This window comes from Pecten maximus, chromosome 19, assembly GCF_902652985.1.
Source record: "Pecten maximus chromosome 19, xPecMax1.1, whole genome shotgun sequence".
Lineage (NCBI taxonomy): Eukaryota > Metazoa > Mollusca > Bivalvia > Pectinida > Pectinidae > Pecten > Pecten maximus.
In genome coordinates this window covers 17,746,060-17,890,238 of record NC_047033.1, presented here as the reverse complement: position 1 = coordinate 17,890,238, position 144,179 = coordinate 17,746,060, and the positions used below count along the sequence as shown (strand labels likewise).

The window sequence follows — 144,179 nt, the reverse complement described above, 5'->3', positions numbered from 1 at the left end:
ATAATATTGGATATTTCAATGTATTTTAAATGTTCATCGACGCTATGTAAAGCCTTCTTTTTATAATTCAAGATATAAATTCGGAGAAGTAAGTGTCAAAGCCATAAAATGACGAATATTTACACCTCCAGACTTAAATCGAGTAAGATATCAGACTTAAAGAGACTGCCTGGTTAGTAGAAAACTGGAAGACAATTTAAAAACAAACGGAACACTATTTTCTTCGTACTATATATTTGTTCCGTTTGATACACATATTTCGTATTGCAACAATCAATACCACTATGTTTGATGCAGGAGATTGTTTCGAAGCTTATAAGTACATATTTGATGCGGGTAAGTGACTGAAGCCTTGAATGGGTACAAACTGTTAGCACGTTTGGCCTTCATGAGGTAAAACTTTTTTCGATGCGCTCGATATTTAACATTATGCAGAGCCGTTTGATTACGAATGTTTTGATATTAGCTGTCATTCAATTGATTTATCAATAAGTGGTAGGTGATGTTACATGGAGAGGCAGGTACTTTTTAGGGTCTGGTTTCATTTGTTTAACGTCCTATCAACAGTTAATGTCATGTAAGGACGGTCTCCCGTGCGTGCGACATGCATGCGTGTGGTGAGTGCGTATATGTGTTTTAGGGAAGCTGCAGTATGTTTTAGTAAAGTCCGGAACTTTAGCCGATTTATAGTGCTACCTAACTGAAGCATACTGCCGAAGACACCCAGCAGGACATCCAACCCGGTCACAATAACAAGGTTAAATATATGACCGATTATGATACTGTTTGTGTTTGATTGTAACGAGAAGTCTATCACATTGTCTTCGCCATGAAAATCTCTGAATTTAACTTGTTATTACGAGCGCTAAATTGATAGTGATGTGCAAATAAATTTCAGTGTGAAAAAAACTCAACACAAAAATTCATATACCATTAACAACCTCCTTAGCTATACGATGTTATTTTATATTGTATACATAAAACCAATCAACGCATCCACATTTCATCCTTTCCTGAATTATTATACTGCCGACCATTAAAGTATGACCATATCTATGCGCTGTCAACAAATCTAAACTTACATTCTAAAATACAAACATAACATCTGACAATGTACTTGGCTGTTATCAGTTCCTATCAATCGATACAATCGAAGGATTTTCCATATATATAATGCGTTCGTAATAAATAAAATATTGCAAAAACGTTATATTTTACTGCTCTCTGTACTGACACAAATCAATCATTACATATTCAACAGGCGTGCTTGGTAGAATGCATCCGTGATACTCCAAGGCATTTTGCTCATTTCAGCCCCGGAATATGTCTGCCTCATATTGGGGATGGTAAAAGCAAACCAAATGATTTTAGATCATTTAATGTACATTAAACGAATTTCGAATTCAACTATAATTGAGGTCCCTTTACTGTTAAATTGACTGGATACGAAATTGTTTTTCTGTGTTCTTCAAAATAAATATATTGGCAGGAAAATGCCAGGAATGTAAAAACGATTTCTTTGATATGCTGCATGCCGTCTATGAAAGAATTTTTTTAATATTTTGAGTTGATCTATTATTGTCACCAATCACAATACCGTCTTAAAATGGCACACTTATATTGTTGTTCGTGTTAAGTCTCCTTGTGATAGGCCGGAAATTTCGCCGATTTATAATGCTACCTCACTGAAGAATACTGCCGAAGACACCCAGCAGCACACCCCATCCGGTCACATTATACTGACAACGGGCAAACCAGTCGTCCCACTCCAAATATGCTGAGCGCTACGCAGGAGTAGCAACTATCATTTTTAAAGACTCTGGTACAGTGTTTGTCTCGACCAGGGGACAGAACCCAAATCCTTCCTGACAGCGGCGAACGCTCAACTAAAGGCCAAAAAGTGAGACGTTGTCAGGGGAGACATTAGGAAGAAGAAAGTTGTTCAGAAAGAAGAGAAAAGATAAGATCCCAAATTAAGTCGCCTCTTACGATCATGCAATGGGGGCAGCAGGTACAATTCACAGGGCAACATATCATTTATTGACGATGTTACCACCCTTGTTCTCCTTTTGAGAACGTGACCCGGATTCTACCACGTCGGATGCTTTCGATGAAAACATAGATGCTTACCCTTCAGGGACATCTGGTTCATATCATTGCACTTTTATTAAGTGCTTCCTTGCACTTTCCATTGTTTTATCATTAGCTAAATAGCATGCAACTACATCAAATAACGAAAAAGAAGAAAAATATCAACCAAATTAGATGAAATTACACGTTTAATGTTTCCTTACAGGAGCTGATATCGCCCTGTAGTAGAAAGTTGTGTTCCGGATCCACTAGATGCGCTATTCGTTCTAATGGAACCACTTACTGTGCTCCGTCAGGTATGTATTTTTAATTAACTGATACCCAATCTTCGATCAAACGGAATCACACATGCCACATTTAGTTGATTGACTGTTTGTGCAATTATGCATCTTTGATGATGGCTGAGTATCGATGCATCATGGGAAAGACATACCCCCTATATACCACATCCCCTCTCACTGAATATAATGTTAGTAACATTGAGAAAAATACACAATGAGAAAATAAAAATAACGATATTGCCTGTTGTCGTGCTGGTAGAAATGTATTGTTACCGGATTTTTCATAGCGTTTTGTCATGCCAGTATTTATTGATTTTTCTACTATAGTATCGCTTTGGAAACTCTTTATATGTATGTTGATCTTATCACTCATAACCTGTGGCAAGGGAAGTCACAAGTTTCTTGGCAGTTGTATTGCCAGTGTTCAAATTATTTTTTCTTTACTTATTTGTATCAGAATTTACATCCCAAAACACCAATCATACCAGTACTCCACAAATATGCTAACAAGTCCATTATTATTTCACATTTTTTCTCGGTCTCTCAAATTATCCCTCCATTTGACACCATAGTTGGACCGGTTGTGAATTTTTGGTCATCTCCTATGGTCACTATAGGTCCCAGACATCATAAATCCTATGAGTTCAAATCAACTACATGATGCAGTGTAATTCATTTTGGTTTCGTTTTCGTTTTTCTTCAAATTACAAACTTCCCTGTGGAAGGTAGAAAGCTGAAGTTTAAGTACAAACAAGTATTTAGAAATATTCAGAACATTGAATATATAAAAGCTATCAAATATATTTTGTGAATGATTTTTAAACATGCACTACCAACCCAAAATGTCGTATTTATATGATGCGACTACCATTCGCTTATTTTGCTTATTTGGAAAAACACTTTATTATATACATTATTTCGGTAAGCTTAAAACGGTGTATGTCAAAGCGTTAACAACGAAATAATCCCTGATATAACGATCGTTATTCCGGTAATATGCCATGGCAAAAGGATGCACTCATATATACATATACTATTAATTGATATTATCATGGAGAGGGGAATCAACTGATTCTGAGGGCCTTAAATTGCCCTATAAAGGTATTGAATTATGTCCATGTTTGAAGTACAGCCACCATATTATTTTTTTTAACGCTATATCCTGTGGATTCCGAAAGTTAAAGTAAACCTACTAGAAATATTCAACAAGGGAGGAAACTCGTACACTAATCGTAAAATTTCTAGATAATCCATGTGTTTTTAAAACGCTTAAACACGACAACTGTATCTTACTCTAATTGTTTTCAAATATGTCGATACCTTGTGTGTATTTTGTACAAATGTCATCTTAAGAAACATTTCCACGGAATAACTGATGGAACTGAACGTTACAGATATTTTCCAATTAATTGATTGTAATAAAAATCTCGTAGGAACTCATCATCATCTCAATGACAATATGTTTCCTTATGTTATCTGAACATTAATGCATTGGATATATAGCCTACGATATCTTTGATCGTGTTCCCTATTGGAGAACATGGCATTAATTGGTATTGATCTAGATAGCTAAAGCAACAGTCGCCGAGAAAGACGTTTACCCTGTGGGAACCTTTGGTAATAAAGCCTTGACATTGCTGGAGAGCATGTTGTTAATTTCTAATTTGACTTGCTAAAATGAATTAATGCATATTGCAATCATTTTACCGCTTGTTTCTTATTCAAAATTAAAGTCATTTTTTTATTATTTCAAATTTCGGTGTGAATGAAGTAAAATATATTGCAGTCTTTTGCGGATAATGTAGATTTATCAGGTAATGCATTTAGAAAAAAACTTATTTAACAATAAAGCATAGGGTGACTCTTATTTATTTGTTTCGTTAAAAACAGGATACTGTCATAAAAAATGAAACCGAAATTCTAACAAAAATCAACAAAGGATGGCAAAATATATTCATAACAGAATAAGGTCAGGTCTTCCGGAATATATGATACCATTAGTACATTTATGTATATTCTGTTTTATCGAATTTGTCTTAGAATTACGGTTTCAATGTCATGCCATTATTCTCTGCTTCTAACCTTGCGGTAACAACATTTTCATGATAAACGCTGATAATCAGGTTTATACATGTACTACTATCACTAATTTATTGTATATCTGTTGTTTACAGAGAAATTGGTCAATCAATGGAGTCTGATTTATGAGACTAATGACACCGGGGGAGTAGTCTCTGGACGGGAAGATATCCTGATATCTGCTTTCCAATCAGCTTCCGTCCTACGGGTGTACGTTCCATCCTGGAATCAGACCTTCAACCTCGATATGACAATTGTTAAAGCTGATGAAGACGTTGCTTGTTCACAGTCACTGTTCCAAATGGCAAAGAAAGGCTGGAACACATTTTCAGAGAAAGCAACACGCGTGTTGTATATGTTCTGTACTTCTGGGTTCTATCACATGACTCAGAATCATCTTGGAGGCTCTTCCCAACCTAGTAATCCAGAGGAATTTGGAGTTATTGGAATGAGATGGTTCACCAGGTAGGACCTTCCTTACGATGATACCAATTTTCTTTAACCACCACCCCACCCAACCCTTAACCCACAACAATGAGGGACGTTTTTATTGTCCTTCATTTTGTGGATCAACTTTTAATTCGAAGTGAATATCATTGGGTTGAAACATATGCAATGTCCAGTGTCAATCAGATCCGATACGTAGCCATAAAGCTAAAGTCGAAACTAAAAAAATAACGGCACGATTGCTTTGAAGCTTTGCAGTTCTCGCTATCTCAAACGTGCACAATCATACTGTCTGTTTTGTCGCTACGGTCATGCACATAAAATTCGGATTATCATGTAAATACTTTTTAATTTTCTCAACATTTCAGATACTGTCAACATCTGGAAAACTATCCTATTTACCGCAACAACAAGAACGGTCGCCATATCTCCGGTTCGTTTCATAAACTTCAGTCGGCTATTCTTCAAGGGTTTGAAGTCCGCATATTTTCTGGCAAATTAATAGCTTCGCATGTTTTAGCACAAATCGTGATCAAAAATGGTGTAATCGGGGCACAATTTCTGCGACAGGTAGGCAGTATCCAAAAGATAGCATCCGACAACACAGTGTATCGCATGTTTGCGAATTCTATTCCAAGCTGGACGTACAGCATATATAGCTCTGATGGTACATTAAATAAAATAAGATTGAATATAGGGACAGGCAAGAAAATGCACGACAATAAATATAAAGACATTGACTGGTTTACAGACATAAATTGGTCAGCTGTCTACATGCATAACCAAAATGGCGGTCCTCTCGACGGATCTGAAAACAAATTACGTGCTAGTGTTCTGAGTGGCAAAAGAGTACGTCTGATATTTGGCGGAAACGTGGCTGGAGAACCAGATAGTGTGTTTATAGGTACTGAGGAGCACGTGACTGTCCAACTTCTTAATCAGGTATCTGTTTCTAACCAGAGCTATTTTCAAACAAATGCTTACTGGTTTTGGCAGATGATTTCCTCAACGGGGTTTCAAAATATTCTAAGAATATATCTAGGATCGTACGATGTGATGAATACCGAAGATAGGAAGACCAGTGTCCGGTGGTATGTAGATACGCGTCCATGGAGGAAGCTGTTAGTGATATCAACATCAGGAGTCGTTATCACTGGATCGAAGTATGAACTGAGAAAGTCATTGGAATCAGGTGGCATGTTACGGTTAGTAGTAACATTTCCGAACAGGACAGTGATGGCGTTCTCTCCCGACAATATCGAGTATTATGAAGAAGAGGTTTCTGCACAATTTATTCGGTATATCGGGCACGTACAGAAATCGGGATCAACAGAGAGGGTATTTCCTACAGCGCCTTACTGGAATTTCATCATGGTCACTACAAAGGGAACGCTAATATCGTCTCTGTGCGATGCTAGAACAAATGAACAAGTCTATAACAATCCCATAAGTGTAACAACTGCATGGTTTGTAAACTAACACCTTGTTTACATTTACACGTGACACATTTTGGAGTGATATCATTTGCTTAAATTATCGACTGGTCCAGTAGATTTGATCGCTAATGCGCTGAGAGTAGACTGCATTAGTGACGAGTGCTGTCAACTTCTTTCCCTTGGAAAATATTGGTACCACGCGAACTGGTGACAGGTGATGCTGTGTGTCGGATTGTTGATTCCGCACCGATTGCCCGTTGGTTATGCCCCTATGGTTTTTCACCAACATTTAAACAGCTTCCCTTAGCGGTGTTATCATAAAAAAATGGCAATTTGTTTTTCGTCAGTAAATTTCACTTCGCACTATCACCTATTTGCAGGAACGGCTTTCGTGGTATGCTTAGTATCAATATAATTAATGTAATGTCAAGATATATCTTCGACTTATTCATAAGTCGATAAAAGTCATTACCGATAATGATATGCTCAAAATGTCCGTTCATTGCTTTACTTACTGGGACTTAATGCTGTGTATCGTATCAAAACTGAAGTTTGTGAACCAACTATAAAAAAGAGACATTTTAGACTCCCATAAATAATACATATAAGAGGGCTTATTGCTATGTTTCGAGCCTCATAATGAAAGATTTGAATTTCGCTGGACTTTTGTATTGTATTTTTTTTACACCATAACCCTCTTCAGTATATATACACTTTTTTCAGCGGTGTTTAAGGGCCTCAATGTCACTTTTATAGAACTCCATTTCTTAGCTGTTCAGAAAGCCATTCACTCCATGTATAACGTCATCATCGGATTGAAAGTGGGTGCCTGGAACAGCTGTTGTCAGTTTTGGAAATAGATGAAAGCCTGATGGAGCGAGAGCAGGTGAATAAGGCGGATGCTCAATCAATTTAAAGCCACAATCGTGAATGGCAGCCATGGCAATGACAGACTTGTGAACAGGAGCTCTGTCCTGATGATATAACACACCTTTAATGAGTTTTCACCGTAACTGCCTCAGAAGTGAAGCACTTAAGATTTGACGGAATTAAAGGTGTATTTTATACTTTTGTTACAATATAAATATTGTAGAAAGGTTCATTTTAAGTAAACGTTCTACTAAAACTATTTTATAGTACTATACATTGCTATTTTTCATAACTCACTGTTGTACATTATATATATAATGGTTATGCACTCGCTTGATGTGTTGTTATACTGAGTAAATAATTAACCTGCAGATCAATGTTGTAATATTTATACCACTTAAGATAGCCTCCAATTGGTCTTCTCTTACAATTCATATTGGCTCACTGGCTTTGGACCATTGCATTTACCAGCCATTTTTGGTATCGTCTGTGTATCAAACCATCAACGGGACTAGAGAATCCTTGACTTTTCCGGTCCTTGTGTATCATCACAGGAACTTGCCAGCCAAATAACTGGATTACAGGCCTTTATCTTCACTTTAAGTCCTAATGGTTATAATATGTTTGTCTGCATCCTCGCTGTACTTCAAAAACAGATGAGAAATATCCATTATTAATTATTCTACTTTTACTATGATATAGAATATGTATCCATTTAATCAAAGATTCACCAAAATTGAAAGATTGTAAAGACCTCTGAATAAAACTCCATTCTATTGAAGGTAAGGTAAGATGAGAGGTCTCCAGTTCTTAATAAATCTTCTGTCTTTTGATTCTTTTGGTATACAAGTTATGATTCCCTGGTTTTGAAAGGCTGATAAGGTTCCGTTATTATATGCATAGTTAATATATCTGCAAAGTTTTTTTTAAATCTTTCCAAAAGAATTTATAGAATTCACTCTACTAAATCCATCTGACCCAGGACTTCTCCCATCTTACATATTTTTCAAAGCATTAGTACACTCATCAACATTAATTAGACCTTCACAACTTTCTTTATCTGTATCTGGTATTTGTTTCTCATGATCGAAAAGAGGAGATGAATTATTGCCAATATTTCTACTGGAGTAGAGTTGTTCATAAAAAATTGTTCTCTTCTTCTAGTATTTCAGTTATCTCTGTTATAAGTTCACTATCAGAGTTAATCAACTCCTTTATAGTTTATTAGTGTAATTTTGTTTTTCAAGATTGCAAAAAAAAAAAAAAAAAAAATCAGAACCTTTCCCCCCCTTTTCATGCCATGTAACCTTTGATCTCATAATAATCCCTTCAATTTTTTTCTTTTCTCAAATCATATAATGCTTTATTTTCTTTTTCCAAATCTTCATATAGTTTGGCAGTGGGTTGACTGTTTATGGAATTTTCTAAATTCTGGATCTTTTCTGCAATCACTTTTTCTTTTCTTTTGAAGCTTGAACTGAATGATCTACTGTTAAGGTTCTAATTTTCATTTTAATTATTTCAAACATCATCTGATCATTTACACCCAACTCTATATGCTCTAATGTTTCCCAGTTACCAGCAATCTTGTATTCATCAACAGTATCTTTAATGCATTGGTTTCCCAAGTCGACCCATTTTTTGTCCTTAAATAGACTACAATTAAACTTCCAATATCCCTTACCTCTTATGTTATTGTCTTTTCTACAAGTCAGATGTATACAAGAATGGTCATTTCTGTAACCCGGTGAGATACTGGAATCTGTAGTTATATCAAAAATATCTTGAGAAATCAAAAAGTAATCTAATCGGCTTTGTTTAAGTGGACTTTTTCTACGCCATGTATAAAGGTTTTTTTCAGGATGGTGTAATCTCCAAACATTGATACACTGATACATTCCCTACTCTGTCTATGACTATCTTGTATGACGTTGTACGTGTCCATTTCTTTATCATTTACTACATTCCAATCTCCTCCCATTATAATCTTTGTATTAGAAGTTTGTCTTATTAGTCTGTATATATGATCAAAGAAAATAGGTATATCATTATTGGGTCCATATAAGTTTGTTAATGTTAATCCTGTTCCATTAAGTGAAACATCTCAAATCTAACTGTGAGTCAGATAAACCATTATATTGTTCAATTGTTCCTTGTTTTGATAGATATCGATTTCCACAATAACAACGGGTGTATACACAAACTGAGAAAAGACATTCTTAGGACAAACAGAAATAAAAAGAAATATGAAAAAACACTTAGGACAAAAAAAGACAAAAAATATATTCATAACAGATTTAAAGCCTCTAGAAGATACACTATATAACAGTATATCTATGTCAGCGTTTCAACATGTTGGTCTTGTTATTTGATAAACTAATTGTGACCCATGAACAAAAACAATATTAAGGTTAGACAACTACATTTGTAAATCGTTATTGCTACACAATTTTAGCACAATTGCAACTATAGCATAATAATAATGATAAAATACCAAAAAAATCTACCATATAATTGAAATGATAGATCATACATACATATACTTATGCCATTTCAACTTTAATTGTAATTAGACTTTACTCTAATCCATGGGAACTCGGGCAAATCAGTAAGTATTATTCGGTCTTACCTTCGTACGGATACTTTGATTTGCATGGCAATAGTATGTTAACGATATAAGTAGATATATGTAAGCTTACGGATAGTGAATAGGAATATAGAATCATCAAAGAGTGTCTATGTCATTATCAATATTCAATGAAATGTATGATTTATAAGAACAATATTCCTGAATGTCCACAGGCTTCACACCGGAAAGGCAAATAAGTAAACTAATCTCCGAAAAGGATATCAAATTAGAAATACATCCTTCCGGCTATGGAAAAAACTATGTTTCGCCAAATAATGGTTCGGATTATCAATTTGCGTAAAGATAAACATTATATGTTATCGAATTGTCTTAAAATATACATTTTATACAATGTATATCTTTAATAACAAATTTCGTGATCGTGAGCACTGAAACACGTGGACATCTGAACTAGTTCCTAAACGCAGTAGAGCATAGTAAACGAGAAAAAATATCAAGGTTGAAAGCTGCAGTTCACATACTTCAACTTGAATTATTACACTTAATCTTATCTACTATTATCTGTATGAAATATACCATATTCTGAGCAGTACTGAAGTATACATCACGCGGTTTGGAAATGAATCGCAACCAGCAGTCAGACATCACAGTCACTGTAGCGTGTACTTTGCAAGTCCATGAGAGTTGCAAGTTCCGCTTCCGGTTCTGTAAGTTACACGGAGGGGACACCGGTCGCCGTGAGAGTTGCAAGAACCGCTTCCGGTTCTTGTAAGTTACACGGAGGGGACACCGGTCGCCGTGAGAGTTGCAAGAACCGTGAGAGTTGCAAGTCAGAACAGTTTGTCATTGAAACAGGTCATGAGTTGTGTGTTTTACGTTATTAAACATGTTTACCGATATTGCACAGTTAAAATGATCGCGTTACAATGTCGGCGGCGACTGTCATTGCTTTTTTAGAATGCCGGTACCGGTACAAAAAAAACCGTAACCAGTGTAAGAAGCTACATGCATGCATGATACACTAAAATACGCCACAGGGGAATCTTACATGCCGTGGAATATTAGTCATATAATTATATATTATACCTGTTGTTTTGCATGAGGAGACAGAGGGAGGAAACACCCGAACAGCATGATCACGTACTAGGCCTACCACTGACCACAGGAATCGGACTGCCGTTGACTAATGATGGTTGGTGTCACCACAGGCAGGGACTCTTAGGTACATGTGGGCGTCACTGTATACCAGAGACATATATATATATGTCCCTGTGTATACTTTACATGAGCCAAAATATGTTGTTTGTCTTGATTTGGTGGAAGTGTTTATGAAAATATTCAAAATAAATGTTTATAAACAACACAGTTTACTGAAGTGTAAATTATGTTTAAAGCGACTATTCGGGGGCAAAATATGTCATATTTGAAAAAAACGACAAATGAAAAATGGAAAGGTTAGAAAAAGAATCGTTACTTGGGTTAAAATACATAGACTTTAGTTTGTTCAGATGTTTATATTCATGGGATCTTCAACTTCATCTTCAACTTTATGTGTGGTCTGTACTCAAAGCATTTAACATAATCGCATAACTCGGGTTGAATAGGACATGATATAGCTATTTTGGTGATATCTCTCATAAAATAATTAGCTATATTTATAATTACTGATATTATATTCCCCACAAGCTGACTCAACAAAATTATATAGCTTATTTGAAATTCTACCATGTTTGCTATGCAACGCCAGTTTTGATTGGTTTAAAACCATGTATTATTTTCCAATAACCCAATTTTAATTTTCAAAATCATTGCCATATAATAGAGTATCTTGATCGTAGTACTGTATTGCCTGTATATTTCATCAACAAATTATGCAATACTCAAGAAATAAATTACAAGGTTTTCTCGGGGTTTCTTTGCTGTTTTTCTATTAGAAAGAGGTCGATCTCAGAACTAAACAGTACATGGTAGAATAGAAATAATCAACTTTGATTCGTGTATTGTTGCAGGATATACAACTCAGACTCGGATATTTTACAATTTTAATTAATAACTCAGGCCTGCGGCCTTCCTTATTAATTCAATTGCAAAATATCCTCGTCCTCGTTGTATATCCTGCAATAATACACGAATCATCGTTAATTATTTCTTAAATAACTCACATTAAACCCTGATACCTGTGGTACAAACTATGGCAAGCTACACAAAAAAGTATTTGGGTTTTTACCTATTTGATTCGGATATCGGTATTCAAATAGAGATGTCTCTATTTGAAATATTGTTAATATGTTTTTGTTTGCAACTGATAAGCAAAGAAAGACAAAAAATATACTCAAATTAAACTTTATTTCAAAATTATCAAATTAAACAGGCCGCTTAACTACTCCAACTGACTACTCACAAAAATGTATAATAACAATAGTATTATTTTATTAAGAGTGTCATATATTAATTTACAATGATACAAATACAATGTAAAATAACTGAATGGAATTTTTAGTCAGCCAAAATAATGAACTACATGTATGAGACACTATACCTGCCTTGTGTATTGGAAGATATTGCCCTTCTGGACTAAGGGAATAGAGGCGTTAATGCACCAATCTCAAAGTTGTGCTTGCATTTCTCATGGCTGGATCAGGTCAGCTCACCCCAAAATGACTATAATCAACATTACAAACCGGAAGCGAGTTATACCTGTGAACACCTAATTATCGCCCGAGACAAATCACGTCCAATATAATATGAAAAGGAACTTTAAGAAACTAATAAGTGTAAAAAAAAGTACGTGATTGATTTTAATTTTCTCATCTACCACTTTAAATCTATTCTTAACCATATTCCTGGTTTCAGTCAATATCTCTGATTTCAGCTTTTTCATGGCACTATCGACGATTTCCTGAATTTCATCTACTCTCGCCTGTTTATGTATCAACTGCATCTCCTCTCTCATCTGTCTAAATTCCTTTTGTAGCAATTTCAAAGAGATATCATCTCCAGCATCCGAGAATCGAGATTGGGACGTTTTGCTACTACTACTTGTCATTCTTGTATTTCTTCTCATTGTCGCCTTACACAGAAATCACCCGTAGTAAATGATTTCCATCGGTTGTATTTATGTACGTACATGTACATGTATATGAATTGCTAAGTATGTTCACTATCAATCTAGTTAAAATCTAGATGGTCATTCTCACAACGTTATATGAACATCTAACAACATCCCAGTATGGGTCACGTCAGGGTGACCTTTTAGATTAGCCAATCAAATGACTACTTCCAGAATCTTGGAAGCGAATTTTATAAGTGCCAATGAGCATGACTTAAAGAGTATATGTTGCATTATCTGTTAATGTGTTCCGAGTCTTTTCGTCCCATCAAGCATATATCTAAATACATCCTGTGCCGAAATAATTTGCTTCAGATGCATGCTATGACGAAATGGTTTGCTTCAAAAGTTCAATGATTCACCTCTAAGCACGCACTCGCGCATACACAATTTACACAGGTAACGCAGGTAAAGTCATCGTGAATTGTACTCATCCAAACCTGGTGAGATCCATACAGATTGAATAACCGCAGTATTGATTAATTTCTTAAGTCTATTAGAACAGATGAATTGGAACACCCGATCACTGTATCCTTATACACAATCTGGTACCAAAAAGTCCACATTTGTCCATGTTTAACCTAGTATTTTGACCAAAAATGTCCGGAGCTGACTCAGTGTCGACTGACCTGCTTTTATATGCATGTAGTATTGAAATAGATTACAGACCTATTCTTACATTTGTCCATTTTAATTTCATTTAGGCTGATTTTGTGTAGAGTATGTTTAAATAAATAAATAAATAAATAGATAGATAAATAAAAAAAATTACACCATACAGCTATTTCCTTCTTCATGGACTAGTTAGTGATGGATGTTTGTATAGAAATTCAGAAGGAAATCGAAAAAAAAACCCAGTTAAAATATATTACATATATTAGTAACTAAATTTGATATATTGCCGGAATTGGGAATATTGCATCAATGAAGAACCTTAAATATATGTTAAGTTCATGACATTAATATCAGACAGTAGACCTGGTAGGATAACGACTTGAGGAAAAAACACCAATGGCGCCTATTTTAAAGTAGATTTGTTTGATTATATGTTCTCTCGACATCTAATTTTTGTCATTATTGAAGAATGTATCTTTCGTAAAAAAAATGACTACATTCTTTAATCGCAAAGATCAACCTATATGGAATTAACTACATATTCATTAAAAAATGTAAGCACATAATACCATATTATACGTGTATCGGCCAGCTAAAATTAGTGTAGAATAATTATGGTCCTTTGTAAATTGAGTGAGTAGTGGACAAGTTATGAAAAAGCGGTTTCATTTTCTGGTTACAGTGTCATGTTATTCATATCATTTAAACCCTTTGTAAATATCAGTTTCTAGTATGATGTGCTGTGATATGTATCTACATATGTACTACAGCATAGATGTTTGATCACAATTTCTTGTTCTTATCTTGTCATCAATACAGGCGTTTACCAGGTTAGGAATACGACAGCTCACATGCGCTATCACACCACTCACAATTGCGTATAGTCATCAGTTTATGGAGCTTAAATACGTTGCAAATCGATAAAGTCATTAATTTTAACATACATATCAATCATAAAACTTTACAATATGTTACTTGTTCTAAAGTATGTGAGAAAATAGTCAAACATAAGCCTGTGATGTGGACAGGGATATCAACTTTCGCGTATGAGTTTGGCTGTCAAGCACTCGGCAAGCCTCGTTTTAACTAGCCAAATACTAACAATCAGGTGGAGGGTCAAAATGATTTCCCATAGACGGTAATGTTAACGTTTACCACAGTCCTGCTTAAATGGAGTTTGCAACACTGGTCCACTAGCTATAAGTTTGAAGAATGTCATCTCGGGAACCTGTAAATAGAATGATAAAAACTTCTACCAATTTGTTTTTTTATATGGGGGCCACCATCTTGTATTGAATTCACCACCGAAAATTCACCTATATTTACAACAAAATACACACTTAATTAACTTCCCCTAACAAAAACAAACTAGAAAAAAATACTTTTTTCTATATATTTTACATCTACATGTATTGCCCAGCCCACACATAAAACTTTGGAAACTTCTCTCACCTAAATATCCAATCAGTAGGCCCTGATGCATTCACCTTCCTATTAAATCTTGGGCCCTAACGGGGAAACCCACAATCTAGTGTTGATTTGGTTTTGTGTTCCCTAAAACGGGTAAACTAATACTTTTGTTTGGCCGATAGTCATGACCTCTTGGTTCTGAGTGAGAGAAAAAAAAGAAAAAAAAGAAATATCTTTAAAAAAGGTTAACGGCATAGGTTTAATGCTGATGGTTATAATGTAAAACTGACGGTGAAATGAATTAACGAACTAAAGCGTTTTAGCACGGATAACAAAATTATATCAGTTTGAATCATTTTTGGTAATACTAAAACTGCATTTGAATCAGGAATATGATTTATTAATGTGCCATTTAAAAAGATACATCCACTTATTCAGCTTGCATTCAATCTTTTCTTTGTTTAGTTTTTAACTGCATATCCGCATTTTGCATTTACCGTTACATTGACCAATCACATACTTCATCTTGACCAGTAACGCCACCTGTCGCGTCATATCCGGGACCAAAAGAAAATTATACGGCTATGCCGAAAAACTAATCAAACAAACAAAACTAATACTCGTTTAGTATGAATATAAGGGAAGTAACCCAAATAGATTTATGCTTCCTACACTAGGTAACATTGTACACGCCACATAAAAAACGTCGTCTATAATTTAAACGTACTTACTTATATAATAAATCTCATAAGTAATATCTTATACAAGTTATTTATTTCCTTGTTCACTACGAATGTTAATTTTGTAGCGGTGATACACATTTCCCTCGCTTATCGTTTTAACAAATAAATATAAACAATAAACATCTAGTTTATACCAAATAGCAAAAGGGGAAAATGCTTTCAGAAGTAAAATGATCATTTCGAATTAGACTCGCATCTTATCTGGTTTTCTTTAAATTACAAAGCAATCTGTCTATACATAATTTTACTACGGACAACAAGGAGATTGCAGCATAACAAAAATCCCTTTCGTTAAGAAGCACAAGAAACACATTTTTTAGTTAGTGTGCATTTAGTGAAAAATATTGTTCAGGATAACTATACGCTTGAAGGAAGTTTTATTTAGAATGATCACAATCTCAATTAATGCAATGCTTCAGAAAGTTTTTTCTCTACAGTTAATATAATTTTGTTTATAACCAGGAATCAATAGATTAAAAATGGGGACTAGTTTTATGGCAGCTTACGATTAAATCTTAATATCCTTCTTTCCAGCATTCAAAACAACTGAGGCAAAAATGTGTTACCTTATACATATTGAAAAGCATATATAGAGATTATAGATAGTAAGCCTGTGGTTTAATAGGTTGAACAACACAGGGAGGCTCCCAAGCATGTCGTATACATTTAATATTTGAGAGAAGTGGGGTTGTATTTGTTCAAAATGTAAAAAGAAGATTGTATCAAACAAACCTTTATTGCTGACAGCGAAAGATTTATAAGTACGTATAATTCAATGTACAGGTTTAATATTCATAATGTCATCTGTTTGCCCGCTATCTTGTACAATGTATTCTCATTTCCTACAAGTATTTTTTCTCCTCTCTTTCCCCACTCCTTCTCGTTTCCTTTCTGCTGTGTTAAGGATACTATGATAAAAATATTATATGACAACCCGGGTAATATCGCTAAATCATTAATATTCATGCAATGAAGCCGACAGATAATACACAGTTGTAGCATGCCTTATTGATCAAAAGTTAAACATGTATCCACCAACCATCTGGACCAGGTGCCTAGGGAAACGGCTCATCGGCTATTTCCCAGCAACTAACGGAAATATGTATGATAGTTGACTGATAATAAGGCATGACCCAACCGTTATGATACCTGAATATTTAAACATGACCTTTAAACAAGACAGCCTTACTCTCTGTTATCAGAAGGACACGTCACCAATATTATTTGAAAGCTTTTGCCTGGACTTTTATATAGGATTATTTTCCGAATAAATATAGGGTAATACTTAATTTTCAAGTAGAGGCAGGTAACAAAGTAAAATATATTACCGATTCTGTTACGGTATAATTATATTGCCTATCAAATTATCGTCGCTAATTCCGTCAAATCACTTACCGTAACTCATTTTTCAGATCTTTGTATTGAAGGTGACTTTGCATTTGTACAATTAAATGGTTCAGTGTATTCAGTGTAAAGTATCATATTTAACACATCAATTCCCTTACTTATACAATATAATATCATATTATATACACATATTCAATCCGTTAAACAAACAAAACAATCAGTAATAATTTCTTGACGTGAATATGATATCAACATGTTTGCGGTAAGCTGTCGTTAAACCGAAAGACAATCGAAAACTAAAAATATGATTAATTATCAGTTCGTATTATACAATACAATTTAATGATTTTCCATTTGTTTAATGCGTTTCCAATAAATGAAATATGAAGTGTGAAAATAATTAACATTTGACACACGACATTCAACATTTGGAATTGGAATACGACATTCAACATTCAGAACTTGAACCATCTCGACTTGTGACATTGAACTTCGATCAAGCTAAACTGGTAACAGAGACGTTGCAAAATACTTAAATTTTAGTTTAGCCTAGGCGGACGGTGATGGATAAAGAGAAGGCGCTTAACGTCAGGTGATCCTGATCATATTTGAAAATAACCTTGTGCGATCTGAGGTTGGACGTGTTGGATACTAAATATGCCTAGTGGTTACGTTGCCCTGAACCTAGTACATCATTTCAGAACGAGGCATAACCAAGATCTAATCTAGATTTGTATGTGAGGTGTTGCCGACCAAGAAGGCCTTGCGATTCTGAAACATCGCATTGTCGTTGGACATTTTGAAGAGTCTCTTTCCATTTACAATCTTTCTTTTTTTGTTTGTTTTATAATTCGTTTAAAAATGGATATTTTCTGAGGTTATTAATCTTACGTTACTTTTCAACTATGTACACTATTTGTGGAAATACTACAAATGAAGTGAAAATTATCTCCATACATTTCAAAAGTCATTAGAAAATAAAACAATGGATTTTTAAGGCTAAGCACTACATCAAAATAAAATGAGTATAAATATCAACCAAATAACACGCAAGAAAAGCAAAGCAAAGAACTATAGGACGGTCTGACTAGGATTGTAGTACTGTAGGACTGTCTGACTGTAGTATTGTAGTACTGTAGGACTGTCTGACTGTAGGATTGTAGTACTGTAGGACTGTCTGACTGTAGGATTGTAGTACTGTAAGATTGTCCTACTGTAGGATTGTAGTACTGTAGGACTGTCTGACTGTAGGATTGTAGTACTGTAGGACTGTCTGACTGTAGTATTGTAGGACTGTAGGACTGTCTGACTCTAGGATTGTAGTACTGTAGGACTGTACGACTGTAGGATTGTAGTACTGTAGGACTGTCTGACTGTAGGATTGTAGTACTGTAGGACTGTCTGACTGTAGGATTGTAGTACTGTAGGACTGTCTGACTGTAGGATTGTAGTAATGTAGGACTGTCTGACTGTAGGATTGTAGTACTGTAGGACGGTCTGACTGTAGGATTGTAGTAATGTAGGACTGTCTGACTGTAGGATTGTAGTACTGTAGGACTGTCTGACTGTAGGGTTGTAGTTCTGTAGGACGGTCTGACTGTAGGATTGTAGTACTGTAGGACTGTCCGACTGTAGGATTGTAGTACTGTAGGACTGTCCGACTGTAGGATTGTAGTACTGTAGGACTGTCCGACTGTAGGATTGTAGTACTGTAGGACTGTCTGACTGTAGGATTGTAGTACTGTAGGACTGTCTGACTGTAGGATTGTAGTACTGTAGGACTGTCCGACTGTAGGATTGTAGTACTGTAGGACTGTCCGACTGTAGGATTGTAGTACTGTAGGACTGTCCGACTGTAGGATTGTAGTACTGTAGGACTGTCCGACTGTAGGATTGTAGTACTGTAGGACTGTCTGACTGTAGGATTGTAGTACTGTAGGGACTGTCTGACTGTAGGATTGTAGTACTGTAGGACTGTCCGACTGTAGGATTGTAGTACTGTAAGTCTGTCTGACTGTAGGATTGTAGTACTGTAGGACTGTCTGACTGTAGGATTGTAGTACTGTAGGACTGTCTGACTGTAGGATTGTAGTACTGTAGGACTGTCTGACTGTAGGATTGTAGTACTGTAGGACTGTCTGACTGTAGGATTGTAGTACTGTAGGAGTGTCTGACTGTAGGATTGTAGTACTGTAGGACCGTCTGACTGTAGGATTGTAGTACTGTAGGACTGTCTGACTGTAGGATTGTAGTACTGTAGGACGGTCTGACTGTAGGATTGTAGTACTGTAGGAGTGTCTGACTGTAGGATTGTAGTACTGTAGGAGTGTCCGACTGTAGGCTTGTAGTACTGTAGGACTGTCTGACTGTAGGATTGTAGTACTGTAGGACTGTCTGACTGTAGGATTGTAGTACTGTAGGACGGTCTGACTGTAGTATTGTAGTACTGTAGGACTGTCCGACTGTAGGATTGTAGTACTGTAGGACTGTCTGACTGTAGGATTGTAGTACTGTAGGACTGTCTGACTGTAGGATTGTAGTACTGTAGGACTGTCTGACTGTAGGATTGTAGTAATGTAGGACGGTCTGACTTTAGGATTGTAGTACTGTAGGAGTGTCTGACTGTAGGATTGTAGTACCGTAGGACTGTCCGACTGTAGGATTGTAGTACTGTAGGACTGTCTGACTGTAGGATTGTAGTACTGTAGGACTGTCCGACTGTAGGATTGTAGTACTGTAGGACTGTCTGACTGTAGGATTGTAGTACTGTAGGACTGTCTGACTGTAGGATTGTAGTACTGTAGGACTGTCTGACTGTAGGATTGTAGTAATGTAGGACGGTCTGACTTTAGGATTGTAGTACTGTAGGAGTGTCTGACTGTAGGATTGTAGTACCGTAGGACTGTCCGACTGTAGGATTGTAGTACTGTAGGACTGTCTGACTGTAGGATTGTAGTACTGTAGGACTGTCTGACTGTAGGATTGTAGTACTGTAGGATTGTAGTACTGTAGGATTGTAGTACTGTAGGATTGTAGTACTGTAGGATTGTAGTACTGTAGGACTGTAGGATTGCAGTACTGTAGGACTGTCTGACTGTAGGATTGTAGTACTGTAGGACTGTCTGACTGTAGAATTGTAGTACTGTAGGACTGTCTGACTGTAGGATTGTAGTACTGTAGGACTGTCCGACTGTAGGATTGTAGTACTGTAGGACTGTCTGACTGTAGGATTGTAATACTGTAGGACTGTCTGACTGTAGGATTGTAGTACTGTAAGACTGTCTGACTGTAGGATTGTAGTACTGTAGGACTCCGACTGTAGGATTGTAGTACTGTAGGACTGTCTGACTGTAGGATTGTAGTACTGTAGGACTATCTGACTGTAGGATTGTAATACTGTAGGACTGTCTGACTGTAGGATTGTATGACTGTCGGATTCTATGACTGTAGGATTGTAGTAATGTAGGACTGTCTGACTGTAGGATTGTAGTACTGTAGGACTGTCTGACTGTAGGACTGTAGTACTGTAAGACTGTCTGACTGTAGGATTGTAGTACTGTAGGACTGTCCGACTGTAGGATTGTATGACTGTCGGATTCTATGACTGTAGGATTGTAATACTGTAGGAGTGTCTGACTGTAGGATTGTAGTACTGTAGGACTGTCTGACTGTAGGATTGTATGACGGTCGGATTCTATGACTGTAGGATTGTATTACTGTAAGACTGTCTGACTGTAGGATTGTAGTACTGTAGGACTGTCCGACTGTAGGATTGTAGTATTGTAGGACTGTCTGACTGTAGGATTGTAGTACTGTAGGACTGTCTGACTGTAGGATTGTAGTACTGTAGGACTGTCTGACTGTAGGATTGTAGTACTGTAGGACTGTCTGACTGTAGGATTGTAGTACTGTAGGACTGTCTGACTGTAGGATTGTAGTACTGTAAGTCTGTCTGACTGTAGGATAGTAGTACTGTAGGACTGTCCGACTGTAGGATTGTAGTACTGTAGGACTGTCTGACTGTAGGATTGTAGTACTGTAGGACTGTCTGACTGTAGGATTGTAGTACTGTAGGACTGTCTGACTGTAGGATTGTAATACTGTAGGACTGTCTGAATGTAGGATTATAGTACTGTAGGACTGTCCGACTGTAGGATTGTAGTACTGTAGGACTGTCTGACTGTAGGATTGTAGTACTGTAGGACTGTCTGACTGTAGGATTGTAGTACTGTAAGACTGTCTGACTGTAGGATTGTAGTACTGTAGGACTGTCTGAATGTAGGATTTTAGTACTGTAGGACTGTCTGACTGTAGGATTGTAGTACTGTAGGACTGTCCGACTGTAGGATTGTAGTACTGTAGGACTGTCCGACTGTAGGATTGTAGTACTGTAGGACTCCGACTGTAGGATTGTACTACTGTAGGACTGTCTGACTGTAGGATTGTAGTACTGTAGGACTGTCTGACTGTAGGATTGTAGTACTGTAAGTCTGTCTGACTGTAGGATTGTAGTACTGTAGGACTGTCCGACTGTAGGATTGTAGTACTGTAGGACTGTCAGACTGTAGGATTGTAGTACTGTAGGACTGTCCGACTGTAGGATTGTAGTACTGTAGGACTGTCCGACTGTAGGATTGTAGTACTGTAGGACTGTCTGATTGTACGATTGTAGTACTGTAGGACTGTCTGACTGTAGGATTGTAGTACTGTAGGACTGTCTGACTGTAGGATTGTAGTACTGTAGGACTGTCTGACTGTAGGATTGTAGTACTGTAGGACTGTCTGACTGTAGGATTGTAGTACTGTAGGACTGTCTGACTGTAGGATTGTAGTACTGTAGGACTGTCTGACTGTAGGACTGTAATACTGTAGGACGGTCTGACTGTAGGATTGTAATACTGTAGGACTGTCTGACTGTAGGATTGTAATACTGTAGGACGGTCTGACTGTAGGATTGTAGTACTGTAGGACTATCTGACTGTAGGATTGTAGTACTGTAGGACTGTCCGACTGTAGGATTGTAGTACTGTAGGACTGTCTGACTGTAGGATTGTAGTACTGTAGGACGGTCTGACTGTAGGATTGTAGTACTGTAGGACTGTCTGACTGTAGGATTGTAGTACTGTAGGACTGTCTGACTGTAGGATTGTAGTACTGTAGGACTGTCTGACTGTAGGATTGTAGTACTGTAGGACTGTCTGACTGTAGGATTGTAGTACTGTAGGACGGTCTGACTGTAGGATTGTAGTACTGTAGGACTGTCTGACTGTAGGATTGTAGTACTGTAGGACGGTCTGACTGTAGGATTGTAGTACTGTAGGACTGTCTGACTGTAGGATTGTAGTACTGTAGGACGGTCTGACTGTAGGATTGTAGTACTGTAGGACTGTCTGACTGTAGGATTGTAGTACTGTAGGACGGTCTGACTGTAGTATTGTAGTACTGTAGGACTGTCCGACTGTAGGATTGTAGTACTGTAGGACTGTCTGACTGTAGGATTGTAGTACTGTAGGACTGTCTGACTGTAGGATTGTAGTACTGTAGGACTGTCTGACTGTAGGATTGTAGTAATGTAGGACTGTCTGACTTTAGGATTGTAGTACTGTAGGACTGTCTGACTGTAGGATTGTAGTACTGTAGGACTGTCCGACTGTAGGATTGTAGTACTGTAGGACTGTCTGACTGTAGGATTGTAGTACTGTAGGACTGTCTTACTGTAGGATTGTAGTACTGTAGGAGTGTCCGACTGTAGGATTGTAGTACTGTAGGACTGTCTGACTGTAGGATTGTAGTACTGTAGGACTGTCCGACTGTAGGATTGTAGTACTGTAGGACTGTCTGACTGTAGGATTGTAGTACTGTAGGACTGTCCGACTGTAGGATTGTAGTACTGTAGGACTGTCTGATTGTACGATTGTAGTACTGTAGGACTGCCTGACTTTAGGACTGTAATACTGTAGGACGGTCTGACTGTAGGATTGTAATACTGTAGGACTGTCTGACTGTAGGATTGTAATACTGTAGGACGGTCTGACTGTAGGATTGTAGTACTGTAGGACTGTCTGACTGTAGGATTGTAGTACTGTAGGACTGTCTGACTGTAGGACTGTAGTACTGTAGGACTATCTGACTGTAGGATTGTAGTACTGTAGGACTGTCCGACTGTAGGATTGTAGTACTGTAGGACTGTCTGACTGTAGGATTGTAGTACTGTAGGACGGTCTGACTGTAGGATTGTAGTACTGTAGGACTGTCTGACTGTAGGATTGTAGTACTGTAGGACTGTCTGACTGTAGGATTGTAGTACTGTAGGACTGTCTGACTGTAGGATTGTAGTACTGTAGGCCGGTCTGACTGTAGGATTGTAGTACTGTAGGACTGTCTGACTGTAGGATTGTAGTAATGTAGGACTGTCTGACTTTAGGATTGTAGTACTGTAGGAGTGTCTGACTGTAGGATAGTAGTACTGTAGGACTGTCCGACTGTAGGATTGTAGTACTGTAGGACTGTCTGACTGTAGGATTGTAGTACTGTAGGACTGTCTGACTGTAGGATTGTAGTACTGTAGGAGTGTCCGACTGTAGGATTGTAGTACTGTAGGATTGTAGTACTGTAGGACTGTAGGATTGCAGTACTGTAGGACTGTCTGACTGTAGGATTGTAGTACTGTAGGACTGTCTGACTGTAGGATTGTAGTACTGTAGGACTGTCTGACTGTAGGATTGTAGTACTGTAGGACTGTCCGACTGTAGGATTGTAGTACTGTAGGACTGTCTGACTGTAGGATTGTAGTACTGTAGGACTGTCTGACTGTAGGATTGTAGTACTGTAAGACTGTCTGACTGTAGGATTGTAGTACTGTAGGACTCCGACTGTAGGATTGTAGTACTGTAGGACTGTCTGACTGTAGGATTGTAGTACTGTAGGAATATCTGACTGTAGGATTGTAATACTGTAGGACTGTCTGACTGTAGGATTGTATGACTGTCGGATTCTATGACTGTAGGATTGTAGTAATGTAGGACTGTCTGACTGTAGGATTGTAGTACTGTAAGTCTGTCTGACTGTAGGATTGTAGTACTGTAGGACTGTCCGACTGTAGGATTGTAGTACTGTAGGACTGTCCGACTGTAGGATTGTAGTACTGTAGGACTGTCTGACTGTAGGATTGTAGTACTGTAGGACTGTCCGACTGTAGGATTGTAGTACTGTAGGACTGTCTGACTGTACGATTGTAGTACTGTAGGACTGTCTGACTGTAGGACTGTAATACTGTAGGACGGTCTGACTGTAGGATTGTAATACTGTAGGACTGTCTGACTGTAGGATTGTAATACTGTAGGACGGTCTGACTGTAGGATTGTAGTACTGTAGGACTGTCTGACTGTAGGATTGTAGTACTGTAGGACTGTCTGACTGTAGGACTGTAGTACTGTAGGACTATCTGACTGTAGGATTGTAGTACTGTAGGACTGTCCGACTGTAGGATTGTAGTACTGTAGGACTGTCTGACTGTAGGATTGTAGTACTGTAGGACGGTCTGACTGTAGGATTGTAGTACTGTAGGACTGTCTGACTGTAGGATTGTAGTACTGTAGGACTGTCTGACTGTAGGATTGTAGTACTGTAGGACTGTCTGACTGTAGGATTGTAGTACTGTAGGACTGTCTGACTGTAGGATTGTAGTACTGTAGGACTATCCGACTGTAGGATTGTAGTACTGTAGGACTGTCCGACTGTAGGATTGTAGTACTGTAGGACTGTCTGACTGTAGGGATTGTAGTACTGTAGGGCTGTCTGAATGTAGGGTTGTAGTACTGTAGGACTGTCTGACTGTAGGATTGTAGTACTGTAGGACTGTCTGACTGTAGGATTGTAGTACTGTAAGATTGTCCGACTGTAGGACTGTAGTACTGTAATTCTATCCGACTGTAGGACTATAGTACTGTAAGTCTATCCGACTGTAGGACTGTAGTACTGTAAGATTTTGAGAATATCTGATCGCAGTTACAAAAAAGTTACATTTCTGAAATACTAACGCTAATAGAATGTGTACTGTAGGTGTAAAACTGTGATTATTCATCGACCAATACCAAAACCTTAAACATTTATCTCGGAGTTTTTTCCAGATACCTGGTGAAAATAATGTCTATGTTATACAGTTTTCCTGTTCTATTTTGAAAAACATTATGACCCAACTTCTATCAAATATTTAGTGTGTACGACATACCTTGTGTTTATAAAACCTATTAAACCGAATGATCTCTATCGCATTGTCTATGTATGCTATGTTTACAGGTTTACGCATCAGTTATTTTTTATAAGGATATAATAAAGATTGCAGATATAATCTCACATCTTGGTATTCATTTTTAATTTATGGATCCCTCGTTTAAATCAATGTTTAATTTACTGTACATAGATGGTGTTTCTAAATATCTGACACATTCTGAATTGTCTTTTCCCAATCACTACTCATCATATTGACAAGCTCTATACACCATATGAGAGGTAATTGTTCAAGAATAATTTTGGGAAATATGACGTCACACATGACGTCATCTTTGGTTCATAAAACAAGCAAAAGATCTCAAAGATGGAGATGTCTGACAAATATCTGGCAGAAGCAGATAAACTAAGGAAAATATTTTAAGTCTGAGAACAGTAATAGAGGAAATAGCACCAGTATCTCTTGTGTCTACAGGACATTTAAATTTAATCTGCACTTGACTCCATATCGCATTCAATTATGCAGCACATGGAAGCCACTCATATTCATTCCTGGTTGGCATTTACGAGGTTGATTGTAGAGCAGCCTCAGACATTTCCGGATGCCATTTGATTTTCAAATGAGGCTAATCTCCACCTAAATAGTGAGGTGAACAAGTAAGATTTTAGATTCTTGGGGTCTGAAAAACCACAGTTTAGGCGGCTACAACTGGAATTATTGGCCCGTTTTCCTTTGAGGATACAAATGAAAACGCAACATTCACCATGTAGACCTCAAGCATGCTATCCGAGGAGCAATCCGTGGAATTTTAGATGTAGAATTGATCTTGCTGTTGATCAAAATAGACGCCATTTAGCGCATTTTGAATAAAAAGGTACTTTTTATCAGCCAATAGTTAAATGTTTGATAGTATTAATACTATTCAGTATGGTCAGTTAGACATGAGAATAAAATTAAGAAAACGTGATTTCGTTTGAAATATATGTTATGTTCCTGTGATTAATATTGAAATGAGTGATTGTGATTTAGAAAGTATCTGATATTTTTGAAACACCCTGTATTTAGATGATTTGATGAATGCTCATATGATATCTTAGAAACAAATCAAATGAGAGTAAATAGCTTCAGTTTTGAAATCTCCTTACCCCTTTCCTAATAAGACTTGTTGTTGCTCGTAATACCGACACTGGGGCCCACCATCGATTTTATCGGTTAATAAGTATAAAGGTAATGAAGTTAAAAAAAATTAAAAGGTATTCGGTAAATAAAATGTACAAAGTAACCAAAAAGCGAACCACTGTTCCCGGAATTATTTATATCAGTTGGTTTGGTGATAGTTTTGAATCTATTTTAGTATGTATCATTTTCGTTTTATAGGTACAACTAACTCATAAAGTGATAACCAGTTATGTTGGGTATGGGTAGCTGCGGACGGAAGGAAAAACATCCAGTAGTATTAAACCCTTCTACAACAACTTAGCATTAATATATATAGTGTACTGTAGCCTTTTAGTTAAATGTTATTCTTAAAAAAAGACAGTAACACATTTGCACAAACTATTTGTGGAGGCAATGGGTGGAGCCTTCCTCAGTTCTCATTGGTTGGATTCTATTCCTAGGTAATCGATTTCCTAAGCAAGTTCATGTAAGTGGTTTCGTGAAATGTGTAATAACATCCGATTATACATGCTTTTTAGTTTAATACAGGCTGAACAATTGTTGATCGCAGACGGGCCGCTTTAAAATGGACCTACAAAGATTTCTTTATCTCACGATACACTTACTCTTGGTAGTATCAGTCACTGTTTCTAGTGGTACATTATTAACTGATTCCTCTATATTACCGGACTTTCGTCAGATAGTTTTCGGTAAGACGATATGTTGTGTCACCCCTGTGGAAGTGTTATTTGGAATTTCTCTTCTGGAATGTGCCAGACAATGTTTATCATTACAAGCCTGTTCTGTCATGAGTTACCAGCGGCGGTCCTTACAGTGTAGACTGTTTGACATTGATTCGGCAGAATCCAGTTTCGAGGAAGATGGCCCGAGCTACGCCATGGCCTACACTAACCAATGGTCTCAGGTATTTATTCTCTCGGAGTTTCTTTTTTTTTTTTTGTAGTTAAACAGTTCCCTATTACACGGCCATTTAAACATATATATTTACATTTTCACTTCGCTCCGCCTCAATGAACATAGTAAACTCAGATCACTTCATTTCCCGTTGAAGATTTTGAGTCGCGTGCTTCTGTTCTGAGAGACGAATCACTTTCTTGCCGGCGTGTGAATACATTCACTGAGTTTACAATGGCGATCGAGTTCTGTACCGCCTCAGACTTGAATGCACTTTCACTTTGTGAATTGTGTAACATTATTATAAACGTATATGAACACAAGTGGAATAGCTGCTTTATGTGCTAATAAAAATGCCAGTATAATGCAGACAGTTTAGAAAACAGGATCCGACAGAACACTGACACTCTCGATATCACCGAGCTCATGACCTACGTAGCGCAGTAGGTCTAACGTTAGCTGTATCTCGAATGCCATGCTTAATACCATTTCAGTGGTCACAGAAAATAAAGCCCAATTTAAACACTATTTAACAACACAAAACGTAGCAGAAGTAGGCTATATCGAGAACAGGGACACATTATTGTCGTAATTTGACTCAATCTAAACATGGAGGACACAAGTTTCCGGCCGTCGAATACCGCCAATTTTCAAATCAATGTTTCTTTACTTACTATTATCAGAATTTACATTCGAAGAGCAGTTCACTTCATTTGCACGAGGTTCACTTCCCTTCATCAGTCCATGCAAGCAACAAAATTGACAATCAATCCTTAAGTGATAAGCAGACGAAAACTTCTTAACATGTAAGTGTATGTATAGTAAACACAATATAAGTAATCTCATTCGAATGTATGTTCGCGCAATATATAATGATTGCGAATATAGCGTATTAAATAACTTCGCGAATTTGTAATTTGTAATTATTCATGTTAACTGTAAAGACCCACTCCCCCTCGAAAAACGAATTAGAGAAGCATTGAAAAAATACCCCAGAAAAACATCAGGGGAGTACAATATTTCAGCCGGTAAAGACTTGACAGATTAATCCAACAATGGAGTACGCTAATCCAGTCGACAGAGACTCTAAATATTAATAGAACAATGGACGACAATATTCCAGTCGGTAGAGACTCCTCAAATTAATAAAGTCGACCACAAATTCTAGTAGGTAGAGTCCAAATATTAATCCAACAAGCGACAGCAATATTCCAGTTTGTATAGAATCCTCAGATATATCCAAAACGAGACCACACTATTCCAGTCGGAAGATACTTCTTAGCTAAATTCAACACGTGACACCACTATTCTGGTCGTTTAGACCCCACAGATTAACACAATGGACCACTAACATTCCAGTCGGTAGATACTTCTTAGATAAATACAACACGTGACCACACTATTCCAGACGTTTAGACTCCACAGATTAACAAAATGGACCACTAACATTTAAATCGGTAGAGTCTTCAAAGATTAATAGAACAAAGGATCACAATATTCCACTCGGTAGAGACTGTACGGACTGATACAAAAATGGACCACAATATTCCAGTCGGTAGAGACTTCAACTATTGATACGAGGGACTATAGAATTTCTGTCTGCAGCGGCTCCAAAGATAAATATTTCAATTTATACTCAAGTTAGACTCGATGAAACTACCAAACTTAATCTGTTTCATTTGCCCATGAATTTGGCCAGATTAACACTGATAAGTGCGTATGAATACCTAGACAAAATCCTTCCGCGGAACGATTTCACTTTTTCTACATTGTTATTATAAACATGGAATAGTTATTAAAATTATCAAATTCATAATGTATTCTTGTATTTTATGAAAGACCAGATGTGCTAAATACTTCCATTTTGACAAAATAATGCTGTTTTTTAATCCTAAAATGGCGGACTATTTTACTAGACCGACTCGACATGCATAATCCGGAACTCCTCGGGCTTTTCCACATTTGGACTTGCACAAGCTTCGAGACATTAATATCTAGACCGACTTTTTTTATTCGAAAAAAAAAAACAATTGAAATATAAGGATTGAATCTTGATTTGGTCGATTTCATGGGGTCATGAATTGAGTTGCTCTTGAGACAAATTTAATGAACTGCGAAGCAATTCATGACCCCATGAAATCGACCAAATCAAGATTCAATCCTTAAATAAACAAGTGACTACAATATTCCAATCGATAAATACTCTACTGATTAATCCAACAATTGATCACACATTCCAGTCGGTAGAGATGCCTTCGATAAATACAACAAGGGACCAGAATGACAAGAATATTTTAGTTGATAGATACTTTACAGAATGATACAACAATGGTTCACAATATTCCAGTCAGTAGATACCCTACAGATTAATCCAACAAAGGATCAAACTATTCCATTCCATAGATACTCGACAGATTAATTCAAAAAAGGATCCCACTATTCCATTCTTTAGATACTCTACTGATTAATTCAACAAAGGATCACAATATTTTAGTCTATATATACTCCACAGATTATTATAACAAGGGATAACAATATTTCAGTCCATAGATACTCAACAGTTATTTGAACAAAGGCTCGCAATATGCCAGTCGATAGATACTCTTCAGATTAATTCAACAAAGGCTCGCAATATTCCAGTCGGTGGAGACTCTACACATTAATTCAACAGGGGATGTTAATATTCCAGTCGGTAGAGACTCCACAAATTTTACAACAAAGTAACACAAAATTCTTTTCGGTAGAGACTTCACAGAATAATCCAACGATGCAGATGATATTCCAGTCGGTAGAGACTGCTCAGACTAGTACGTACAACAAGCGAAAACATCTTTCTAGTGGGTAGAGACTCTCTAGATATATACAAGACACCACAATATTGCAGCCTGTAGAGACTCAACAGATTTATACAACAGTCGCCACAATATTCCAGTCGATAGAGACTCCTTAGATTAATACAACAGAGGACCACAATATTCTAGTCGATAGAGACTCCTTAGATTAATACACTAGAGGACCACAATATTCCAGTCGATAGAGACTCCTTAGATTAATACAACAGAGGACCACAATATTCCAGTCGGTAGATACTCCTTAGATTAATACAACAGAGGACCACAATATTCTAGTCGATAGAGACTCCTTAGATTAATACAACAGAGGACCACAATATTCCAGTCGGTAGATACTCCTGAACCTGGGTTCCTTGGAAACTGAGATAACAAACTCTTCCCTGATGTCCTGGTTGTTTCCGTTTACTCTGCACCCAAATAGTCTTGGTATTTTGACAGAGGTACATACCAGTATCTACTGGAAAATAGTCTTTAAAAGGACGCCACATATTCATAGAATTACCAAACAGACTAAAAACCCGTGTAACATTGACAATGCAATAATTTTCAGGCAAACTAGTCATCAGATAAAAAGCAGTTGTTACATGACTTATTCATCACCAATCAAAATTTTATCGAGAAAAACACCTCTAGTCACAACATTGAAGGACATTTTTATAACATTCGTCTGATGTAAAAAAAAAAAAAAAAAAAAAAGTATGAAACAACTGTTTTGTTGTCCATCAAAATAGGTCTTTAAGAAATGACTTCATATTTTCAAATACATAACCATACTGATAACGTCACAAACGTGATCATGAGTATGATTCATCATTATCATATGAAAGCTTTGAAATTGATTACAGCGCATCTACTACCCATTATTTCCTGAAGTTCATTTAATCTCGATAAATATAGTACGAACATTTAGATTACTGTAAATAAACCGTGACTAACATCTTAAAATACAAACCTAATAACTTAAAATACAAACCTAATAACTTAAAATACAAACCTAATAACTAACAATACACAAACTATTATCGGTTCCTAGAAAACAACACAATGCTTTTCCAATTAGAAAATGCCTTTGCAATTGAAAAACATATATCGAAGATCATTTGATTTTTAATGTTCTCCGTTATTTTTGAATCATCATTACATGTTCACATATGGGATTGGCCAGTGGGTTTACTAGAATGTATCCATGATACTTCCAGGGTTACATCCGCTTTTGCTCACTGCTTTATTAAAAAGCTTATCAGAAAAGGAAACAGAAACCTTAAAAATACTTAATCTAAAATATATTGAAGATGTGTTTTTGCAAATACCTATTTTTGGCTATGCCGATCGGGTATAACCTGTTTGGGCACTCAACATATTTAAAAACAGTTGATTACCACGTAGGTTTCCATCAGCGAATACATATATAAATAAATAGCATTTGTCATTTGCGAATAAAATATATGAATGATTATGCTTACCATTACATCAAACTGAAATATATACGAAGGAAAATGTTTCAATATAGGAGCTGATATCACCCTGTAGTAGACATTCGTGTTCCGGCTCCACCAGATGCGCTCTTCGTTCTGACGGAACAACATACTGTGCTCAGTCAGGTATGTATATATTTACGTTACCGTTAAATATCAAGGGTCGAATAAAACGGCTGGTATAGTTTGTAACCACAAGTTTTATTTCAGCGAATCTAATGTTATATTTTCTTGACGTAAAACAAAATACAGATGGGAATCCTTTGCCGTGCGCGGTTTATTAATGCTAATATGTTACATGGTATCAATCTATTCACAATAATAACAAAACATGTGTAACACATACAAAATATCATAGAACCTATATTGGTATACAAACCTGGACTGCATGCTTATCATATGAACCCCTGTTTCAGTTACATTTCTCGGCTGATTCCTTAATTTGATCGTATTCCCGCTTTAACAGGAACTGTAATATCAGCTTAATCACGGATTGGTCGGACAAAGGCCAAAATTTGCATCCTTCCTTTGATGTAATCCAAATCCCATTTACTGAAAATTTTGAGGTGGGTTAACATCATACGATCTTTGTTTAATCGAATATTCGAATTATGAAAAACCCGTATTTAAAGTAATTTTTGTTGGTCCAAATAATGTCATATGAAATTGCAGTCTCGGATGGGGTTTATAGTTGAATTCTTGTCATTGTTACGGTATATTGTTACTGTTATTGCAAATTGATGTAAATCTAGATTGTCATAATCACTACATTACATGAACATCTAACAACATCCCATTATGGGTCCCGTCTGGATGACCTTTTAGAGTAGCCAATCAAATGACTACTTCCAGAATCTCGGAAGTGAATTGTATATGTGCGAATTAGCATGACTAGAGAGCATTTCTTGAATTATCTGTCAATTTGTATCGAGTCATTTCGTTCTATCAAGCATATAGCTATATACATGCTGTGCCGAAATAGTTTGCTTCAATTCCATCTACAAATAGACAATTCGCCCTGAAAGTGATATACACATATATCAAAGGTCATCAGAACGTGACTCCATATGGGATGTTATTAAAGGTTCATGTAACGTAGTGGGAATGACCATCTAGATTTTAATAAGATTGCTGTTATTGACTTCTGGATCGTGTAAAACAAAGATTACTGACATGAAAAACAAAACCATTATTCTAATAATCTTGTATACAAACGATGGCAGAATCTTATAAGAATAGGCTGTAAAACAAAGATAAGTCCGGAATATGGGATACCAACACTACAAATTTGGAATAAAATAAAACCAACAGAAGATTATCATAACATAGTGGTACAATGATTCGTGTTCCATGTTAACGATTATGACTGTTTACGGTGTTGATTATATTCACTGTTTTCTAACGTGTTTTCTTGAAAAACATGAAGAATTAAGTAACTACTAGATAAATCTTATCTATCTTATATCTACTATTCACAGACAATTGGGTCAATCAATGGCGTCTTATTTATGAGACTAACGACACCGGGGGAGTAGTCTCTGGACGGGAAGATATCCTGATATCTGCTTTCCAATCAGCTTCCGTCGTACGGGTGTACGTTCCATCCTGGAATCAGACTTTCAACCTCGATGTCTCATTTGTCAAACCTGACAAAAGCGTTGCTTGTTCGCAGTCACTGTTCCAGGTGGCCAAGAAAAGCTGGAACATATTTTCCGAGAAAGCAACACGTGTGTTTTATATGTTCTGTACATTCGGGCTTTATCACATGAGTCAGAGTTATCTTGGAGGCTTTTCCCGATCTAGCAATCCAGATGCGTTTGGAGTTATTGGAATGCAATGGTTCACAAGGTAGGACCTTTGTAACTATGCTAACAAATCCACTTAATCCCAATTAGACCCCGTCCCACTACAGTGGAGGACTCTATTTCGTGCCTTTCATTTTGTGCATAACCTTGTCATCCGACATTACCATTTGGTCGAAATATAAGCAATGTCTCATGCCAATCAAATTCTATATGTAGGCCCGTAGTTGGGGTACGTTTCGCAAATTCCTGATTAGAATCGAATCACTGTATTAAGGATGTGCATTGGAATTCCACAAAAAACAAATTATGTTACATTAAACGCTTTTTTGTTTTAACATTTCAGGTATCGTTTTGAGCATCTCGAAAACTATCCAATCTACTGCAACAACAAGGAAGGTCACCAAACCTGTGGTTCGTTCCCTGAACTCGAGTCAGCTATCCTTCATGGCGCTGAAGTCCGCATAATTGCTAGTAATTCGATATTGTCGAATGCTTTGGAACAAATCGTTATCAGTAACGGCGTGGTCGGTGCACAACTTCTGCGACAGGTAGGCAGTGTTGAAAAGTTGGATAATAGAATGTATCGCATGTTTGTTAAGCGTAATCCGCACTGGACGTACAGCATATATAGCTCTGACGGCAAGTTCAGTAGAATGAAATGGTATATTGGGAAAGGCATGAAATCATATGACAAAAAGGATAGATATGTAGACTGGTTTGTAGACATGTATTGGTCAGCTGTCTATTCGCATAACCAAAATGGCATTTCTCTCCACGGATCTAGAAACAAACTTCGTGCTAGTATTTTGGCTGGCAAACGAGTTCGTGTGGTTTTAAACGGAAACATTGCTGGAGGAGCGGACAGTGTGTCTTTAGAAACTAATGGACACGTGAATGCCCAACTTCTTGATGAGATATCAATTTCAAACCAGAGTTATTTTCAAGAAAATGCTTACTGGTTTTGGCAGATGATTTCGTCAACGGGGTTTCAAAATATTCTAAGAATATATCTAGGATCATACGGTGTGATGAATACCGAAGATAGGAAGACCAGTGTCCGGTGGTATGTAGATACGCGTCCATGGAGGAAGCTGTTAGTGATATCAACATCAGGAGTCGTTATCACTGGATCGAAGTATCAACTGAGAAAGTCATTGGAATCAGGTGGCATGTTACGGTTAGTAGTAACATTTCCGAACAGGACAGTGGTGGCTTTCTCTTCCGACAATATCGAGTATTATGAAGAAGAGGTCTCTGCACAATTTGTTCGATATATCGGGCATATACAGAAATTGGGGTCAACAGAGAGGGTTTTTCCTACAGCGCCTTACTGGAATTTAATCATAGTCACTACAGACGGACCACTCAAATCTTCTTTGTGGGATGTTAGAAAAAATGAACAAGTCTATAAAAACATCGAAAGTGTAACAACTGCATGGTTTGTAAGCTAATACTTTGCTTAAATTTGAATGGCACACGTTTTAGTGTTATATCATTTTTGTTAATTATCAGCTGTCTCGGTAGACTCGATCGCTAATGACTGACCGTAGAAAGCTGTCGTGACGGGTGAAGCTAATCCATTAGCGATGTCATATTAAGATTTCTTCAGAGCTTAAGTGAATCGCTGAAACGTTGTTAATTAATTGATTGTAAAAAAAATTCGATACGAACATTTCAATTAGCATTACCACATACATGCAGGAACGGTAAATCCTATATTTTTATTCACATCATTATTGTGTACTAAGATTGATTACTTTGTATTGTGTCTAAACAGCAATATCCATGTAAACCAACTACTAAAAAGAGACCTTTTTACTTTTCAATATATCATCAATATAAAACCTCATTATGCAATATTTAACCAAATAACAACTCTTGAATTTATTACATTTAACATGTTACATTTATCCTGTATTGGTATCGCATAACGCTTTATATAGATACCATGTAACTATATTTATATTCCTAATGTGGTTTGCTGATATGAACATACCAAGTGAAAACAACAAACATATGACCAAGAATACACTATGAAAACCGTATGAAAACATTGTCTCTCGTGCTGATTTTCCACACATAACATCAGAAAATATCAATACGCTTGAAAAAATAGTCCTCGTTTCATTTCCGTAAATTATGTTTTCTTTGTAATCTATTTACATAAATTAAATCTAATTTAACACAAATTATTGTATTCGATGTTATTTCATGTCTCTTTGTTTTAGATAACAAGCAAAAAATAAATAAATAAACTACTGCAAACTGCGGAGCGAAAGGACATAGTAAACGATGGTGCATTGGCGGGATCTCCCGGCTGTTCTAATAATTTGGCGTTTCGTCGTATACATGACAAATTTTTCTTTTTATTAAAATTTCTCGTTTTCTCGATATAAATTTTTTAAATCAAGGTTATGTAAATATATGAATTGAATAGATCTTTTAAATTTTCATTGCGGCTATGAATACCAGTAGCTAGCTACATATCCTCCGAGGCGCGCTACCGCGCGCCACGGGATATGTAGCTAGCTACTGGTATTCATAGCCGCAATGAAAATTAAAAACATCTATTCAATCCATATATATAAACTTAATATCGGTACCATGTCACTCTATACAGCTTGATATCGGTAACATGTAACTATACAGCTTATATTTGTTACCATGTAGCTTTATTCAACTTCAGTTTGTTACGTAACACCATACATTTTATGATGGGACCTGGTAACTCTATGCAGCTTTATATTAGTACCATGTAACTATACAGCTTGATATCGGTACCATGTAACTATACAGCTTTATATCGGTACCATGTTACTATACAGCTTTATATCGGTACCTTGCAACTATATACAGCTTGATATCGGTACCATGTAACACTATACAGCTTAATATTGGTACATTGTAACTATATAGCTTGATATTGGTACAATGTAACTATACAGCTTGATATCGGTACCATGTAACTCTATACAGTTTTATATCGGTACCATGTAACTCTATACAGTTTTATATCGGTACCATGTAACTATATACAGTTTTATATCGGTACCATGTAACTATATACAGTTTTATATCGGTACCATATAACTATATACAGTTTTATATCGGTACCATGTAACTATATAAAGCTTTATATTAGTACCATGAAAGTGTACAGCTTTATATTGGTATCACATAACTATAAATATACATCTTTAGATTGGTACCATATAACTCTTCACATATTTATATTGGTTATGTGTTTCTCCGTAAAACTTTGTATTGGTACCGATTAACACAATATAAGACTATATTGGTACCGTTTAACCCTATTTAACCTTTGAACTGTTACCAAATGGTAGTAAACAATCGATATGATTATGAATAGAAATATAAATAGAATGTCGCCCGTTCATTTTTACCATTTGGTAACAGTTCAGTACTTATATTTGCATTCCTAATGATTCTATTTTACTGTAGGTTATGGCGCGTTTAAATTTGCCGCTTACCCTGTCACTGACGTCATCAAGTTCAAATACCGGAACAGCCGAAATTTCCAGAAGGAATAATATAGTTCCTCATGTCGTTATTAATAGTAAACACATACACTATAATTGCTCAAATTTGGCTTTATTTTATTCCTCAAATAAGCTTGAAGGTATCATCCATTTGTTCATCAATTGCATAATTTCAGATCGTTTAAAATCGAAGCCGTTTTTTCTGCGCAATGATATACGGTAAACATTTAGAAGTGTAGACACATACACTATAATTGCTCAAATTTGGCTTTATTTTATTCCTCAAATAAGCTTGAAGGTATCATCCATTTGTTCATCAATTGCATAATTTCAGATCGTTTAAAATCGAAGCCGTTTTTTCTGCGCAATGATATACGGTAAACATTTAGAAGCGAGGACCACATACTAGTCTTTTAATGTTGTTGTGCCTTGCATTTCTGAAAATTCGGAAACGACCCCCTGTGAGTGTGTCGGCATTGACAATTTGATAATTTCGTATAGATCAAGAATTGCGCTTATAGCAATTTTGTATTGACTACATTTTACAGGTCCGTTGAACCTTATGGACATCATCAATACTAAGATGCTCGGTCATATATCACATCGACTTATAACACTTAATCGCGATCATCTAACACTGTGAATTTTGTGTTGACTACATTTTTTTAAATTATGAAATATTACTCTCATAACGTGTGAAGTTGCTTTATTGTTGTGGTGGCTTATGTAAATAAATGCTAGCATTCGAAAGTAGCTGGCGGCCGTGGTTTAAACCTGCAACACCTGGAGCTGTATTCCTACACTGACTAAATCACTGTAAATTGTAGTATACGGTCTCATTAATACAAAAATATGTTAAACATTTGAAAACCAATCACTTGTCCATTCGGGCCTCCGAATTGTCTGCGTATTTATGTAATGAAATAAACTTGACTATATTTAGCTTGGCTATATGTACAGATCAAGCGTGAAACGTATCATCCAGCCAGGTTAATATTTCAGTAATCATACATGTGAAACGACGATCGACATTATGTACAAAAAGAAACATCGAAGATATCTAGTCGACTGATCTAAACTCAACAATCTATTATTTATCACTCCAAAAACGGAGTGAATTTATCTATCATATCGTATCGATTTGGTTTTTTTTGTACAATGGACACAATAAATCATATCCTTTGAAAGAGTAACCACAATTATTGACGAATAAATGTCATTGGATGCTAAAAAATGATCAACATACATGTAAGTCCGTTCTCAATATATTTTAAAATAAATTAGTGCACAACAGTATAATGTGTTTTATTAATGTAATACTCGACATCTCTCGCTTGAGAATTCATCTCATGTATTAGTCTAATTTCTAATGTAACAACTTTCAATGTCTTTCTGTCACCTATAGAAAAAAGGAAAATTATTGATGTCGAGTTTTTTAATAGATAAAACAACTTTCCTCTATAATACATTTTGTTTCCCGTGAAGAAAATTCATAGAACCAGTAATGTATTGGGCATTCATAGTACCTGTACATGTGTACGCATATACGGTTCAGCTTTTAAGTTGCTTCCATAGACTTTGAGTTTTGTCACGTTGGGTTGTAGTCCATCAAGTTTTATAGAGGCACGGTGGTCTACTGTTAAAAAGCTAGCCTACCTAACCAGTTAATTCGAGTCCCGACAGGCGTCCCGATGCCTTTCTTTGTTGTGTTACAGTCGACTCCGCAGCACATAAGTTATATCATATCGACTCAGCTGTAAATGAATTGTAATCCAGTCGACTCAGCTGTATATGAGTTAATTATCCACCGACTCGGCTGTAAACGAGTAATATCCCAGTCGACTCAGCTGCAAATGAGTACGATCCCCGTCGACTAGGCTGTAAACGAGTACGATCCCCGTCGACTCGGCTGTAAACGAGTAATATCTCAGTCGACTCAGCTGTAAACGAGTACAATCCCAGTCGACTCAGCTGTACATACGTAATATCCAAATCGCCTCAGCTGTACATGAGTTAAATATCCACCGACTCGGCTGTAAAATAGTACAATCCCAGTCGACTCAGCTGTTAATGAGTAATATCCCAGTCGACTCAGCTGTAAACGAGTAATATCCCAGTCGACTCAGCTGTAAACGAGTAATATCCCAGTCGACTCAGCTGTAAACGAGTAATATTCCAGTCGACTCAGCTGTAAACGAGTAATATCCCCGTCGACTCGGCTGTAAACTAGTACAATCCCAGTCGAATCGGCTGTAAACGAGTAATATCCCCGTCGACTCGGCTGTAAACGAGTAATAGCCCAGTCGACTCAGCTGTAAACGAGTACAATCCCAGTCGACTCAGCTGTACATACGTAGTATCCAAATGGCCTCAGCTGTACATGAGTTAAATATCCACCGACTCAGCTGTAAACGAGTAATATCCCAGTCGACTCAGCTGTAAACGAGTACAATCCCAGTCGTCTCAGCTGTAAACGAGTACAATCCCAGTCGACTCAGCTGTTAATGAATTGTATCCCAGTCGACTCAGCTGTAAACGAGTACAATCCCAGTCGACTCAGCTGTTAATGAGTAATATCCCAGTCGACTCAGCTGTTAATGAGTACTATCCCAGTCGACTCAGCTGTTAATGAGTACTATCCCAGTCGACTCGGCTGTAAACGAGTAATATCCCAGTCGACTCAGCTGTTAATGAGTACTATTCCAGTCGACTCAGCTGTTAATGAGTACTATCCCAGTCGACTCAGCTGTTAATGAGTACTATTCCAGTCGACTCAGCTGTTAATGAGTACTATTCCAGTCGACTCGGCTGTTAATGAGTACTATTCCAGTCGACTCAGCTGTTAATGAGTACTATCCCAGTCGACTCAGCTGTTAATGAGTACTATTCCAGTCGACTCAGCTGTTAATGAGTACTATTCCAGTCGACTCGGCTGTTAATGAGTACTATTCCAGTCGACTCGGCTGTTAATGAGTACTATTCCAGGCGACTCAGCTGTTAATGAGTAATATCCCAGTCGACTCAGCTGTTAATGAGTACTATTCCAGTCGACTCAGCTGTTAATGAGTACTATTCAGTTGTAAACGAGTACAATCCCAGTCGACTCAGCTGTAAACGAGTACTATCCCATGCGACTCAGCTGTTAATGAGTTGTATTCCAGTGTCACAGTCCCAACCATATTTTGCTATATACATATCCATTATATTCCAGGAAGTGGATATTTTCTATGTTGCTTGTACAATTATAATACGGTAGAATTTCTATTTATTTTATGGTGTAATTTATATTTAGTTTTGGTAATTATTTGTTATTTGCTATAAATACGGATTCTCCGGACCCGGGTTCATAGCGAGTAAATTAGTGTGAGAGAGATATTCGCACGGGTAAACGGGCGAACCGGTTGTGTGACCTTGGAAGGTATACATGGGTTAAACAAGCGCAAAATACAGTTTGCGGTAAGTTATATTATATTTCTTATACACCAATGTGTTGGTTTTTAAACCCCGAAATCTGTTGCGTTTATATCCGAAGTATAACATGTTATTTTCTAATCGTAATGCGTACCGATGAGTACAGTTCATAGGTCTGTGAATGTAATGTTTATGAGGCTAATATTTAAAGTAACTGAGCTATGATTTTTGATGTAAAGTATAATATGTGTTTAGAATTGTTGCATTTGCGGTAATTCATAACTTATTTGGTAGAATTAGCAAGTCTTACGAGTATTAAACGTGTATGTGTTTAGTTATCGTATTGGCTCTTATATAATATGTATAACTATATATATAGCGGGTGTATCGCTAGTTTACTTTCTTTATATCAGTGTTTTATAAGAGTACAATGGAATTAGTGTCAAATAATGTGTCGTTTACATAAATAAGTGCATGTTGATAGAACTATGATGTAGATAAATACTATATCATTATGGTATTTGCATAGTGTAGTAAAACCTTTAGTTAGACATGCATATATATGTCGTTACAGTTTTAACCTATGATGGTGTGAGGGCAGATGTCAATTCAGAATGACATGGTATCCAGTAACCATAGTTTCCAGTCCTATGTGGGCAATACAAACACCATTATCACTAACTGATGCAGTCCTGTGTGGGTAGCTGTTGGTGAGATGTTAAGTTGACAACTATTGGTGAGCTATCCTGTGTGGGCAGCTATATGCATCGTAAGAAGTCCTGTGTGGGCAGATTTTAATGGTATGTCCTTTGTGGGCAACCATATCTCCATATTTCCATATGTCCTGTGTGGGCGGAAGTAACTTTATACAGACCTTTGTGGTCAACCATATTTCCATATGTCCTGTGTGGACGGATATAACTTTATACAGACCTTTGTGGTCAACCATATTTCCATATGTCCTGTGTGGACGGATATAACTGTATACCGACCTTTGTGGTCAACCATATTTCCATATGTCCTGTGTGGGCGGATATAACTGTATACAGACCTTTGTGGACAACTCTATTCCCATGTGTCTGTGTGGGCATATTATATCTACATTTATGTGGCAACGTTGAGCAGTCCTTTGTGAGCAGATACATAAACTTGTCTTGACAATCTTTGTCTGGAGTGTAACAACTTTCTATGTGGACTGTACATCAGACACTATACGTCAGCCGTCATTGGAAGTATTTGTGGATTGCAGACCACCTGCTTCAGAGTGTATGTATGTGTATGTTAGTTGTGAGAAAGTTGTATATATTGCTATTATTGCATATGTGACTGTTAAATATGTACATTATTGTAATAAACCCATGTATATAGTGTATATTGGGTATTTGTGCCATTCTTTACATCAACGCTGCTAGTCGTGCTCGTCCAGGTTACATCCAGTCGACTCAGCTGTAAACGAGTTGTATTCCAGTAGACTCAAGTAAAAATATATTTCATCCATCAACTCAGCTGCTATTAAATCATTGTATCTAGTCGACAAAGCTGTAAACAGTTTGTGTTCCAGTCCACTCAGTTGTAAATAGTCTCAGTTTTAGTCAACCCAGCTGTAAATGAGTACGTAATAAGGCAGTTCAAGGAACGTTACGTATGGGTTGTATGCCGTCCTCCGTTGGTCTATTACAGAGGTATATCAAAAAAAAACTTCAACTTATTAAAAATTCAGTATTTTTCAGGTTTGTTGAACCTTACGGACATCACCAATACTAAGATGCTCGATCGTTTATCATACACTTAATCGCGGTCATCTAACACTGTAAATTCCCTATGAGACGTTTGTCTAATTGGTGCATGTCGTGATGTGTTTTCATGTACAATTCCGGTTGAAACAGCCAAGCTTTTCTCATGTGGTCTCTACTGCAAAATCAAAACAAGGGTACATTATCATAGGGTTGTAACAAATAATATGTTATATATCATGTTCCATATTTTCATGGATATCGAGACAAATATTGACAGTTTCCTTTTAAAATTATTTCATTTCGTTTAAGTCATGAAATTATATAATACAGGATTTTTCATCATGCACATTACTCATAAGTATGTTATATTTAGAATATTAATAGTAAATGTACATGCATCGTTCTGTTAATACTGCGGTTGAACCCAATCTATGGAAGACAAAAGTACCTATTTACCTTGACTCTACGATCTTTATCGTGTCGTCGTTTTTAACCCTGTGGCCAAGACTTTGATGTGCTTACATATAATTTCAATTAATACCTACATCCATATGGACTTCCTATGATCACGTCTAGCATTGTAGGGGCCCCGCTAGGCCTGGATATTGTTTACAAAAATATTGTCATGCATGCGTACCCGAAATATTCAAACTGAGGCGATATCAAAGTCATGATTATACCTTATTATACCAATATCTTTTTCTAATTTGTTTCGAATTTCGAATGTGTTTTCCCCTTTCTAGTCTAGACGAAGCTTTCTAGCAACTAATCAACCATCAGTATAAGCAATCGTTTTATTTTGAATTTATTCTTACATATATCGTTATTTTTGCAAATACTGCATATTATAAATCTCCCTACGCTTGGAACCCTTGTAAACAGCCGGACAAGCTTGCGCAACAAGTTGAAGTCCTTGAAAGGCATTGAAGCTCCGTCTTATTTAAACGAACAGTTCAGTGAGGAAACAGTTTTCTCCCTTAAGCTGCGGTTTACATATACATATATAAACATATTACAAATATATCATGGGTGTATATGCAATAGTTTATTTGATCCTCGGTACTGGTAATCGACCAATGTTCTAGTGCACTCGGCCTTCAGCCTCTTGTAATTGAAAATCGGTACCGAGGGTTAAATATTCTGGACTACTACACAAACAGCCATGATATACTTGTTTTATTACAAAATCACTTAATCACACTTAGAATCACGGATATTTCTACTTTCTTATATACATTGAAGTCGACATGACTGTCGGCTGGCAGTGTTGACATCTGAGTGACGTTTTAAAGGGTAGGACTAAATTCCGAAACCTCACGGGTGTTGTTCAATAATTTGCACGTGACCAAATTCCAAAGCGTCACATGTGTTCAATAGTTTGCATGTGACCGTGCAATAATCATATAGGCCTTGCAATAGATAAAAATATAACTTAATATATATAGTTATGGAAAAACAGACGCATTATGTAATAAAATGTACTTTTGATACTGTTCGCAAGTGTTATACTTTCATTGTCCAAAGATAGGCAAGTAGAGTTATAATTCCATGCAATGAAACGCATGCTCATGTTAAGCCTCCGGAATAAGCATATGAAATGATTTTTATTCATACCAGCAAAATTACTATGACATTTCGTAGTTTCTGATAGGTATGCAGTTTTGCACTCCGCTAACATCAAATGCGTAGAGAATTTCAAAATACGTGATGAGGCTATACCACCTTTATATGCATGACGTTCCGGGTTCATTTTGGGTCTGGATTCAGAGTTCAGTCGAGGTTATTGACATACTGTTAATATTTGCCAATATAGGACCATATACATAAGTCCTAGCAGTTACATGTATATACTACCTAACATATGTATATTGTAATGTCTAATGTTGTAAGTAAGTAGATCCACTTTCTGTTGAGAGTGAAAAACCTCGTTCGTTGGTATTTGGTCTCATCATTTGGTCAGAGGTGAGCTCATATTACCGGTGTTGAATATAGAAGACTTTTAACATTATATATCAAATAAATAAGAATTAATGTTTGCATTTACTTACAATTTCCAAATCCCACATGAACCGCAATGGACCTGATGTAATAAGACAAAGTCATAATTTCCAACAATTCATGGAAAATGACATTACACCTAATCCGATAAAGGAAGATAGGGTGATGCTTTATATGAAAACGTTTTCTGATTATATTATATGGATCATGGAATGGTTAAATAAAAGACATACATTGACGTTAATTTAATACATAATGTTAAAATAGTCCCGGTCGATTAAAATATGATCACAAATATGCTTAAAGAGGCTGGAGAAAACTTTACTGAGTTGTATTCCAGTCGACTCAGCTGTAAACGAGTACTATCCCAGGCGACTCAGCTGTTAATGAGTTGTATTCCAGTAGTCTCAAGTAAAAATATATATTTCATCCATCAACTCAGCTGCTATTAAATCATTGTATCTAGTCGACAAAGCTGTAAACAGTTTGTGTTCCAGTCCACTCAGTTGTAAATAGTCTCAGTTTTAGTCGACACAGCTGTAAATGAGTACGTAATAAGGCAGTTCAAGGAACGTTACGTATGGGTTGTATGCCGTCCTCCGTTGGTCTATTACAGAGGTATATATAAAAAAAAAACTTCAACTTATTAAAAATTCTGTATTTTTCAGGTTTGTTGAACCTTACGGACATCACCAATACTAAGATGCTCGATCGTTTATCATACACTTAATCGCGGTCATCTAACACTGTAAATTCCCTATGAGAAGTTTGTCTAATTGGTGCATGTCGTGATGTGTTTTCATGTACAATTCCGGTTGAAACAGCCAAGCTTTTCTCATGTGGTCTCTACTACAAAATCAAAACAAGGGTACATTATCATAGGGTTGTAACAAATAATATGTTATATATCATGTTCCATATTTTCATGGATATCGAGACAAATATTGACAGTTTCCTTTTAAAATTATTTCATTTCGTTTAAGTCATGAAATTATATAATACAGGATTTTTCATCATGCACATTACTCATAAGTATGTTATATTTAGAATATTAATAGTAAATGTACATGCATCGTTCTGTTAATACTGCGGTTGAACCCAATCTATGGAAGACAAAAGTACCTCTTTACCTTGACTCTACGATCTTTATCGTGTCGTCGTTTTTAACCCTGTGGCCAAGACTTTGATGTGCTTACATATAATTTCAATTAATACCTACATCCATATGGACTTCCTATGATCACGTCTAGCATTGTAGGGGCCCCGCTAGGCCTGGATATTGTTTACAAAAATATTGTCATGTATGCGTACCCGAAATATTCAAACTGAGGCGATATCAAAGTCATGATTATACCTTATTATACCAATATCTTTTTCTAATTTGTTTCGAATTTCGAATGTGTTTTCCCCTTTCTAGTCTAGACGAAGCTTTCTAGCAACTAATCAACCATCAGTATAAGCAATCGTTTTATTTTGAATTTATTCTTACATATATCGTTATTTTTGCAAATACTGCATATTATAAATCTCCCTACGCTTGGAACCCTTGTAAACAGCCGGACAAGCTTGCGCAACAAGTTGAAGTCCTTGAAAGGCATTGAAGCTCCGTCTTATTTAAACGAACAGTTCAGTGAGGAAACAGTTTTCTCCCTTAAGCTGCGGTTTACATATACATATATAAACATATTACAAATATATCATGGGTGTATATGCAATAGTTTATTTGATCCTCGGTACTGGTAATCGACCAATGTTCTAGTGCACTCGGCCTTCAGCCTCTTGTAATTGAAAATCGGTACCGAGGGTTAGATATTCTGGACTACTACACAAACAGCCATGATATACTTGTTTTATTACAAAATCACTTAATCACACTTAGAATCACGGATATTTCTACTTTCTTATATACATTGAAGTCGACATGACTGTCGGCTGGCAGTGTTGACATCTGAGTGACGTTTTAAAGGGTAGGACTAAATTCCGAAACCTCACGGGTGTTGTTCAATAATTTGCACGTGACCAAATTCCAAAGCGTCACATGTGTTCAATAGTTTGCATGTGACCGTGCAATAATCATATAGGCCTTGCAATAGATAAAAATATAACTTAATATATATAGTTATGGAAAAACAGACGCATTATGTAATAAAATGTACTTTTGATACTGTTCGCAAGTGTTATACTTTCATTGTCCAAAGATAGGCAAGTAGAGTTATAATTCCATGCAATGAAACGCATGCTCATGTTAAGCCTCCGGAATAAGCATATGAAATGATTTTTATTCATACCAGCAAAATTACTATGACATTTCGTAGTTTCTGATAGGTATGCAGTTTTGCACTCCGCTAACATCAAATGCGTAGAGAATTTCAAAATACGTGATGAGGCTATACCACCTTTATATGCATGACGTTCCGGGTTCATTTTGGGTCTGGATTCAGAGTTCAGTCGAGGTTATTGACATACTGTTAATATTTGCCAATATAGGACCATATACATAAGTCCTAGCAGTTACATGTATATACTACCTAACATATGTATATTGTAGTGTCTAATGTTGTAAGTAAGTAGATCCACTTTCTGTTGAGAGTGAAAAACCTCGTTCGTTGGTATTTGGTCTCATCATTTGGTCAGAGGTGAGCTCATATTACCGGTGTTGAATATAGAAGACTTTTAACATTATATATCAAATAAATAAGAATTAATGTTTGCATTTACTTACAATTTCCAAATCCCACATGAACCGCAATGGACCTGATGTAATAAGACAAAGTCATAATTTCCAACAATTCATGGAAAATGACATTACACCTAATCCGATAAAGGAAGATAGGGTGATGCTTTATATGAAAACGTTTTCTGATTATATTATATGGATCATGGAATGGTTAAATAAAAGACATACATTGACGTTAATTTAATACATAATGTTAAAATAGTCCCGGTCGATTAAAATATGATCACAAATATGCTTAAAGAGGCTGGAGAAAACTTTTAAGTACACGGTTTCGAGATGTTTATTACTGTCGTAATCAGGGGAGATATCTTTTTCAATGAGGAATTTGTCAACTTGTCTTTTTTAATATCTCTTCTGGATTCAAAACGTCGAACCCATTTAAGTTAAGTGGAATTATATTTTCATCATGTGAACAAGAGTTACCCAATTAGTTACTGTAACTGTCCGATGGTACCAATGAACATGTTGTTTGTGGTGATACAAAGCTACTCCTAAATGACGCCGGTAAAAGCATCTGATATTTTAGTTGCTGTTGTTAGTAAAGTGGAAATGATCACTTCACACAACGAATGTGACAAAAACAATCGATTGTTTCGCATAAATTAATTGTTGTGAATGCATAGGAAAATAGACTACAAGAAATGTTCAAGCTATGGAATTATAATAAGGTGAGCGCAAACACACTTCTATATTTCGACTTTGACGATTGAATTTCCTGACGTTCATCGAGATTCCCCTATTTATAGCACCACTGATACGTACTAGTAACTTATAATGTAAGATCAACGCAAACAAAAATGTTCAAAACATTTGTGCATCAATAAATTCATATTTTAATTTATTAGTAATTATAGTAGTTGCATTCCATTGTTCTTTCATCAACGACTCATTTCTAATATTCATAAATAAATAGGATCTGAAATAAGATTTCATTTCAAATTTTATGAAATAAGTTTTGACAAGCAAAAATAAAATAAGTACAAAGAAATAAAGAAAGTGACGAGTTTCATAAACTCTCATATAGAAATGAAAACAAATTTAAGATATTTGTATCACGTGGAGGACTTCAGCAATCAGAGACAACCACTTTGTGACGTCATTAACAATTCATGATGCCATATCATTGATCACATTACAGCGTCATAACTGATTTCTGACTAGCTCAGCCAATGAAAAAGCTATATGGTACATGCATTTGATACTATATTGTCATATTCAAAAATACTGCACGGGTGAAATCACTGGGCAACATTCGAATGGTGTGATAAATCATTATGTGACTTAAGCAATAATACATTTGCTATGATTGCCAACGAACTGTTTAAACGTACTATATTGTAATACGATATGCATTTGGCAAAACAATATTCAGTGATGGTGAAATGTTCCAACGTTTCACATCAAATAGTGGATTTTTTTTCAAAAGCTGTGGCCTACAACCTCACAACACTGTAGCGTCTTAAGAGTTAGTTGACAGGTACTACATTACACGTACATTGTTAATTCATGCGTCACGGGTTAGGGGACCGACAGGAATGGGAACGTCACGCGGCCATTCCGTGTTGTTACGGGATATAGTAGTGTAAGTCGTTTTCATACTTGTCCTGTTCATGTCACTTCCAACTCGTTTATGTTCAATTAGAGTTTTGTAGTTGAAGGCGAGGAACACCAGCGGATTGGCCACGCTGTTTAACGGCGCCAGCGGGAACAAGGCAAACGTATAACAAGTGAATGGCACCACATCATACACCGTCAACAGGAAGTTGATGGTGTGGGGACTCCAGGAGATCAGAAAGACTGAAAATACAAAATGTTTCAAGTTGTATGTTTGCTCATTATGACCCCCAATCTGCATCTAACGCCCTAATTAACTATGAGGAATTCCTCCCAGAAAAGCTGATTTTATTTATAATGCGCATGTTGATAGTTTAGTAATATGTACATCAGGTCAGAGTTAGGGAGGCAGTGAATATAAGAGAAGACTTATTTTCTTTTCTTTGCAAAATCACAGCAAAGAGTATGAAACCAGGGCCTGCTTGAATGATAAAAACATACTAACTGTAGAACGTCAGATTTACATTCGAATTATTTGTTTAAAAGATTTAACGAGAGTTTGTGAAGGATTGGGAAATATAATTATCAAATATTGCTTTGTTAAGCCCATCTTATCGTACATTTGTTCCCATTGTTTCCCTGAGGTTAATCAATTAGGTTTATATATACATGAATATAGAAAGAGACTTATATGAAGTCAGTTTTTAAAATGAATATTAGTGAAATTATGCTATATTAGGAATTGGATATTCATTTCATGAAAAAACAAAGTGATTTCTGTAAACAATTAAAGCGAATACGCATTAACTAATTTGCAATCCTGCATTTACCTGATACTACGGCAAACATCACTTTTGTACTTCGTATCTTAGCCCTGGTTATTACATCAACGCGCTTAGCTGGTATCTGACCATTATCTGTAAGAAAACAAAGATTTAATTATAATTATAATATTATTCTTTTACAGTATTGGGACTTTATATATTGTATTATTATAGTCTATAGAATTAGCGTGTAATGCAGGTTGGAAAATGAATATCTATATTATATATATCATATCAAAAACCTTTATTATAATGTATAATTTTCAAGTATGAATTGGTCCTATATTTGACGAAATTAAAGTAGCATTGAAACCAGTAATAAGTGTCATGTATTTCGTCCATTTTGCAATAATTCAAATGTTATTCCAAGTAGTTGCCGCATCTGTGCGTTAAGAAATGAAATTGGTACTAAGATATACTAATCATGCTGACGACAAACGTTAAGGTACCGAATGTACATGAATTACGAAATAAGCTCAATATATTCAAACCTTACAAATATCTATGAGCACAACACGACATTACATAATTCTTTGTCCTCGAAAAGTAAATTTTAAACGTTATTCGTTATTGTGATAAATTAATCGCTATCTATATGCATATATACTTTGTATTGTGATCTTGTGTTTAAGTACTTGACATTTAACAAAATATTGTTTAAATTAAACTAATAAATCACCATCTTTTTGTGTTAATATCATTCTTACATAATAATTACCAAAAAAAACGTATTAAGTTTGTTCTCAAATTTTAGTGCAAAATCAATTTGGAACATATCAGCGCAAGAATAAGGAAGATGTAAGCTGTAACGTAAAGTATGCCGAAGTTATAATACATGTAGCAGGTCAGACGGAATATATACACACGACTGACGAAGATAAAGTAAGATACCTATAGTTCATACAAAACGTATACAGTATCTAACATGCCTGTTAAAGCAAAGTTAAAGCAAATGATGATAGACCTGTTAGAATGGCAAATGGCGGGAAATAAAAAATAACCTCTGTAATGTTATCGAACATGCACAAGCAAGTTATTATTGATAAAAATGCACTTATACAAGTGTATATAGGTAGATTTTCATATTACGAAGAAATAATGAATGAATTAAACAAGGGACATACATGGTATAAGCACATTTCAAAACAAACAAAACAAAATCATTAATCTGCATCGTCGAGCTGTATCTTCCTTCTAGGACTCGTTAGTGATGCTGAAAGAGTTGATATGTAGAAGGCGGCAGAGGGAAACCGAAAAAGGAACATCAGGACCCGAATGGGGACGAAACATAAGAAAATGTATTAATGTTATCGGAATCGCATACTTTGAGGTAAACTCTATCAGATAAGAAGAAATGATGACCGGAGCCTGCAAATGCCGGTTTTATTGTTAAGTGTGGTTTATATGGGAGTTATCTCCCGTTCTATGTTCAAAACTTTATATTACATAACCAACTGTTATCAAATTGCGATGTTGATAATTCTAATTTTGAGAACAGCGGAAGGAGTAAAGATTTGAGAAAGGTCTAAATACCTATATATTGCAACTGTGTAAAATTAAACTCTATTGACATTTTTACTGAGATGATCAATGACGAAAACGATTTCAACGTCACCAAAATAGTCCTGTAATACCATCTTTAACCGCTGCTTACCTTAAACGTGTTCTTTATAAGAAAGGAAATATTTAAAGGGAATACCTTTGAAATTAATATACGTAGGCTTTTTTGTGTCGCTTTTATTCTCTGGTTAGGAGTTTAAAAAGGAAAGTTTGATAACATCCATCTTACTTTGTTAGCTCGACCTGAATAACTTCAGGAAATAATCATGATAACCATTGGCTTATCGAATTTATATTTTGACGAAAAATTGCCAATTCTGGCAAAATTAAATACATGTGTATGTAGAAAAATCTGGAAGAAAAGAAGAGGAAAAAAATCATTTCCCGAACTGGGATATTTAAGTTCCAGAAGTGTTGCATTTCGGCTCCAGAAGTGTGAAATCTAAATTGAAGCGTTACATTTCAGATCCATAAGTGTACCATTTCGGTTTCGGATGTGTGATATTTCAGTTCCTTACGAGGAATATCAGTTCCAGTTTTTGTCCCGAAATTGTGACATTACAGTTTTAGAAGTGTGACATCTCAGCTTCAGAAATGCGACATCTCAGCTTCAGACGCGTGACATTGCAGATATAGAAGTGTGACATTTCAGTTGTAGTAGTGTGACATTTCAGTTGTAGTAGTGTGACATTTCAGTTGTAGTAGTGTGACATTTCAGTTCTAGTAGTGTGACATTTTAGTTCTAGTAGTGTGACATTTCAGTTCTAGTAGTGTGACATTTCAGTTCTAGTAGTGTGACATTTCAGCTCCACACCTGACATTACAGTTCTTGTAGTGTAACATTTCAGCTCCAAGACGCGGATCCAGGAATTTGAAAGGGGGTTGGGTTGGCATAGGCGTTTTTTAAAAGTTTTCCTCATCCGAAAAGGGGGGGCTCAAGAACTTAGACATTACAGCTCCAGACGTGTTCTTTAAAACTGTGACTTTTCAGTTTCGGAAGTGTGACTTTACAGATCTAGAAGTGTGGCATTTCCTTTTCGATAATATGACATTCAAGGTTGGGAATACGATATCTCAGTTCCAGAAATGTGACATTTCAGTTGAAGGTTACATTTTAACTCCGAGAGTGTGCCATTTTCATTGTGACATTTTAGTTTCATAAGTGCGTGTCTGTCCAATGAATGTGGTAATACAATTCTTAAAGTTGGACATTTCAGCTTCGAAAGTGTGACATTTGAATTCAAGAAATATTACATTTCAACTCCAGAAATGTGTCATTTTAGGTATAGAAGTGTGACATCTCACATCCGGAAATGTGACATTTTTGTTCCAGAAGTATTATATTTCAATTCCAGAAATGCGACATATCATTTCTTGAAGTGCGGCATCTCAGCTCCAGGAATGTGACATTTCCGTCTCAGAAGTGGGACTTTTTTTACTCCAGAAGTGTTACATTTCAGTTCTAGAGACGTGACACTCAGTTCTAGAGATGTGACATTATAGTTCTAGAGATATGACATTTCAGTTCTGGAAGTGTGACATCTCAGCTAAAGAAGTGTGACATAACAGTTTCGGAAGAGTGATATTTCAGTTTTAGAAGTGTGATATGTGATCCAGAGTTTGTTGTATAATAACCTTAAAAGTTTTGCCTGTTTTTTACATAGCGTTTTTGTCGTTAATATTGAAAATGTAATAAAGATTATATGTAGTATCTTTACATTCGGGTTGTTGAAGCTTAAGAATCTTATCCCGAGGGTTGACATCCTCCTGTCTCACTCCCAAGGGGTGAATGCTAATTTTTCTCTGACGCTGTTTGGTCTCTTATGTATTTAATTAGGAGATAGTATGTTGTTTTGAGGGGCTACACTGGCGATTAGAACATGAAATTTGGTTTGAACTCGGGACCGATAGGTCGAGAGTTTAAACCAAATTTCATGTTCTAATCACCAGTATAGCCACGAAAAACAACGTACTATCCCCATTCTAACACGTTTACTATCGCATATATTTAGATACATTGTTTTACATCGCTACAAGTACGCTGTTAAGTACTATGTGACCTCCGCTAGTTACTTGTCATACTGTGGCGGATTGACCAATTAGAAAGAAGCTTTCAAAGTCGGTCAATTGGCCACGCCCATACTGGCGAGAGTTCGATCTGTATGTTGACGAAGCGGTGTATTTGGATTGTTGTGAAAGTCATGTTACAGAAGATTTAACGACATATTTGGATTTACGCAGTATGAATAACGACATGGGCGTTTTGACAAAGTCAGAGTTGATGTGTTTCTATAGGCTCAACCGTTATGTGAAAGTTGTATGCACTTGTTTCATTTCATTTCGGATTTTACTTGGATACTGAAGGCCTAAGCATAGATGCCAACACACGGACGAAATGAACGTTTCATTAATAAATGACGGTAAGAATTATGATGTTAACGATTTTTGTTAAATTTATTCAGTTATCTCATCTTTTCGATTTCTGCATTTTCGATTCCAATCTCATGGATCATCAATCATAAATGGTGCAGAGTGTTGAATTTCGGTACGAGTCGAACTCGACGCCATATTGTTTTGATTAGAAACGGGCCGTGGCTTAACAGATCATGGTTCTATCGCAGATTAGAACCTGGTCAGTAACCAATAAAAACACGCGTTGCAAACGAATCGTGTTAGAATATTGATTTGCATGGATGCAAGACAATGTCGACGTCATTGTACTGTTTCCGTGACGGCATTGTAATGTTACTATGCCAAACTATGGGACTTAGTTTTGATATTTCCTCAACCCTCTGGTAGGTTAAATAGAATCATTCGTCCCCTTAGGGGTGAGACAGGGGAATCTAAACCCGAGGGGCAGATTCTTAAGTTGCTTGCCGAGTGTTTGGCAGCTTAATTATCTTACCCCGAGGGTTGAGATTCCACTGTCTCCCTTTCATGGGAGTGAATGATTATTTGTCTCTTACGCTGTTTACTCTCTTACATTATGTATGCATCTCATATTTACGTTACATCAATGCAAGGAAATGTTGACGTGACGTGATTGAATTGTCGACGCTACGTCATCGTATTGTTGGCGTGACGGCATGGTATTGTTGACGTGACGAAATGCAATTGTTGAGAACGTGAAAAGATCACGTGTAGCTTGTCTTTTCCCTAGGGTGAGATAAGAAAATCTCACCCCAGTAAAACTGCCGATATCACTGTCCAGGGTGAGAGAAAAGGAAATCTCATACCGGTAAACTTTGGAATAACCCTGCCAAGGGTACGAGAAAATGGAATCTTTCATAAAATATATATCGGCATAAGTGTATCATTACCTGGAATAAAATCTTTCGAAAACATGGCGAGTGCTGAAATAGAAAGGATGGTATGAACCGGAGGGTTAGTACCAAACACAATACTATAAACAGTACATAGTAGAGTACATATGTATATTAAACAGGTTTCATTGGCAATTATAATTTTTTTTTATCTCTTTGCGACGTTCTTGCCAATTACAAAGTTGAAGAAAATTAGCTTTCTAATTTATTAAGCTAAAGTTAAAGATTGTAAAAACTTTATTAGACACAAAATTACAATGCTTTATAGTATGCATTTACAATAATTAGTAGAGATGGACATAATTACACAAGCAAGAACGAAGCAACAACATGTAAGAAACTAGAAAAGGACATAAATATACAGTATATATATATATATAGTATAACTATATCTAACTACAGACTACCACATTGGTATATTAGTACGTATAAATGTAATTAGTCTAAATTGGTTTTTTAGTATCAATGAAGTTTAATAAAACAATACAATACATAACACAAAAGTTATTAGTCGTTATACGAAACTAAATTGATACGTCTCCATGTTCCAAATTTAGTAGAAAATGCATCATATTTCGGGAAAAAATCGAGAAGCTGATCCGAATGCACATACATAAAGACGACTGAAGAGAGCTAACTCACACTCTCCTAAACATGGACAACTTACCTTCCTTTTGCTGCTTGGTGTTAATAGAGTAATTGCTTCTTCGTGAAACAACCGTTACTATCCAGCCGTAACAGACTGTCACTATGATGGCGGGCAGGAATACGTTGATCACAGCCTCCAGTGTGACGAATGGTCTAACCTAAAGTACAAAAAGTATCATTAGTGTGGTAACCATATTAGGCAAATACGTTAACCAGTGTGATAAACGATCTAACCTCAGTTTAGACGGTAAAATTATAAAGGTAACTAGGTTAACTACGACCTCAAGTGTGATAACTGGTATAACCTAAAATACTAAGATGTATTTTTAGCAGTAACAACGTTAAGTAAATGCATTAACTACAACATCAAGTGTGATAAATGGTCAAACAAACGGTGTCATTATGGTAATAACAATGTTAGGTAAAAACATGCATTATATTATCAAGCGTGATAAATAGTCGAAACTACAGTACAAACGGTGTCATTATAGTGATAACAAGGTTTGGTAATTACGTAAACTACAGTCTCCAGTGTGATAAAGGGCTTACTCTTTAGAACAACTAATTAACATACAATCACTAAAGTGTGGTAGCAGGATAACGACCTATACAACAATCGGTGTTATTGTAGTGTTAACAATCATTCAATAATGATAACCATTATGTAACTGTATCTAATGAGGTTTACGTACATGTATATGATAAGCTCACAACTGTTTACTATCTTAGCTACCCAGTTTCCCTATAATTGGAGGTTGTTATGTTTGCTTACCAAATACCTGGGGTATTCTGTTTCACAGTGGTTACGATTATTATACGACAACAAGTCGGAATAAATCAAGTCCTTTACTGCAACACAAGCCGCAATAACCCAGGCAATGAGTACAAGCAATCGTCGATATTTTAGTCCTCGCCTGGTGGCGGACAGAGGCTTGGCGATGGCGTACACCCGGTCAGCGCTCATAACCACTAACATGTACGTCGACGAGTACATCGCCAGCTGGTTAAGATACATGTATATCTTACAGGGGATGTAGCCAGCATACCACTGTCCGACCAGGCGTGAAATGAAAAACGGTAGGACGTAGAAAATCGCCATTGAAAAATCTGAAAAAAAAAATATTTCGATTTTTTTTTCACAAATCCATAACTATGTCATGTTGTGCCAAACAAGACTGTAAAATCAATAAAAATAACAATTACAAAACTCAAATTTTGCAACATTTTAGATAACATATACAACAAGAAATGAATAAGTCACACATTGCATTACCAGCGCATTGTTTGTATACTTCATTCAATATGTAGGATGACATATGTAAATATAACTTATATATTAAATAAAAGAAATAGTTGACACTGTAATTAAACAATATGTACAGGGAAAGAAAATGAAAAAAAAACTACTCCAAGATACATATAGTTCGTACTATTATACAAATATAATAAATTTGCAACAGACCAGTTATTGCTACCGTAAACACTGTTAAGTTGGTTCTCTACCCTACATACAGAACTGTGGTTTTCTATTATTCTATCTGCCTAAGGAATATTAAGGAAACAAGATTAAATTTCTGCAACATCATTTTTCTTTTTGTTTTATGCTTTATATTGTCGTTGCTCCCTTACGATGCCGGGACACCCGTACTCGATTTAACAAACTGCGCTCAATGACCTCGATAACATGACGATGATTTCACGGTTTAATTGGCATCTCGGCAAGTATTGAGAAAATTCTTCTGTGCCTGCACCTTTGGCGACATTGAAGAGAGAAAATTAAGAACCAATGTTGATCACCTGTTGTCATTTCAGTATTTTAACATACCTCTATTCCCTGACTAATTATCCACCCTAATAGGGATGGACCAAACAACGCATGCATATAGAGACCAACCAACCAATTGTTTTCCCATAGACTTTAGTGTTAACGTTTTGGAGTATTTCATTCAAATTCGTGAATTCAATATGACAATTATGGTTTATAACAAAAGTTTAGGGTCTGATATAACACCTAATCAAAAAAAAAGTTGGGTCCTTCAGCTCAAATTTTCTCCAGGGTAGCCATTTTGAAAATGGGCGAATTTCGCAGTAAAAATTCTCAAAAATCTTAAAATTTTACCTGTTAATTGTTATTACCTGAACTTTTGGGAAAAAAATCAATCGGACTTACGAAATTATATCAACATTTCTTATTGATAGCTACCTATCAGGCTACCTATATATTTTTTCGCTTCATAACATACTGGCCAATCAGTTGCTGTCAGATATTTTATCCTTGGCTCAACGTTCTATACACAGGGGCTGTTTCAAAAATCTATTTTTTCAATTGGTTGGTTGTTCCCTATACAATGACACACGGCAAATACACGACAGTATCACCTGCATACTCATCGTCTCCGTGACTTCTACCCCCTTTTCACTTCTGCTTCATACGACATACATTATCAACATAAATTACACGTTGGATATTATTGGACGTGAATGATAATACTTTTTAGGTCCATACTTCTGTTCACTTAATGCGACTTATGATATTAACATGTATCTTGATGTTTTGTTAACAGTGTCTTACATCCCAATGCATTTAAAATAAATGTTAACACATGACATTTTACCTGATATAGCCAAATGGAGGACGAAGAAAGACATTTTATTTCTTTTTCCTTTCCTTAGGATCAACAGGATGACAGCTCCGTTGAAATAGCACCAAGAGAGCCAATTCTACCCCAAGTATCGCCTTCTGTATTGGTACCGTCCACTGTCAATATATAAATCATCATTCCACATTAAATCGAAATAGTTTTTTTTAGACGAAGAAGTATAAAAGCATAAGCCAGAGGGAAACCCTTTTCTTCTTACTACCCTCCCACTAGCTATACCCTCCAACCACCTACCAACAAAACCCATATACCAAATTGTGCCCAGCACCATTCGGCCTGCAACACACCCTGCTAACATGTTTTGTATCATATCACCCCGCATCCATCACTACCTCTTTCCCGCCACAGCACTAAATCCACAATCTACGTATCACAACTATATAGTAAAACGTCGGAATGTGTACAGACTAGTAATGTCGGAATTGTGTGGCTCTAAGGAAAGTATGGACATTTGGTAAAGAGGACAGTACATATTATGGCAGAGAGACACCGAAGGAAGCTTACAAGCGAGGACACCAACAATAAGACACCATAACTTAAAACTAACCACTAACCACTAAAACCTAGTCCGTCGGATGGGACTTAAAACGGTGCCCCGTGTAAGAATGTTCAACTTGCATGATAAAGATCCCTCTGCGGTCTTTCGTTGAAGAGTAGGTGTGATAACGCCGGCCCAGAGGATAGGGTTTTTCTAGGCCAATATTTTATTTTTCATATTATTTAATAGGTATTTAGACGGACGTCAAAAAACTTCGATAAACCAAATTGATAGGGTAGGGTCTTCTCTCTTTTCCACTCATCTTCGATAGGGTAGGCGTAGCTGCTACTAAACAGTGCCAGATTAGGATTCATTCGGACTCGGGGAGTCGTCTCAAAAATTACCCATAATGTTATCCAAACGACTCCCTTCTCTTCTTTCCCACTCTTCCCTTTTAACTTCATACTGTACCCACTCTACTCAATTTCCTATCTGTTCTCGTCAGCTGAAAGGCCGTAAGGCCGTAATAGTTGACGTAAAACCCGTAAATAAATAAATAAATAAATAAAAGGAAACCCTGGTAGTCAGGACGACCGATTACCGATATATAATACATAATTTGCTATATACAGAAACATGGCCATCTCAAAGTGGCCATTTTGCAACCAGCCAATTTCTTTCTCAACTCCCTGGGAAGCATACAGCCGGAGTTCCCATTTCGGCGCTAACAGATAACTTTCTTGCACTGACCTACCACGAACCCATTTACAGTCGACTTGAACACAATAGAGTGCTATTAATGGGGAATTTTCCAAGGTTTTATTTTTTGTTAATTTCAAGGAATTAATTCACAAAATAAACACATAAATAAATAATAAAAGGTAATAATAACTAAGATTTGTTTTTTCAATTTAAGAGTAAAATACGGGGGGTATAGCATTTTGATTTCAAACTGCATAATAGAAACTATGAAGCATAAAACGTATTTTAACTGAATAAATACTTCCTACACTCCTGCAAACCAAGGACGATACCATATTGCTACACAGCAGTCTTAAACATCTGGCCGCACCCTCAGCAGAGCGAAATCTCCCACAGAGGATAACACTCATTAATCCAGATGCTATAAACCCAGAAATTTATTTTGCACCAATGGACCGATCACTCGCCATCAGTATCCTGATAATAGGACACCAGCCACAGCATCAGGTAGATGAAGCAATCAGCTTTTGATATTAAATGAGATAATGCTATTGACAAGGACGTTAGAGTATCAGCTTTTCTTAGTTTTGTTTGAAAATTATTGCTTCATAGAGATATTTTTTGGCTCCAGATTATCTTAAATAATATCTTAAATCTACGCAGCGTTAACAGTTAAACAACACGTTTTCCGTTACTGATAGTTTTGAGTAAGGGATAAATCCAGTCCTAATTACCCCAATCTAATTAAAATCTAGATGGTCATTATCACTACGTTACAGGAACATAACGTAGTGAGAATTACCATCTAGATTTTAATTAGATTGTAATTACCCCGTCTTATATCAGGGGTTGTGGACCCTCCTTTAATTAAAATAAAAATAAATAAATAAAAAAGTCAGTACCTTCAATAATAATTTAAGTGACAGAATGTCCGAATATATATGTAAAGGTTTCGTTCTAGGTCATGTTAAGTTGATCATGTCCACACTAAATCAGCAAATTCTGTTTTATAGTCAAATGTCATGTCGATAGACGAGGCACAATGTATCATCATGTCGATAGACGAGGGCAAAATGTATCATCATGTCGATACACGAGGGCAAAATGTATCATCATGTCGATACACGAGGGCAAAATATATCATCGTGTCGATAGACGAGGGCAAAATATATCGTGTCGATAGACGAGGGCAAAATATATCATCATCTCGATACACGAGGGCAAAATATATCATCGTGTCGATACACGAGGGCAAAATATATCATCATGTCGATACACGAGGGCAAAATATATCATGTCGATACACGAGGGCAAAATATATCATCATGTCGATACACAAGGGCACAATGTATCATCGTGTCGATACACGAGGGCAAAATATATCATCGTGTCGATAGACGAGGGCAAAATATATCATCGTGTCGATAGACGAGGGCAAAATATATCGTGTCGATAGACGAGGGCAAAATATATCATCATCTCGATACACGAGGGCAAAATATATCATCGTGTCGATACACGAGGGCAAAATATATCATCATGTCGATACACGAGGGCAAAATATATCATGTCGATACACGAGGGCAAAATATATCATCATGTCGATACACAAGGGCACAATGTATCATCGTGTCGATACACGAGGGCAAAATATATCATCGTGTCGATAGACGAGGGCAAAATATATCATCGTGTCGATAGACGAGGGCAAAATATATCATCGTGTCGATAGACGAGGGCAAAATATATCATCGTGTCGATAGACGAGGGCAAAATATATCATCATGTCGATATACGAGGGCAAAATATATCATCATGTCGATACACGAGGGCAAAATATATCATCATGTCGATATACGAGGGCTAAATATATCATCATGTCGATACACGAGGGCAAAATATATCATCGTGTCGATATACGAGGGCAAAATATATCATCGTGTCGGTGGGCACAATAGATCATAAAACTATTAGGCGAAGGGGAAATATAATAGAATCATTATGTCGATAGAGCTTGGTAAGGCATAACGGAATGAAAATAAACCAGTGCAAAATACCTTTATAATGTTATACGAGATAAAACAAATACCACAGTGTAAATAGACAGGGGCAAAACATAACACAGTGTCAACAGACAAAGGCAAAACATACCACCATGTCAATACACAAGGGCACAATATACCACAATGTAAACAGACGAGTAGAAACATCCCTAATGGCAAACTACACAATCTCAATCGAAAAAAGTCAAATATACCACAATGTCAATAGACAAGGGAAAATATACCAAAAATGTCAAAAGACAAGGGCAAAACATACCACAATGTCAAAAGACAGGGGCAAAACATACCACAATGTCAAAAGACAGGGGCAAACTATACAACATTGTCAATCGAAAAGGACAAAATATACCACAATGTCAATACACAGGGGAAAATATACCACATTTTCAATAGACAAGGGCAAAATATACCACATTGTCAAAAAACATTGGAAAATACACCACCTTGTCATAGACAAGAGCAAAATGTCTAACGCCGTCACAAAATTTTGGTTGGTTTGTTAAACATCAATATCTATGGTCACTTAAGGATGGCTCCTCTGTGTGGCAAATGTATCCGTATAGTGTGTGTATGTTTTGTTAGGCTGGTCAACGCAAGGGGACAAATAGCGTTCCAATATCATAGCAAACCACACAGACAACGGACAACAAATTAGAGACACACAGTCAAAATCTGCTCGTGCATATTCGTATTACCATATAGACAATACACACCACAGTGGCATCAACACTAGAACAAAGTCGGACCACAGTATCAATAGGACACAATGACGATAGCACAAAGAAGGTCCACAGTGTAAATAAGACACGGTGACGATAGGACAACATTACATCACATTGTCTATACAACACAATGACGATAGTACAAAGTCACACCACAGTTTCAATAGGACACAATGACGATAGGACAAATTTGCACCACAGTTTCAATAGGACACAATGACGATAGGACAAAGTAGGACCAGTGTCAATTAGACACAATGACGATAGGACAAAGTGGGACCACAGTGTTAATAGGACACAATGACGATAGGACAAAGTTGGTCCACAGTGTTAATAGGACACAATGACGATAGCACTAAGTTGGACCACAGTTTCAATAGGACACAATGACGATAGGACAAAGTTGGACCAGTGTTAATAGGATACAATGACGATAGCACAAAGTTGGACCACAGTTTCAATAGGACACAATGACGATAGGACAAATTGCATCAGTTTCAATAGGACACAATGACGATAGGACAAAGTTGGACCACAGTTTCAATAGGACACAATGACGATAGGACAAAGTTGGACCACAGTGTTAATAGGATACAATGACGATAGCACAAAGTTGGACCACAGTTTCAATAGGACACAATGACGATAGGACAAATTGCATCAGTTTCAATAGGACACAATGACGATAGGACAAAGTAGGACCACAGTGTCAATTAGACACAATGACGATAGGACAAAGTAGGACCACAGTGTTAATAGGACACAATGACGATAGGACAAAGTTGGACCACAGTGTTAATAGGACACAATGACGATAGGACAAAGTTAGACCACAGTTTCAATAGGACACAATGACGATAGGACAAATTTGCACCACAGTTTCAATTAGACACAATGACGATAGGACAAAGTAGGACCACAGTGTTAATAGGAAACAATGACGATAGGACAAAGTTGGACCCCAGTGTTAATAGGACACAATGACGATAGGACAAAGTTGGACCGGAGTGTCAATAGGACAAAATGACGATAGCACAAAGTTGGACCACATTGTAAATAGGACGCAATGACGATAGCACAAAGTTGGACCACAGTGTAAATAGGACGCAATCACGAAAGTACAAAATCGGAACGCAGTGTCGTTCGGACAAGTCCTTAAATGAACAAAACATCATACAAAAATAACTACAGCACAAACCCTTGTGTTAAATATATCCATGTATTTGGTCATTAAGGTTGTCGATAATCTTACCGTAGGACAACACCATCTGGTCTTGTTCTCCTGTACCGTTTTCTTTATCAATATAAATCAATATTACTTTGTCCTCGTTTTAATGGTATTGAAGCTAGAGTTTTCGGTTTGCATGCCACTTTTCTTAGTTGTTCTTGTTCAACCGTACATCAACGAGATGTAATGAGGGTAAACCCTAATCCCATCCATACAATGATAGCCGCACATGTGTTTATCAGTTACGTCGTACGAACAGCAACATTAAATGTTTTATGCATGACAGACTGATAACAGGTTTATCAGATGTTCGGGGAAATATATGAAATTCCCGAAGGAGAATTAAACAAACCGTTGTAGCTAACGGCGTACCACACAGATCTGATTTACAAAGCTTCAGAGGTAAGGACACTCGTAATGGAAATTGTTTCTTTTACAAACATAAGTCTTATCATTCACACAATATTGTGTGATTAACACTCAGTATGTATTCATTGCCATGCCAGATACAAATAGGATTAGGATAGCGATACTCCCAAAGAACGATCAGGTTTTAATTACATCGAAATACATTATTTTACTCAACTTTCAGTTTGAAATATAAATCATTGTGGTAATGTTGTTTGTAATTATGGTTAATACAAATCTGACATAGAAAACCAAATGCATGAAATGACAACCATCAGAAATTTTAATATTCCTTTTTTAAACATATTCAATTTTGAATATTAATATCCTCACTGTTTTAAAGACTTGCTCGAACATTATCACTTTTGTGATAAATGTTGACAAAAACAATTACACACGTTATTTTAAAAGTTGATTATATTAAGGATAGTATGGATCTTATATGACATTATACTTCCTTTTTTTCTCCATTTGTAGTCGTCAAACGTTTACAAAATACACTGCCCATCGATATACGTGTAGATATAAAATTGTATACAGATATGGTTCTATCCTATCTTTTTGTATATATCTTGCCTCATAAAATGTTTCAGGTTCCTGGAAATATTACTTCTGTTGTATCAAACTGCAAAATGTTGTGTATTGCAAAAAGTTAATGGAATCATGCAGAATCTGATTGTTCTGAAGTGGCAACTGGCACATTCCTAAAAGCACCATTAACTTGGTACTATTACCAACTCTTTCTTTCGTTCTACTTAGTCACTCAGTAAGATGTGTCGTAAGACACCCGCCTTCATTTCACTTAACACGCATGATAATGGAAGCCAGCCATTAAAACTGTGAGATTGTTGTCAATGGTTCTAACGCGTCTGTTTTCATAAGGTATGTTTTGAAGAACATTAAACTAAAGACACCTTAAATGAAAATCAGGGATGTGTTGCTCAATTCCTTCCCGTAATATTAATGATTCTGAGAAAGTTCTAGTCATCGATCGTCATGTGCTGTCTTTGTTGTCTTGTGGTTACACAATTCCATGTTGTTTGGTGGGGAAGCAAACAGCCACTACATGCTGACCCGTCAATGCGTTAATTTATCAAAGACAGTTTTGGTTAAATATGGAGAAGGATTTCATTCTACTATAACACACATTGTTTCTTTCTTAACTCCATCCGTTTATTAACATTTCCATTCGGACTTTGTTTGTATTATTCTAAGACAGAGAAGCATGTAAACGTTATCCATTTTACAACAATTACGAACAGGTTATACCGACTTATATCAATTTGGTTTGGTTTGGTTTATTTTGTTTAACGTCCTATTAACAGCTAAGGTCATTTAAGGACGGCCTCCCGTGCGTGCGACATGTGTACGTGTGGTGAGTGCGTATGTGTGTTTTGGGAGGCTGCGGTATGTTCGTGTTAAGTCTCCTTGTGATAGGCCGGAACTTTTGCCGATTTATAGTGCTATCTTACTGCCGAAGACACCCAGCAGCACACCCCACCCGGTCACATTATACTGACTCCGGCCGCCATATTTCGATTATGGATATCACTAGTTCCCATACGTTACGCCATTAATGTCACTTAAATGAACCTTAAATATTGTCACTACTGACTTACTACTTGTCACCATGGTGTAAATGTCAGTACGTTTTTATCAACTATATATATATAGGCATTTAACGGTCATCATCGAACCGTCCCACCGCCAGTGCTTACTGATAAATAGCTATAAGATATAGGCGTCCTTCTTCCTTTCAATTTACCGACTTACTAAATTCCATGCACGTTCATGATTCTAAAATTAGCCAATCACCCTGTTGTACTTTCCATATCGTTTTCAATAGAAGTATTGATAAAGGAGCCTTCAAATTAGAGCGCGGGCTAATGATAAATTTATGATTTTACGTTGTTGTTTTGACTCCATCATTGAAGCGGATCATTCTTGTTAAGGACTTAAAAATCTAAACCCCCGAAAACTAAAAAGGGTCGAAAAAAATGATACATAACTTAATAATCACACAAGAATCAATGGCATTTAATATGCTGACATCAACAGTATTTCATAGTGTTTGTAATCTGACAATATCATTCACGTGAATGAAATACATTACGATGATCCGGACAGCTCGTCCTGACATAGCTTCTTAATCCACGGCAAGTGTGCAATTGAGGAAATGAAATTGATTGCGTTGCAAATCAATCAAGGTGAATTTGGTTATCTGTATGCTGATAAAATGTTACTAAACTACTAAAGTTTAATAACAAAAAAATAACAGGGGAATGAAAGATTTGTGTACGGACTTCGTTTGCCTAATCGAGCCTGGTATTCCCAAGATAGCTGTCGCTATACTTTTCCTATTCTATAATTGCATTGTTCTATCGTTGGCTTTTCCTTTACTGCAGCCTCTCAAGGGTAACATTTTAACTCGAATTGCTTCAAAGTTACCGGGTGATAATTTGATATCTGCTCCAGCGCTTCTAATTACGATACTGCACTTCTGTAAAATATCTCCTCCCGAATGAGTTGATAGCAGTGATCGGCAAATAGCCTTGTAACGTTAGGTACATTATCTCGCCACGTTTCGGCCCCTAAATGACAAATCAGTATGAACGTCCTCTAAAAGTCGAATGGTGCTTATATATGTTTCTTTTCCAGTGCTTGCCACTGCAAGAAAGGTTTTGGATTCCGTTCCGTGGGCGAGCTGATCAAAGTGGTAACTGCTCTCTGCTTCGAATTACATATTGCTGTAAGGACAAGGTCTCATTTTTCCAGTTTAATGTGACTAGGGAGGGTGTCACACTGCCGTATCCATGTGTGGTATTTCAGTATGACAGCACGATAAAGACGGCTGTCAGTTGCCCCATCATCTGGGGACACCGTCATTAACCGACCCTTTATCGGTAATTTGACGTAAATAATTCAGAGCCAAAACAAAACCTTGTTGATCCGTGACGACTATTGGATTTGGTTTTGTTAACGTGGAACGTCTTCTGATGTTATGGTCGACATCATTATTTTATTACAAGAATGTTTCATTTTGTTATTTTAATTTATAAATGTTTTAATGATAACACATACATTTGTATGCGTAATAGCTCAATTGTCGTCCTTGTTCCTGTTTTGATAGGGTAACACAACCTGTAATTGATCCTGATTTACATGGTGGGTATCGTCGACATAGTATAATATGCTTACTGCTTATCATTCGGTACTCCTGGTCATGCTATCCTTGAGCAAAGTTTAAATGTCGCGGAATAAATCTATATTAACTTCATATTGTACAATTTTTTATTGATAATCCAATAATTTAGATTTAATTGATACGTCGTTTTTCTAAATTTTCTTTAAAAAAAATCCAGGCATGTCGTATGTATTGCATGATAAAATGTTGAAAGGTACTCTGAAGTATATTGCTTAGTAAAATTAGTCGATACTTGCTACAAGATTGTATCAGAAGGATAATGCATTCCAATATATTTTTTCGAACATACGAGATATCAAACCATCAAACAATAAATGTGATCACCACATAAATAAGTTTGCTTGGGATGCAACTATTTTCCATTTCAAAAATTGCCACGCGAGGAAAAACCACATGAAGCATCCCAGTTATTTAAACACTCTAGGACTAGATATCAAAACTTCCAAACAATCCGGAAACGAAAATAGGAAAATCGCAATCGATCTTTGGAGCTACATGTACCAAAGTATTAAATAAAGAGATGGATAGGCAGTCTTAAGTATGGTATAAGCAAATCAAATTTGAATTCTCGATTACCCACATTAGCAAAAGCCACTGAAAACAACACTTCATTGTACTTTGGTTATCACGTAAGTGTCATGGAAAACCACAACCTTACCCTCCCATTGACCTTGCAGATATAGGAAGTGACACTCACTAGTTATATATAGTGAGTAAATGTAGGAAGAATTAGTGTTGGACTAATTTACACAGCTGTGTTAATACCCAACAGCAGTTAGAGGCGATTGCTCGTATTATATTTCGGAATGACTGCCGAGCGCTTCACGTACTAATTACCCCGCTACGCAGACAATAGCAGTCGTTAACGGTTTGTAGATAAAAGTAGCCGGACAGAGGATAGCGAGTTGGCATTGATTTTTACCCCCCCCCCCCCCTTTTTTTTATCATTAACACCAGACATTCACATACTGTACGCTACTAGTTATACAAAACCTGTAATATTTTAATATGAAATACTTATACACAGTAAAATATAATATGAAATACTTGTATACACTTAGTTATAATATGAAATTGGTATACATACTTAGTTATGATATGAAATTGCTATTCACACTTAGTTATGTTTTACTTATAAACACTTAGTTATACTATATATGTTATTGTTATAGAGACTTAGTTATAATTTGGAACAGTTATACACAGTTTGGTATGGTGTCCCCTGTGTCTGAGCTACATGCGTTAAGTGAATGTGTGCTGGGAGGATGCGAAATGTTTGTCTTTGTTTCATTGTGTTGGTGTATCCCTGTCATATTATAATGACACGGGCGAACCTGTCGTCCCACTCACAAAATTCGCAGAGTCAAGTAGGAGCATCAACTGCCATTTTTAACTCTGGCATGCCTCGGCAAAGTGACAGAACTGTTTGTCTCGTATTAAGTAATTTGAATAGTGACACAGTTCAGAATATAACCATGATCTTAACTTTATGTTGAAATCCAATATAAAAAAAAGAAAATATGAAAATTATTTGTATTGGTTTGTTTCACCTGACATCCAATAAGAATTCACTAGAGGATTAAACGTATAACGATTTTGATATATACATGATGTGACTTTTGATTATCCCGAATAATGTCCACAGATATAAAATAGCGTGTAAATTGCGTTAATATTGTAATATATAATGTGAACTTAATATGTTGAGGAATTCATGATATTACCTGCAAAGGTGTGTGCTAAGGACGCAAAGACAAAGCGATAACAGCATGCTGTCAACTCATTTCATTTAAACAGTAAAATCGGATGGAATTTAAACATTCGTACTTTTTTACTCTCAACTGATGAACCATTACATCATATAAACAAAGGATCAGTTATACAAAGATCCTGTGGAAAAGTTCCAGGAAGATAGGACCAAGTGTTCCGGAAGGATTAGGATCAATACTGACATACTATAACAAATGTAGGTCAAATCCGAGTACTGCCTCGAAGCCTGTGGTTATATGTGGTATGTAACACCGTAGGCTGATAAAGTGTACATAGACATTGTATATAAATCACTACGCTTCTCAAATTATGGTAAGCTACACAGCAAAGTTTTAACTGGGCCTGTCTAGACTACCGCTCAATTGGAGAGACCAAATAATAGCACAACCAATGAAATAATTTCACTTCATAAGTATCTTTATCAAGTTGGGCAACCATACAGAAACTGATGTAAGGCTGTGCTTACATTTACATAGGTCAGCTACAAATAGAAATAGGTTCAAATTGGTGCAACATTCTTACAATAATGACAGAAAAAATGTATCATATTTAACATTTAACATGAAGCAGTAGAGATCATCATGCAGTGTGGATATTGCTGATGTATATAAATATGTTTAAAAACTATCAAATACCTATATGAATATACAACACTGAATCCTGATGTTATCGTCAGTTATTACGAAACGTCACACGGACAATTTAAACTGGCTTTATAAACCAGGACACTAGTGATCCCATGAGAACGTAGTGTAGATGTGGTCTACTTTATCTATTGTGTGTATATATATCACAGTCTGTATACATACCGTCTAATATACATCTGATATATGGTTATATTTGATGTCTTTTTAGTATTGCTTAAGTTGTTTTTTTGGTTTTCATTGTTTTAATACTGCAAGCCCATGCAATGTCATGTGTTCGTTGTCATTAGTAAATCTTGAATGTAGTGCATGGTTGTGGAAAAACAAGTTTGATTTAAATTAACTCTCCCATCAGCCATAATAGGAAAGTTGTAAAAAATATCAATATACTGTTAAGAATAGATAGTAATAAAATCTCGGTTTTGGTTTCCGGTTAATGATGTCAGCTTGTTATTTTTTGTGGTTATTTGTTTGTAAATGCTTAAAAAATATATATAATGAATGGATGGAGGCTGTGCCGAGAGTTAGGCAATAACGAATACCATCTTAGTGTGGGAGATTTCTCTCGCGTCCTCAAAGAAGAATGGTCATTTTTTTCATCAGACACTTTTAATTACGCAGGGTCCAGCTGTTCCACTATTGAAAGGAATTATTTCAATGCAACACAATGTTGGCGTATGGTCATTGAATCGCTGCCGGGAAATCATGATATTGCCGCAGTACAGTCATGCTATTTTTACAATAACGAACAATCTGTCTTGCCCAAGGGGGTGAAAGAGAGATCTTGAACAAGAAAAACGGAAGAAATTCATTATTTCAAAACTTGCCTCAACCCGGATTTGACGTAGATTTGTATGGCGAATATTGTGGACGAAGCAAAATTCACCAATTCTTCTGGAATAAAACACTAGTCTTTCGTCTTGTCTTTTTTGAAATCTCCATGCACATTTTGTTCGTGTTCCTGTTGTTGATTTAGAGTTATAATTACGGTTTCTCTTTGATATAAATGTGATACAAATTGTACGTGAATAATTCATCAGCAAGGTCAAGCAAACGCCTGCTGACAAACACAGTATTTCATCAAGAGTTATAATTATGTAAATTGCATCATTCCCGGATATCGATTATCCTCTCACCCAACTTCAGTACCACAGGAACATATGTTTTATGATAGATGACTGGACGTTGCGGTCCTTGTAATACGTATACATGGATAAGGTAATGCATTCACAAACAGTAAACACATTTATGCCCAGATTATTCTGATATCGGATTTTTTATCACATACCTATGTAATCTTACAATAGTGATACAACAAATTTCGGTGGATGTTTTCTGTCGGTTTGTATCACACATGTGTGATACAAGATGTTGTATCACCATACTAGCCGGAACTACTTTTAAGGGGAATCTGTATCTTACAACATTGATTAAAATTATAAAAACATTTTTTTTTAAATAAATGCATTTAATTACAAATAAAAATCAATTACTTGAATATTTTTAATGTACGTTTATTTCTCTTAAATACATATTGTCCTCCCGACATTTCTGTCGTCTGCTAGATCTAGTCTGTTTGAAAGCTCATAGTCTATCATCATAACATGGAACTTTCGGACGTTAACTTTGAAATTCTTCATGATAGGATATTTGATGAGGGGATAATGAGGATGGGTTTGTAAATGACGAAGAAAATCACATTGTTCCTTCACAGCAGCCCGTACAAACATCTAAACCCTCATTACCTGCGTCTTCTCTCCAAGTTATGCCTGTCCCCCCACCAACGCCCGTCCCCCAAACAATGACAACACCGTCTGATCATGTATCTACAACTGCTCCCGGGGGGATCTTGAACTGAAAACTGACGAAAACGGCCAAGAATATTTGGAATTTAATGAAATATCACCAAAAACTCGTGGATGCAATTCAACTCACCAGAGGTCATTTAATCCAAAACTTTTTGTAAATCCCGAGAATTCATCCAGATGTCCAATCAAATCATTTAAACTTTACGAGAAACACAGGCCACACGAAATGAACACTGGATAATCTCCCTTTTATCTTGCTGTCAATCACAACGAGAACGGTAAACGTTGGTTTAAAAATCAGCCAGTGGGGAAAAATAAGCTTTCTGATATGATGAAAACCAGGGCAAACAATGCCGGCTTTGTTAGAAAAAAGACCAACCAATCCCTCCGAAAAACTCTGTGCACAAAACTTTTGCATTCTGGCGTAGCACCGACGACAGTCATGCAGTTGAGTGGTCATAAAAATGTCAACAGTGTGAATAATATTTTGCAGTGGCATCCATGCAGCAGCAACGAGAAATGGGCGAACTTCTACAAAATGTCCCCGAAACATCTTTGTCAACAAAGTCTGTCCGATCGACAATTTCTCGTAGTGAAGTGGCAAAGAGAAATATCCAGAAATGAAAACCAGTTAAAAATCCAATGCCAAGGTCATCTGAAGATTGTCAAAATCTTGCCACGGGAATGTTTTCTTGGGCAAATATTACTGGCGGCGCATTTAACATTTCATTTCAAATATCTTCCCAATCTTCCTCTCAAGTTATATCTCCTCCTAGGAAATATCGTAGAATTCTACGAATCACTGACGATGACGATGACTCGGTGTGACATGTCATTTGTTTTTGTGAATGAATTGCACGCGCTGTGACGTAGTCGCTCAACGACAGCCCATCAGCTATATGTCTAGGTATGGAGAATGTGTTTGATGCCATCGATATATAGGTTTAATATGATATTTTTACTATATCCATGCTTAACTAATGCTAAATCAAATTAAATTAAACAGTATTTGTGAAGTTTGCTGCTTGAAGTAAACGATGTTGTATTTTAAATCATAATTAAATGCCGAACACTTTCACTGACAGTTGGGAGAATTTATCAACATATATCTGATTGAAAATAAATGATTTCGCATCAATTAGTGCTGTGATTTTCCTTTACATTTTCTGTTTGAAAACAGAAGGGAGTTAACCAGTACAAAAATATTGATCAAGTGTAAACTGACTAGATCTGTCAACTAGGCCTACACTTTTAATCAGTTGACGAACTCATGATGACGAGATGACGATTTTTTTTTCTTCATTGAAAACGAAAATAAAACATAGTGAAACCGCAAATGGATTCCATAATTAAGAAAAGTTGTAATTAATAAAGGTATGTGATAAAAGCAAAACCACCCATATGTGTTGATCTGTCGAGTCGGATCGCCCTCGTTTCTTGCGCGGAGGAAAAATATCACTCGTGTGCTCCGCACACTCGTGATATTTTCCTCCGCGCAAGAAACTCGGGCGATCCGACTCGACAGATCAACACATATGGGTGGTTTTGCTTATGTATATAAATGAATGATTAGAACCATAAAGATTGGTATATTCATATAGAAGAACACTAATGATGTCGATGATTAATCGTTATGCATCACCATCGAATTAGAGCCAATTCTTAGCAGAAAAAAAATCACTACAAATTCAGCTTGCTTGATGACACGTAATAGCTATCGAATATAATAATATAACAATCTTTGTGTCACAAATCTGAGGTCGATGATGTCAAACATAAGCAGGCGCTTCTTCTTCTGAAACATCTACTCACCTCTTGCACTGATTCAATTGTCTCAATACAAATAGACTTTGTGTTAATATTTTATTCGTTTTCCAATGAATTTGAGGCAGAATTACAGTTTTGTATCTTCCATTTTATTCAAAAATTGTCGTTGATCTTAATGCATCATCTGAAATGTATTTTGGAAAGTCTAATATGTTATTTATTACCTGATGTATGTAGTATTGATCATGGTATTTTACGGTTATCAAGGCTTTTTTTCTATAATTAAAGACTGGAATTCGATTGAACACACCGAGGGTAATATACATAACCAAACTGTTCATTTGTAATTAGAGACCCTTAAAAGTGCCACGTTAAAATTCATTTTTCTAGGGTCATGAAATAATTTAACTGTTATTTTCTTTGACTTAAATGTTTGGTTAGATAATCAAATGTAACGTTACTTGTCCTATTATTATCTTTAATTGACGAAGTAAAAAGTTTAGACATTTGTTATTACTTCGAGCGTGATCCTGAGGCCAGGTTTCAAAAGGATAAGCGTTGTTCGTTTCATCGATGACCTGCGCCTTTCAAATTTGTCGAATTCTAGAAATGTTGCATTTTCGAAATGAGAGTGATGACAAAGAACTAATGAGGTTATCAACAAGTATCGAACACGTGTAAGGAAATAAATCAAAATACCAATAGAAAAATGATGTCGGCCATTGCCGCTGTTTACTGTATCTCTCTTCAAAACACCGAGTTAGATTTCCCCTCAGCAGTCGATATGTGTCACGGAAACATTGAGAGCAAATTCATGAATATATAATCAACTGGTACACGTAAACACGTAGGTAATGAAAATAGGGTGTTACTAGGTAATTTCCTAGTGTGGACTCTAGACACGTAAACAATTACATGCATCTCGGGTCATTGAACGAAATATTGACAGATATGACAGTCGTTTATCAACTGTTTAGCGAATTACATGTCAATTTGTTGTGTAGCAATTTCTCATTAAAGCTGTAGTAACCCAATACTGGTGTCATTATTTTGTAAGATTATCACCCGGGAGCAAATACATCCCAGTTCTGTCCTCTACTTGTATGACTTTGTGTTATTCATATTTAAATTTGTAATTTCAGTTTTAGAATTTTTACACCAGGGATATCATCAAAATCTGTGACATCAATCTAAGGTGGATTGGACGTTGATAACAATTAATAACATAAAATCACAGTCAATAATTAAAGTAATAGGCTGTTTATATAGGAATACAATATATAAAATATACAAAAAATACATAAAATATATAAAATAATATATTTCAACGCGACCAGGAATGGAAATATTAGTCAGAATAATGCATGTTAAAGTGTAATGTGTCACGATAAGCTGTTAGTAACAGTGGTTCACTTCGTTATTAGTCGATATTTTTGTAACATAAATTGTCAATTTATCACAAGTTGTAATCAAGAATAACAGCCTTCATATCTAGTTAAAATTATATCTAGTAAAACAATTGAAAACGTAGAGCTATTTGCAAAAAAAACTAAAGCTTTCTATTTACCGTTATACAACTGAAATTTAATAGAACATGAAGTAAATGTAAGTTATAGCACTCTCAACTTCACAGAAAGGACTGCGGCATCATCCAGCTAGTATTTTCCCCCGATGTCTCCTTGGCGACTTTTGCGCGACAGTTGTTTCGTCTGCCATTTTGTTCTGTTTACAGCCCGATGATCGACCAAAGTCTTTTGTGATTGGTCGAAAATTACGGGAAATTCACTGTTATTATTTTCCATCAGTGTTATCAATTTTCTGTGTTAATTTCTCATGCAGGGTTTCGTCAGTTTCAGGTTATTATTTCGTCATCTGCTTTCTGCGAAAAATATGTTTATCACTATCGGAGCTCAAAACCCGTGGTCTGGGATATGTCTAAGAGACTGGCTTGTTATTAATGTTTATCATAAATGAACCATCGTTTAGATACCACTAAGATTATAATGGAAATGCATTCTGTGTGACAAAATTGGTAAGTAGCTAATTTTAAATCAAAATTGATAAAATGAGGACAAAATATTAACAAAACATACTTGATAGCAGAGTTCATCATTTTTATCATAGACCACAAGTTTTATATTGAATACAAATACCATATTATTTACCGAGAACATTGTGGTTTGTTATATCATAGAGCTGCACTATCCTATATTACATGCAACATGTACATTGTCATCAGTGTTGTTGGTAATTCCAAAAGTTCGTTATTATTGTATACCAGTGGTAGTGCTATTAGGAATACAGAATACATTCAACACGCGCGTGAACCTCTTTTCCTGATAACAACGACACATGCTACTATTTTATTACAGACAGGACCTATACAACACAACTTCTCTGGATTTCAACAGCGAGTGGAGATAACAAACAGTAATCTAATATAAGCTGTATTTGCAGTAGGTTTTTTTTCTCAGTTGCACACTGTTTATTTTGTCCACGGAAAGTTTCTTGCATTGCACTTTGATATACGATAATTCGAACACCAATATGTTAAAATTGAATACAAATTAATCCAATCTAACATTTCTATCTACATGTATATTTTGCCTCAAAACAGTATGTCTTCAAACGGCATTTGATGTGGCAAGTTCTTACGTAAACCAGATGTAATATGATTTATAAATGCATCGTGGTATCTGTGTGTCCGGCGATTGGAAACGGGTATCATGTCTTCAGATGTTTTACAAGATCAAGGGCTTGTGATCATTATGAACAACAGACGTTTGTTTTGTTAATCGGTTATCAGTTTATAAACATTTCGCTACATCCAGCTATAGAACATGTATCTGACTTAGTTATCAACATCATTATCGATACAATGCCTGTTAGGAACAGTATTATCCTTTTCTGCAGTTCGGGCATGCAATGAAAATCACAGTTTATTTCTCGTTATCCCACCACGTGGTCTGAGAGTTATACAGTGAGGGATTTGGCCAAGATATCGCACTGACGGTGTCTATCGCTGAGTGATGATTACCTAACATGTGGTACAACAGACATACAAATGTTTAGCGCCTCTACCTTTGAATATAGTAACATATAGTGTATGTTGAATAAATAATGAATTGAGCTCCACTATACAGCTGTTCAAACCATCTTAGACTCGTCTGTGATGATAGGTGAAACAAGTTTATAAATAAAACAAGAGGCCCGTGGGCCTTAACGGTCACCTGATTTTTGAAATATTTCAGTAAATTTGAATGAAAGAATGAATTTCAAAACAAATAAAACAAATGATAGTCAAAAATGTGATTTCCCTATAACTATAGTAAAGTTTATCCCCTCCCATGGGGCAAACGCAAGACCCCAGGGCTAGGAAATTCACAATTATGGTAAAGCACCTTAAGACCCTTCGATCTGTGAAGAGTATTTAATTCTACCTTATTTTGGCTGTAAGAAGAAGATTTTTAAAATTTCTGTTAATTTGACCATTTTTGGCCCCGCCCATCACCCCCTGGGGGTCAGTCAGGGCCAACATGTACATACCATCAAACTGTCATCCCAAGCTGATAATGTTAACGAAGTTAGAATGAATTCCAATAAAAATTCAACAAATAATAGTCAAAAATGTGATTTCCCTATATAAACTATAGTAAAGTTTACTCCCTCCCCAGGGGCAAACATGAGACCCTAGGGTCATGAAATTCACAATTTTGGTAAAGCACCTTAAGATCCTTCCATCTATGTAGAGTATTTGATTCTACCATATCTGAGAGTAGAGAAGAAGATTTTTGAAATTTTAGTCAATTTGACCCTTTTTGACCCCATCAGCCACTGGGGGTCGACTAGGGCCAACCTGTACATACCACCAAAGTGTCATCCCATGCTGATAATTCGATACAAGTTAGAATGAATTCCAATACAAATCCAACAAATAATAGTCAAAAATGTGATTTCCCTATATAAACTATAGTAAAGTTTACCCCCTCCCCAGGGGCAAACGTGAGACCCCAGGGTCATGAAATTCACAATTTTGGTAAAGCACCTTAAGATCCTTCCATCTATGAAGAGTATTTGATTCTACCATATCTGAGAGTAGAGAAGAAGATTTTTGAAATTTTTGTAAATTTTACCCTTTTTGGCCCCGCCCACCAGCCCCTGGGGGTGAACTAGGGCCAACATGTACATACCATCAAACTGTCATCCCATGCTGATAATTTGATACAAGTTAGAATGAATTCCAATACAAATCCAACAAATAATAGTCAAAAATGTGATTTCCCTATATAAACTATAGTAAAGTTTACCCCCTCCCCAGGGGCAAACATGAGATCCCAGGGTCATGAAATTCACATTTTGGTAAAGCACCTTAAGACCCTTTCATCTATGAAGAGTGTTTGATTCCACCTTATCTGAGAGTAGAGATGAAGATTTTTGAAGTTTTAGTCAATTTGACCCTTTTTGGCCCCGCCCCTCAGGCCCCTGGGGGGTGGGGACCATATAATTCACAATTTTGGTTCACCCTCAGCCATGGAAGCTTCCTGTAAAATTTCATTGAATTTAGTTCAGCAGTTTTTAAGAAGTTGAAAATGTAAATTGTTTACGACGCACGACGGACGACGCACGACGCACACCGCACAACGCACGACGCACGACGCCGGACAAAAGGCGATTGCAATAGGTCAACTGAGACTTCGTCTCAGGTGACCTAAAAATAAATAAATAAAGAACGGGAGAATATGAGTATGTTAGACCGTTACTTTTATTCTTCATGACGCTTAAATATCAGATATCAGACTGTTTGGAGTTCTCAAAGTGCCGGATAGTACGTAAGATTGTTTCTATCGTGATTCATAGCTGCATATCTCACTTTGAAGTGGTTGTTTTTATACGGAATACATAAATGATGATGAGCAGTGGTTGAACGATCTATCGTCAGTTCTCCCACAGAGTGAAGTCTTATTCAAAATCACATGAAGTCTCAGGGAGATGTTGTGAAAAACCTTTCATTCAGTATTGCCGACATCAAAATCCTACATAAATATACATCTCATGTGAAGTCAGCACGAATGGTATTAATACAGATTATAAGATAGCATAAAACTACGTCTCTATGATCCCCGCCCCTCCTTTCGAATTGGTGAAAAATTCCCTATCCCCCGTCTATCTAACAGATAGTTTTGACATATGAAAGGCACATCGCGATGTGCGATAGTAAAATGTATATTTCTAATTATATGTAATAATGTCTTCACAGTATGATACATGAATTGATAACTTTGTGGGGCTTAACGAGTGAATAAATACGCCCGATTTAGCATAAAGATAGCAGGGTCAGAAATGTACAAGACTCCTGCATCAAATCACTATTTCTATTTGCGTTTCATAACTCATACTTAAAGTTGTTGACCTACTACATATATCAAAACTTGAACAACATTATCATATTTAATTTAATCGCTAATGGTCAGTGATATATAGACCAATCAGACATAATTAAATTGGTTTGGTTTATTTTGTTTAACGTCCTATTAACAGCTAAGGTCATAAATTAAATCAATTTGATTAATACATTAATTTTATTTATAACGAATGCATGTGGAACTTCGGTTTAGTATAGTTTTATAAATAACGTAGTTTCAAATGCTATAATAATTAAATGATGGCCTCCCCTGTACGCGTGGCTAGTTCGTGTTTAGCTCCTTGGAGATGGTGCGGAACTGATACCGACTTGATAGTGCAACATCACTCAGGCATACTGCAGACAGAGATTCATTGTGTTGTCGTATTTGTTTCCTTAGAGAACTCAGTACATCCCCTTAGCTCGGGAAAGCATAAGAATGGCATCACATTTGCTGTTCGGTAATTAAGGTAGTCATCGGTTACAACATGTTTATCCTGCTTTGAAATAATGCTGACTCTTCAACAGGCGATACTACTATATAACGGCCTATCGACAATCAACACCATACATTACGGGAAAATACACCATGTTAAAACTTAAGTGTTCACCGGAGAAAAATCTATAACAAATAGAAAAAAATGTAAACCGAAAAAATCTTAAAAAGAGAAAAGAAAAAAAAAATAGCCGGCTCGAGGAAAACGTTGATCCTAATGTCTCGTTTTTAAATCAAGGAACGTCACTAAAAAATGTTTGCCACCAATTTGGTACTAAAGAAATCTTCAACACTACCTGTTGTACTAGAATAAATGGAAGTCACACCTGCAACTACCATTATGGTGGTTCCCCTATGACTATTGAAACAAGCTCTGATGAAGATGCCGAATAACACTTTTGCACGTAAGATAACGATCACCTGACGCTCTCGCCATCACTCTTCCAACTTGCTAAAGATAAACTCAGCGTGTGCCGTATTATATATATATAGAGCCGAACGACAAAGAAATGAAGACTATAAGAGCGAAGTTGGCATCATGACCACCAGGTAGTTACAAATTCCATTAAATCAGTAGTTCTGTGAGAAATCATGATTATTTTTATTTTTAAGACCGTCGAAAACATCTACTTTTTTTTATAAGTTCGTCTTAAGATCAAGATCGAAACACTTCTGTAGTGCAGAATTACATCTTTATCGCATTTCTCATAACACCTGTTGCAGTCACGGTTATGATAAAAGCATAACTATAGCCAAAAAAATCGCCACTAATTAATATTTATACTTTCTAAATAGACTTCTTCCGGATGTTTCTCTTGACATTGTCTCATTTCAGTTGGGCGTTCGTCCCTGTGAGGATGCATGTCGCACGCACGGGAGGCCGTCCTTAAATGACCCTAGCTGTTAATAGGACGTTAAACAAAATAAACAAAACCAAACCCTGTGAGGAAGGCTTTGGATGCTATCATGGGCCTAGACGTACCGTATAACATTGTATTTCCCCTGATGCTTACCGCGTACCATGTATCTTGCACAAAGGGAAGGCGGTCCTTAAATGACCTAAGCTGTTGATATGACGTTAAACAATAAATAACTAAACCAAATCCAACATAGTTGCCTGCTGTTTTCACCTGTTTGGCAACAGATATTATTTGACACGTCAGTAGATGGTAACCACTGACTACTGACGTTTAGAACACAGCGGTTATGTAACGCATACCTGTACTAGAGCTGGACTAAAGGGGATGTCTTACGCAACGGACGGGTGATCTTATCCTTTTTATGTATCGGACTACAAGGGGTTTTCATGTTTTGTAATATAAATAGAAAGTCGTTAACTGTTTAAAACATCCATCATTGCAGACTTACTAGCAACACCACATACGGCGTAGTGGATAAGTCACTCGCCCTTATCTAGACGACAGAAGTTCGATACTAGATCACATGTCAGATTGCATGGATTCCCAAAAATCTGACACACACTACCATTTGGCCAGAGTCATTTGTAGAAGCTTTTTTAACTTGTTTTGCTATTGTTGTAACAGAGTTTATAGATAAGCTTTGGTACCCAAATCGGATACAGAAAGGTTTATGAGAACACTTAGGACAAGTACATTTGTACTTTGTTTAAAATATTATCATAAAAATAGGAAAATTGCACATAAGACAATTATCCACTAATTTAGCGATGATATCAGCTTATCGGAAATAACTATTAACTAAATGTATAAATAACACCAGGCAGGCAGATGTTAATCTAGCAAGAACATAGCCGTCCAGATATCCACTAAGGAAGCTCAGTCATGGGGATAATTTATCGCTTAAATTATAAATAGGATGTTTAGGTTACAGTCAATGACGAATTCAACGGAACTGGTGATACAAGTCTAATCAGCATTTGTTGAGCCATAGTGCACACTTGAGTAATCCTGCGGTTCTGAGGGCTGATTGATAAGGAAGCCTTGTAATACAACTTATCAATCAGCCCTCGTAAGTATCTTGTAACGACGTGTATATAATGCTTAATGAAGTTTTTTGAGATATGTTCCGAAAACAATGTAATTTTTGACAATCTGATTCAATGATAGCATTGAAACTGAAAACTGCGTCATAGCAAAAGGCACCACTAGACCACTTGATGGATATGTGTTGAAAGGTTTCGGAAGTTATTTAGAAAAAAAACTTTGGAGATGTGCTCTGGAACCGCCCGTTTGTATATCCCAACTAACCTTCGTTGGAAAGGGAGAACTTAGATCAAAGACTGTTTAAAGAGTCGAATGACGGTGTTAATGCACATATCAAGATGAGAAAACGCGACAGCCAATGACATTAACTTTCTCAGACCTCTTACATTCATATACACTATATAAACGAATTATGTAGCATTTATTAGTCAGCAGTATTGTATAGTTCCTGAATGCTATAGTGAGCGTACTTAAGGAGCTTACTGATGTTCGGCCATACGTGACTACATATCTTCCTCTGGTCAATTCATCGAACTTAGACGTGACGTAAGATGTTGGGTCCCGGTCTCCTTATTTAACCGTTGTCAGGCTCTTGAGAAACAAAAACATTCAGTTTTGGGAGATAGAGGTGTTTAAGCGTGCATGGGTCTCTGAATTGGCAACGGTTGAACCAGTATCGTGTCGATGCATTCTGACAGTGACAAACGTGTCCATGTTTTCACCGATTGCAGTAGGTAAAGTTGCATTGGCCTATGTATTGCTGCGGAAAATGGACCCTTGTTTCTCATGTTGTCCTGCCGTGAGGTGGGGGGTTAAACTGTTGTGCAAGCTTAGGTTCAGTTGCAACGTTTTGCTGCAAGCATATTCCAATATTACAACGGAGAGGAATGCAGTGAATGCACGTTACAAGCTGACTTCTTAAGGCGTCAGTCAGTTCGTCCCAAAGGTTCGGCTGTGCGTGATAACCATTGGAGACGTCAACAACTGGTCAAGCTTGTATACAGACATATCATATATAAAACGTATCTGACCGTAGTCTTTAAGAAATGTAGATGCTAATCGTTTTCAACTTTCATCATGGGATAACTGGTTCGCCTGTTTTTAGTTAAATACATGTTTGCATATGAATATACGGTGGCGGATTCTGTTATGAGAATTATAGTCAATTTCAGATGAAAAATTTTCATTTCCTTGTTATGGTCAAACTTGTAAAAATCTCAGGTGTAAAATTTATAAACCAATGGGTTTGCCCGACGTCGATATGTCTTACCCCTCTGTATATATTATTGAAGAAATTTAAAGATTCATTATCAATTTTGTAAGAACTCAACTATAATAAATAATACCAATTTTAACAATCAAAAGATTTAAGAGGAAACGTATCCTGATCAATTTGTGTTTAAATGAGATACCACTCACGTCTGAATAACGTGACTTACATATACAAGATTTACATAATGCATGTGTAAGCATGAAATGATTGTGTATTTGCGTGTGAATTTATGAGATATAACAATAGACATTGCTTATTCAGGAAAAATATATATGGAAATGACAAGAACTTGGACAGAAGACATGATAGTGGGTGTAAAAAATCGTATGCTTAATCATCATCCACTGAAATAAATATCCGGTTTCAAACACAGAAACAGTATTTTGTTTCCATTTGGTATAATGCATTCTACATTACATGTAACGGCCATAAAAGAAAGGCAAGTTCTCATTCATCATCTGCTTACAGCAAATGTTGATTTCCGAACATGCGAGACATGCATATAAAGAGTCGGGGTGATGTTGGTGTCACAATACTTAGTCAGAAGGCCGTTAGATTACAGATCGTCTGCTGGTGTTGGCGTTTTTGGCCCTGAGGCATGTCACTTTTCAAAACTCCACTAGACAGCAAGCGAAGGGTCTCCCGTGTATTGTCAAAATTGGGTACGATGACCCTTCGTTCCAAAACGATTCCTGTTTGTTAATAAGGTTTTAATGAGGCTTAACAAGACAGGAAACAAACAAGGCAAGTCCTGAGGAGTAATAATTCGATACTCGATCTCGCGCTGGAGTAAACGTTACTTTGTCATCAGGGCTGTGACTAAGCGTGGGAGCCCTGATGAATCGGGGATTTTCTTATATATGCTTGGTTTTCCTACTCTCGATGTCTCCTTGACACACTTTCTCATATGACCCCTGTTGTTGCGAGGTCGCTAACCCCTTGCAAAGTATACCTGAATTCAGTAGGACTATCGTCATTCTAGATCACATTATCGGAATATACTGCAAATAGACGCCATTAAATTTACCAATTTAACTCAATATGGAGATTTAGTAAGATTGAAGATACATATCTTAACCATATAGCTGCTTTTATTTCGATTGATATGCCAATTACCAAATAACATCAATAACAAATTAGTGTAATAAATAGATTCTAAGTGAAAATAAATTAATGCATGGCATTCAATTTGACCTGTGAAATAGCATTTATTTCTTTGTACCGATCATCTTAAGAAAACGGGTCGCGTAAAAACTATATAAAAAACAACAAGGAAAACCGACATAATAACGAAACCAAAGTTCAAAATCACAATTGATTAAACGACGGCAAAAATCTAAACAAGCATACAGAACTGCAGGGAAAAAGTACACCGGCGCTAAGTAAGTGAATGCGTGTTTTGTCCAATTGACTACACACGTAATACATATAATCTAGGTCACATCAACGACACCTGCCAAACAAATCCAGGTCAAATTGACGACATCCACCATACAAATTTGGGTCAAATCAACGCCACAAGCCACACAAATCTAGGTAAAATCCTGGTTAAGTTACAATAAAATGTCAGTTACATGTAGGATGGCGACATATAAACAAGTAGTCATATCAACAAGCATATTTGGTTTGGTTTGGTTTAATTTGCTTAACGTCCTATTTACAGCTAATGTCATTTAAGGGCGGCCTTCCGTGCGTGCGATGTGTGTTTTGGAGGCTGTTGTATGTTTGTGTTAAGCCTCCTTGTTATAGGCCGAATCTTTTGCCGATTTATATTGCTACCTCACTGAAGCATACTGCCGAAGACAACCAGCAGGACGACCCACCCGGTCACATTATACTGACAACGGTTTGGTTTGGTTTATTTTGTTTAACGTCCTATTAACAGACAGCTAAGGTCATTCAAGGACGGTCTCCCGTGCGTGCGACATGCATGCGTGTGACGAGTGCGTGTGTGTGTTTTGAGAGGCTGTGGTATGTTCGTGTTCAGTCTACTTGTGATAGGCCGGAACTTTTGCCGATTTATAGTGCTACCTCACTGAAGCATACTGCCGAAGACACCCAGCAGCACACCCCCACCCGGTCACATTATACTGACAACGGGCGAACTAGTCGTCCCACTCCTAATATGCTGAGCGTTAAGCAGGAGCAGCAACTACCATTTTTAAAGATTTTGGTATGTCTCGGCTGGGGGACAGAACCCAAAGCCTTCCTCACAGCGGCGAACGCTCAAATAAAGGCCAAAAGTGAGGCATTGTCAAGGAAGACATTAGGAGGAAGAAAGTTGTTAAGAAAGAAGAAAAATGATAAGATCCCAAATTTAGTCGCCTCTTACCATCATGCAATGGGGGCAGCAGGTTCAATTCTTACGCCCTACCTGCAGGGCAGAACCTAAAGCCTTTTTAACAGGGGCGAACACTCAACTAAGGGCTAAAAGTAAGGCATTGTCAAGGGAGACATTAGGAAGAAGAAAGTTGTTAATAAAGAAGAGAAAATATAAGATCCCAAATTTAATCGCCTCTTACGATCATGCAATGAGGGCAGCAAATACTCCCGCCTTGATATCACATAAAGAAATTTAAAACATAGCTATGATGTCAAAAGTGTCCAATAAGTTGATGAAACTGTCCAATCGATTTGGTTAACTGTATAATAAGTTTTGTAACTGCTTCACTTATTGGTCAGCTGTGACATTATATTTACATTTGGTGTGGCAATGCCCTTATATATTACTAGTAAATCCCTACCAAAAGCAGCTTCATCTATGAGAGTATAACTGAAGTTGCCCTGAGGGCGTATGAATATCTCACTTGCAAAAAATGTAAACAAAGATTATTTTTGCGATTCATTAATAGAACGTAAATATAAGCGATAAACTGCCTAGATGCACCATTCAGTTTGTCTGTGACACATGTGGCAGTTATACCAGTAGGTCTGCCGCATCTAGGCAGTTTATTGCTTAAATAGCCCCGAATCAGTGAGAGGCCCTATCGGGGGGGAAAGTGGCAATAAATCAAACAAATAAATATTTTTGCATAATAACTTTATTATTTCAACACAAGAGTTTCTACAATGTAAGAAAACGTAATATGATAATCATTTTTATAGAACACGTACCACGAAATCAATCCAAACGACAAATTTCCTGAATAAACACAGAATTCCCGTTTGGTACTAGTACTGGTACTAGAATCTTCATAATCTGACTTTGGCTTTTGACCTTTGGCTTTTTGTTCCCTTGAATAACATGACTTACATTTATCACTTTTCGTTATTTGTTCGCTTGTAACATCGAACAGCTGAAGAACGGTGCATGTCCTGTTTTCTCTACCACGACTTGCTCATCAACTCCAGCGTTATATAGCCTAGTTGCAGCTGTTGCACGTAACGTTAGTAAATAATCCTACGAATCATGCAGATTCGCCAATCGTCCTACTGTTTGCCGTAACTGGTGCACTTCTATAGACGAATCGCTGAACCATAAATCACGTAAAGGAATTTCTGGGCCGCAGATAAAATGCATCACATTTCCTGTTTTTAAGGTCTAAAAATGTGAGAAATCAAGACTAATTTGAAATTTTATCAATGTACGACAGCATGAAAAATAATATACGACAACATGAGAGCAACTCAAACTAATACACTTTGTATAGATGTTGACTGGGTATCGATCAGTCATTCCTCTAGGCCCTGGCGATCTTTGGTTTCACCGTAGGATGTCAAAGTCCACTAGTATTGGTTCATAGTGTCAATTTATTGCGGGAGATATCGGTCCTTAATACCCCCTTTTTTCACAGTTCACTTTCTTGATTTTCACCGATAACCTCTGCCTGACGACCTCGGTTGCCAAGTCCCTGCTTTGAAAGTTTTCATCTAAAACATTGGTAAAACGTCCATCGCTTCTTTAAGGATTTTGAATAGCTATAATCAATTCATATTTGGTGTTTGGTCGGTATTCCTTGCCTGCTTGATTTCTGACCTCAAAATGGTATTATTTATTCCATTAGTCCAAATCTTCTGATGTTTTCCAATATATTTTTTTGTACACTTTTTCATGTTCCTTAATCAAATTCTGATAAGTGCGCATTGCCCACATAATTTTGTTTTCAGATAACCCTACTGTAAAGGTTCCGCGAGTCTCCTTGTCTCTTCCCTCAGATATATCCGAAAATACGCGGACTTCAAGGAAGAGTTTGGGGCTATAAGTTCTTTCTCTGTATTCAATACATCATTTATTATCCCATCTGTATATACAGAAGAGACTTTGGCTTGGGATTGAGCAATGGGAATTGTTGCAACATTGTCTGAAGACATTTTTGAAAATGAACCAAACTGCATAGCTTTGCTTTCACCTCACCTGTCTAATTAATTGACGATAGACTTGATACACATGAACACACCTATCTTGATACATGTATGTATTGATGGGATACGTAGAAGCATGTATGACCTTCACCTCACCCTCAAACTATCCAATCAGTGTGAGAAAAAGTATCGGCCCTACAAGCCATGATTTGCTCTCACACTTTTTGGACAGTTTTCTGTTAATATCCGTTACATTATGTTTCAAAATGAGATTATGATGTCGAACATAGTTTTTCCAATTTTCTTCATCCAACAGCATCTGTCGCTATGTTGCTTACTTATCCCTCAGTAGCCGACATCTGTCACTGACAGCGTGATAATAGAAAGCTGAAAGAATAGCAAACAATATGTAACAAGCTTGTAGATTGGGTGAAATGCCAGGTTCGGTAGTAAAAACTCTTAACAAGCTTGTAGATTGGGTAAAATTCCGGGGATCGGAAGATGAGTTGGGCTAATATACACCTGTAAGCGTCCAGCAAAACAGCCGAAATACAAACCAACCGTACAAAATGCACCCAGTACCTGCAGTAGATTGTCTGTGGTCATTTGTGAAATAACTTCATGGGGAGTTTTGTACCAGGGCTTTTTACAACAATCTACCAACTAACAGAAATCAGAATTATGTATGCAGTATTTTCAAAATACCTTTGCAATGGAATCTGACTTATTGCAGGGCTTCTATTCTGCCTAATACTCATTTGTTGTCTTTATTTATGTACATATATATAAACATCACGTCGAAAAATTTTTATTAACGAATTTTATCTCTTGAACGTCGACATAAAAAACAAATTGTACCTGTTAATTTGATAGAGTTTGACATTTGTGCACTAGTTTTTATCTTCCCGAGGGAAATCATTTTCTGGTGGTGCTATCAGTAAGAGATAACGTGAACTCGTTTTTATTATTTTCAGCATTGTTCTAAAATAACACTGAAATGGTAAGGCAACACTTGCCCTATAACCAAAATCTTTAAAACTGCATTACTCTGGGTTTTTTTGACAACATGCACCAAAACGAAGGAACAGGAACCTTCAGTAGAGGAAGCTACACTGTATCACGACTTGTCTGGGCATGGGATATAGCCATGTTACAAACGCTTACCTCGTTGTCGTGCTTGTGATCAACCGTTCACATTTCATTATAGAGTGAACGGATTTCAAACGAAAACATGACCGATTTTATAACGTTACTTCAGTTACCTTCGATATCATCTCTGTAATTAATATTTTATTATTAACATACCATTGCCATACAAAAAATGCGTTGACAATGAACACTTTTTATTTCAATGTTATGAATACAATGTATATACACAACCCTGCCGATAATTATATTCGTTTCTGGTTTACTTGGTGAACGGATCGAGGGTAGAAATTGTCCAACATATCTTTGATCGTTAGAATTATTAAAAAATGCAATTAAGACATCAATCTAATTAAAATCAATACAACAAGCCGGTAAAAATAATGATCAGTTGTTCAGAGGGATGAGGACGATGAGCAAATGTATAGATATAGTTGTGGGATCGCTCAACGCATATATATAATAGTGTGCATACCTATAGAATTCTGTCGTGTCTTACATTGATTATGTTCGTACCTGAAGCGTGTATATTTAAGGGGATATCCATTACGGCTTCCATAGGTGACACTCGAGATTTCACGTCTCAATGGCGACTAACATAGCAATGATCATAGCTATATATCATTGCTACTATCGGAATAGACATTTTACGTATATTTATTTTCTTAAATAGAAATCAAGAAGGTATGAGCTGATGTAGAAAAGCCCTTGAATGATATATCAAAATCGTTACGAACGTTTTAACAATATTCACAATAAATTCCTTAATTTATATCAACCACGATAAGTGAATCTTGTATCGCACACACATCATGTACACATTCACCTACACGACAATGTTCAGCGCACATTTATTCTATCGTGATATAACGTGCAGACATTGTGCTCAACTCAAGATTTTGGAAAAAGAACAAGAACTGATATGTGTACTTCCTTGATTGGATGGCTCTCTATAGAAGCGTACATTGATATTAAAAAACTTTTGTATTTAGGTAGGATCTGCAGAATGAACAGAAATAACTTAATCTGCAGAGTATTCATTTCGAGATTTTTTATGTACATAGTGAACAACTGTAGTCAAAAAGGTTTTATACCCGATATCGTTAGAATACTTAAGAAGTATAGCTTATATGAATATATTGTACTTTTTCTTGATGATGGTAGCTTTCAAAACAAAATACTTTGGAAGTCATTGATTTGTAAATTATGAAACTAATGCTTGGTTTCATAGAATGTCTAATGAAGCAGACTTCACACAATTTTTATTGCTGCATGATGGTCTTAAACCTCATTATTTATGGCAATTAGCTTTGCGTCATCCAAATTGTCTTTATAATATCGGATACATAATGAAATTGATTGTAACTGTTCGGGTAAGTAATGTTCAGCTTTTATGTCACCACTGTGGCCTTTTCTACACAGATTTTGTAACTCATGTTATTTTGCAGTGTTCTGTAACGGATAATATCCGTGATAATCTATGGTGTACTATAGCATCCAGTTCAAGTATAGAACTAAGTACATTCACTACCTGATCATTCATTAATACATATTTTACTAGGTGGTCCAATGAACCATCAGGTGAATGAAGTTGATCACGAAGAATTTAGATTAGGGTCCATATATGCCATAAAACGAATGTTTGACCTGTACACATAAATTAACAGTATCATAATATTTCAAGATGATATATGATGTCGACCATTAAACCCATCGTCTTCATCAACCTACATTTCCCGATGCTTTGTGCTGGTTTCCTCAGTAGCCGACATATGTCACTGATTTTGTGATAATGAAAAGCTGAAAGAATGGATGAAATTCAAGGGTCGGTAGCAAGAAAATGTAACAAGATTGTAGATTGGGTGAAGTGACAGGTTAGGTAGTTAAAGATATTAACAAGCTTGTAGATTGGGTGAAATTCCGGGTTCGGTAGTTAGAAATATTAACAAGCTTGTAGATTGGGTGAAATGACAGGTTCGGTAGTTAAAAATATAAACAAGCTTGTAGATTGCGTGAAACTCTGGGTTCGGTAGATGAGTTGGGCTATTATACACCTGAAAACGTCCAGCATCACAGCCTAAATTCAAAGCCGACCGTACAAAAAACATTAACTACTTGTATAGATTGTCTGGGCATTTGTGAAATAACTTCACAAGGAGTTTTGTACCAGGCCTTTGTACAACATTCTACCAACTAACAGAACGCTGAATGATGTATGCAGTCATTTTCGGTATACCTTTGAAATGGAATCTGACGTATTGCCATGATGCGTTATCTGCACAGGGCTTCTGTTCTGCCCAATGAGCATTTGCTGTATAAATATAAACATCACGTCGAAAAATCATTTTTTACGAATTTTATCTCTTGAACGTCAACATTAAACAACACATGGTACCTGTTTGGTTTCTAGAGTTTGGCATTTATGTCCTAGTTTTTATTTTCCCAGAGAAAGTCATTTTCTGGTGGTCATATCAGTAAGAGATGACGTGAACCCGTTTTTATTATTTTAAACATTATTCTGAAATAACACTGAAATAATAGTAAGGTAGCACTTGCCATATGACGAAAATATTTCAAACTACATTACTGATTTTTACCAATAGTTACAAAATGTACCAAATCCAAATTTCAAAACTATTGGTCTAAAGTAACAGACATTAAGTTATATATAATTGAATCTAGCTTGGAAACATGCACCTTCAGTAAAGCAGACCGGCGAGAGGACGTTGGCATCACTCGTCTGGGCATGGGCTATACCTATGCTGACACGCTTTACTCCTTGTCGTTCTTGTGATCAACCGTTCACATTTCATGATAGAGTGAACGGATTTTAAACAAAAACATGACAGATTTTATAACGTTTCTTCAATTTACTTCGATATTATCCCTGTAATTAATATTTTATTATCTACATACAATTATTTCAAAAAATGCGTTTACAATTAACACTTTTTTATTCCAATGTTATAAATACAATGTATATACACAACCCTGCCGATAATTATAGTAAATTATTTCCGTCTAGGGTTAACTTGGTGAACGGATCGAGGGTAGGAATTGTCCCACACGTCTTTGACCGTCAGAAGTATTAAAAACTGCAATTAAGATCTTTGCTACCAATTCTAAACAATACAAGAATCCGTAAATATTGATGATCAGTTGTTCAGAGTGATCTGAACGATGAGCAAATATATTCTAACGATGTATGTACTACGTATATACAGTTATGTATTGTGTAAAGATACAGTTGGGGGATCGCACAACGCACCAAAAACAATGTGCAGACTTACAGAATGGTGTCGTGAGTTTTACCTTCGCACACGAGCGTCTATATGAAATCCGACATTTCATGTCTCATTGGGTACTGATATGGCAAGGACCGTATCACCTGTTATCTATTTACCATATTTTACATATATCCGTTATCTTAAATAGAAATCAGGATGGAATAAGTTGACATCAAAAGCTCATGTCGTGCCCTGCAGGTAGGGCGTAAGAATTGTACCTGCTGCCCCCACTGGCATGATCATAAGAGGCGACTAAACTTGGGATCTTATCTTTTCTCTTCTTCTTAACAACTTTCTTCTTCCTAATGTCTCCCTTGACAATGCCTCACTTTTGGCCTTTAGTTGAGCGTTCGCCACTGTGAGGAAGAGTTTTGGGTTCCGTTCCCTAGCCGAGACATACCAGAGTCTTTAACAACGGTAGTTGCTACTCCTGCTTAGCGCTCAGCATATTTGGAGTGGGACGACTGGTTCGACCGTTGTCAGTATAATGTGACCGGGTGGGGTGTGCTGCTGGGTGTCTTCGGCAGTATGCTTCAGTGAGATAGCACTATAAATCGGCACAAGTTCCGACCTATTACTTAACACGAACATACCACAGCCTCCCAAAACACATACGCACTTGCCACACGCATGCATGTCGCACACACGGGAGGCCGTCCTTAAATGACCTTAGCTACAAATGACAATTTAACTTTTCATGAAGAACCTAGGAAAAAACATATAATAGGGAAGAAAATTTCTGCAAAATTGCTATTCATGATTTTATGATCATCCGTTTTTAGTCAATGGTCGTGATTACGAGAAATGAATACACGGTGTGTGATACGTTAAGGTTCCCCATCATAAGGTCACACCAGGTCTTCAATTAACACACGTATTTATGTATTTGTTTGACCTTTGTTATGTTATCGTGTATAATTTCATTAACGCCTTTCATGACGAATGGATGAAAGCATTTCATCGCTGGGTTCTTAATTGGACAGACACTGTGTCGACTGTGTTTAGCCGGTAAGTATTTATAAATAATTCCAAACAGTTGCGATAAATACTTACTTAAGTTAAGGCACCCCGACAAGTGAGTCGTATAGGGCCAAACAACACCAGATTATGAGGATGTTCACAGAAATAATAATGTAACTTAAGTTAAGTTTGTAAGTTTTATAAGTTAAAATGTCAAAAATAAAAACAAAAACAAAAACGGAAACACATATTAAACGAACTGGTAGCAAAGCAAATACAGAAAAGGTGTTGAATACGCACTTCATAGATTGAACGTTAGAACGTTAAACAGTATAAGCTAAGAGTTCATCACCAAAGCGGACTTTTTATTTTAACCTATGCTATTTTTATACATGCGTATATTAATGAGTTGTATTAAAACATAAAGCTATTTCCGTCTTTCCTTTATATCATGTTTACCTTAAAGCATCAATAGCTGTAAATGTTCCAATATATCCCTACTTCTAATAGAAAAAATATAATTACATTTCCATTTTAAAAAAAATCTGTTTCTTGCGCAAATGAATCTCGCTGTATCTTTTTCCTTGCTGAAATATGTATATTTAACTTAAATATATCTCGTTTTTTTTTATCTAAAAGTATTTAAAATAATTATAAGGATCATGTCCTAAATGCCTCTCCATAACACCTCCCTATATTTCCTGTAGCTCAGAAACCTTAGCATCGGCATTTAAATTAAATAGAACACATATCGTATTACAAACAAACACTTCAAATTGAACCATTTGAAAATCAATTATATGATTCATATACTTAGTAACCTCTGAAAATACATTATCAAAATACTTTACGTAAAGTGGACAAAATGCGCTAGGACATATCCTACCAATACTATATAGATAAGCTGTAGAATGTGATAGTAACATAAATATCTGTGATGAGGATGTGCTGTAGTATATAATATTAACACAAATACCGTACACAGAACCAAGGCTCTGTGATAAGGATGTGCTGTAGTATATAATATTAACACAAATACCGTACACAGAACCAAGGCTCTGTGATAAGGATGTGCTGTAGTATATACTATTAACACAAATACCGTACACAGAACCAAGGCTCTGTGATAAGGATGTGCTGTAGTATATACTATTAACACAAATACCGTACACAAAACAAGGGCTCTGTGATGAGGATATGCTGTAGTATATGATATTAACACAAATACCGTACACAAAATCAAGGCTCTGTAATGAGGATATGTTGTAATATATCATAGTAACACCAAAGACCGTACTAAATCCCTTGAATCTATAATGAAAATACCGAACACAAAACCCGGGCTCTGTAACGAGGCTTTGTTGGCACATACATGTATTTCAGTAACACAATCATTGGTTTAGAGAAAAACAATATTTACACAATTTAGAGATTTGGAGAGGATTTGTTGCATACTATGTTATAGTGATACGAATACAAAATGTAGACAAAACAAAGCCTGGTCAATATCTGAGGTTATAATGTGATATAGTTTATTGTTTAAATGTAAAATCTATCCAATATATCTGAGGATGATGTGCCGTAGTATGATACTTATTGTTACATTATACAGGGCCTCATTTTACTTCATGTACCTCCACCGACCAATGTACCGTGTACTGACTTATGGGATTATACAAACAGGTTAAGTGGATAACATGTGTATTACTATGTGGGTAAGTATATATATATATATGTACAATGTCTATACGTATAGTATATTGAATAAAAGAAATAGTTACACAAATAAAAAAAAACAACACTGTAATAAAAACGTGGTGTAGTATATTATAGTCGCAATTGTACTGTGATGAGTATGTATGTATATACATACACACATACATATTTGTGTAAATAATATATAAAGATGATCAAAGCAGTCTTACCGCACATTCCTCATCCAATGTAATTCCGGTTTCGTTTAGGGCTGGGTATTCTCCCCTGGGGGTGACGTTTGTCCTGCCGCCGGACATTGTTGTCAGATTATCGGACGTGAAGGTATCCACGCCTTGGATAAATTTAGATACAGCTACTGACGGAGGTAACCACTTAAATGGCACGAGAAGGACACGCACTGTCGTACACTGTGTTCACCGATATTTACATGTACACACTAATAAAACACATGCTTTAGGACAACTGCTTTTAAGCTATAAAAGATTACATGAAAGTCTTCAAAAAGTGTCCTCCGTTTTACAGAATACTCTATTTCGATGACTAAACCATGTTAAGTAGTATCGACTTGTTACTATGTCAGATTATGGCTAATCAATTAAAGTGCTGTTCAGACTATTCCTGGCCGTTTGGTGTCGATTGGAAGGTGTTAATTCTCTAAATGATGCGCCTGCTTATGAGCATTCAGAAAATAACACTCTATCAAATAGCCCCTCCCACGTGCTTGAATAATTTGTGACGTCGCCATCCTTCCCAGATCTTTCTGTGTTTTTCAACTATTTCAATTTTTCCAATCCGCTAAGACGTAAACTAAACGTGTGTTTCATATATCTGATCTAATGTGTAATTTATGACAAAGAATTCAACGTTGTGTACTTTTCAGTTTTCGTAATCACCAAAGCAACACAAACTTATATATATATATTCCTGGTCTGTATGGTAGCGGCGAGCCACACAAATGTTAACTGTAACGCACTAACAATCCTTCACGTTTTGAATAATTTAGCACTATTTTTCATCAAACTCTTTCGATTGACGTAAATTAAGACTTTTCCAATAATGCAGTTTATCCAAATTCAGTTGAATTGAATAGTTTTAATCCCACGTATTTTAACACTCTCTATGTTTATCCCAGTTCAATCCTTTTCACACCACACCATATATACAGAGAAATGTTTACATGTCTCAACAGTTTTGGATCATTCGATTGTCTGTGATAACTGTGTAAAACCACCAGTTCAATCTTATCACAATACTTCAACAACTCCATGAAGTTTTATATCAGCAACATCCTTAACTCTAGCTATATATAAGGTTTGTACGTCCACGTGGCTATTTCATTAATATACACGTCCATTACGTTGCTCTGGACCACAGTGAGATGGATAATGTGTTAGCAATTCGCAGTATAAACACCGCAGCGGATTCCTTATGATACACACGGCGGTACAGTTGCTGTCACAGAAATATCCAGTTGTTTTGTTATATCCTTCCAATTATTTCATCGTGTCATCGGTTTTATATAACTCCACAACAAACTGAATTATCAGCTTTTTATCAAACCTAATGATTACCGACAAATGTTTTCCTGACCTTTTCAACACCGAAACATTGTCTATTAATACTGACAAGATCATGTGTTATATAGATTTACCACTTCCTATCGACTACAACTTTGGCCAGGGATATAAAAAACATTATGGAAAAAAATTCATTAATTCTCTTATTTGATGAGGCAGCGATTGTGTCCTGGTTGCTATGTGCAGCCAGGCTCTAGCAATTGTGTAACCACATTTAGATAACAGGTGGTACTTCCCTACACGTTGAGATAGTAAGAGAAAATAATAAAAAAAAACATCTATCACGAATTAGGATATGTTTTCGTCTTTTCCTTTATATGTTCGTTTGGAATTTTAACACAATAATTAAACCGAAAAAAATATTATCAGTATAATGTGACCGGGTGGGGTGTGCTGCTGGGTGTCTTCGGCAGTATGCTTCAGTGAGATAGCACTATAAATCGGCAAATGTTCCGGCCTATCACAAGGAGACTTAACACGAACATACTGCAGCCTTCCAAAACACAAATGCGCACTCACCACACGCATACATGTCGCAATCACGGGAGGCCGTCCTTACATGACCTTAGATGTTAATAGGACGTTAAACAAAATAAACCAAACCAAACCAAACAAAGTATTACTTTTTCTTATACCCCACGTATTTTGGACCACTAACTGACGTTGTATAGTGCTATCTCACTGTATTGCTTCCTGCTTCGTTTTACTAAAAAGTTTTTGGTATATGTCTATAAAACATATTCCTGATTGACAGAGAGAGACGAGCGTTCAACTTAAATGAGACAAATAGGGCAGACACAATAAGAAAAATGTATTCAAAAGAAAAAAACCCAGCTTTCAACAAAATAACTGGTCATGATGAAATATATCTTTGTCATAATAAGATCAATAAGATAAGTGTAGGAAAGAGAAAAGAGGAAAATTTACCACAGCGTAAACATTCATTAACACAAAAAACGGACTACACGTTCACACTTAGATATTTGTAAGGGGGATACCGCAGCGTAATTTAAGAACTGGTTGCATAAAATATCAAAATAGAAATAAATGACTTGGCTTGGCTCTAATGCTTAACGTTCTCTGGCCATTTAAATGCGGCTTTCCTTGTGTGAGAGATTTTGGGGCTGGGTATGTTCATGTGTGTCTCCTTGTTATAGCGCGGAACTGATGATGTCTTTATAGTGCTACCTTACTGAAGTATACGCAAAAGTACAGCATCCCATCCCGTTACATTAAACCAGGCAAAGCAGTCGTCCAACTGAAAATAAGAAAACAAATGCCGAGCACTAAAGAGTAGTTACTACCGTATTTTTAGACTGGTATATCTCGGACACAGTGCAGTACCCAAATCCTTCCTCACATGGGCGTTCCCTCACGTAAAGGTCAAATATGAGACAGTGTTAAGGGGGAGAATACATCACGTCGCATCATACTATCATAATTTGCTATATACATAATACATAATACGGTGATGTATAGCTTGGGTGACAACCAACAGCATCAGATCTTGTAGTGAAATTACATAAATTCTACATCTAAAATGTCCCCACTGTCGTGTAAGTGGAATCGCTCGTTATTTATATTTCACTATTACCATAGTTTTCTCCAAGCAACGACAATAAAATCACATTGGGGGTAGAATGCCTCATCAACTTACTGCACTAGAGATCAAATGCCAAACCTTAATCAAATTGAATTACGTGGGCGTGCCGGACACTTGATATGCAAGTTATAATGAAAGATAGAGACCGATTTTATCCTTACATGGTGGCTGTACGTGTATGCAAAACTTTATGTAAACATTCAATACGATACAATAACGATAATAATTAAAATGCAATTTCCAAAGCTAGAGGAAGACAAAGTATAGGATTAATAGAAAACGTCGACACAATAGCAAACCATTATTCAAAATTAAATCGATTAAACATGGGCAAATTATAAACAAAATATTCATTTTCATGGCGACGGCCGATAAAGTACATGTAGCATAAGGCCAGATGATTAAAAAGGTAAGCGTCTTCTTCTTTATGCATATCCCGATAAGATATGGACTCGGTATTTATCTCAAATTCTGTATTATTTACTGCAGTAGAGAATTCAATTCTTTAGAACAAATAAAAATATATTAACAATACTGAATCAGTTGATTTTTTATATAAAAATGTGTAATGTAAATAAGTAGAAAATGACAGTAAAACATCAAAATCAATCAAAATCAAATAGAGTGGTACATAATTTTGTATATTAGTAAATACAATATCAATAATTACTAAGATCGAGATCTACGATGGTCATGTGATAGAATTGACGTACTTGAAGCCGACTATACCTTCTACATTTCTACTCGCTACGTTATTACATACACTATAAATCTACGATGTTGCTTAAAATGTTTTTGTGACATTAGCATATGTGACGAGTCTGGCATGTATGTTCCACATAATAGGACACAATGGCATTTTCACATTTTACAATCAGTATATCTGTTGACATAAACCTATTACGTAATGATGAAGATTATAATTTACTGGCTTTGCGAACATTGTACAACTGGTAAATGACACTCTCTTACTACAGAAGTTACAGAACTCATCAAAATATGACATTTAATATATATCTTCAACATTTACTGACGGAGGATCACGAATTAACACATCAAATGCAAAGTGAAATGGACATGCTAATAACAACGACCTAATGTACCTTATGAGTGCGATGTTTGATATAGAATAAAACGTGTTTGTCAATATTTGTCTTATCATATTTAATTCACGTACTATATTTGGGTACTCTTCCTTTCATGCTCAATTCGATAAAATTTTCCTTTTGTACCAGCGTTAACATTTGAATTTCACGTAAAGCAGTATTGGTAAATCTATTGATTATTATTTATTGTTATATTGTCGTCAGATTTAAATTTGGGATATTCGTGTGAGCATTAAACCATAATAATACCCTGCTGGTAGAGCTCTCTCAAACCAATGGGATAATCTCGCCAGTAGGGTTATCTCCTACCCGTGGGATGACCATGCTGGTAAGGTTCTCTTAAACCATTGAAAAGCATGAGATGAATTACTGACCTAGCTCTCTTCAACCCCTGGAAAGCCGAAGAGGACATTGCCGGTACGGCATTTCCAAGCTCTGGGAAAGCCCGATGGGACATGTCGACAGGCTCAATCTAATTAAAATCTAGATGGTAATTCTCACTACGTTACATAGACCGATACCCCACCCTTTGGAAGCCCAAGAACGCTTAACCGGAAGGTCTCTCTTCATTACCTTGACTGACAGAGAGGTCCTTGCCTTTGACATTATTCAACCCTTAGAAAGACTGAAAGGACCTTGTCGATATGGCTCTCTTCAACCCTTTAAAAGACTGAGACGACTTTGGTGGTAGGACTTCCCCAACCCTTGGAATATCTGAGAGGACCATGCCGGTATGACTCTCTTCAACCCTTGGAAAGCCAGAGAGAACCATGCCGATAGGGCTTTCTTCAACCATTGGAAAGCCAGAGAGGACCTTACCGGTAGGGCTCGCTCTCTCCTAACATTGTTAACCCGAGACATTCATGAATTTTCGAGGAAGACTTAATTTTTTAAAATGAAGAGACATCAATGATAATCATTCATTCGCTTTTTGAAAAATGTTCTGAATAAAACAGGGAAAATGACATAAAAAGTTGAAGAACCCTGAACATCAAATAAAGTGGCACATACTTTTGTATAATTATACATACAATATCAACAATTACTAACGTCAAGTCTTACGCATCTTATTGTTTGTTTGTAATTGATTTTGTGCTCACAGGAAACTTATGGGTTCAAACCCTGGGTCTCACTTTCGTTTCGAGTTATTCTGCATATAGTTTAAGTATATCAAGTATCGCCATATAAATTGATATTGTGCTTATTTTTTCCATCGATTTGAGTTAGAATAACGCTTCGTGAATGTGTCGTATGCTCTGTCCGTCTTGATACAATCGGCAAAATCATTACGTGTACATTTTTTTTTTTTTTTTTTTTGAGAAAAAAAGATATATATAACGATAAAATGCAAATAATGAATAACCAAACGAAGCTATTTACGTGCGAATGGCAATAAAGTGATAATTCTGCTTTTGGTGCAAGTCATTTGTCGATATGATTAAAAGCAATAGCTTGGGAGAAAGTAATCTCTTTATTATGGGTAAATGATGTAAATCCGAAATGACTTGATGGAACAAGCGTAAATATAGGTTGACTTGGGAATTGTCAAAGCAAAGCATCTTAAATGAACCACCTACATCAGTGGGGTAAGTATATTGTTACCAAGCTCCTCACACAGAGAATAGCGTCATGCCAAGTCTATCACTCTGACAAATACGTTTGCTACCAAGAGTCTCAGGAATATAATTCCAGAAAACACCTACATTTGACGACAATTGATCCATGTACAAATTGCATTTGACACTATATTAATCTTATTATTACCCTTTGAAAATCGTCATTAGTTAAATAATAGAAGAAAACTTGTTTCCTTGAATTTGCTGGTTTTAACTAATTCCTTTGTTAATTTGAGACCATAAGACGTTTAAACACTTGTTGAAAGTCTTGCACAAACAAATAAGGTTCGGGGTCACCTAAGGGGCCACTGTCATTAGTCTGGATTATATGCCTTAGTACCATTTCTTAGTCTGCTCTTTTTTTCGAAGTAAAGTCAAGCGGAGAGTCGAAGCGCCTCAGGAAACCATCATAATACTGCAACCTGGAAGGCCTGTTTAGCGTCTTTATGTATCACCCTCATTGCTTAGTGTTAAAAAGGTAATTTCTGGCGTATTATCCGCTCCTTGAGATTTAAGTTCTAGCTACAATAATTGATTTATGACTCTAAGTCTGCAGACAACACACTTCGGCACATTGCCCGCAGATTTAACGTGTGCGTAATAATGCATTTAACAATATCGAAGGAATACATCTGTAGCTTACAGTTTAGATATGACATAGCTCTCGCTGATACACTACTACTGTGCATGCATGTGCATGCATATATTGCATTAAGAAACAAACATATTTCAAGTCTACGGTTGTTTAGATACAGGTGGAAACAAGTTTGAACGTATATTTATATAGTCATATCAAACTCAATTTGTAACATCGTGTGGTTCTGTTCTGTCTGTCTATAGATAAGATTAAATAGCCTGTTTTGAAAGATATTCTATAGTTTACAGTTTTATTGTTTTTTTTTTTTAAATTTTTCCCAGAAAGCATAGTGTAATCTTTTTAGACGTAAAACGTCATATGTAATGACACGGCTTGGCGAAAATTACCATAGTTTTCACCATGGGGGAAAAGATTCAACTGAAATTGAGGCAGTGTCAATGGAGACATTATCAAGAAGAAAGTCTACTTCATTTAGCAGATGCTGAAAAGGTTGATGGCTATATTGTTTTCCCAAAAAATGTCTGTTAAAAGGGCTGTAAAACAGACATATAGATAATTGTCATCGTCATACAGGAATTAGACAATATATACAGCGCTAAGAAATCAGAAGCTACAATATAAAGCTGTTTTGTTCATATAAAGCTAGATAGTTACTTTCGGCCGAATTAGCAAGTGGGAGTCTAGAGAAAGGGTCTGAAACAAAAACTTGTAAGGTGTAGAAGGGGTTACTTGCATTAATTATTCAATTTTATACAAGTTTGTTATTGGATGAATTACTACAACAACACATGTTCCCTAGCAGCAAAAGGTTTTAGTGATTGCTTCACAATTTACCATGATGCACTTGTTGTCGTCCAGTTTTAAATGGAAAAATAAACCTGCATCTTAAATCTGAAATTTCCATTAATCAATTCATTCATATGCCAAACGACGTAATTGATTTTATATTTCGCTCATTAAGCATACATGGTGGATTTAATACGCGTGCTATTTTTTTTATTTATTTTTTTTTTTTTTTTGCATTCTGATTTCAACCTATTGAAGAGAGAAAACATAATTTTGTTCCAGTTGCTAGCATAGTATACATATCCCTTGTTCACAACTGTTAATCAAATAATCAAAAATAACACAAAAAACAATTTCCATTCATTTGTATTTTTAATACTTATTTCTTGGCAAATTATAGTCGTGGTATATAAATATCAAAATAATTTTGGAGTGACCAGTGGGAACACAGAATCACCCAAATAAACTTTCATAAAAAAATCAAATTGATATGCATCATTTTGTCATAGAAATGTTATAAGAAAACAGGTGAACAGAAATTTATACCAAAAGCTAGATACAATCTAGCTCCGCCACAAAAACAAAATAGGTGGGGGAATGGTGATAAACCTGTTTTTCAGGATACAAATATAAACACATGCATTAAAGCAATAACGACAATAATTTGCCAACATTCATACAACTATACCTAACTAGGACCAAGACCCATACTTTGTTACCGACCTTTCCAGAGGTTTGTTATATGACAATTACAATCAAGCATCCAACATTACAAAATTACATCATCATTTGTATGGGTCATTTGTCCGTAAAAAACAACAGCATAAGACTCACTTCATCAGTGGCAAACATGTCGCCTCAAGCTTGCGACCCTCATTACATGTTCATAACATGTGCTCACTTCATCAGTGGCAAACATTTCGCCTCAAGCTTACGACCCTCATTACATGTTCATAACATGTGCTCACTTCATCAGTGGCAAACATTTCGCCTCAAGCTTGCGACCCTCATTACATGTTCATAACATGTGCTCACTTCATCAGTGGCCAACATATCGCCTCAAGATTGTTACAAAGTTTGTAACCCCATAGTGACTAACATATCAAACGTGCCACACCATTCTGTGACCAAACATTTTATAAGTTGTCGCCACAACTGGCGACTCAAAACATAATAGGGGTTGTTCCCAAGACTGACAAAATATATGCATATAATAATATAATCACATGACATTCTAGGGACAATGCCATAATTATAATACCTCAATAATACCCATTGAGCAGTAAGTCAGGCCTAAGAACCAACTTGAGAGCACTCTGCAATCTGTAAAGGAAAATCTCATTGCCTAACTTACTCAAATGCGTACCATCACAAAACAATTCTGGATACAAATCCAGTATCTCAGGATATTCCACGATAATACCCCGGAAACACTCACTCGATGCCTTGACCTCCCTATTTACTCTCCTGCGCACCAGTTCTAATGCTTTGTGATTCATTTCCCCTCTCCAGTAAATTCTTGGCAATATATTGGACCATACAATCTGAGTACCAGGCAACATCCTGTAAAGCTCATGTAAAGTACTCACAATTTTCTTTCGTAAACAAACTCCTGTTGTACCAGACCCAGTGTCGTTTTCCCCCAAAGTGTATGACTAAAACACCAGGAGGGTCCTCCGTGGTGATTAGATGACGTACTTTGGATTTAATTCCCTTAAGAATGCGGATATATTTACGGAATGCATTCGATGTCCACCGACCATAAGACAAGAGCTCCTCATCTGTTACAGCATTTCTATACGCGGTAGTGGCTGCCCCAACCCGAAACGAATGCGAATTGTACCTATTTGCATCCATATCTATGTGAGAAATAGCTTAACTTCAGAACAGCACAAAACTGGAATCTAGTAAGAGGCTTACCATCTGCATGGCATAACAAGTACCCCTTTACCTTTGGCCTTCTGCAGATGAATTGCTCTTAACACTTAACAGGACATGTTCTTCCCCCTTTAGCTTTTATGATAACTTATCCTTCCCTGTTGTGGTCAGTTTTTGATGATTGTAACCTAACGGGATTGACTTTTCAGAACCTTCATTCACCAACTTTACATGAGTAACCTGCAGACCATGTTCTGTAGGTGTTAATACCAATTCACCAACCCTAAAGAACCCATAAAAAGCCAGTGAATAAGCAAGACTAAACAAGTATTTCTCACAGAAAGATTTACATACCTTTGGCAACACTGCCATCACCCTGTCCAAAATGCCAGGAGTAATCGCATATCAGTGGAATGTTTGCAACGACCGAAACCTTGCAGTACCTTCCTAACTAAAAATGTCTGTGTTGGGTCAGCAAGACCTAAAACCTTGCATCTATATGCAACTGCTGACACATATGACCGAGCCGCACTAACTGCAAAGCCCTGAAGCGATAAATATGACACAAAATTTACCACATCTGACACCACTGGTGGCCAAACTAGTTCCGGGCCATATTCCAACCTAAATTTCTGTAAACCTTGGGCCAGTAGCAAGAAGCTCTCTTCAGACATAAGACCAACTTATCACTCTCTTAAATACTAAGGGCGTAACTGAAAGCTATCGTAGACAATTATAACAGTACATTTTAAGATTAACTGTACACGTCTACTTATCTCTCTCTTTGCGTTCCCTTCCATAGTTGGGATAACTAGAAGCGCTCGTAAACTCTAAGGTCTCCGTAATGTAATCTTACACTTTCTTAGAGGATTAAGGGCGTAACTACATTCTAAACTTAAGCTAAAAATGTCCACTTAGACTAAGGCTGCACATGGCCGTCTCTAAACCTCTCTTAGTACATATTCCTGCCAGCAAGAAGGAATCATGGCACTGATTTTGATGCTCAGAGAGGAAAACCGTGGTATACCGCGGAAGTTGTTCAGAGATCGCCAAAATTCATTGGATTTTTTAAGTGATCAGGCAATCATAAAGAATTATTAGCTAGTTAGACAGTCTGTATTTGAACTTTGTTAATTACTGCAAAATTATATCTCAAGGTACACAAAGAGGAACATAGCTCTCCCAGTCTCTTTACAAACGATGATTGCTTTGCAGTATTACGCCAGTGGGAGCTACATGTCCGTAATTGAGGATGTGCACGGTGTCAGCAAGATGGCAGTTTCTCGTGCTATACGAGGTGTATCGATAATCCTTTCACGACATGCAAGATCATACATCAAATTCCCTTTGACCGATCGGGAACAAGTAAAAGTTAAGCAGAATCTCTTCAACATTCGTAGATTTCCAATGTTCTAGGGGCTATAGACGGCAGTTTGATTCCAATCCACACCCCATCAGATAATAAACATTTGCATAACGTTTTAATAACAATCAAACTGTTTGGTTTCAATCATTCATACAAAAATAACATTGTAAAAAATAAAAAAAACTGAGTTCACTGAACCAGGTGATGAAAAACTGGATAATGGTGTCACCATTCGTGTAGTGCACGGGCTGTCAGCGTCTACTAAGAACACTGCCAAATCTTTTTCTCCTTGCATAGGTTTCTTATTTAACCAGTGATCCATCAGGTTTTCTCCATAAATAAATTGGGAACATTTTTCTCTGGACCTAAAATGACAAAAATGCATAACATTTGAACATATATACATGTATATATAATACCATTTTATTCACAAGGCAGTTTTTCTAAGTGGTTATTTGAGGCTGAATATAGGCATAATGAAAACGTAATTTGTTTCTGATAAATAGTTATACAAAGTTAACTTACTAGTATATGACATTGAATGAAGGTCAACGTAAGGTCATTAGATTGAGTAAAGTTTTATTTTGTCATGGATTGCTATGTATGACTCTGAATATTAAATTTGTTATTAATCAAACAGACTCAACATGTTAATTGTATCTTTTATCATATATAACATAAACACGCCAGCTTTATTTCCATATACATACATGTGTATGTGTCGGGTACGCTCTAAATTCAAAAGGGCAAGTGATAATTCTTTAGGCAATTTCTTTTCTCCATTTTTTGTGGAAGTTTTATACAAGTTATCGTTTATTCCTATTGCACTTACTTAAAGACATGTAAATGTGAATGGAACATCCTCATCATCTGTTTGGAACTGCTGTTCGTCATAGTTTGCACCAAGATATCGTTGTAAGACATTTAGGATTTGTTGTTCACATTGTTGCCTTGATTTTTCTATCTTTAGTCATTCCATTTCTATTTCTAATCTTTGTTTTTCAGTATTAATCTTTTCCTTTTCCAATGCATATATCTTTGACTCATCATCAGTAAAGTCACGTGTTCGTTTTCGCTTTTTGCTGCCACATGATGAAACTGGTTGCGTACTCTGACTAGTGCTTGGTGTGGAGGAGGGCGAATTTGACACAATTGGCACATCGTTGTTTCGTTCTATCACTGCATTCATTGATCTATCCCAAATTCGTTCGATTTCTATTTGAACGTCTTCAGTACTAATAGCAGAAACATTGACATCTTGTGATTCGGTAGATTCAACCCTCTCTACATCTGTTTCTACTGACCTTTCAATAAAAGTATCTGCCATTTCAGTTGCTATCCCTTCTACAGCTGTCACTCCAAGCACGGCCAAGACTTTCTCTTCTAGTGGTGTCAGTGCCGGTTCCGTCATTTGTCCACTGCCTGTTCTGTTTCTCTCTTTTTCATATTTACTGGCCTTTCCCTTTACGCTACTTGACCAATCTTGCCACTTCTTCTTTACGTCATCCATGGACCTGCATGCCTGGGATGAGGCGTTGATCTTTGTTGCTATCAATGTCCAGATTCTCTTCTTTTTTTCGTTTGTAATACTGTCTGTAAACTCCCCCATTAATACATCCCTGTTTTACTTACTTCTTCTACTTAAATTTCAAGCTCTGAGAGCGAGAAATTCGGTTTTCGCGGCCGCTTACTGGTGCTTGATTTCTCCATTTTTGTCGTCTGCTTTTGTTTATGTTACAAAACGAAAGTAATACAGTGTAAAAAGGATGCTTTGTTATATTTTTATAATCGATTAAAACGTTTGCTGGACTCGACAGGTAACTCAGTCAAAAACACGAAGTAGGAGATTCCGGATTCCACATGTTCTAGTTAAGTGTGACCTTACCAAAGAGAGCCCTAAGTGAGACATGCGAAAGGTTTAAGAATGCGATAAAGAGGCTTTTAGTTACCCACTTATCGAATACTTTGTTTGATCTTACCGCTCCCTTAATTCCAAACTTAAATACTGCTTCTGGAGCCAATCGACGAAACCTGAGCCACTGTTGACGAGAAATACTGTCAGCAATACCATTTTCTACGCCAACTATTCGATGCGCTTTAAAATTAATATTGCTCAGCATTGTGTACAAAACTAGAGGACGCACTAGGCTCATGATTTAAGTCTCCTTGTGATAGGCCGGAACTTTTGCCGATTTATAGTGCTACCTCACTGAGGCATACTGCCGAAGACACCCAGCAGGACACCCCAATGATTCTAATTCTAGGTGACTTTGATGTCCTTTTATATAAAACTGCCACTAACGCTGCATTGTCTGTGTATAAAACTATTCGTCTATCCCTCAATAAATCTGCCCATAAGTAAACTGCCAAGACTATTGGTGCCAACTCTAAAAATGTAATATCCCGCATTATTTCTGTTCCCAACCAGTGCTCAGGCCACCCCAAAAACTGACCAATGAGGCCGAAGACTAAGCCGAAGTAAAGAACATTTTTCAAAGACTGCACATGAAACACTACACCCCATGGGTAAAGTCCTGAAACCAAGCAAATCAAAATCTGATGGTTTAACTGGAATAAGACGAAAGGCCGACTTTATGTCCATCTTTGCCAAAAGCGCCCCTCTCCCCAATTTTGCTATCATCTCTAGAATTTGGTCAAAAGAAGAGTAATGAACAGTGCAACATTCTTCTGCAATAAAGTCGTTTACACTAGCTCCCCCTGGGTAAGATAAATGCTGAATTAGGCGCATTGACTCAATCCTTCTTTGGACATATACCTGCTGGAGATAACCTAAGGGGCATGGGCGGAAACTAAGTCAGGACCAGCTATCCTACCCTAGATTACCTTCTTCAACACTAACATAATCGCCTCTACTTCATTGCCTTTAATAGATTTTAGATCCCCACATTCAGTAGTACCCATTGGACCTTTATAATTGAATGAAAAGCCATGTTGAAAACCAGACAACAGAATGGCCTTATCTGCCTTATTGGGATATCCAATTAACGCATATTTTAATTAAACATGTTACACTTTACTGGGGACTGTCCGAGCGACATTGGGCTGGCCCACCTGACCTGATCTACTATGGTTGGAGGTACTGTCGTCCGAATTCCTGCTCGATTAGGTCCTGCACCTCCAGACCTGAAACTGCAGCACCGAATTTTTCGATGAGTACCTAAACACGAAATGCAGACATGGGCAAATTTACAACATGACCTCTTACAATTTCCTGTATTGTTATATTCGAAACATTTCGGTCCCGCTTTACCTGAAGCAACAAGGCTAAATCTATGTACTCCCCTTTTATAATTTTTGTCTTTAGGGTTACATCAACCCTTGCATCTAATCCCTCTGAATAGCTAGGCACCTGATCACTTCGACATGCAACTGCAGTAGCACCTGTCTGAAAACCACTCATACCTTGTGCAACCTACTGCATTATCCTTAGGGTGATCCTTTCAATGATTGTCTCAACCATGTCTGAAGCTGGCTGTTGTACTTCGGCCTTCGTTGGTGGGACAGGAGGGGTTTATCCTTCCTGTACTTCAAGTGGAGGTGGCTCTAACTGTGATGTCTGTTCTGCTACCTCTTCCAACAGTCGCTACCCCCTCTGGTCTCTTCCTGTGTAGGTACTGTAAGATTTCAACAGACTTTATTTACTATAACAAGTGAACAACAATTAAACAAGTATACACTTAACATAGAAAGGGTCACACAGATCCCTGTTGTAGCCGTCCCCGCTCACCAATACCCGGAGACGCCACCAAACGCTCCAATTCGACGTAGTTTATGACAGGGGGAATTACCGCACGTCCTGCTGGTTCATAGCTTGGGTCGAAGAGACCGAATCGCATCTCCCGCCACAAGAAAGTCCACACAAGGGGAAGTAACTCTTTCTGTTGTCTAGGAGGATATAGAGTGGAGGTTCACTTCCAACCACCAAATAAGGTCCCTTCCAAGGAGGACGTAGTTTCCGGCTTTGTCCAACAACTATTGCCTCATCAAGTTTGTACACTGTATCTCCAGTGCTGTACATTTGTTCGCACAATTTCAGATCATAGTCCTTCTTCTGACGAATTTGGGTGCTTTCGAGATGGTGTCTTGCAAATTGGTGAGCCTCAGCCATGACCCTGTTTAAGTTCTGCACCCACTCCGCTGGTTCAAAATCCTCCAAGTTAGCTTGGCTGACTCCCATCATTATGTCTACTGGCAACATGATTTCCCTTCCGAGCATTAAACGATTCGGTGTATAGCCGGTGGATTTGTTTTCTGTGGCATGTAGTGCCATGACTAGAGATGTCAGATCTTTATCCCAGTGTCTGATCTTTCCCTCTATGTAACACTGTATTATCTGTGCAATCACCCGGTTGTAGTGTTCAATCTGTCGGTTCGATGACGGGTGATAGGGTGTCGTTCGTGTCTTTGTGATTTGAAGTATTTCACAGAATTCCCTGAACAGTTTTCCATCAAAGTTCCTGCCTTGGTTGGTATGAATGGCCAAAGGACACCTAAATGTTACAACAAAGCGACTAAAGAATTTTCTGGCGATCAAGTCTGCTGACTGGTTCGGCAGCGCTACACACTCTATCCATTTCAAGAGTTGATCTATCATAACTAATACATATGAATTGCCCAATTCAATCGAAGCAAATGGTCCTAGAATGTCCAAGTGTATTATCTCCATTGAATATCCAGCGTGGTATCTTTGAAGAGCTGCTTTCGGTTTCCGGCAAGATTTCTTGTTCACATTGCATACTACGCATGCCTTTTTGTAGCCTTTACAATCTTCCGCCATCTTATACCATATGTAGGACTGTCGAAGCCGCTTCAAAGATTTCTCCTATGTAAGATGTGCTGAAAGTTTTGAATCATGACAATGGAAGAGTACCTCTTTTCGCATTGCTGTTGGTACTACAAGGTGCATCCGTTCGGTTTCTCCGTCCATCCATAAGTACATCAATACACCATTCAATAATTTGAGTTGATGCTTCGAGAGCCACAAATGCTTAGTAGCAGGACTTGTCAGGTATAGTTCATGTTCTTCCGGCGAAACATTTTCTAACCACTGTATTATACAACCTAAATCCGGATCTTCCAGCTGCATTCTCCTCATATCATCCTCTGATTTGGTTTCTACCCAATTTACATCAGGACCCAATTGCTGTACTGAAGCAGCAACATCTTCCATTTCGGATTTTAAACCTTGAGCCAATGGGATCACATTGTCCACTTCTTCGAATCGTGACCATTGTGTATGTGCCCTTGGAGGTGCTGGTCTCCTCTCTTGTGTATGCCTCAATTGAAAGTAATCTGAACTACCGTCACTGCCATCAGACTCTGATGCAGATGATGAGGATTCATATCTTGTCCTATAATGATGGTAGTTCCCATGTCTTCTTCCCTTATCTTCGGATATAGATCTCTCATCTATGCTCCTTGACCTATCTCCAAAATAACTTTTCCATCTCTTTACTTTTATTTTCACATGGCTCTTTTTCATCAAACAAAGTCATTAAAGATGTCGTTGAGGTCTCAGCTGGCTTGAAGAGATCTGATGCTGGTGTGGAGGTATACTTTGGTAAGTACACACTGTCTGCTGTTACTGTACCCGATCCAAAGCTAGGATAGAAACTGCTTTGTGATGAAGGACGTGATGGTGTCAAGTAGGATGCAGCATTGTCATCAGATGAGGCATTTCTTGCTTCGAGCGGTGGTAAGCGCGCTCCAATAGCCGTTTAAAAGCACTTGAAGTCTCCCTGATTTCTTTCCTGGATTCCCTTATCTCTGTTAAGCTCTCCTGAAGAAATTTATTGAAGGATGTCATTTTGTTTGTTATTTTGTCCCTCTCACCCGAAAACCAATCACCAAATTTTGAAAGTTCTTCTGACCATGATACACAACTTGTTGCCAAAATATTGTCTTACTTAGAGGGTAGAGGCCATACTTGTCACCAACCACAACCAAAAGTCAATATCACAAATTGGAAAGTTTGACTAAGCGGGGGGTTTAGGCGATTACATCACCTACCACACCCAAAGTCATCCAGCTTCCTTTTCATTGATGATTGTGTAGATATAGAATTAAACTGTACACTGTCTAAAACTTGTCGTAACCACTGTTGTTTAATATGCGACACAGCATGAAGACCATCATATAAAACATCAAAATGATATGATAACACGGTTTTTGGAATTCTACATCGTCCCCGTCGTTTTTTGTGAATCTTGATAACTGCATCCGCCCACCTTATAGTTTTACAACCAGATGATTAATTAAAACTATAAATTCCACCATTTACAAAAGAAACAGTTTTGTTATGTTCAACCTGAAAATTGTTCAAAACTTCATCCGAGAAGACTTTAGCCGAATTTTTGATGCCCTGAAATTTGCGAAATGATGCAGGTGCAATAGTAGCAAACCGTCTCGATATATTCTGTGAATTCCCTTAATTCCGATATTCCGATTAATACAGTAATGTAATTACGCTGTCAAAATATCTTTATCTGGTGTAAAGATGTGTTATTCTTGTTAAACCCCTGTACTATATATGATAAAGTGACATGATTTCCTTCATATTTGCTGATTTTTGCTGCTTTAAAGTTAGATAATTGTAAATCTAGATTTTGGTGGAACACTATTTTGTTTATTTTTCTTGAGTTTATGTTGTTTACATGCAGTTTTATAATATTTTTGTTTACACTCACTTTTGTTTTATTTCATGTTGTTGCCGAGTCTTGAGGCATTTATTACCATTGGTCATTTCAAAATGAACTATATACTAGCCAAGCTTTTGAATAATATTGTTTGGATATATATAGTCATTTTGTTTGATTTGAATTGCATCATTTGCTTTGACTTGTCCAAACTACCAAACCTACCAAACTTTCAATGACAAAAAACTCAGCTGTTACTGTACATATCAAATAAAATTGTCAGTTACTTTGTGTGATACTGGTGTGATGGTATACCTTTACAATATATTAATATCATTGTAAACATTAAAATATGTTTTGTTTATCTGTTTTAAAGACCTAAATAAACATTTAACCAAATATATATGTAACCTTATTAAAGTCAACATTTTCCAAACAGGTACTTCACCATTACGCAAACAATTGAAAGACAGAGCCATTCCAAGCGTTTTTCAGTGGACCCCAGTGAAACATTCAGATGTAGATGCCCGAGCCAAGCGTTTGTGTTTAAGGCTACAGGTACAGACAGATACAGAAGGAGAATATAACAGCAAGCCCGACTTCTGTTCCACCGAAAATATAGTGCCAACTTCCATGGGAATTGATCCTTCCAGTGATTTAAATGTTTGGTATGAAGAATGTGTCTGTGAAGAATCTACATTTGTATCTTCATCTAAAGAAGATTGTAACAATATAACACCTGTATCATCAAATGTTTGTACACAAACTCCACATCATCCTATACTTTCTGTTGACCAATTCATAAAAGATGATGCTGGTATAATGTTTTATACAGGACTATCTTCATATTTAGATTTCAAATTTGTATTGTCTTGTCTCGGTGATGGTGTTAATCACCTGAATTACCTTTACAATAATGTTGAAAATGTGTCCATTGAAAATCTTTCTTTTTTTTTTAACTTTGATTAAGTTAAGACAGAACAAAACTAACTTTGAACTCAGTCGCTTATTTAATATTTCTGAGACATCTGTAGCTAACATTTTGATCACCTTGGTAAATTTTATGTATCGACAATGGAAAGAATTACAGTGGTGGCCTGAGCGAGATGTTGTTAGATACTTTTGTCCAACTGATTTTAAGTCAAAATTTCCTACTACAAGAGTAATTGTCGATGGAACTGAGTGCCCTGTGAAAAAACCCCGGCCTCCTGTTGCTCAACAATCTACTTACTCAACTTACAAAAATAGGAATACGATTAAAGTGTTGGTAGGGACAACTCCAGGTGGATTAGTCTCATACATATCTTCTGCTTATGGAGGGTCAGTCAGTGATCGTCAGATTGTTGAAAGGAGTAATTTGGCAGGTATTTGTGACCCAGGAGATTCTATAATGACAGACAAGGGATTTACTGTTCAGGATTTGTTTGCTGTAAGAGATGTAGCTATTAATATACCTACTTTCTTTAGAAAGAAAAATAGGATGACCGGCAAAGTTGTGCTCAGAGACAGGAAAATATCAAGTAAGCGTGTTCATGTTGAACGTTTAATTGGCCTCGCAAAGACTTATAAGATACTAGCAATGCCAATGAACAATACACAGACAAAGCTTTCAAGTGAAATCACGTTTGTTTGTTTTATGCTTTGCAACTTCAGAAAATGTATTGTTCCAAGACATGCATGAACAGATTAAAATCAAAAGTCAGATTACTGGGTATATAAACAGATATATATATACATATATTGTCATAAAGATTTTACTCACAGTCGTAGATTTTATGTATAACTTCATTGGCAGTTCACTATCAAACTTTAATATTCCTTATCTGAACAAGTTATCTCCTATCTTCACATTATACTACACTGTATAATATCAATGGACCATTTATACAAAATTTGTTAAATAAAAAAACATCATTTGATTTTGATAGGCAAATAACATTATGATCAGGAAGTAGTGTTGATTGATTTAAACAAGGCTTTTTGAAATATATTTTTGTATTTCAAAATCAAATTCCAACATTACAAGTAAAATGAAAATAATACTAGATCAACTTTTAACTGGCAGTCATAATCACAGATGTTATACACCTATATATGTACTGGTAGGTTTGGTTTATTTCATTTTACATCCTATTACTATAGCAGCCATGGTCATTATAGGAATTGTCGGGTTAAGGTGGATGAGAAAGCCATTTGTTTTCAAACTCTTAACCTAAAGGTTGGCTAGTGATATAATGTCAAGACTGACATATTAATCATTCAACCACCAATATCCATACATGTAGATGTACTCATTTATGATCTTTATCAAATATAGAGTGCATACCAAACACAAATGTTGATAGAGTTCAAAGAAAGAACACCAAAAAGAAGTAAATGATATCAAGATCCATCTTATTTCATTTTTTTCAAATGTGTGTTTACATTTAAGATCCTATACATTTTAGGAAAATTTCCATATATTGTACATGTGTAATTATTTTCATGAACCCTTACCCAGTGTATTCAATTTCCTTACAGTTTGGGAAGGTTGAAAAATATTGTAGTTTATTATCAGTTTTTCTTTGTAGTCGTGGATTTTAGATGACTACCAGTAATCAATGTAACACATGTTTGAGAAACTCTAAGGACTATTCGAGTAAAATATCTTTCCCATCTCTGGACTCGGGTATTAAATATGGGTACCATGGATATATATCCATATTAATTATAATTACATAGAAGGAAAATCAACCTTTGGATATCAATTGATTTAGCTTTGAGTCTATGGTAAGATATTTCGATTGAATAGTCTCTAGTTTTGAAATGAATATCTGTTGTAATCTTTGAAGTAGAACCTTTCCAGAACAGCTGCTTTAAAGTTAAGGTTGAAAAAAATCTCAAGTTCTGTAATCATGTCCTCTATAAATGTGTCATCACGAGGGACAGTAATGTTCTTCATGTCTTTGAAGGTGCACACAAAACAAGTTTGCAAAGATTACGTCCTGTACAGAACAGCTGACCCTGAATTTGGTAGTAGTAGTTGTGAGTTTGGTCAAGTACCAGTTCTCCCCTAACAAAGTCTAGGTAAGGAACAGTTTCAGGAGTGATCTCAGTCTTTTGCACTGTATGGACATTTTATTTCAACTAGTTCAGACTCACCTAGCAGTGCATCAGGAGAAGATGCCAGGAAAGGATACGATTCACTAACAAATATACCACATTTCTGTGTTTGCAGACCAGTCATATCCTCAAATTTACTGAGGGCAGGTGATTTATATGTCTGTCCATGATGACAAGGTGTAAGGGATGTTGATGTTTCTTGGTCATTGTGTACATGTGAAGTGTTGCTATATTGTGTCAATGTCTTTGCCAGTTTTACCATGTCGGTCTTGTTTGTTGCTTTACTGATTCTGCCAAAATTTAAAGAGGTAATCCGTATGCATCTTTCTCGAAACCAAGTCTTACTTGAAGCTTGACCACGAGTGTTTTGTTCAATTTTAGTTATCTGGTCAACATTTATTTTTGTTATTTTCATTTTCTGCAACCAAATGTCAGAGGATGTTAATTCAAAGTAGTCATGATCTTTAATAAATAAGAAATTATTTAAGTCAACTCGTCCCAGCAACATCACCGAAACACCCCGGGACGAGTTGTCTTTGCAAAATCCCAGTAAGACCCCTATCATATATTTAAAATAACCTCTCGCATCTCTTATATGTTTTCAACCACACATAAAAATTGTCAGACATTGAACCATCAATGCGAATATATATATAATGTCCACGTGTCAAAACACGTGCTCATGCGGTCCGCAGCCACATGCCAACCGCCTGACGTTCACCAACTACCAAGCCACGTTCTCTCTTTTACCTTAACGCAACATATTCCATTCAATATTTTACCATGTGATTACATCTAGTCATACTTATACCCGTCCAAGATTGTCAAACATTAGCTTCAAAGATAATTTTTTTGATTCCTCCACTGAACACGTCTTTCTTCATGCAATGGTTTATATAAAGGTTTTGTTTGGTTTATTTAGTTTAACGTCCTATTAACAGCTAAGGTCATTTAAGGACGGCCTCCCGTGCGTGCGACATGCATTTGTGTGGTGAGTGCGTATATGTGTTTTGGGAGGTTGCGGTATGTTCGTGTTAAGTCTCCTTGTGATAGGCCGGAACTTTTGCCGATTTAAAGTGCTACATCACTGAAGCATACTGCCGAAGACACCCAGCAGCACACCCCACCCGGTCACATTATACTGACAACGGGCAAACCAGTCGTCCGACTCCAAATATGCTGAGCGTTAAGCAGGAGTAGCAACTACCATTTTTAAGACTCTGGTATGTCTATGCAAGGGGACAGAACCCAAAGCCTTCCTCACAGGGGCGAACGCTCAACTAAAGGCCAAAAGTGAGGCAGTGTCAAGAGAGACGTTAGGAAGAAGAAAGCTTTTAAGAAAGAAGAGAAAAGATAAAATCCCAAATTTAGTCGCCTCTTACGATCACGCAATGGGGGCACAGGTACAATTATTACGCCCTATAAAGGAAGTTCTGTCACATTTCCGAACAGACTAAACGGATATTCAAATTAATCCGGAAAATAAATATCCGGATCAGCACTATCTTACACTGTCATAAAAACCTGAATATTAATTCTTTTTTTGGCATTGAGATGAATTGTTTGAAAATATGATTTTAAAACTTATTAATACCACAGATTGATGGAAAACTAGTGGAAATCTAAAAGTGCAATATGTATCAGTAATTATCTGCTTTTAATGTCATTAGTCACGCTTGATATACCACAATAGATGATATTTTACTGGTGTCAAGTAAACATCACGTACAAGTAATAACGTTGATCATTTAAATTGACTCTCATTATGTTATTTATGTTTTACGCACCAGGATAACATTATCCGTATTAAACACCACATCACATGTAATATTTACACTCTCAGCAGAAGAGGTATCATGTTTGGATGCATCCAAATGACCGGCTCGAGTTTTGCGGAAAACTTTCTATTGTAATCATTTCGAACAACTGGGCCCTGCTTGTGATAACAATATTGCAGATTTCAAATGCTGGAGGAATAGAAAGAAATAGTTTCTATTTTGATCTTAATAACTGATACTTTTAGTTTTAGCATTAGGAAACATGACATTTGCTGATATATTTACCTTAAACTTAATCATATATTTATATGAAAAGGTGAATCTATTTATTTTATCCCTCTGATTCAAATTATATATCCAAGCATTTACGCGCAAAAACCTTAATGACGTACCCTGAAATACACGCAATCAGAATGGAAGTCTGGAAGTAATTTTCCCGACAAAAAACGGGACAATAATAAAAACAAGAGTAATATCCACCATTGCAAAAATTATATTATTTATGTCATTTCAGGTGATGCATCAACGTTCTTATAGGCTAGAATTCAACACAAAATAACACTCATTCAATCCATTTCTATCACATGAAATACTAGCTGACGAATATGTCAACATTAGATGTTTCATTTGCATCTACATGTACATTCGTTTAAGTCTTCATACTACTGGATGACTGTAAGTGATCTAGGTTTGTGCGGGTATAGAAATGGAAATCATACAACAATAGTTTTGTTTGCTTGACTTTTAATGTCAGGATTAATGCCTGTAACATCCCAGTACAAAACAGTAACAAAGTATGACTGCTACAACGGCTTGCACCGTAAGGTAACTACAATTGTATCTATCATTACCAGTTAACTTTTCATGTAGTTTCGTTTGGTTTAGTGTTGTTAAACGCTCCATGAGTTGGCGCTGAACTGATGCCAACTTTATAGATACCGGTGATGCACCATAGAACACCCTACCCGATCACATTATACTGAAAATGGGCGAACGAGTTGTCCCACTCCAATAAGGAAGAGCAATAAGCAAGAGCAACTACCCTTTTATGTCGCGACCAGAGAATATAACCCAAAGCTTTCCTCACAATGGCGAAGTTTTACTTTAAAACAAAAAGTGAGGCAGTGTCAAGGGAGACATTAGAAAGAGAAAACTTGTTTGGAAGGAAAAGATAAGATGCGATCAAAGAATCGCTCGCCTCTTACGACCATCCCACAGGGGCAGCAGGTACCATTTTTACGTCCTACAAGCAGGACAGCAGTAGTAGTATTGATTAGGATATGTATATCATTGAATTAATGAAATATAATTGCTGAATGAATTTACTGTTTATCATCAGACTTGACAATTATATACAGGAAGCCAATGTTTTTTGTTATCCAAACACCATATTTTGACATTAATATATTACGTGTAACGCTGTTTATGTACAATCGTATTTTCGTTTAGCCTAGTAGGGATGTCAAAGTCAAATGTTTGCATTGTGGTCAGATTAGACTTTGTTTATAGCTGCCTTGCAGGTAGCGCGTAAGAATTGTACTTGCATCCCCAATTGCATGATCGTAAGAGGCAACTAAACTTGGGATCTTATCTTTTCTCTTCTTTCTGAACAACTTTCTTCTTCCTAATGTCTTTCGTGACAATGCCTCACTTTTGGCCTTTAGTTTAGCGTTCGCCGCTGTGAGGAAGGCTTTGGGTTCTGTCCCCTAGCCGAGACATACCAGAGTCTTCAAAAATGGTAGTTGCTGCTCTTGCTTAGCGCTCAGTATATTAGGAGTGGGACAACTGGTATGCCCGTTGTCAGTATAATGTGATCGGAGTGGGTGTGCTGCTGGGCGCCTCGGCAGTATACTTCAGTGTGGTAGCGCTATAAATTGGCAAAAGTTCCGGCCTATCACCAGAAGACTTAACTAGAACATACCGCAGCCTCCTAAAACACACATACGCACTCGCCACTCGCATGCATGTCGCAAGCACGGGAGGCCGTCCTTAAATGACCTTTGCTGTTAATAGGACGTTAAACAAATTAAACCAAACCAAACTATAGACACTTCAGGCTTGACACGTAGTGGGAATTTCCCTTTAATATAGTGGTAGATTGTCAAATCAAGAGAGCGACAGGTCGCTGGTTGGAGCCGTAGCAGAGGCAAAAGTGTAGTTAACCCTTCCTTGAACTGGACTTAGCTGAAAGCTGATCTCACCGAATCGATGGTCACGTAGCTGATGGTCATTAGTTCCAATTATAAAGACATTTGATCAAACTTTTTATAGTGGTGCTACACTGTTTGGTTTATGGAAACCAGACAGACATGAATAGTTGACTTAGTTGATAGAATGAATGATTTGTTTAATGTGACTCTGATGTACATTCTAGTTTAAGTAATTTTTTTGTAAAAAAAGCTACATCGAAGCATTTCGTCATGAAGACTATCTGAAACATATAATCAATGCAATATGAATTCATGCACATTTTTTTCAATTTTAAGTTTAGGGTTATTTAACATATTCTGATTATGTTCTACTATGCTGTCAATTTGCGTATATTGACAAATGTATAAAGCCTTATTTCTACACTGATTAAGGGGTATCAAACTATATTAACATTTTTATAAGGTCGGCAAGCATGAAGGTAAGAAAATACAAGAGTCATATTATAGTGTATGCATTACGTTGCGTTACTAGCAGATGACCGATAAAGGCCAATTGGGCCTCTTGTTATGTGAGAATATTTTCTGTGTATTCAAGGCAAGTATAGCAGAACTTGAACTGCTCTAAACACTGGAGGCTACTTAGTGGCTAGTTAGAATGCCCATCTATAGTTGAGGTCGTTTTAGTGTCCTAGATTGTCCGCTGCTTTTTCTCTACCATATGTACTACGCAATATCAAAGAACTCCAAAAAATCAGACTATTACCAGAAACATAATATTTTGAATTATGTCCCGGTTTTAGCAATGATAATCATTATTTGTACCTTTTCTGTAGACATTTACAATAGTCTGCATTACATGAACCATGACAGTTTAAGAAACATTGCATTCATACACCCACCCTAACTGGAAGCAAACCCTTCCTTAACAATTTATCTATATATACACCCACCTAAAATGAAAGTAAACCCTTCCTTACCGCAACAGTATAACTATAAATACATTCATGCATCCGCCTGATCCGGAAGTAAACCCTACATTGCCACAGCAGGTTATCGATACAAAAAACTTGTATACCTACGTCTGACCTGGAGTTAACCATTTATTACCACATTTGTTTATCTAGGAAAACATTCATACATCCGCCTTAACTGGGAATAACGCTTCCTTACCATAAATGTTTATCAATAAATACATATATACAACACCTGACCTGTAGATGAAGCCTTCCTTAAACCCAGGAGAATGCATCTTGTAATGAGGTTGTCAATAATAGTTTACGTACACGTAAATGGGACCGATGCAAATAATGAATTACAGCAGTGGCCCAATGTCGACATATTCGTCCCTGTTATATCAGAAATAAGGACAGCGCATAGTATGCGACGAACCATTTACATGTGATTGGTCTGCATCGACATACAACGAACACAAGGTGTTTTTTTTTAACAAAACATGACAAATTACAGATCTTTTATTATGACTAAGGTAACTGTTGCCTCTTGTTTTTATCTTTATGTTGGCTTTTATTTTAGTTGTTTATATTGCCCTTCTTTTACCTGCTTTTTTCACATTAAATGGCCCAAATGACCTGTTGGACATACCTAACCCATCATTAATGGGCACTGCTGACCTTTGTTACCTACTTTAGTAATCATTTATTGACATTAATGTCATTTTTACCAATATCAACCAACCATTTTTTGGCCCTAAATGACCTTTTGAACTCGCCACTTTTTGAAATGATGATCTTTTTCATTTACTTTACCCAAAATTTATTAGATCTAATTACTTTTTTCACCTACATCTGCCACCGTTTATTGGTCCTTATTGCCTTTTTCATTACTTTAACCATCATTTGTTGGCCCTAATGGCGTTTTTACCTACTTTACCCACCACTTATTGGCCCTAATGACCTTTTTGATCTGCTTTACCAACGATTTATTGGCCCTTATGACCTTTTTTATTTATTTTATCCACAATTTTTTAGACCTTATTACATTTTTTCACCTATTTAACCCACAATTTATTGGTAGTTATGACCATTTTTAGTGCTCAGCATATTTGGAGTGGAACGACTGGTTCGCCCGTTGTCAGTATAATGTGACCGGGTGGGGTGTGGTGCTGGGTGTCTTCGGCAGTATGCTTCAGTGAGGTAGCACTATAAATCGGCAAAAGCTCCGGCCTATCACAAGGAGACTTAACACGAACATACCGCAGCCTCCCAAAACACACATACGCACTCACTACACGCATGCATGTTGCACGCACAGGGGCCGTCCTTAAATGACCTTAGCTGTTAATAGGACGTTAAACAAAATAAGCTAAACCAAATAAATGACCATTTTTACTAACTTTATGCGCCATTTATTGGCTACCCAATTTACCAATCATTTATTTACCCTAATGACATTTTAACCTACACTACCAAATATTTACTTGGCCTTATTACCTTTCTGACATACTTTACCTTCCATTAATTAGTCCAAATGATTATTTTTACGCACCATTTATTTGCCTTAATGACCTCATTTATCTACTTTACCAGCGATTTGCTGACCCAAATGACATTTTTTTATCAATTTTAACCCTAATTTATTAGTCCTAATGACCTTTTTGACCTAATCTACCCACCAATTTATTGGCCCTTATAACCTCGTTATTGGCAATAATGACCTTTTTACATACTTCATACACTATTCATTGGCCCTTATGACTTTGTTTACCTAATTTATCACCCTAATGACATTTTAGACCTACTTTATCCAATATTTGTTTTCCCTTACATACTTTTTCTGACATACTTAACCAACATTAATTGGCCCCAAATGACCTTTTTGTCCTACTTTACTAACCATATATTGGCCCTTACGATATTTTTGACTTACTCTACTAACCATTACCTTGCCCAAATAACCGTTAACACCGATAGTATAATAGTAATAAAAACACAATGCACAACTATGGACAAGCTAGCCAGTGTAAATGTGGTTAATGTTAACACAAGGCTATACAAAAATACATACAAGCGACAACTCATTTATTTAAGAAATGCACACACTAAAGTATACACACTGATTTTACAAATACAGTAAGCACTATTTGAAAGTCTCTTAGGTGAACAGTCAATGCCAGGATACAGTAATCACTGCACAAATGTGTTGCCGTGAATTCCTCAGTTTTCTGGCCGACATGATTTCTCTTTTTCCCCTTTTATGCGGACATCGCAGAGGTATGGTGTTCAGCGTTTTACCATCGTATCTGCGTTTGAGGTAAACTTTACATACGTTAGACAAAGCATTTATAATAAGAATGTGTCACATTGTGTAAAATACACCTATTCAAAAATAATTCTTCCCATTTTACAGCATTTAAACTATTAACATAACATGTTAATGGCGGCGTATTCCGCATTTATAGTCAACATGTTCGGCCCACTGACAAAGATGTCCTCACATGTAGCAGATACCTTTATTTATCTGTACAATTTACAAGTACCTTAATTTGTAAAACAAAACAATGGCTAGATTGTTCACATAAGTTCTGTGATATGACCCGGATTTGACCTTCGGTGGTTCTCTTCGAAGAACCAGTAGATGCTAACATTACTGGAACACCTGGTGTGCTTATCATTTTGTTCGTATTTTGAACTCGTTTTATTTTTTTTCAGTAAAAATCTCCTTATTACATCGCTTTATTTGACAGGTAATTTGAAAAAACGTAAAAGGGCTTAATTTACCATATTTGGATGAAAACATATTACAAATTAACATTTCTGCATAATATGTTAACGATGCCAAAGGTGAATGTTAAGAAAGGACATACATGTGAAAAACAAACGAGTAAAGTCGATGAAGTTCTGGTTATAGTTAAGTTCCATTATATTAACAATGATATTTCCTTCCATTAACAAATTCCCACATGACAAGCTAGAAATTGTCGTGTAAACTAGCGTTGTACTAATATAATCAATGTAGTATAGAATTGCCGTATTACTTCCTTGTATTTAGTAATACTCTCCTTTGAGGATACGTCTATTTCCAAATTCATGGTTAATAACTCCAGATAAATCCTATTTTATTTCACAGTTACAATTTCTCCATATTACAGCGTGTCTTAATAGCAATCCAATAAACGAATTTGCCGATGGATAAATGCATGGCACTTTCAAGCAACGAGTTTACCAGGCAAAACTCCAAACTCTGATAGGGATATCAATGAGAGCCAAATGTACGATTCTATTAGTGAACCTTAAAACAAGTTAGGGTAGAGATAATTACACATTTTTTGTTACTGATTCATACAAAACAAAAAGGGGGATGTATTGGTGTTTTAATTCAATGTATGACGTAGGAGGCAATTTTGTAAAGAGGACATAGAAGAGACGAAACCAGAATTGAGAAGTTTTGTCAAAGCGGGACCAGATCACTTAATCCCGTTATTACACTTGACATCTTTCCAAATCAAAACATTGCTGCATTGGAATATTTCCTTCCGTGAAAAGCATTGTTATTGCATATAAATAAACTTTTGAGGAAATTGTTTATATCATTTTTCAAGTGTGAATATCAAATACTCATTGCATTATGATAATAGGGCAGCAAACACAGATGTAGTATTGTCTTTGTTTATATAATGTTTATCGTTCGTTAGAGGAAAAAAACATCATGCTTCATCAACAACGAATTCATTATGTTGTTTTAAGCATTTTTATGAGAAAAAGTGTTCAAGATTTCGGCGATGTAGAAACTCCAAATCAAAATGCTTTCAAATGTTAGGGATGAAAAGAGGAAAACTGAGAGATGCAGAGAAGGATGAGTCCTTTGGTATCTTTGTTCATATGTCGAACTAAGCTAATAATGAAGTTGACAACAGCATATTTTATTGCATTTTCGATTTTGTATCACATCCTGAGTGGTCTACAATCGACAGAATCAACACTTAATTGCAGTCTGCGACAATGACAAACATCATTTCGGCCAACAAGGTTTGTCATACACGTGACAATCTAATTAAAATTTAGATGGTCATTCTCACTACGTTTCGATCAATATGATGATTTATGGAGCGAGCAAAGAAAACAAATATGGCCGGCCTTTGTTGAAAAAACCCAGCACATAATGCTTAACGTACATCTGTATTATCCCATTTAAATTGATATCGATAGAAACAAATTGTTTTAATTGTCTATTATTATCACGGTTTGTCTGGCCAATCGGAAATACGTCTACATGTTTCGGAAGTCAGGATTAAAAAGATGTAGATCCCGTGTAGAAACGACATTCCAATCAGGGTGATACATCCCTGGATTTCACTACAATATTAAAAATGGCGATAACATACTGTGTGCAACATTGATACATAATACGTCCACATGGCTGATGCTAGACAGTAATGTTGCCATCTAAAGAAAAACAATCCTTGAATGATTGTGTTTTCTTGAAAACATTAACTATGTTTATGTCTTCAAAAATAAACAAATGAGTTATTTATAAAAACACACATTTATAAATCTACATTGTATGTAACGGCTTTAACTATGTGTAAACAACAATATCGGAAATGGACGCCACCTTTTGCTGGAAATTGAAACCCAAATTATACTGCGGATATTGCATATCTATAAGTTATTCGTAAAATATTGATATTATGCATAGAGAATACATTATACGTCAGATAGCGTGCGATGGCTATGATAAATAGAATCCTCCACGATCTCGAATCGTGATAGAAAAATCTCAAACCCAATGGATGATATTTTAGGTGGTCTAACCAGATTATCTGAGTGGGTTGGATATTTCTTTGTCACATCCTCAATGTAAGGGATATTCATTCTTTCTCCCACCTGATTGTTTTCACTACTCAGGATCCAGTTATAATGACGATAAAAAAAAATTAAATGCAACATAATGTTGACGTTATGTGATTTAATTATTGCCGTGACGTCATTGGATCATTGCCTGGACGTCAATGTATTGTCGCCGTGACTTAGTATGTTTGTAAAAAAAATAAGACATCAACAGAAAGAAAAACTTCTATTGGTGTAATGCACATAAATGATCGAATAAAAGCGATGAATCAGCTTTATCGAATAAGTATTCCATAGACGTTACGTTACTAAAGGTCACACGATCATTAAATGTTTGACAGTAAAAGGATGATAACAGACACGACGAGGCGGAAACCGTGGGAGAAAGAAATCTTCTCAACGATTATTTACCACACGTGTCCACTTTAGGTTAAATATCGCACAGTTTGTTAACCGTTTTTGATCAATTTTCTTGCAAGTTCTATTAAATCAGGATCGTTATCAGTTATTAAGAATCAGAATATGGCAGTGTAGTGTCGTTTTGTTGCAGGTTAAGTGCTGCCTAGGCTGCTTTATCAGCTTTCTCATTTCCAGTAATTCCGTCATGAATCTGAATCAAAAAAAGATAAGGTGACACGTCATTAAAATTGTATGGATGCAGAAGCTACATTTTGTACAAAAGTGTTACGGACATCGTGATGTTTGATACTTTGTTGTACCGATAAAGAGTAAAAAGAACACATGATCTGTCATAATCTAACATTGACAGAGATATGAAACACTAGAGGGGATGATAGGGATATAAACCATTTGGAGCGAAAGAGATATCATACAATAGGGTTGACAGAGATATCACACATTAGGGTGACAGATATATCACACACTAGGGGATGACATAGATATCACACACTAGGGGTGACAGAGATATCACACACTAGGGGATGACAGAGATATCATACACTAGGGGATGCCAGAGATATCACACACTAGGGGTGACAGAGATATCACACACTAGGGATGACAGAGATATCACACGCTAGGGTTGACAGAGATATCACACCGTAGGGGATGACAGATATATCACGCACTAGGGGTGACAGATATATCACACTTTAGGGGTGACAGAGATATCACATACTAGGGGGTGACAGAGATATCAGACTGTAGGGGATGACAGAGATATCACACACCAGGATTGACAGAGATATCACACACTAGGGGGTGACAGAGATATCAGACTTTAGGGGTGACAGAGATATCACACACTAGGGGGTGACAGAGATATAAGAATTTAGGGGTGACAGAGATATCACACTCAAGGGGTGACAGAGATATCACACTTTAGGGGTGACAGAGATATCACACACCAGGATTGACAGAGATATCACGCACTAGGGATGGCACAGATATCACACGCTAGGGATGACACAGATATCACAAACTATAGGTGACAAAGACATCACACACTAGGGGTGACAGAGATATCACACACTCTAGGGATGACAGAGAAATAACACACTAGAGGTGACAGACATATCACACACTAGGGGTTACAGACATATCACACACTAGGGGTGACAAATATATCAATTACTAGGGATGACATAGATATCACAGGGGTGACACACATATCACACACTAGGGATGACAGAGATATCGCACACTAGGGGTGACAAACGTATCACACACTAGGGGTGATAGATATATCAATTACTAGGGTGGCAGATATATCACACACTATGGATGACAGATATATCACATACTAGGGGTGACAGATATCACACGCTAAGGATGAAGGATGACAGAGACATCACACATTAGGTGTGACAGACATCACACACTAGGGTTGACAGACATATCACACGCTAGGGTTGACATAGATATCACACACTAGGGCTGACAGAGATATCACACACTAGGGGTGACAAATATATCACATACTAGGGGTGGCAGAGATGTCACATACTAGGGTTGACACATATATCACACGCTAGGGGTAACAGAGATATCACGAGCTAGGGATGGCAGAGATATCACATACTAGAGATGACAGATACCACACCCTTAGGCGATAGAGTATCACACACTAGGGGCGATAGAGATATCACACACTAGGGGTGACAGACATATCACACAGTAGGGGTGACAGACATATCACACACTAGGAGTGACAGACATATCACACACTAGGGATGACAGACATATAACACACTAGGGGTGACAGACATATCACACACTAGGGGTGACAAAGATATCACACACCATGATTGGATTGACAGAGACATCACACACTAGGGATGACAGAGATATAACACACTAGGGGTGACATACATATCACATACTAGGGGTGACAGACATATCACACACTAGGGGTGACAGACATATCACACACTAGGGGTGACAGACATATCACACACTACGGGTGACAGACATATCACACACTAGGGGTGACAAATATATCACATACTAGGGGATGACATAGATATCACACACTAGGGGTGACAGAGATATCACACACTAGGGGATGACAGAGATATCACACACTAGGGGATGCCAGAGATATCACACACTAGGGGTGACAGAGATATCACACACTAGGGATGACAGAGATATCACACGCTAGGGTTGACAGAGATATCACACCGTAGGGGATGACAGATATATCACGCACTAGGGGTGACAGATATATCACACTTTAGGGGTGACAGAGATATCACATACTAGGGGGTGACAGAGATATCAGACTGTAGGGGATGACAGAGATATCACACACCAGGATTGACAGAGATATCACACACTAGGGGGTGACAGAGATATCAGACTTTAGGGGTGACAGAGATATCACACACTAGGGGGTGACAGAGATATAAGAATTTAGGGGTGACAGAGATATCACACTCTAGGGGTGACAGAGATATCACACTTTAGGGGTGACAGAGATATCACACACCAGGATTGACAGAGATATCACACACTAGGGATGGCACAGATATCACACGCTAGGGATGACACAGATATCACAAACTATAGGTGACAAAGACATCACACACTAGGGGTGACAGAGATATCACACACTCTAGGGATGACAGAGAAATAACACACTAGAGGTGACAGACATATCACACACTAGGGGTTACAGACATATCACACACTAGGGGTGACAAATATATCAATTACTAGGGATGACAGATATCACAGGGGTGACACACATATCACACACTAGGGATGACAGAGATATCGCACACTAGGGGTGACAAACGTATCACACACTAGGGGTGATAGATATATCAATTACTAGGTTGGCAGATATATCACACACTATGGATGACAGATATATCACATACTAAGGGTGACAGATATCACACGCTAAGGATGAAGGATGACAGAGACATCACACATTAGGTGTGACAGACATCACACACTAGGGTTGACAGACATATCACACGCTAGGGTTGACATAGATATCACACACTAGGGCTGACAGAGATATCACACACAAGGGGTGACAAATATATCACATACTAGGGGTGGCAGAGATGTCACATACTAGGGATGACACATATATCACACGCTAGGGGTAGCAGAGATATCACGAGCTAGGGATGGCAGAGATATCACATACTAGAGATGACAGATACCACACCCTTAGGCGATAGAGTATCACACACTAGGGGCGATAGAGATATCACACACTAGGGGTGACGGAGATATCACACACTAGGGGTGACAGATATATCAATTACTAGGGTGACAGACATATCACACACTAAAGGTGACAAACATCACACCCTGAGGAGATAGAGTATCACACACTAGGGGCGATATAGATATCACACGCTAGGGGTGACAGAGATATCACACACTCTAGGGATGACAGAGATATAACACACTAGGCTCGACAGACATATCACACACTAGGGGTGACAAACATATCACACACTAGGGGTGACAGATATATCAATTACTAAGGGTGACAGACATATCACACACTAGGGTTGACAGACATATCACACACTAGGGTTGACATAGATATCACGCACTAGGGGTGACAGAGATATCACACACTAGGGGTGACAGAGATATCACACACTAGGGGTGACAAATATATCACATACTAGGGGTGACAGAGATGTCACATACTAGGGATGACAAACATCACACCCTGAGGAGATAGAGTATCACACACTAGGGGCGATATAGATATCACACACTAGGGGTGACAGAGATATCACACACTCTAGGGATGACAGAGATATAACACACTAGGCTCGAAAGACATATCACACACTAGGGGTGGCAAACATATCACACCCTGTGGAGATCACACACTAGGGGCGATATCACGCTAAGGATGAAGGATGACAGAGACATCACACATTAGGGGTGACAGACATATCACACACTAAAGTTGACAGACATATCACACACTAGGTTTGACATATATATCACACACTAGGGGTGACAGAGATATCAATTACTAGGGGATGACAGACATATCACACACTAGGGGTGACAGACATATCACACCCTGTGAAGATAGAGTATCACACACTAGGGGCGATATCACGCTAAGGATGAAGGATGACACAGATATCACACGCTAGGGGTAACAGAGATATCACGAGCTATGGATGACAGAGATATCACATACTAGAGATGACAGATACCACACCCTTAGGCGATAGAGTATCACACACTAGGGGCGATAGAGATATCACAAACCTTGATATACCTTGAGGGTGTGACAGATAAATCTCAACCTGAGGGGGATATTCTTGAATGTCCAACCCGAGGCTTGCCGAGGGTTTGGACATTCAAGAATCTCCCCCGAAGATTGAGATTTCTTTGTTACACCCTCAAGGTAGGGAATGATTATTTTTCTCCACCTCTTTTCTTTATGTGTTTTCCCATCGGCGATCTCCGTCTGTTTGTAAACAAGTACACATGTCAAAAAAACAGCGGGAAATATGCACACATTTCCATTCATCCATTTCACTTGGGGTGACGTCACTCACTCATTACTGTCCGACTCGGAGTAAATCACACGAGGTCGCTTTGAAATCGACTTCGTGTTGTCATTATGGCTGTGGAAATGGATGTTAAATGTTCCCCCACTGATTGTGGATCCATAAAACACCGATCTTGTGACATCGGACGGAGTTGGGCACAAGGAAATGCTGTTGTGCGATCTTTTTACTTGTGACAGTTGAACAATTTTGTCGCGATCGGTGCAGGTAGGTGCACTTGTGCTCTCAGTTTCAGTTGTAGGCCTACAGTTGGGGGATTCATTTGTATTTGAAAGAATGGCAGACATTTTTTGTTTTTGGAAACTGTTCAGTTGTCTGTAGTTGTTTAGAGACTGGGGACTTTTGTATTATTGTGTACACAATATGTTTGTTGACGTAGCAGACGACGTAATTTAAACCAAACAGTAGTTCCGATAGTACTTCCGGTGAAGAAAGTGAGCGCGTGCAATCTGTCACACCCTAGGGTATGACAGATTGCACACGCTAAAAAAGACAGAGAAATCTTGTACACTCAAAACGGGAGACAAATCAGTGAAAGGTGGGAGAAAAAGATATCACACACAAGGGGTAACAGAGATATCACACCCTGTGGAGATCACACACTAGGGGCGATATCACGCTAAGGATGAAGGATGACAGAGACATCACACATTAGGGGTGACAGACATATCACACACTAAAGTTGACAGACATATCACACACTAGGTTTGACATATATATCACACACTAGGGGTGACAGAGATATCAATTACTAGGGGATGACAGACATATCACACACTAGGGGTGACAGACATATCACACCCTGTGAAGATAGAGTATCACACACTAGGGGCGATATCACGCTAAGGATGAAGGATGACACAGATATCACACGCTAGGGGTAACAGAGATATCACGAGCTATGGATGACAGAGATATCACATACTAGAGATGACAGATACCACACCCTTAGGCGATAGAGTATCACACACTAGGGGCGATAGAGATATCACAAACCTTGATATACCTTGAGGGTGTGACAGATAAATCTCAACCTGAGGGGGATATTCTTGAATGTCCAACCCGAGGCTTGCCGAGGGTTTGGACATTCAAGAATCTCCCCCGAAGATTGAGATTTCTTTGTTACACCCTCAAGGTAGGGAATGATTATTTTTCTCCACCTCTTTTCTTTATGTGTTTTCCCATCGGCGATCTCCGTCTGTTTGTAAACAAGTACACATGTCAAAAAAACAGCGGGAAATATGCACACATTTCCATTCATCCATTTCACTTGGGGTGACGTCACTCACTCATTACTGTCCGACTCGGAGTAAATCACACGAGGTCGCTTTGAAATCGACTTCGTGTTGTCATTATGGCTGTGGAAATGGATGTTAAATGTTCCCCCACTGATTGTGGATCCATAAAACACCGATCTTGTGACATCGGACGGAGTTGGGCACAAGGAAATGCTGTTGTGCGATCTTTTTACTTGTGACAGTTGAACAATTTTGTCGCGATCGGTGCAGGTAGGTGCACTTGTGCTCTCAGTTTCAGTTGTAGGCCTACAGTTGGGGGATTCATTTGTATTTGAAAGAATGGCAGACATTTTTTGTTTTTGGAAACTGTTCAGTTGTCTGTAGTTGTTTAGAGACTGGGGACTTTTGTATTATTGTGTACACAATATGTTTGTTGACGTAGCAGACGACGTAATTTAAACCAAACAGTAGTTCCGATAGTACTTCCGGTGAAGAAAGTGAGCGCGTGCAATCTGTCACACCCTAGGGTATGACAGATTGCACACGCTAAAAAAGACAGAGAAATCTTGTACACTCAAAACGGGAGACAAATCAGTGAAAGGTGGGAGAAAAAGATATCACACACAAGGGGTAACAGAGATATCACACCCTGTGGAGATCACACACTAGGGGCGATATCACGCTAAGGATGAAGGATGACAGAGACATCACACATTAGGGGTGACAGACATATCACACACTAAAGTTGACAGACATATCACACACTAGGTTTGACATATATATCACACACTAGGGGTGACAGAGATATCAATTACTAGGGGATGACAGACATATCACACACTAGGGGTGACAGACATATCACACCCTGTGAAGATAGAGTATCACACACTAGGGGCGATATCACGCTAAGGATGAAGGATGACACAGATATCACACGCTAGGGGTAACAGAGATATCACGAGCTATGGATGACAGAGATATCACATACTAGAGATGACAGATACCACACCCTTAGGCGATAGAGTATCACACACTAGGGGCGATAGAGATATCACAAACCTTGATATACCTTGAGGGTGTGACAGATAAATCTCAACCTGAGGGGGATATTCTTGAATGTCCAACCCGAGGCTTGCCGAGGGTTTGGACATTCAAGAATCTCCCCCGAAGATTGAGATTTCTTTGTTACACCCTCAAGGTAGGGAATGATTATTTTTCTCCACCTCTTTTCTTTATGTGTTTTCCCATCGGCGATCTCCGTCTGTTTGTAAACAAGTACACATGTCAAAAAAACAGCGGGAAATATGCACACATTTCCATTCATCCATTTCACTTGGGGTGACGTCACTCACTCATTACTGTCCGACTCGGAGTAAATCACACGAGGTCGCTTTGAAATCGACTTCGTGTTGTCATTATGGCTGTGGAAATGGATGTTAAATGTTCCCCCACTGATTGTGGATCCATAAAACACCGATCTTGTGACATCGGACGGAGTTGGGCACAAGGAAATGCTGTTGTGCGATCTTTTTACTTGTGACAGTTGAACAATTTTGTCGCGATCGGTGCAGGTAGGTGCACTTGTGCTCTCAGTTTCAGTTGTAGGCCTACAGTTGGGGGATTCATTTGTATTTGAAAGAATGGCAGACATTTTTTGTTTTTGGAAACTGTTCAGTTGTCTGTAGTTGTTTAGAGACTGGGGACTTTTGTATTATTGTGTACACAATATGTTTGTTGACGTAGCAGACGACGTAATTTAAACCAAACAGTAGTTCCGATAGTACTTCCGGTGAAGAAAGTGAGCGCGTGCAATCTGTCACACCCTAGGGTATGACAGATTGCACACGCTAAAAAAGACAGAGAAATCTTGTACACTCAAAACGGGAGACAAATCAGTGAAAGGTGGGAGAAAAAGATATCACACACAAGGGGTAACAGAGATATCACGAGCTAGGGATGACAGATATCACATCCTAGGGCGATAGATATATCACAATCTAGGGGTGACATATATATCACACCCTGGGGCAATACAGATATCAAACACTATTTGTGGCAGAGATACAACACCCTGGGGAGATAGAGATATCAAACACTATTGATGATAGAGATATCACAACCTGGGCCGATAGAGATATCACACATTAGGGATGAGAAATATATCAAACCCTCGGGCGAATCCAAAAAGGATAAGGTGACAAGGTGACACGGCATTAAAATTGTATGGAAGCGAAAGCTACACTTTGTAAAAAGAGTGTTACGAACATCTTGATGTTTGATACTTTGTTGTACCGACAAAGAGTAACAAAAAAATACCAGAATGCACGATCTGTCATAACCTAAGATTTGACAGACACATGAAACACAAGAGAGGGTGATAGAGATATAAACCAGTTGGAGCGAAAGAGATATCACACACTAGGGGTGACGGAAATATCACACACTAGGGGTAACGGAAATATCACACACTAGGGGTGACGGAAATATCACACACTAGGGGTGACGGAAATATCACACACTAGGGGTGACGGAAATATCACACACTAGGGGTAACGGTAATATCACACACTAGGGGTAACGGAAATATCACACACTAGGGGTGACAGAGATATCACACACTAGAGGTGACAGATATATCATACACTAGGGGTGACAGAGATATCACACACTAGGGGTGACAGTTATATCATACACTAGGGGTGACAGAGATATCACACATTAGGGATGACAAAGATGTCACAAACTAGGGGTGACAGAGATAGCACAAGCTAGGGGTGACATATATATCACACACTAGGGGTGACAGAGATATCACACACTAGGGATGACAGAGATACCACACACTAGGTTTGACAGAGATATCACACACTAGAGGTGACAGAGATGTCACACACTAGGAATGAGATATATCACACACTGGGGGCGAAAGAGATACCACACACTAGGTTTGACAGAGATATCACACACTAGAGGTGACAGAGATGTCACACACTAGGAATGAGAGATAGCACACACTGGGGGCGAAAGAGATACCACACACTAGGGGTGACAGAGATATCAAAACCTATGTGTAACATATTCATCACATCCTACCGGGTGACAGATATCATTGATATATCACTCCCATTGAAGATGACAAAACTATCACACTCTTAGAGGTGACAGCGGCATCACACCCTTTAGTTAACAGTCACCCGTGTCGGTTAGATAGGTGAGATATGATAGCCTAGGGGTGATAGGGGTTGACAAAGATATGACTGACAATTTATGGGGTGGCAGATATCACACCCCTGTTGATGGCAGATATATCACACCTTAGGGCGTTAAAGAGGAATAACTCCATATGGGTTTAACGAGAAATCACACTAAGGGATATCAAACCTTAAGGATGACAGAAATGTCTCACTCTAAGGTGATGATAAAGAAATAACACTCACAGAATTTGAACAGATAGCACACGAGGGATGACAGAGAAAGTACATCATATTGGTTGACTGATATATCACATCTTGGAGGGTTGCAGAGGCATCACATCTTTGTGTGTGAGAAAAAATATAACCTAGGGGTTGACAGAGAAATCACTCCTGAGGGGGTTGCAAATGGTATATGTATATTTATATCAATTACTAAAAACTGAGTTATTCTACCATATAGACTACACCAAATCACCCAATCACTTTAAGACTGATTGGTTGTGAATATCTGTAAAATAAACAAACAACAACAAGCAATGGGATTGAACTACTGCACTCTCCATCCACGACACCATATTTATCTGATTTGAATAATGTGAATCTGTATGACAGAGCTGTACTCCTTTGTCCCCTTCTGACATTTAGTAATCTTTTCTCTAACGCGTCTATCGCAAAAAAATGTTTTTGCTGGTGAATCTTCAGAGATTTATGATAGCGTGGTTTACGTCAATACATGTTTAACGTTTAATGTTGTATTCCACGGCATGTCGCACAAGATGACTAACTGTAGGTTCCCTGCGGGGGCAATTTTCCAGTTATTGTTTCTTTTCAACTAGCTTTTTAGGGACCAAAATAGACCGGCTGCCCGATTGAAATATTTTATGGCCCATGTGTTTAAGCTTGATTTCCATCTGTCGGTGCCTTTTTAAACCGATTAGATGACTCTGGCCGCTGTTACGAAATTAAGTCATATAAACAAATAATCAAATAAACAAACTGAAAGAAGCGACTAAGTGTGGGGTTCCACTTGCTTGGTCGGGGTGATTTTTCCTTTGCCATCTGTTCAGTGGACAATGGGGACCTGAGAATGAGGCCCGCTGTATCACACTGCATATTGGTCGTAGAAGGCGACTTGATAAGATCCCTGGTGAATCGAGGATTTTCAGTGTCTTTTTTGGACATTGAGGAGACCAAAATAGAAAACAACAACAACGTCGGGACGGCATTACAAACCTTTAAGCTTACAAAATAAGAAAGAGTAATTGTGAGGTCAGCAGTACCAAGGTTTGCTCCCAAATGAATTATATCGAGAACTTGTTGGACAGATTTCAACTGACATTTCCCTTATAATCATCATCATCATCATCATCATCATCATCATCATCATCAATCATCATCATCATCATCATCATCATCATCATCATCATCATCATCATCATATGTGGTAAATTTTGGACGGAATGCAAGCCTGCAAATTGACTACATTGTATTTACAACATTAGAGATACTCATGTAATTTAATATTGATACCAGAATGCAAATTTTGGCAAAACATTAAATGTTATTTTCATGTGATTGAACTATAGATAAGAGAGCGTTGCCAGAATTGCATGTAATACGCACGGCGGTTCGTTTACATTTTTTGATAGAAGGAGCAAAAGAGGCTCACCTTAGCGGTCTATAATATTAAACAGTAAACACTGAGGCACGTGTCTCGAGCCACTTGTGAGACAGGGAAGATGGTGCTTTATTTAGATCAACTGTAGATAACATGCGCTACACCTACATGTATCGAATGCGGCGTTAGGATAGAGAAATATTTAACAAATGCTGCAGCCATTTTTTTTCAGTGTTTGGTGATTGTTCAGATTTTTCCTCCATTATTTTTCAACTAACCTAATTGAGTCTTAGTAGGGCTTTCAATCATTATATATGTAGTTGGGTTTTTCATTGATATTCGGACCCGTGTATTTGTTATCGAAGGTTGAGCGTGTATTGTTCCGCCATGCAGTACTCTTGTTTGTTTAATATTGAAGGAATGAAAGCATTTTCAGTGCAGTAACCAAAATTGTACGATGTATATTGGGTTAATTATATATAAATATATATATGTATAAAGAAATCCCTGCAGGCCCAACCCCACATAGTCTTGGTAGAATGCCGACTTACGATATACAAATTGATATTTTAATACTATCGGTGATTTTTTTTATGAATATTTTTTTTAAAGCAACAACATGCTATCTAAAGTCTGATTGCATTAAGACAGATACCTCGAGGTTACCTTTCAAGTACAATCTTCATTCTGTTCCTGCTCTACTTAAAATGACTTCAAATATGTTTGATGTCCTATCAGCAGCAGGTTGATTCCACAAATAATAAAGTAATAATAGGCAATTAAGGAACACTACAATACTCCCCAAAACCTGACATCAAATAAGAATTTTTATTTTCAACTTATATAGGCTTAAACTAGTGTAATTAATTGTGTTATCGGCATATAATACCGAAACACATATTAATTGACGGATATGTTTTTTTTATTGTGTTTCCTCATACTGCGTTGTTCAAATATATACCATTCACAAAAAATAAACAACCTCATAACAATCATTTACAGCCACTGTAGACGACAATAAAAAAAAAGATGAAAACTTCCACTCATACTTGGATCGCTATTTGGCGTATCATCGGATGTCTTCAATTGTGAACAAAATCCGTTTTGCCGGACATTATGCCTCGGATTTTATCCTCGACCTCCTAGAAAATCACGGACAATGCCTTTGACATGTAAGACTATCATAACGCAGAAACACAACACCAGACGTTCATCTACCTCTTAGACCTTTCTTACTATGGTGTTTTATACACACTTGATAATATCAGATAAGAATTATATAGAAAAAAATATGTCTATGGCATCATCAAACATATACTGTCTACCATTCATCGATCCGCAATATCTCAGCAAATGTGCGGCGGCTGTTTTTGTAGGTTCAAAAGGCGGCGCTTTCTTTGTTCAGTAATGTTAACATGCAGGGCTACTGTACAATATGTGTTGCTTCTTTTGATATCTGAAATGATAATTCAACATATGTCTCATCATGTTGATGTTTTTATCGACCAATTGTTTTTTTTATTCATGAAGCACTTCTTCTGGAAAATCGAAACGGTATATGAAGATGATTGCACCCATGTGCCGGCATATTTTGTTATCTGATGTCTTGCAATATAAACGACGTTTATAATTGGTCAGATTTTTCTTATCTATTTTCTACTGAACCAATCAGATAACTGGATTTTGGTCATAAGGGACTTTTGTTCAGTCCCCACAAGGAATTGATCAGAGCTATGAGAACACAGATCAGCTGCTCTGCATACGTACGATGCCCTTGTATGTACAATAGCTAACTGTTAAGTACTCAGTAAATCTGTCCAGATACTTTTAAATCGGTTTCTTGGGATCGAAAGGCATATTATGTGGCAGTTCGTAAAAGTAAAACAAAAACCATGAAACGTCTATTAACAAGATTATCACATGGCAAGGGAACATTTGTGGCTACTGTAGTGACTTCTGACGTGATATCACTATTTGCAGCAGCATCTTTGAATGTTAAAACCTGCTACATTGATTCTCGAATTTCACATTCTACCGTTCGTTTGACGAATATGCAATGATGTATGAGAGGTTTGCACAGATAAAGGACATGAAACACAATTTTAAAAGTGCATCATGGTCAAGTAAACGATAAGTTTTGGATTACAATGGCAAATGAAAGGGACACAAGACGATAAGGAATCAATAAATAACAATTATTTGAATTTATGTTTTTAAGTATAACGTCATGAACGAGTCCACGGACATTTGTTATGAGCTGTTTATCAGAGGATTTTCTACAGACTAAGTATAAAAAGACAATACCGGGTAAATCATGTAAGTTCAACAATATAATAAACAGATTACTACTAGATAATATCTGTATTGTTGATGTGGTACAGGCCCTCTGATAACATTAATATGTTGATGTGGATATGTGTATGTCTAGTTATATCACAGATTAGTGTGGCATTCCTGTTCGTATTACGTCAGTATTTTATAAAGGGTATATATAAAAGGCTCTTCATTTCTTTGTTCTATTTTCAATACTGACAGTATAACTAGCGGTACAAGTTTTGGTTAAGAAAAGAGTGGTTTAGTTAAGTATTCGTTAACGCTGACAGCTATGTTTATTTAAGGACGACTTCCCCTGTATGGACAATGCATGCGTGTCGTGATGTGCCTATTTAGGGAAGCTGTGGTATGTTCGTGTTTTTTCTCCTTGTGATAGCGCGGAACTGATGCCGAATTTATAGTGCTACCTCATTGTAGCACACCGCCGTTGGACCTGAAAACAAAACGCAATGAACTTGTGGCTTCAATGAAGTCTTTAAAAAGTGATTCTTAAAGTATTAGTTATTATTATAAATTATTTTCAAATTTCAGAACATGGTAGAAAATCTAGTGTCATAAAAACAGTATTATGTCTATTTCATATTGTCGATTTCCTGATACTTCACATGCAAATTAATGATGTTAAGTTTTCTTCGAGGTTATGATGCTGATATATAATTTTGACGTTGTACTGATACTTTTCTATACGTTTTCTCGTTTGTTTAGAATGCATTGCTTGATACAAACCTTTTATGTATACAAATACTGTAGTGTGCTGAAAGCATGGTTCCTTAATAGTGTGTTGGCGTTTTATTACTTTGTGATTGTGTTTATTTTGTATCAAATTTTGCAATTGTTGTTGACGCTGTGGTATATTTTGTCATTGTTTGTTGATTGATTGATAAGAGTTGTAAAGGGTCATCAACAGCTTTGGTCATATAGGGCCTAAAATGAAGCAAGATGACATAACAAAAAAGCAAATTGTTTTTAACAATAAGTACATAATAAAGAGTTTGAAACAAATAGCAATTTGCATTTTATTATATAAATTACACTCCTTAAGATACCGGTACGTAAATATAATTGAAATGTCCACTTTCTCAAACAGGTTCTTCCTGCTATCAACATGGTAAAATTCTTAACGAGTATGCTATGAAGTGCTTTAAACTAAACGGTTCATCGCCTGCCACACAAATCGGTTGATATTCTCCCTTTAAATGCTTTGAAAGTGTAGCAAATGTGAGACCCAATTTATGACGGGCTATACGACCTCCTCCCTGAAGTTTGCTATGTAACTAGGACACCATAATGCTAAAGCTGTGTTATAGTTTGTCTATATGTTGATCTTTCGGTAGACTTGCTCTGTTCTGACGAAACATATACTGAAACGAAAAAGAAACGCAACTTCAAATTGTAGGTTTAATAAAATAATACTTGTGAGCATTATGTTTAAATTTCATATGTAATAGTTAATATTGAATATTGATGTAACATCCTTTAAATGTTTAGAGATTTTTAAGAACAGGTCACTTTGCTAGAAGGTCATGATTGGTAGTACCCTACGTGAATCCAAGTTGAAATGGCAGCAGTTTTGAAACCGTGCCCTAATATCGTGTGTGTCCTCCTCGAACAGTTATCACATCTCTAATTCTTTGTTGCATTGAGTTCATCAGGGCATTGACTTCCCGTATTGGAATGTTATTCCATTCTTGGACGAGTGCATTTGCTAACTGAGGGAGGGTATTTGGGGGGTTACGGCGATTTCGAATTCTTCTGTCTAATTCATCCCACAAATGCTCGATTGGGGACAGGTCGGGGCTATATGGAGGCCAATCTATAGGAACAATGTTCTGTGTCTCAAGAAAGTCTCTACAGACTCTTGCAACGTGTGGTCTCGCGTTATCTTGCTGAAAGGTTAGATGATGCTGCCTAACAAACGGCACAACATGGGGCCTAAGGATCTCATCCCGATAGCGTACGGCCGTTAAATTCCCATTGACTATCACCAAAGGCGTCTTCAAACCATGGGAGATTCCCGCCCAAACCATAACTGATCCACCCCCAAATCGGTCGTGTTCCAAAACACAGGCGTCAGCAAAACGTTCGCCTCGACGCCGGTACACACGTTGACGGCCATCTGCTCGAAATAACGTGAATCGAGATTCATCGGTGAAGAGCATAGACCTCCAACGTCTCATAGGAAAACGTCTGGGCATATGTGCCGTTGCCCATTGCATACGACGTGCTCGACGTTGCGGTGTTAGTGGTAAACCAACGTACTGTCGCCTTGCACGCAAATTAGCCTCACGCAGTCTGTTGATCACTGTTTGGGGATGAATTCGACGGTTATGATTACCAATCGTATTCCTTGCCGTTTCAGCGGCCGTTAATCTCCTGTTACGCAGGTGTGCCAACCTAAGAACCCGGTCTTGACGTCGCGACGTTACGCGTGGACGTCCTGATCTCGGCTGGTCATCGACTCTTCCTGTTGCGTTAAGACGTGAAACTAATCGACTAATAGTCGATTTGTGAACTCTGAATTGTCGAGCGACGTGAAGTTGCGTGTTCCCTGCCAGAAGCATCGCTATAGCACGTCCTCTATCAACCTTTGATAACCGTGGCATAATTGTAAAAGGAATTATTGTTTGCAAAAGTATTGGCGATGATGTGGCTCAATGTTAGTGATGAATTGATACTGGTTTGAATGAAAAAAGAACGCATATGTTTGTACAGGCACGGTTTTTGATGTTTTTACCGCGCCGGAAGTGCATAGGTCTCTAGTCACACTTGGGTGATTTTGAAGATTGGTATGGGTGTTAGGCAGGGTGCATGTTTATTTCCGCGATTTTTATACAGATATGTATATTTAATACAAAATTAATCACAATTTTCCATGTTGCGTTTCTTTTTCGTTTCAGTATATATATGTAGGTCTGTTCATGCAATTTTATAACCTGTCTATCGCGCGAAGACACCGAAAAGCTAAAGTCACTGATCAGTCTAAAGATTATCATATTCCTAAAATAATAAGTATACATTTCCGTGTGTAGAGAGCACTGTTTGTATGACCGTTTCATTCACGCATGCTATTGTTTAATGTGGTAGGAATTTGCTGCGCTATGAAAGAGCCTACAATTTCCGAGACATGATCAGTACATTAGCAGATGTAATATCTAAATACTGTTTTATACGGTATTAAGTGTTATTATCAATAATTATTAGATAAACCCATTACTGTTATGTAATTACGAGTGTTTTATTAATTAAAACCGTTTGTTCTGATATTCCTTTCAGAAAAGTTTTATAAATCTATGCCAAGTAGCAAGCTGATATCATTTTTCCGCTATCAATGACAGTCTCAACGAGTCACTATTATCAGTCTATTGTTTATGAACAAGGCTATTAGCCCTATTGCCTTACCTTATCAACATATTGATCAAAACGCTTGTTTTACATACGTACGTAATCACCGCCTGGGAGAGTTCTTTTACAGAGGAAATCGACCCATTTTAAACTGTCTGAAGAGCTCCTTCTACAGACACGTGCTTCAACGTTTCTGTCCCGAATTTTACTGTTTTATTGATAAACGTCATATCAATATCAATTTTGCAGCAATGATGCCATTTGAGGAATCGAAACGATATCTTAATTAAAGTTGCTTACTCACATGGATAGTCCAAGGAAAACAAGTTTTCAATAGTCGTAAGGCTATCAGTCTGTATCACATGAGTGTACAATTATATATTGACCTTTTTCATGTTTCCGATTTTTTGAAGTTGTTTCGGTTTTTTTGGTCCATTTTAAGCGTCATTGTATGGTCATAATGGCCTTCATAGTGTTGATGAACCGTAAACAGTGTATAACTGACTTTTGGTGGATGTAATGGAAATCCGTTCAGTTCAAAATATAGATATTAAACATAAGAATATTCTGTGTTGTTAATAAAAAAGATATTAAGGCATGCACAATTTCAGATAATTGTAAGTTAGCAAATATGTTTTTTTATATAATCAATATCTACTGTGGATTAAAAAACGGCATAAGCATGTGTTGCTACTTGTACAAAGAATCAATGGTTGCTCGTGAATAACTCAATGATGCGTGGAATCCATTTCAAAATAATATGGTTCTTAGCTGATAATAGGACGTTAAACCAATAAAACCAAACCAAACAAAAGTATTGAGTTATGAATGTTTGTTTTAAATGAGATTCAGTCGAGTTAATAATCAGTTATATATTTACGTTAGTTAACCTCTATTGCCGTCTTGTACTACGTAACGCCACTTCTCAGCACTTTAGCGGCTTCATTTCTTGAGAGATTTACGGATTGTTATCATGCTTCACATATATACAACGAACCATACAATCCCGGACAATTTCGAGTGTCAACATTTTCGTGTCAAGGGTATGGTCACCGTCACGGTTTTTGTTTTTGTTTTTTGGGGTTTTTTTTAATTGATTTTCAGCACTCCTGCAACTTCATTTGAACTTCACATTAAAGCAAAGGACCATAATATCAAGTTTCTTTTTTCAGAGTTGCCGTGTCATAGGTAATGTCACTATTACTTTTTTACTTGAGGGATTTTTTTGTATCAAACTTCAAAAAATACAGAGGGCAATTATCGTTATATCTCAGAAAAGTCCGGGTTTGGGTTAAGGTCAAGGTTATTGCTGTTTTGTTTTAGAGAATCTTTTGTAAACGGTCTGGTGGCTTCAAGAACACAACTATCGTTATGTCTCAGGCTAGTTAGTATTTCGGTTGAGATAAAGGTCGCTGCTTCTATTTTTAGAAAATCTTATGTTAGTGGTATGTCGGCATCATTCATGAAGAAAATTGGATCAAACCTCAATTGAATACAAAAGGCTATAACATAGCGTACCCGTTCAAGTTTCAGGGGTTTGTGATTATGGCCATGGACACAGTTTAATGGAGGGGGGGGGGGGGGGGGGGGTGGAAAGGGGTAGTATTGCTTAAGCAATACCAAATAACTAATATATATATATATTGAATACATATTTTTGTTCATATATTTGCATCGTTTTATCGAAACTGAGTTAGAATTGTGGCTTCGTTGTCGTGTTGGTATTATCTGTTTTCTAGTAGCTTGAAGTTCTTTTATTTTTATAAATGTACCGGTATATCAAATCACGTCAGCAATCTAATTTTACAAATCATCCGTGGCTATCGGACATTTAGCTACTTGTATCAACCGATGCCATCACTCGATCGATTACTCATTTGCATCTCGGCCGACCTTAACACAGCTGAATTAACTCGATATAATTCAATTACATATCCTGCCGTCCTACCACTGGACTACCATGCCTCAACTGAAGAAATGTTTATTTCTTTTATATATCTCCCTAAACATAAAGCTACAGGTAGATATAATTAATTTAGGAATGACAATACCATTATCAGCTTATTCTTAAGTATATGTTCCAAAACAGAGTTTTAACAAGACTACGTCAGCTCGAAATAACATTCCAGTAACCAGAATCTCCATTCTTTGTAAAAAGGAAAACAAAAAATGGCTCTCAAAAATATCCTTATTTCTTGTCGCCTAAATACTGCATTTCTTTTGCATCAAAGTCTAGTAAGTTAAAGTTATATCTTATGTACAACACACTTGTGCATTTGCGATAATAAAAGGAAAATAGTTGCAAGTGTGATATAGATATGGATTTTCAATATCTCTGTTAAAGTGAAAATCGTTTAAGGAATACGATACATTATCTTAACGGCATAGATAATGGGAGTGATATTTAGAAATCTTTCTAAACAATAATCGCTCATAACTGCCTAATATAGGCCTGAGCCGGTGTAATGTTGAAAATGGACCCCCGTTGAAAATGGAACCCGGTTCACCGTGGAAAACTGACTCTCCTGTTGAAAATAGACCCCATCAGGTCTCTTTTTTCCACGTAAAGTCTGTTGAAAACGGAACACATGTACTTGTTGATCTAAATAACAGTACTGCTATAAGATACAACTAACAAGCATAAAATATTGATCGATATTGATTAACAATTCGATCTTTGGTGACCATTATAATACCTTTGGTATATCTTCAAACTGTAATATGATATTCATGTAACAAGTATACGATATTGATCGACATTGATTAACAATTTGACCTGTGACCTCTCGTGACCCGTATAATGACCTTTTGTATAACTTATGACTGATATAAGTTATGCATATATGTAACATGTACACGATATTGATCGACATTGATTGACGATATGACCTGTGACCTTTGGTAACTCATATAAGAAGCTTTGGTAAATCTTTAAACTGTACTATGATATGCACATAAAATGTATAGGATATTGATCGATATTGACCTTCTACCTTGGTTGCCCCTTATAATGACCTTTCGTATAAATTTTAACAATAATGAGATATTCATGTATATGATATTTGATCGACATGGATAAACAATTTGTCCCTTTAAGCGTTCGGTTATTTAAGCATTGAACAGTTACCAAATGGTAGTATACAGTCAATATGAATACAATTTGGATGACAGATAAATAGAATGTCGCCCTAACGGGCGACATGAAATATTGATCTGTCACCCAAATTGTATTCATATCGACTGTATACTACCATTTGGTAACAGTTCAATGCTTAAATTTACATTCATATTTTTTATTTACTGTAGCTTAAGACGCGTTTAAATTTGCCGCTTCCCTTATCACTGACGTCATCAGGTTCAAATACCGGAAGAGCCAAAACTTCAAGAAGGGTAATATAGTCCCTCATGTCGTTATTAATAACAAACACATACAATGGTTTTGCACAAATTTTGCTCTCTTACTTTTTCATATACGTTTATAGATATCGTCAAGTTATTCATAATTGCATAATGACTGATTGTTTAAAACCCAAGCCGTTTTTCGGCGCAATGCTATACGGTTAACATTTATAAGTGATGCGGTTTTGAACGGGTATTGCACAGGACAGACTCGATTCCTCGGAAATTCTTCTAAATGAAAGTCGTCTTGACAGAAGGTGAAACCGACTCCAAAGATATTTCGTTCGAAACAGATTCAAGTCTAGATATCGAACCAGTCGCATCTTAGATGATTTTCAACCTCACAGGGGCTCGATTTTGTAAGGTAGGCCTTTAACATCAGTGAATAACCACAAAACTAAAATCCAATATACATATACAACTTGAAACCACGTCGATGCTCCCGATTTTTCACAATATATTTTTTTTTTTAAATAAATACTGAATTTTTAATGTTGTCGTGTCTTACATTTCTGAAAATTCGGAAACGAGCCCTTGTGAGTGTGACGACATTGACAATTTGATAATTCCTTGATCAAGAACGGCGCATATAGTTATTTTGTGTTGACTACATTTTATTTTAATTATAAAATATTACTCTCATAACTTGTGAAGTTGCTTTATTTTTGTGTTGTGGATTATAAATGTTAGCATTCGAAATTTCTCCAGGCCGAAAGTAACTGGCGGCCATTGTTTTTGACCAGCAACACCTGGGGCTGTATTCCTACTCTGACCGAATCACTGTAAATTGTAGTATACATTCTCATGAATACAATTATGTTTACTAAAGACATATAGGCAAATGCAACACAGAATGTAAATATTTGTTCATAAATCGTGATCCACTATAACATTTTAATATGTTGTGGGATCTAAACTAGCCCCACAACATACTGAACCATTTCCATATTATTTGTTTAAAATGACTCCGGTTCAAAATTCAACGTTGAATATGGACCCCATAACATATTGACCCTTTTCCATATTAGATTTTCCGAATATGAAACCAGTTCCATATTCAAACGTAACAGTGGATCTCGGTTTATGAAAACATAATTGGACAAATCTATGTCGATCAATATCGTATACGTGTTTTCTAAATAGCTTATAACAGTTAGCTTTTATACAAAATGTCATTATATGTGTCACAAAAGGTCGATGTCGATCAATAACGTTTACATTATAATATGCATATCATACATAAATAACAATTTGAAGTTC

At 36.9% G+C, this 144,179-nt stretch overlaps 2 protein-coding genes across 4 annotated transcripts; both read right to left on the bottom strand.

Moving 5' to 3' along the window:
• Nucleotides 1-44,429: 44,429 nt before the first annotated feature.
• Nucleotides 44,430-94,122, bottom strand: LOC117317877 (cardioacceleratory peptide receptor-like). 3 transcript variants are annotated; one of them, XM_033872846.1, is made up of 8 exons: nt 92,954-94,122; nt 57,360-57,502; nt 55,517-55,851; nt 54,764-54,902; nt 54,094-54,126; nt 49,220-49,306; nt 48,435-48,632; nt 44,430-44,947 (listed from the first exon to the last, which is right to left on the bottom strand). In XM_033872846.1, the coding sequence occupies exons 2-8, from the start codon at nt 57,391-57,393 to the stop codon at nt 44,934-44,936; spliced, it is 840 nt and encodes a 279-aa protein (XP_033728737.1). In that variant the 5' UTR covers nt 57,394-57,502; nt 92,954-94,122; the 3' UTR covers nt 44,430-44,933. The 3 variants fall into 3 exon arrangements, with proteins under 3 accessions (XP_033728737.1, XP_033728735.1, XP_033728736.1); XM_033872844.1 differs by lacking the exon at nt 44,430-44,947 and having other exon boundaries at nt 47,651-48,632; nt 92,954-94,119; XM_033872845.1 differs by lacking the exons at nt 44,430-44,947; nt 54,094-54,126 and having other exon boundaries at nt 47,651-48,632; nt 92,954-94,118.
• A 12,957-nt stretch (nt 94,123-107,079) lies between these two features.
• LOC117317445 (protein NYNRIN-like) lies at nt 107,080-108,072 on the bottom strand. Its single transcript, XM_033872256.1, has one exon. It carries the CDS (start codon nt 108,070-108,072, stop codon nt 107,080-107,082), a length of 993 nt encoding a protein of 330 aa, XP_033728147.1.
• Nucleotides 108,073-144,179: the final 36,107 nt, after the last annotated feature.

Bases quoted from the DNA above. Each gene is read 5' to 3' on its own strand.
- LOC117317877 (XM_033872844.1), bottom strand. From the start codon at position 57,393: ATGTCTTTCTTCGTCCTCCATTTGGCTATATCAG. The intron at 54,903-55,516 runs GTAAGCAAACAT...TTTGTACTTTAG, and splicing joins CAGAATACCCCAGGTATTTG to GTTAGACCATTCGTCACACT. The intron at 54,127-54,763 runs GTAAGTTGTCCA...TTTCTATTTCAG, and splicing joins CACCAAGCAGCAAAAGGAAG to CACTCGCCATGTTTTCGAAA.
- LOC117317445 (XM_033872256.1), bottom strand. From the start codon at position 108,072: ATGGCGGAAGATTGTAAAGGCTACAAAAAGGCATGCGTAGTATGCAAT.